The sequence below is a fragment of the Solea solea genome, chromosome 4 (assembly GCF_958295425.1).
Source record: "Solea solea chromosome 4, fSolSol10.1, whole genome shotgun sequence".
Classification (NCBI taxonomy): Eukaryota; Metazoa; Chordata; class Actinopteri; order Pleuronectiformes; family Soleidae; genus Solea; species Solea solea.
The window spans coordinates 5,017,453-5,140,324 of NC_081137.1; the positions used below are offsets into that span (position 1 = coordinate 5,017,453).

General features: G+C 42.5%; 9 protein-coding genes across 24 annotated transcripts; 4 read left to right on the forward strand and 5 right to left on the reverse strand.

The window, feature by feature from the left end:
* Positions 1 to 12,783: 12,783 nt before the first annotated feature.
* Positions 12,784 to 15,772, reverse strand: sod1 (superoxide dismutase 1, soluble). Its single transcript, XM_058626492.1, has 5 exons — positions 15,626 to 15,772; positions 14,325 to 14,421; positions 14,132 to 14,201; positions 13,888 to 14,005; positions 12,784 to 13,161 (listed from the first exon to the last, which is right to left on the reverse strand). The coding sequence occupies exons 1-5, from the start codon at positions 15,695 to 15,697 to the stop codon at positions 13,054 to 13,056; spliced, it is 465 nt and encodes a 154-aa protein (XP_058482475.1). The 5' UTR covers positions 15,698 to 15,772; the 3' UTR covers positions 12,784 to 13,053.
* Positions 15,773 to 16,412: 640 nt separating this feature from the next.
* scaf4a (SR-related CTD-associated factor 4a) lies at positions 16,413 to 27,501 on the reverse strand. The gene is made up of 19 exons (XM_058627692.1): positions 27,343 to 27,501; positions 25,845 to 25,928; positions 25,705 to 25,749; positions 25,452 to 25,613; positions 25,221 to 25,353; positions 24,399 to 24,535; positions 24,099 to 24,275; positions 23,846 to 23,931; positions 23,668 to 23,755; positions 22,888 to 23,064; positions 22,691 to 22,764; positions 22,395 to 22,597; positions 22,128 to 22,228; positions 21,816 to 21,929; positions 21,562 to 21,718; positions 21,349 to 21,470; positions 20,819 to 20,972; positions 20,260 to 20,415; positions 16,413 to 19,940 (listed from the first exon to the last, which is right to left on the reverse strand). Exons 1-19 carry the CDS (start codon positions 27,370 to 27,372, stop codon positions 18,628 to 18,630), a joined length of 3,513 nt encoding a protein of 1,170 aa, XP_058483675.1. The 5' UTR covers positions 27,373 to 27,501; the 3' UTR covers positions 16,413 to 18,627.
* A 2,880-nt stretch (positions 27,502 to 30,381) lies between these two features.
* On the forward strand, positions 30,382 to 40,525 carry hunk (hormonally up-regulated Neu-associated kinase). 2 transcript variants are annotated; one of them, XM_058627801.1, is made up of 9 exons: positions 30,382 to 31,059; positions 34,295 to 34,587; positions 35,297 to 35,352; positions 35,534 to 35,669; positions 35,963 to 36,090; positions 37,604 to 37,730; positions 37,822 to 37,990; positions 38,105 to 38,264; positions 38,761 to 40,525. In XM_058627801.1, exons 1-9 carry the CDS (start codon positions 30,826 to 30,828, stop codon positions 39,507 to 39,509), a joined length of 2,052 nt encoding a protein of 683 aa, XP_058483784.1. In that variant the 5' UTR covers positions 30,382 to 30,825; the 3' UTR covers positions 39,510 to 40,525. The 2 variants fall into 2 exon arrangements, with proteins under 2 accessions (XP_058483784.1, XP_058483786.1); XM_058627803.1 differs by lacking the exon at positions 30,382 to 31,059 and adding an exon at positions 33,501 to 33,718.
* Positions 40,526 to 45,829: 5,304 nt separating this feature from the next.
* On the reverse strand, positions 45,830 to 52,607 carry mis18a (MIS18 kinetochore protein A). The gene is made up of 5 exons (XM_058627551.1): positions 51,813 to 52,607; positions 51,062 to 51,125; positions 50,533 to 50,655; positions 49,919 to 50,021; positions 45,830 to 46,434 (listed from the first exon to the last, which is right to left on the reverse strand). The coding sequence occupies exons 1-5, from the start codon at positions 52,105 to 52,107 to the stop codon at positions 46,354 to 46,356; spliced, it is 666 nt and encodes a 221-aa protein (XP_058483534.1). The 5' UTR covers positions 52,108 to 52,607; the 3' UTR covers positions 45,830 to 46,353.
* Positions 52,603 to 55,021, forward strand: haus1 (HAUS augmin-like complex, subunit 1). The gene is made up of 9 exons (XM_058627550.1): positions 52,603 to 52,753; positions 52,846 to 53,020; positions 53,372 to 53,507; positions 53,605 to 53,739; positions 53,898 to 54,021; positions 54,322 to 54,387; positions 54,498 to 54,569; positions 54,736 to 54,783; positions 54,874 to 55,021. Exons 1-9 carry the CDS (start codon positions 52,733 to 52,735, stop codon positions 54,916 to 54,918), a joined length of 822 nt encoding a protein of 273 aa, XP_058483533.1. The 5' UTR covers positions 52,603 to 52,732; the 3' UTR covers positions 54,919 to 55,021.
* Positions 55,022 to 56,187: 1,166 nt separating this feature from the next.
* On the forward strand, positions 56,188 to 61,275 carry eva1c (eva-1 homolog C (C. elegans)). Of its 2 annotated transcripts, none has more exons than XM_058627545.1 (8): positions 56,188 to 56,771; positions 58,022 to 58,278; positions 58,542 to 58,665; positions 58,756 to 58,908; positions 59,403 to 59,546; positions 60,524 to 60,601; positions 60,682 to 60,774; positions 60,855 to 61,275. In XM_058627545.1, exons 1-8 carry the CDS (start codon positions 56,657 to 56,659, stop codon positions 61,226 to 61,228), a joined length of 1,338 nt encoding a protein of 445 aa, XP_058483528.1. In that variant the 5' UTR covers positions 56,188 to 56,656; the 3' UTR covers positions 61,229 to 61,275. The 2 variants fall into 2 exon arrangements, with proteins under 2 accessions (XP_058483528.1, XP_058483529.1); XM_058627546.1 differs by having other exon boundaries at positions 56,190 to 56,771; positions 58,022 to 58,221.
* Positions 60,924 to 67,289, reverse strand: cfap298 (cilia and flagella associated protein 298). Of its 2 annotated transcripts, XM_058627549.1 has the most exons (9): positions 67,182 to 67,289; positions 66,764 to 66,911; positions 65,902 to 66,069; positions 65,114 to 65,181; positions 64,855 to 65,013; positions 63,738 to 63,869; positions 63,562 to 63,657; positions 63,360 to 63,476; positions 60,924 to 60,942 (listed from the first exon to the last, which is right to left on the reverse strand). In XM_058627549.1, the coding sequence occupies exons 2-8, from the start codon at positions 66,900 to 66,902 to the stop codon at positions 63,366 to 63,368; spliced, it is 873 nt and encodes a 290-aa protein (XP_058483532.1). In that variant the 5' UTR covers positions 66,903 to 66,911; positions 67,182 to 67,289; the 3' UTR covers positions 60,924 to 60,942; positions 63,360 to 63,365. The 2 variants fall into 2 exon arrangements, with proteins under 2 accessions (XP_058483532.1, XP_058483531.1); XM_058627548.1 differs by lacking the exon at positions 60,924 to 60,942 and having other exon boundaries at positions 63,076 to 63,476.
* A 613-nt stretch (positions 67,290 to 67,902) lies between these two features.
* Positions 67,903 to 90,277, reverse strand: synj1 (synaptojanin 1). 13 transcript variants are annotated; one of them, XM_058627088.1, is made up of 34 exons: positions 90,068 to 90,087; positions 89,242 to 89,402; positions 88,893 to 88,979; positions 88,014 to 88,281; positions 87,674 to 87,899; positions 87,036 to 87,119; positions 86,763 to 86,840; positions 84,626 to 84,687; positions 83,209 to 83,305; positions 82,949 to 83,124; positions 82,792 to 82,873; positions 82,533 to 82,685; positions 81,434 to 81,599; positions 80,534 to 80,557; positions 79,918 to 80,109; positions 79,565 to 79,649; positions 79,238 to 79,378; positions 78,953 to 79,145; positions 78,117 to 78,275; positions 77,857 to 78,013; positions 77,650 to 77,767; positions 77,350 to 77,562; positions 77,189 to 77,267; positions 76,925 to 77,090; positions 76,650 to 76,832; positions 76,480 to 76,515; positions 76,117 to 76,245; positions 75,953 to 75,991; positions 74,655 to 74,696; positions 73,913 to 73,968; positions 73,171 to 73,360; positions 72,757 to 73,073; positions 72,476 to 72,499; positions 71,190 to 71,277 (listed from the first exon to the last, which is right to left on the reverse strand). In XM_058627088.1, exons 2-33 carry the CDS (start codon positions 89,363 to 89,365, stop codon positions 72,479 to 72,481), a joined length of 4,143 nt encoding a protein of 1,380 aa, XP_058483071.1. In that variant the 5' UTR covers positions 89,366 to 89,402; positions 90,068 to 90,087; the 3' UTR covers positions 71,190 to 71,277; positions 72,476 to 72,478. The 13 variants fall into 13 exon arrangements, with proteins under 13 accessions (XP_058483059.1, XP_058483060.1, XP_058483057.1 ...); XM_058627076.1 differs by lacking the exons at positions 72,476 to 72,499; positions 90,068 to 90,087 and adding an exon at positions 90,230 to 90,277 and having other exon boundaries at positions 67,903 to 71,277; XM_058627077.1 differs by lacking the exon at positions 72,476 to 72,499 and having other exon boundaries at positions 67,903 to 71,277; positions 81,434 to 81,590.
* A 597-nt stretch (positions 90,278 to 90,874) lies between these two features.
* Positions 90,875 to 98,095, forward strand: slc46a3 (solute carrier family 46 member 3). The gene is made up of 6 exons (XM_058626412.1): positions 90,875 to 90,993; positions 92,855 to 93,079; positions 94,068 to 94,950; positions 95,741 to 95,824; positions 96,006 to 96,162; positions 97,760 to 98,095. Exons 2-6 carry the CDS (start codon positions 92,879 to 92,881, stop codon positions 97,854 to 97,856), a joined length of 1,422 nt encoding a protein of 473 aa, XP_058482395.1. The 5' UTR covers positions 90,875 to 90,993; positions 92,855 to 92,878; the 3' UTR covers positions 97,857 to 98,095.
* Positions 98,096 to 122,872: the final 24,777 nt, after the last annotated feature.

The window sequence follows — 122,872 nt, forward strand, 5'->3', positions numbered from 1 at the left end:
ATCCTGTTCTTCCTCAGTCAATGAATGGACGGTATTATCGTCAGCTATACTTAGCAACTCACTGCAAACAAAGACGTACTTGTACATTCAGAAAAAATGTCAAATGATCTGAACGCGTGTTCGAAACTTGCAGATGTTGCCCTGACACATGCAGCAAAAACTTTAAATAATAATACACTGTACTTGAGAAACTAATAAAGTTCATTTTAAAAAGTCAATCAGTGACTATGACTATTTACAAAAGTACAATATGCATTCGTTTTATCAGTTCTTTCCACCCCAATGACGACCTAATTTACGGTACATCTATTATCACAATGCCAGCGACACCTGAGTTAGTTATTTTGCAGAAGTGATGAAATTTACAAGGTCTCTTGAATGCATCTTAAAGCTCCTCCTCTAAGCTGAACAAACTATTGATTAGGAGGGATGATTTCATCATCCTATGATGTATCGCTATATATACTGTAATTGTCCTGCAATATATCCATTATCACAGAATCATTGCATCGTGATATTATTGGTATCGTGGACCATGTATCATATCGCGAGGGATTCCCACCGCTGCTTCCTGCAGAAGCACTGAAATTTACCAGGGTTTTTGAATGCATCTTGCGTTGAAGTTGAACATATTTGAATATTCAACACAGAAAAAACATGAAATATTTTAATAGAATTTTTGCTACAAATGTCCATCCCTACTAATAATCACTCTTACCCTCAATAAGATTATTTTTTTAAAGCTTTGAGCTGAGATTTTGAAAAGAAAGAAATCTGCACTAGTTTATTTCTGGGGGATTCTGTAGCATCCACTGAGACTAAGCCTAAAATAGGCTAAAACAATGTGTATGTAATTCCACAGGCAAAAAAAACCCCTCAAACTATGTTGCAAGACTCAGTCATGTTTTTCTATCAATGGAGACAAAACCCCTTAAATAGTGATCTGTAGGACATGACAAATTATTGCACAGAAGTCTGTTGTATTCACACGGTAATCCCTTTCAAATGTGTGCAGTTCTGTTAAGATCATAATTATGTGTTGCTAAAGTAAAACAACACGCATCTTTAAAATAATAGAAGCTGGATAAACCTGAGCAAATGCAAAAATAACCTGCAAACCCCAGCCAGACTGGTTATCGTGACAACAGCTCATTTCAGTAAGAGAGCATGAGGATATGAGCGGATAAAGAGTTTGGCAAAAATGACATATAATTAGTCAGACGAGGCGGCGTAAGCTGTGCATGCTGAAAAACCTCCAGATCAGTGATGTAAATATGCTTTATCATACATAATCCCTATCAATGTAAACACGGAGCAGCGTTAATTAGGGTGCCGCATTCAAAGGTGATTATCCAGAATCAGAGCACAGTGGAAGGGGGGTGGGAACAGTTTATACAAGTCTGTGTATCGCTCTTTTCACTCTCATTCTATTTCACAAAAACATTAAACCATGACAGGTTTAATGTTAGAGGGAAATCTTATTAAATAGCAAAAAATTAAATGTATGCAATAAACCTTAATTAGCTAGTACAACTTGTAGTTATAATAATAATTCACATGTATACTGTTGATATCTGAGAATCATCATATACCTTCTTTATGTTTTGTTTTTCTTTATAGGTGCATGTAAGTACAGTATATACATACACAGTGTTATTTTGAAATGGATGCGATGGAGGAAGAATGAGAGACAGGCTGCACGCCCGCCACACAACCTCCTGACCTTGTCACAAACTGCACACCTCGTTTCATTACCCACACACCCCAGTAACCCGGAGCCGCTCTGGTGATACAATAGCGCACACACGCGTGCACTCACACACACACATCATCCTGTGCTTTTGTTATTAAAGCACACTCCAGACACTGGCTCGAACCCTTATCACACAGCATCAAAAAGGTTTCACTGCTCATCTGAGGCTCTTAGACATGAATGGATATGGATTCTGACATTACATCCTGCAGGAACTGCTCTGATAGCACGTGTTACATTGGCAGTTGTGTGTGTGTGTGAGTGAAGTAAAGGACAAAGGGACCTAATAAAAATGTCTTTGACAGCAACAAAATCTGTGGGCAGCAAAAGTCTGCATTCATTTTTAGATTACAGTTTTTTTTATGTTTGCATGGTGCTGGATTAAAAATAATTCATGTTCACAGTAAAGCCTTTGTTGTTACTCTAAAAAGGAATAAATTACTTAGCATAGCAACATGTCCACAAATAAATGTTGAACTCTGCTGAACTTGTTCATGAGTAAGAACAACAAAGGCTTTACTAAGAATGTCCATGTTTTTTGTGCAGGATGTTACCTACGAAGGTGACGTAACTCCTTGTTCTGATTTCCGATGCACGATTAATCCAGCACCATGAAAACACAAAAGACTGGATATAAAAATGGATGCGAAGCCCAGGCAGTAGGAGAGAAATAGCAGTTAGCCACCAGGGGGCGACTCAACTGGTTGGAATAGAAATCAATAGGAAAATAAGGCAACATCTCAGTAAATTTATCAAATCAGTAAACAATTTCCTGTGGTGTAAAGATCTCAGTCACAAGTTTTGATTCTTCTTCTTTAATTTTGTGAATTACATCCTCAATTAGAGGAAAATAGATAATAAAGGACAGAACATAAGGATTGGAATGTGATTGCAGTCTATGGGTAAATATGATAAATACTATACATCTTATTTCAAACTGTGCAGTGTCGCATTAAACTCTACATGACTCTCAAATGTGACTGAATATTATTCATAAGTGTTGATGCTTTCGTCGGTTTAGCCTTCAAAGTCCCAACACCTAAAAAAAGCACAAAGTCGACAGTTACGTGTACACATGAAAGTAAATGACGGCGACATCCTGGTATCAAATAATGTCACACGGAGCCGTAATATTCCAACGTTAACACAAACACTGCTGCGTCGACTGAGTTCCAGCCGCTTCAGCTAAAAGTTGACAGAGCCAGCAAAAAAAAAAAAAAAACGGGGGTGGGGGGGGGGTTGATGATAGAAGGAGGGAGGGAGGATAAAACGGTAGATGAGGTTAGGAGGTTGGGTGTGGGAAAAGGAGGGGAAGGAGGGATTAAAGCATCAGAAGGTATAGTGTTCCTCTGAAAGATGACGGGCTGATGGCTGCTCCCGGAGGACTCCACGGGAAGAGTAATCCCACCGAATGGGAGCGTTTAATAGTTACCACCCAGCGAGAGAGACGAGAAACACACAAACACGTGCATGGACCTGTGCGACATCGACAGTCTACTGAAGGTAAAGCTTTGTGAGAGGCTTTGTGACAATCTGAAAACTACAATAATACTCTGAATATGTTGTGTTTTTCATCATTAAAACACTAATTACAGCTCCACAATCCTCTATTAAATCATAAATCCTTCAGTCTAAAGAGGTGGAAGTCACTGAGAGGACACCTGACACTGCATGCTCCAACTGCAACACCTTTCTGCGCACATCAGCAACACTGCGCACCATTGTTCTTCTGCCATACGACGAAATAAACAAACAAAACAGGAGTGCTTTTGTTGTTCTGTGGCGAATGGGTGTGACCTCGCATGAACGCAGGCGCGCTTTGATAGGGTTTATGTTACGCTCGCTGCCAACCTCTAAATAATTAGAGGCACAAATGGCCAGAGAGAGGCAGACAACAGAAGGCGGAGAGAGACAGGGTTTAGTGGGGGTGAGAGGCGCTGCCAAGAAGCGACTGAAGGGTTTTAGTTCAGTGAAGCCCACACAGCCTCGGGGAAAACCAGATTTCACCTTTTTTGCGAGAACTGCAGACAAAAGAAATTGATAAATGTCCTACTTCACGTTGAAGACGCCAAAGTTTGATGAAAAGAAAAGCACTAAGGTGTTTTTTTTGCTCATACACTTATTGCATTCTCTCCCCCTCATTAATTCATTAGGCGGCAGCTTTGTTAATGACACGTTTAAGGGCTGATTCATTGCTTTCTTGTGTTCCGCAGACATTACTATTATTATTATTGATGTAAATTATAGGGTTTCTGCGTAAATGATCGGGATTTGTTTCCATTTGGCAAATTAGCTTTTCCCGCTGTAAATATGGCCTTTAAGCAGCCGGCCCGACATCGAATTAGTGGAATGGTGGATTGATTTTCAATTACTGGGATTGCATGAAGAACGCTGGTCATATGTCTCAATTGTGCGTTGTCATAAATCGAGTGGATCCACACACACACACACACACACACAGGTTTGCACAGCTATCGTTTTAAGGACTCTCATTGACTTCCATTCATTTGGACAGCCTTAACAAAGTACTATCTCTCACCTTAACCATAACCAGTTAATCCCTAACCTTAATCCTAACCTACAATTCAAATCTTAGCCCTAGTCTTAGTCAAATCCTCAGAGGTTCTGCCTCATAAGGACCAGGTTTGGGTCTCCATGAGGACTACAGGTCCTGATAAAGGCCATAAAATGTCCTAAAGAGGGAACAAATATAAGCACACACACACACACACATAAAAAAACTTGTTTGTATCGCTTAGTGAGGACACACCATTGACATAATGTATTCCCGAGCCCCTTACCTTACCCTTAACCATCACAACTAAGTACCTAATCTTAACCCTTATCCTAAACCTAACCTAAAACCAGGTCTTAACCCTGAAAAAGCCTTTTAAAGTTGTGAGGTGATCAGTCAAAATGTCTGCACAAAGAAAGGTTTTTACATTTTTTGGACCTCACAAATACATAAAGTACACACACACACACACACACACAACCTGGGTCATATGTGAAGAATGAATATGACCTTTAAGCCGCTGTTTCCGATAGCGGTGGCTAAATATTGTACTTGCCATAAATAAGTACATTCAGGTGGGTTTGCTGGATAAGTGACAGGCCGCCCCTCCTGATAATCTCTATCGTTTTTGTTTTTTTTCTTCTACCTGATTAATTAAGCATTAACATTTTAACCACAACTAAAGCATGAAATTAGCATCAGGGCCACAGTTAATGAGCAGCGATTGATCCTGGTGGAGAGCATCGATGTGAAATGGAAGACTAAAGGCTGAAATAAATGCTCACGCAAGCATCAGGAACAACTTTCTCCAATTTATGTTTCACCTTTAACCTAATGTGACTCTAATTTCTCTTTAATTATTATTTGACTACTGACAATGATCCTCCACTCACAGTGTATATCTAGTAAACACACAGGAAAACTGATCATGTCCAAAATTGACTTTTCTAACCAAATCTGAATGGCTGCAAACATCCACGATAAGACTAACTCATAAGGTGTATTGGACTGTATTGGAGCTGCACTAAATGTGGTTACCAGTAGCAACGGGAAAAACAGCAGGAAAATCAAGTGCTAGTGGCAAAATCATCACTCTGACTCCAAACCTTCTCTCCGTACATTTTCAGGTGCTGTACTTTCACTTCCTCTGGCGACACAACTTTAATTAAAACAGGTTCACGGGCCGTCCAGCACAAGGCTGAGGGCAATGTAAGTAATTAATGTGATGACTTTAACTACCGCCGTGCCATAGAATCAACTGTAAATAATGTCCACTAACATATTTAAGAGAGAACAAATAGGAAAGTGGAGGAATCTGGGTTATCTGTGGTAAATGCCGGACAAATCCATCAGCTGTCCTTATACAACACAGTCGAGGTGAAGTGTCCTTGCAACAGGGATTGCAACTGGATTCATCGTATTAGTCTTGAAGAAAAAAGCACAAATTGCACTTTTCCTGCCGCTTCTCTCGAGTTCTCAGGTTGTTTTTGTCATTATTCGGACAAAACAAAAATGATAAATTGAGAAAACAGCCCGCAGATGCCGCCCTAGACCTGTTACAGCTCCGAAGCGCTCACTGTATCGTTTCACTTTTCCAAAATCTTTCCACGAGTAGATGAATAATTGAGCAAAATGTGGGGTGAAGTGTATAATTCCGGGGCTGGGTAATTCAAAAGAATGCAAAATATGCGCATATAAGGACGGTAATTTCATCCTTCATCTCAAAGAGCATGAGGGTCAGAGCGCATGCAGGCTTTCTAACATTATCTGTATAATGGACAGAAAGAAGGAAAGAAAAAAGCAGAGGAAATGATATAAAAATTCAGAAAGAAAGGACAGTCTGGGAGGGAAGAAAAAAACAGTCTGGTCACAGACAATGTCGAGTTTCTATTTTCTCTGAGAAGTACAGAGTGTCAGTGACCTTCTCTCTCTCTTTAATTCCCCTCTTTCTCTCCGTCGTCTTCTGTCTCCCATCGCCTCTGAATCTCCCCTCTCTCCCTCCCTCCTTGACATGAGAGGCCTGTGTTGCCATCTTCACTCTCCTGGGAACCGCCGAACACTTCACACGTGAGCATCACATCTCACACACACGTTCAAGAGACTTAAATGGAAAAGTCACAAACGTGCACGCTCTCACGAAAACAGAATAATCCAACACAAACACACTTGCTGTAGAGCAGGGGTTTCAAACTTGTGGCCCACCAGTCGATGTCCTGCGGCCCTACACTAAAAACAAGATGAAAATTGGCCCAAACTGTATACAATAATATGATAATACGAGTCTCATTGGGTTATATTTAACAAATTATTTCATTCTACATTTAATTATAAGCTTGTTTAGTGTTTTAATTACATTTTAATTCATTTAAAGACTAATTTTGCATCATAAATGTGCTTTTTTTGTTATGAACTATATATTGAAACAAACAATTTCACTTTGAAATGGTGTGCAATACCGTCCTATAAATATTTTTAACTGCAACATCTTTCATTTCTAATTAGAAAACAGTTAATTTTCCCCGAACTGTGGGAGTTTTTTTTTTACTTGGCCAACCTCCCTCCTGACCAGACTAGAAGTTCACTAGCCCGCAGGTCATTTTGAGTTTGAGGCCTGTGCTGTAGAGGTTGATAGGTTAAGAATAATCAATGTTTGCCGAGCTGGTTTCCCCTTCTTTCTTTCTTTCTTTATTGTATCCGTTTACTACTTCCCTTTTCTGTAACTCCAACTTAAATATTTGCTTAGATAACACTCAAATTTAAATAACGGAATCTGCCTGCAGGCACAAACCTGAATGGACATACCCAGGGCTAAAACACAGACCATTTCCCCATCTGGTCATCCTGTTCAACATTTGTAATTTACAACATGAGGAATACAGGTGCATAATTTAGTCGTAGATTAGTTTGTACATGTGTATAGTTTGTTTAAAGGTTTCAGCTGACAATTGACTATGTGTAACTTAAAAGTTCTGCTATAAACAATCTCCTTTACTTCTGGGGAGTTTTTTTATTCAGGGGAAAAAAGGGAAACATTAAAATTTCCAAAATAGATGGAAAATGTTCACACTGTAGTAAGTGAGGACATTTTCACTTATATAATTACATCCACTGGATGGATTGGCTGAAAATTGTGTACAAATGCCTCCACGGTTCCCGAGGATGAGTCCGACCCTTGATGGATCATTTACAAGGTTATAATGCTGTGACGAATTCATGCTTTCAATACTTTCATGTATAAATAAACACCAGCTAATGACATGACTATCAGTGTCAGCTATGCTTTGTGTCTTGCCGTCATTATCAACTGTTTATTATTGTTATGTATTCATTCATGCGGTACTTTTAAATCCGTTTCAATCCTATAAAACACTAGTTACGGTCATGTCATCTGTTATGGGTGGAAGGAATTATATCAGTGGTATTAAATATAGAAAAATGCAAAGTTTAAAGGTATGCAAGTGTGTGAATTTTCTATTATTTTTTCATCTTGTGGGATACTTTGCTGTTGCTTTATCGTCTTTATCGTGGTCAACATAATGTAATTTAACCTGCCACTGACTATTCAGGAGCTCAGCAAGGAATCTTTGGAATCTCTGGAATCTCTGGAATGCAACATGAGGTCAGCATCTGGCAAAATGCTCAATCATCAAATATCCAATCAAGTCCCTCTCTCCGCCTCTTCCTCGTGCAGCAATCTACTTAACAATGTAGACAACACGACAGCCATTCATCCCCGAAAGAATAATTATCACCCTCTGGAGCAAAAGTGAGAGTTATGGTTGCGCAGGTTGAGCAGGTCACTAAGTTCAAAGGTCAGGCCCCAAGACTGCAGTTTGACCATGGATGAGACGGAGGTTGTAACGTGTTAAAAAGGCCTTGGAATCCCTCTGGAGTCATCTCCACACACCGTGCACTCAGTGTCCCCCCCCATACAGAATGAATGGGCAGATCTGCTGGACTGAAACACTAGGCATCTCCTTTCCTGCTCTCTTGCCCAGACTATGGCTATCATGAGATGAGGAAAGAATTATGCCAGCAGCAGAAAAGGTAAGAGTGAACAGCCCAGGCTCTACTCTCATGATCACATGACACAGAGCTCAGGGTTAAAGGTTAGGTCACAGGGGCCTTGTAATTAGTCTGTCTACCAACCAACCAACCAACCATGTGTCGTGGAACCAGCGCCATTTATGGCATCTCACCCCTGACCTGTGGTCCCTATAGTATCTAAAATATGCCCCGAGTGTCGGTGGTAGACGCCGAGTACCGGAAAGTGAACTTTCACCCCTCAGAAAAGTGCACAGTCGCGGAGGGATGGAGGGAGTGTCAATACATCAATAGGAGCATTCAGGCCAGAGTGCAGAAGAGGTTCCCCATTGTTTGTTTCAAAACACATTTATGTGTGTGTGCAGTTAACAGCCATACCCTAAATCACACCAACATAACACACGCTTCCCGGATGAGACCGACCACTCCGTTAGGAAGCCACAGATCCATATGACCTTTGGAATGAAATCTCACGTCAGATATACAAGCGTACTTCAAAATGAATCCTAAATACCAAATGAATCATGTCGGACTGAGGCTGAACCATTAGGAACAGATACACAGAGACACCTACTGTACCTGCTGGGTAACACAAATATCTAATCAACCAATCACATGGCAGCTCCCTGGTATCTGCAACTGGAAGGAGGCTCCAGACCCGACCTAGGACATGCTGGGGTGATAACATCTCCAGGCTGGCCCGGGAGCAACCGAGTGTCCAAGTAGGAGAGCTGCAGAGGAGAGTGCCTGAGCATCGCTCCTGAGACTGATGCCCCCCACAACCCGCACTCAGATTAGCAGTAGAAAACAAACAAACAAACATCTCCTTTAACATCAATGCATTTAGTCCACCGATGTTCAAGCTTTGCAGGTTGCTATGCAGGGAAAAGGTCAAATCATGAGCCTCCAGATACTAACATGGATGACTTCGGCATTAGTCTAAAAATGGTGATGATGTAAGTGGGATTTCAGTTCAGGGAAACAGGCAGAAGTCAGTGGGACAATAGTTTGATGCCATATTTGGCTGATTCTGTCAATGCCACCTTGTTTGACATGTACAGAAATGATTTGAGATGTTTTGGACAGAAATAAAAGGCTTTATTAGAGCTGCAACTAACGATTATTTTCATAATCGCTTATTTTCTCGATGAATCGTTTGGTCCATAAAATATCAGAAAACCTTAAAAAATGTTGATTGGTGTTTGTCAAACCTGGAAATGATGATGTTCTCAAATGTCTTGTTTTGTCCACAAACCAAAATGATTGAGTTTTAATGATTTCTTTGTTATCCAGAGCAAAGAAATGAAGAACATATTCACATTTAAGAAGCTTAAACAATCGGAAATCTTGTTTTAATCATGAAAAAAGCTTCAAACCGATTTATCAATTATCAAAATAGTTGTCGAATCATTTAGTAATCGTTTAATAATCGTTTTATCGATTACTCATTTCAGCTAGTAGCAAGTTACACCCCAAAATAGGAGATACCCTACTCATATATTGGTGAAATTTGAAGTATTACCCATACCGACAGGTGGCTGTCAGGTGGCTCAGTGGGCCATATGCATTTGCTGCTGGAGGGGGTGGGGGCAGGAGAGAGACACTTGCAGAAATGTGACCACACTGGTTCTTCAGCAGTGCTTCAGAGTGCAAAGCTGGAGGTGACTGCTGCTCATAAACAAATTACAAGTCTTCACAGAAGAGGGAAACACACATGGACACTCAGGCACACACATACACACATGCACCCACATGCCACTGAAGTGCATTCTCCCCCCCAACCACTTACATAACTTGGTTGAAAAGAAGAAGTTGTTCCACCTCTGAGTCATATTTTGGGTGAACACCACATCACACGCCCTCACCCACAGAACATCTGAGTGGAACATGCGAGAGTTGGATAACAGTGAACAGCGTTTGTGCCGTTCTTTTCCCACTATGATGCACACACACACGCCCGCGCTGCTATTAGGCAACAAACCAGAAGCACTGAACCCGGCAAGACTGGTTCACTAGCACGTCTGGGAGATACTGCGATGTCGTGTAAAGCCCTGAAGCGAAGGCGATTAAATGAATGAATACACCGTGAGAGTTACCTTTCACCTGGAAGTTTGTTGCGGGTGACACTCCAATTAATTTCATTGGCTCATTCAAGGGTTTGACAGAATTTGGTCGACTCAGACATTGTCGTTGGCATATTTTTGTGGTTACAAGGCAAGTGAGATGTGACAATAGAGAAGTATAAATCCAAAAAAAGTTGGTACATTGCGTATCTAAAATAATAGAATAATAAAAAAAAGTGATACTATGGTACAAGGCTAATATTACAATATACTGACATATGACCTTCATTGTGATGCTCTGTCGACAGCTGGTTAGCCAGTCCTCATTGTCTCCAGCATTTGATTCTCTTCTTTTATACTACATGCTTTCTTCTACCGAGTTCGACTTGTCTCACTTGCTGTCACGACTTCACTCCCTCACTGTCGGCAGCATTGCTTGTCTCCATTATTCATCACCTCCACTCCCAGGCTATTTATATAAGCTTTTACAGTCAGTCTGTCTTTCCGCTCCGTTGGCCGCCTTTGTCCGCACTAATACAGCTACATCTACTTGTATGCAGTTTTGGGCTAAACATCGTGAAAATTTTAGCATTCTCCTGACTCCAAAGAGCACAGATGATTGCTCGGTGGTAAAAGGCTGGACTTCTGTCTTGTCAAAACAAAACTGAATCTGGAGGAAAACACACAAACGTCCACCAAGACTGCTCAGTTTGCCCCCAGTGTCAATACGGATCAAGAACTTGACAAATCTACATCTATATGATGTACAGGGCTGGTCCAAGCCTTTATGGGGCCCTAATTTCAAATATGGCCAGTGTTTAATTATGCATAAATTATAGTTGTGTTATTTACACCAAACCAGTGTCCCTATTGTTTGTTTTTTTACCTTAGAGGGCAATAAAGTGGTCTTACCTTAAATTTAACAAGTAAACCAGTTTGACTTTGTGTGCAAATGTGCACTCAATGAGCCACCTTCAACCCCAAAATGAAACCAAATTACTAAAGCTCAACAGTATTTAGATATCTAAAGATATATAGATTTCTTTAATATGTAAAAATATCACAAGGTTTTACTAGCAAATACACATTCTTAAATTTCCTCCAACAATTCTGCCACCTGCCGCATATAAACGCGAGCAAGAAACATATCCAGTGTGTTAATATACATCATGTGTGAATTTACGCACACTTAGCACACTTGCCTGTGGATTGCTCCCTCGTGTATTTGCTCCATCTCAGTGCCGTCAAATCTCTCTCCGCCCCCCCCCAAAGAAGTGCAGAGAGTCACTTCACATGGACGCATCTGTCATTCCCATGCAAAGGAAAAAAGGCTTTTAGAGCATGCAATTTCTACAACCACGTACAGGCTGTCTGCTGGGAGGGATGCGTACGCTGTATGTGAGAGATGAAGAGCTGGCCACTGCGAGGCACAGCTGGTCCCTTTAATATCATGGAGGAAGAGCAAAGATCAAGATTCTAAATTACAACCGAATTTTCCATCAAAACTTATTTATATTTCAGTGGGTTGATTTTTCAGGCCCGTCTGAGGTATTCATACAATTCTACATTTTCGTGTACGTGTAGCTGCAATGAATTATTGAAAGTTCTATGATGGTCGATGTTTTTCAGCTTTGACATGTGGACATTTCCTGCCACTGGTAAATCCCAACAATCTAAAAATACTCAAATCCCCATGAGGTCATTTTTTGACAAGGACTAAATGTGATTCAATCCCCTCCCCATTGAATATCAAGCCAAGTTCCAGTCAATGATTGTTTATGAACACAGCGCCCTCTAGAGGATGACACTGGGTAATACAGACTTCCACAGTTGGAGCTGATGAGGGTTGCGAGGCCCCTAGACACACACACTGTGGGAGAATATATACTTGTGTATTTAGAGAGACTTAAAAGATGACCTCTTGAAGTTACTTGACTTTGTAATTTCTCTGTATTTTAAAAAGCTAGAACCTCTAACATTTCTCATATGAGGAGTGCTGTCCTTAGCATCACAAATTTACAGTGTTAGTGGTATGTTATAAAATTATAATTTAAATTAAACTTGTGCAACACAAAACAACTCTGTATTATCCTCATTCTTTGGATCTAATACTCATCTCTTAAAACTAAAAAAGTACTTGTTTTGTTGTCTGGTTTGGTTTAGTTGTGACCAGAACTAACTGGCCAAGATGAAGAGGTGCGATGCCTCCTAGAGGATGTGATGGGTTAATACTCACTCCAAAATGTAGTTGATCAGGAATCCCTTAAATTGCCGTCAGTCTCCTAGAAACCAACCAGTTTGATTATTCAGGACTTAAATAAAAACATTATTCTTTTCAATAAGTCTTTTCATGTGGGTTTGTCATAACAGTCAATATACACATCACAAATTTCCAGAAACACACCATATTCAAATGAAGTGACAATTTATTGATGAACTTTGTAAAGTGTACATATGTTTAATATTGCGCAGAACTAGCTCTTTGGGACCAAAACAGACATAAATCCATTTAGTCAATGGTCAGGACAAGAACAGGAAAGCATGACTCATGAACTCTCTAGGACAAGAAAAAGCCGCAGAATATTGAAAAAGACATGTTGTCACATGAAGAGTTGGTCTTATTAATAAGTGCTACAGGGGCAAACAATCTCCAGTGTACTGAGCTTTTGGCAGAATGTTTACTGGGTGATGCCAATGACTCCGCAGGCCAGACGTCCACCAGCATTACCTGTCTTTAGACTCTCCTCATTGCCTCCTTTTCCAAGGTCATCAGCTTTCTCATGGATCTAAAGAGCAGGAGAACAGGTTTCCAAATAAATTTGCAGAACTTCCTAAGTCCTTTTATGTAAGAATTATCAAACAACATGCAAAATTAAGTTATGACTTATTTATTCAAATTGTATTGGGATTTAAGAAGTGGTAGTAAAACATTATAGACTTTTAAACAAAGATGCCCAAGGCCATATAGATTGTTTTTTTATGGTGCTTTCAACAATTGTTGCTTCTCAAGTGCTTTTATTGTGTTATAATTGTTATCATTACTGATTGTATTGTATTATGAGGGCATTCATAGGCACAGCATGAGTCCAAGACAAATTTCCCTAAGGGACAATAAAGTATATTGAATTCAATTATATTACGCACAAACATTTGGGTGGGTCCCCATTTCAAAATTAGGGAAGAGGAACATTAACAAGGCCAGAACAATGGTCTCCTGCCAGCTTATTTAAAGTGGAAAACATTGCTATGACCCATTTCTGTTCAGGTATACTTTTTATGAACACTATGATGTCCCTGTGTCAGATGTGACAACATTTAAACAAGGGGAAAGAATTACTATACTTCAATACGTACATTTGTGATAGCTTACAATTTGAAGAATATGTCTGTCCCAGCTTTAATTTCTTCATGTGGCCCAACTGAGTTTGTGATTGAAAGGCCCTGGTTACTCTTTAAACAAGAGGTCACTCCCCTCAGCTATTTACTTCAAAATGAGACAGATAAGAACTTACCACCATGGTGCGACCAATAATGGAGTCAGGGCCAGAGAGCTTGATCATCTTGTCAGTAAGATCTATCTTGGCAACATTATCATCTCCGGCAGTCACATTGCCCAAGTCTCCAACATGCCTATTTACATAGATTTAAAAAAAATAAATAAAAAAAACAAGGAAACAAAATGCATGTCAAATAACTACAAATGATAGTACATGGACAGTTTTGTTCTTTTATTGATTCGACTCAACACCAACTCACCTATTTTCATCAGTAGGGCCTCCATGAGTCTTGTTCAAGGGATTGAAGTGAGGTCCTGCACTGATGCACCCTGGGAAATAGACATCAGTATAGATCTTTATCAATGTAGCAGGAAGTAGGCCCACTTTCCCACGTGTGGGAGTTATTTGCAAAGACGACAGATTCACATACAAAATCTTCACCAGATGCTCACCATTGGTGCCGTCTCCAAACGCATGGACGTGGAAACCGTGGAGACCAGGGGTGAGACCTTTGATTTCTCCACTCAGCTTCACAGGGGCTTTATCATTCTAGGAGATTAGGATTACAGCTCATCAGAAGAACGAACGAGACCACAGAAGAGGCTGAGAGCTGTCAAAGACAGGTGGCTGCAAGGACTTGGAGGTTTGAAGTAACCAAGCATTATCTGCATATTTACTCTCCCCACCACAAATCACATTCTTATTAGCACACAAAATCAAATACATTACATATTTTGAAATACAGATGGGACTATAATATATTTCCTCCCCAAGGTAGATTGTGTTTTATTAGACTGTCAGTTTTCTGGTTGAGAGCAGAATAACTCAAGACAAAGAAGGATTTTGTTGAAATTTTCTGGCCCAAGGAAGAAATTGTATGATTTGAGTGTATAAACCACCGTGGGAAACTGAGCTATCTCCATAGAGATGCACAGTCACTTCAATAAATGGTCGCTTTGTATGAACAATCCTACAAATATCTATCTCAAACTCTTTGGACAAATGCAAGGGTCATTTTTAACCCATGCTTTGTTAGAGCAAGTATTCAAAACATGGAAATCTAATCTACTACACAAGACTTGTTTGTACCCTTATCAGATGAACAGTAAGAAAACAACGACAGTCAGAGTGACACCCAATGACTCAGCACTTATTCCGTTTTGAAATGACACAACAGATTATACATTTAAGGTTAAGGTAAGTTTCGTCAAACCACAAAGAGTCGACGTTTTAGCTCTGGAAACTGACGCTAATGTTTCAGTTGCGCAACAGGCGTTTTTTTTTTCCCGCACTACACGTGCCGTTGATCATTAACAACATTAAGGACCTTAAACGTTCAAAGGTTATGACGGTCAACTCGAATTGTTTACACTGAATTAGCTTTGCAAATACGACACATTAATACAAGCAGCCGAATCCGAATGAAGTGTCATGCAGTCGCTGTGTGCGCACTTTACGGTAACGTTTAGGTGGCGCGTGTGCAAACGTCAAATTGCATAATTTAACCATAACACGGTTACGTCAACTAATGTGCAACTAACATCGACTCCAAGTACACTATAAAGTAAAATGCAGTTGAGTTGGTACTAGCTTAGCCTCTACTTCCACATCCAACTTATTCAATGAGCGTAGCTAGCTTAGCATCCGTGCGCTCAAGCTATGACTTAGCGAATGACTGTCAAATCAATATATTAAAATAAATACCGGGCTTGAGACTCCTTCACTCGATTAGAGGGGTTGTAGCACGCCTTACCTCCTGCTCAAAATACACAGTCCCGCTGGTTTCTCCAGCTCCTTTCAGCACACACACGGCTTTATGCACCATGTTCGCAGCGGTTTCAAGTGACAAGTTTCTGACGTTCTACTCACTACTACTGCTGCTGCTGCCGCCAGAGACAACCAAACATGTGGTTTTATAAGAGGCGGATGCATCACACAGCCAGCCAATCAGAGACGAACATGATCAAAATGACTGATTTTGATTGGTTTTCGACGGTGGTTAAATCAACACACCCCCTTAATATATTATATTATAATATAATATACAAAAATACACACTGTTTGACTTATTCAATATTGTTATTATTAAACACATTATTCTCAAGTTTGGGGACCACCATGTTAAAACATGCTCTTTGACCCAACTGCGCTCCAAGTAAAACCATTATTGTCAACGTTAAAATACAGTGGTGTAAATAGGCTGAGCAAAGCCAGCAATTAGAGTAGAGTAACTATTAGAATAGTATTTCCAATTTTCCTCCAAGTACCACTAGAGGAAGCTCACGTACGATCGGTGGTCGACACACCACAGTTTGAGAACCATGGTATAGTATATCACTAGTGCAAATGCTAATTTGATGCTTTGTCCCACTTTATGAAGGTGAACAACTGTGAAGAATTTGGTGGGATGGAAAGTTGGGTGTCCCGTCCAATAATATAATTCAAAATGTCAATACATAGTGTATAAGGTTGCATCAAGTCTTTAAGCTAAATAGGTTAAATGTGTAACCAGATCAGAGATGTAATCTGAACAAGCCAAATGTTTTTGGTAAAAAAATAGTTTATTAAAAACAATTTCCTATGGTTGAAATATTGAAGACTTTATGTCCATGTCTTTTGCATTTTTTTTTTTACAAGTCATAGAAACATCTGTCAACTTTCAAACCATGAGGAGTTAAAAACATTAAAGCAAAAGGGCCTCTGTTATTCCTTCTATGTCAACAGGTTTTTTTTTTTTTCCTTTACTCTCCAGTAAATGAATCACAGATTATTAACAACAATCACTGTTGACGCCCTAGGAGTGTCAGTGTTACAAGCATATTTACAGCAAAGTGTCCCGAGCAATACTCTTCAATTCATCACTTAAGCTTAGCCCTTGGTGTCTCTGCGTTAGAACGACTACAGAACAAGACTTGAGCTTGCAGACCATGGGCGTGAGATGTTAAAAAAGTAAAATAATATCAGACACAATATGTCTTCAGTGATATGGACACCAAGTGTGAAGGCTGTGTTTGTCAAAAACCAAAGAAAAATGAATTCTCATGTGGCCAAAAGTAATTTATATCAAAGTTTGACACATATACGAGACAAATCGATAAAGATTCCAAAACATAATTCATCTGAGCCAAGGTAATTCCCCCTTCCTTCAGTACGCACAGGGAAAGATCACATTACCACTTACTAACTTATATTTATACAAAATGACCGAGCTGGCACCTGGAGTTACGCTTGTTTTTGTTGAGTACAATAGATAAAGATAACTTGGGCTGGACGTACTTCAGTTGGATTGACAAAAAAAAAGGACTTTGCTTTATTTTGTTAACATAAAATACACACCTTTAGACAACTGCATTAAATTTAGACAGCAGAAATAATTACTTGGTTGTACACGTGACGTTTTTTCAACAGCACTTTCAAGATGTAAATGTTTAAAAAATGACCTAAACATTTCATTTCAAAATAAAAATTTGTAAGTTATTGAAGAGGGTATTAATGGGAAAACTGAGTTGAATTTTTGCATAACATCTCCACATTTAGTTCCCACTGACTTCTGAAACAAAGTCTGATTATCTAATGGCATCAAAATTGATTATTTCTTAAATATTCCAAGGGAGCTATGCCACAAGAAACCTGGGATTCTTTCATTCCTAATGTTGAAATCACTCATCTGAAATGCCTCTCGGACATTCAGTTTCCCTATGCCACTGCTCAATATATGTAACCAAACAATAGCATTAAAAGATTCTCACGACAGTTTTGTTATAAAATGACACAGTTTGTCAAAAATGTTAGGTATCGTTGAGTCATGTTCAAAATAATGAGAATGAAAGTGTTACATTTTTGAAAGGAAACTGAACATAATCCCTGTTAGATTCAGGTACCATGTGAGCTAGTGCCTTTATAAGTCTCAGTACTGATGGAATTGATACCTTAATCAAATTAAAACCATGTCTTCAAAGTGATTTTTAAAGACTCAAGGTGTTGGCCAGAAAATGTGCATATGTCACAAATAGGGATAGACTTTGGTAACATTCTGGGAAGTTTACCAAACACAAAGGAATATGTTGTTTAAATCATATGGCCAGCATCCAATTACCTAGTATCTTGAATAGGTTTTAAGGCCACCATAGTCCTTTCAAAGCTGTGCCCTTCAGGCAAGACAGGATGAAAATAAAATAAAAGAAAGGATGCTTCTTTTATAACAGAAATGCTCAAGATATTCAGTGTTTGACGTGACTCTTTTAGCAAATAAAAACATATGAATTTAAAAATGAATGGATTTGCTATGTTGAGGGGTGAAAGGATGAGGCCTTGAACGAAAGTGGTGCCATAAACATAATTTGTTTGCCATCTTTGAACCAATTTGAGTAAAAACATAAAACGGACGCCGACATTAAGCTCTGGTGGACAGAGCAACATTATCACATGTGAGGAGAAACATTAGTGGTCACAACCAATGCATTACTGCATCACTTTGCCCCCAAACTGACTCTCTCTCTCATTGTGTTCTTTTGGTTTGAGACAAGGATGCAAAATGAAACTTGACCGTAAAAACAGTAAATTCTATGTGTGGGAGATGTTTGCTTTCAAGAAATGTGTTTCTTCCCAGAAACTAACAAACCCCATGTGATAAACTGTGGCTAGTTATTATTCTTTCCAGGAGTTGAGACTGGTTACCATGGTGACAAACACCTGGGTCATCTTTCAGTGGTTCTCAGCAGCAATGTCTGGCGATTAGGAACAGTCTGAGCCAGTCTATGATGCTGCTTCCTGTTTTATGTCTGTAGTTTCACTCTGAACTGAAGGTAAAGGCTCAGTAGGCACCGGCTCTTTTGCAGCAGCAGTTGCCTCGGGGGGCGGAGCTAGGAGTTCTGAGTCTGGCTTTTGTTGAGAAGCTTCCTCACTGGGTTTTTGACTGGCTTCCACAGTAGGCGCAGGAGTCACACAGGGTTTCTCTGTGCTGTTAGAGGTCCGAAATTCCATGTTTTCCAGTTCGGCTAGTCGATCGTCCCTGTCCCACCGCGAGATCCTCTCTCGCCGCTCTGATCGCCTGGGCCTGTCTCCTTCTTTCCCCTCTGCTCCTCTCCCTCTCTCTCGCTCTCGACTCCCTCTGTCTCCCCTTCCTCGTTCTCCTCCTTCCCCCTTCCCATGATCCCTTTCCCCGTTATCACCCCTCCCTCGTTCCCTGTCCCTGTCAAGACTGCTTCGCTTCTCCCTCCAGTCTCGTCGGTCTCTGTCCCGATCACGGTCTCTGTCCCGATCCCGATCTCTCTCCCATCCTCCTCGGTGATTGCCTCCGTCTTCCTGCCAGCCTCCAAGCCTGTCCCTCCCCTCCATTCTATCACCACCCGCTCCCCTGCCACCATCACCACCCCCTCCCCTCCCTCCATCACCACCCCTCGCTCCATCTCCACCCGCTCCCCTCCCTCCATCACCACCCCTCGCTCCATCACCACCCCTCGCTCCATCACCAAATGCTCGCCTTCCACCTCCAAAACCCCGGTCTCTCTCTCTGTCCCTGTCCCGATCCCAGTCTCTCTCCCTGTCTGGCTCTCGGTCCCTGAATCCCGGTCTTTCTCCCCTAAAAGGTCTGCCATCCGTTTCTTCTGGTCCTTCCAAGCCATGAGGTCCTCCTGGTCTGATAAAAGGAGGAGGACCTTGAGGAAGAGGAACTTGAGGAAGAGAAACTTGAGGAAGAGAAACTTGAGGAACAGAAACTTGAGGAAGAGAAACCTGAGGAAGAGGCCCGTGCCCATGTGGGGGGAAAGAAGCACGTATGTTGAGGGGAGGCAGCATCCCAAAACCTCCTTTGGGTGCAAGGGGCTGAGGGTGGGGCCCCCTTGGTAACATCTGTGGGGGCATAGGGGGCATGTTGGGGTGAGGAGGTCGTGTCACATGGGGTGGAGGGAAACGCTGCATGTGTGGTAGTGGAGGAACAGGAGGACGCTGCAGTGGGATTATACCAGGCCGTGCACCAAGCAGGCCACCAGTGGGAGGTTGGATGCTTCCTGGGGGACCACCTGGAGGTATACCTGAAAGACCACCTGGTGGTGCACCTAGTTGATTACCTGATGGAGAAACAGAAACCAGATAGAGCCTTACTATAAACCCATGACATCACCAAGCAAACACTGTAAAATAGGGCTGTCCCTTTTTATCCTAAATTTGTGGATCTAAAGTTCAGTTCTAGTACAGCATAGAAGCTCATCAGACAGACACAGTGATGTTATGTTGTTCAATTGTGAAAATGGAGGACATAAGTTAAACTATTCTAAAAAATGTAAAGGGATATTGTGTCCAGTTATATCTGTTCCCTCTAATAGAAACATATTTACAAACTATTATAGAGATATTCACACTATCAGGTAAAAAGAAAGACAGACTGACCCATAGGGGCCATCTGATTGTTGAAGATGTTGGGACCCTCTGAGCCTTCATCGTTTTTCCTGATACCCAGACTTGCCGGGTCCAGAGGTTGGTCCTCAACTCCACCTTTGACAGCAGGCGGGGGACCTAAAGGCATCGCACCAGGGGGAAGGAAACCTGGGAGAAGAGTGGTATTATGAATTTGGGTCACGTTTTTCTCCAAAACTCTTGTGCACTGATTCAGTAATCCCAGGTTTCTGTGAAATCTGTCTTTCAAAAGGTGGAATTGTATGGTTTGTTGTGGTTTCACTGTAAAGCAAACTAACCACAGGACTCAATTACAATTTGACACAGATCAAAGGTTGCTGATAGATTTACAAGAATTCCGTATAAGAAGTATCATAAAACTGAAAATCATTTAGAAACCATGGTTACTCTGAAGCATGCCAGATTGTAAGTAACTATATGTAATGTGTCAAAAAAATGTTCTATCAAATAAACTGAACTGTGTGACAGAAAAAGCCTAAATAAAAAGCCTTAGAGATGAAAAGCCTTTGATGTCAGGTGAGGGTGGTGCTACCTGGAGGCATCTGCATGGGGTTGAAGCCAGGTCTGATGAAAGGCGGAGGGGGGACACCTGGGGGGAAGGAAGGAGGGAGCATGCCCATGGGTCCAGGAAAGACAGGAGGCTGGAGGGAACCCACACCAATCATTGGCGGCTGCATTGGTGGAACCTGAGAACATTTACAGGGTTTTACTACACTTGTCAAACATTTATTTCTTCATTGCATCATTTTTTACTCTCAATTGAACCAGGCCTTCCGGGATATTCATGGATGGAGGCGGAGTGTAAGCGGTATTGACCATTTGCGCGTCCCACTTTTTTGTCCCGACCCGATTAGAGAAAGACTGATCAATAACAATAATAATTGCAGAAAACTACAGTTGAATCAGTTAATTGTTGCAATCACAGCATAATGTATTCCTTGAGGACCCGATTAAATGTTCTCAAAGAGGTTACAGATCAGGTTTAACACTTGCTTGTCAAATTGTATTTGTCATATACCTCTACATTTAAAATACTGGAAACAGCGTGCAGCCATTGTTTACCTGTGCAAGAGGAGCAGCTGCAGTAGGCACAGGTAATATCTGTGTCTCCTCCTGTGGCTCTGAACGGCCATTGTGGTTCAGTTCCTCTGGAAGATCTAAAATCTTCCTCATCCCACTCCATTCTGAAAATGACAAACGTAGTTCAGATTTGTTGAAACATAAAGAGATTCATACTTGCATGTGTAGTATAAGTATGTGTCTATCAGCGTTTACCTGGTGATAATGTCTCTACATCCAGTGTTCCTCCTTCTTTTAGCTCCTCCAACTGATCATCCCTGACTTTAGACCAAGGTATGTAAGTGACACCCAGCTCCACGTCCCAGAACTGTTTAAACTCAGGCTTTATGCCCTTGTTCAAAGCCCAAGCAATCTGACAAGAAATGTATCAAAAAAGTGGTAATTAAAGCAACAATTACTTCTTTATACATCTTATCTTTGAAAAGTAGAAACGTGTGAAGCTCTCAGACCTTGATGGATTTTTGATTAACTTTGTAAGATCCTCTGCCAAGCTTCTGAAGGGCCCTGTAGGCATCTTGCCTATGTATCATAACTATATAGGCACATCCGCGTGGAGGGATCATCTTTAAACAAGAGAAAAGGCAAAGACTTTGTGATTTCCATTCATTTAATAACTTAGTAATCGTCTTATTACTGCCCTGTGGCACTTTCTTATCACTGTAATTGGGAAAAAAATGGTAAACCTAAACGTGTTAGCATTTTACTAATAAACATAGAGTCGGTGTCATATCTAAACATAACATTTAGACAAGTGAGCTTACATTGATGGATTCTATCTGCCCGAACTCCTCCAGTAAACATGCAACATCTTGCTGTTGTGTTCTCTTGTCGAGCTGGCCCACCCAGAGAGTCGTACTGCAAACTGAAATGGAGAAGTAAAAAAGATAACATGAGCAAAGATTTAATAGAAATTTAAAAAAAAAGAAAAAAAAAAGAAAGAAATGAAACCACTTAAGAAAATCGAACAGACCATTTTTGGTCCATGTAATTACTGAACTAAATATGACACTGAACAGATTATGACTCACTGCTTAGCGTCTCGCTCTTGGATGGTGGGAGGCCTTTCTGCCGTCGCTCTCGCTCCTTCTCTCTCTCCTTCTCTCTCTCCCTGCGGTCCTGCGAGCGAGAGCGTGGGGAACGGTGACGCCGCTCTCTGGAGCGCGAGCGGGAACGCCTGTGCCTCGACCGCCGTGTGCGGGAATTAGACCGTGACCTCCTCCGCTTTGGAGACCTGCAGAAAAAAAAAAGGAAATTTAACTTAATGGTTTGTTCATTACAAATTGACATGTTGTGCAGCTTTTAAATGAAAAAAGAACACACTTACCGAGAGCCGGAGCGCGACCTTTGACCGTGTCTGCCATCCCTCATAGATGAAAGGTCTGCATCCATCGACAAATCCTGGTATGGTATGAAGATAGTATGGTTAATATGCTATATACTGAAAACGACTAGGTGGTAGATACCATTTTTCCAAATATAATATTTATATAATATAAAATATTTTGTATCAGTTAGGTTCACCTGTTGTTGCTGGGCAGCATTGTGTGGAGGAAATACTCCTGGGAAACCTGGAGGCCCAGTGGAACCAGGGAGGGGCTGCCCAGGATGAACATGCCCCATAGGAGGCATGATACCTGGGAAGTTTTGTCCTGGTGGTAAACCATAGGCCTGGAGCTGGCCATTAGGAGGGAGTGGAACCTGAGGTACACAACCTTGGTAAATACTATGCAGAATCGGCTTTTACATAAATGTACCATTTAAAAAATAAATAGTTTTGCCTCTTACAATATAGTGCATATAACGTACAATATATAGCATTACACTATATATGTATATGAAATCATTATGATTTTTTGTTATTGTTGGTGTCATTATTGTCCCTCTGTTTCGTCTTAACAGAAATAATATTACAGTATTTGTGTGCTGTACTCTTCATCTGAAAACAAGCTCTGTGAGGCAATATTATCAGACCTGACCAGGGGAGCATTTGTGTGTATACAGGGGCAGCGCCAAACGCAAATCTCTTTGTGATTTGTCTTGCTCTGCTAGCGCAAATTTGTTGTCTTGACATGAAAAGAATCACTTCCTGTGTGCACCGTGGGAGTCTCGCATGGTGGCACGAGATCTAAACACCGCTATACTGAGAAACTCCGAGAGAGTTGAATGGAGCTGAACTTGTGAATGTAACAGACATTTGTCTATATTTTGAAGTTATGTTAAGGTAATTTTTTTTTTTTTTTTTGTTAAAGGATTATAAAAGACTATTAATTATTTCACAATTAAATATTTTGTTCTCCTTACCTGTTGCAAGTGATCTTGTGACATGTTCATCATCTGTGGTTTAAAGTGCTCCATGTGCTGTTGTGGGAAGCCTGGAGGCTGCTGAATACTGTGATTTAAAAAACATACCATTCAATTAATAAATCAAAGTCTGGCACTTCCTGGCATCACACACAGATATTATAAATCTAAGGCTTACAAGGAGGGCTGAGATGCAGTGTCATCCTTCTTTGTTTCCTCCCCAACTTCTGGCTCATCATCATAGTCAAAACGGTCAAGCAATTTCTAACAGGGAGAGAAAGGATATGAATGTCAAGAATACACAAATGATATTATCTGCATGGCAGAGCTTGTAAAGCCTCTGCAAAAAGTCTCAACAATGCCTGATCTCTGCAATATCAGATATGATTTAACCATGGATGGTATATTTAAAAACAAAAGCACACAATCACCGTGTCAAAGGCAGATTTCTGCTGCGTGGGCTGAGTGTGCAGGGGAGGCTGTGAAGTGCTGATGCCCAGGACAGGGTTGATGTTTTGAGCCTGTATGTGGCTCATATGAAGAGGAGGCTGAGTGGGGATGTCGGGCTTCACCGGCTGCTGCTGAAAGTTCTGCAGCATCTGTTGAAGCTATAAAATGCCATTGACAGAGAATGGTAAAAAACATCAACATGTAAGAAATCCACAATTAATAACAACAATACAAGCAACAAGACTACAGTCAAAGCTGATTCAACCCAAATACAAACTCACCTGCTGACCCTGTGACGACTGGAAGAGTTGTGCCACAGCAGCAAAGGCATCGGAGTTCTGCAGCTGAGCAGTGGGTGTTATGGTGGAGTTTGCCGTTACTGCAGTAACCGGCTCTTTGGCTGGAGGTGGAGAAGAACCTGATCGAGGAAGCAAAGCTTTGTCAGTGTCCTCAAAACCCATCAGTCAGAGATTACAGAAACATTTACCAAATTCAATTTCTAAAGTGGTATCTGTGAATTAAAATCTAACTAATTATTATATTATTAATTAATTATTATATCCATGATTTCACAGATTGTTTTTGTGATTGCTGTGACCAAAAATGGTCAATGGTTTATTCAAAAAGTTGCAATGAATTTTAGTATTTTAAGACATTATTTGTCATGAATTTTTAATTTAAATTTTTTTCTCAATATAATGTAAAACAAAAGGCTAACAACAGGCTTATTATGTTGACACAATATATAGCAACTTCATTATTACTACACTTTGTGTTGTCAGAGTCATATCTCGGTGTAAACAGTACTTTATGGTCCCAACTAGAGGTGGTTGAATATGTTTTTTTTCTAAGGCCAATGCCGACGCCAATGTTTGTGGAAATCAGTTCCGATTAATCAGTCCACCTCTAGTCCCAACTCATCATTTGAGAAAGCCTGATCATGAGACTACGGTGATGGGTCAAAGTTGTAGTGTTTAGGGAAAAGTGCAAAGCTGTGCAACAGTTGTGGTAATTGTTTGAATTTGTGTTAATTGTTGGGAACACAACATTGCAAATTTCTGGAGGGACTGCTACATCCTCATACACACAATTGCACTAATTACCTGGCTCATCTGTGCATGTGTACGGAGCTGCAGCACTGCCAGAACCAGCTGCCATGTCCAAGAGAGGCTGAATAATCTCGATCGTGAACACCCCATTCTTCTGCCACAGGTTCAACACTCGCACAATCTTACTCTACAAAGTAACATAGTGAGGCAAGGGAGCAAAATGAGAGGAAGACTCAATCACATTGTAGCATTTCAGAATACAATAGCAGGTCTCGCAGTCCTTACCCGGTCCTCTACAGGGCAAAGGCAGAGGTTCTCAAAGGTTCCTGTGATGTTTTTGGTAAATCTTGGGCCAAACACGTCCTTGTCTGCTCCAAACTGGTGTCTGGACTGCCTAACAATGGAGTCCACCACATACAGACCTGCTACCTTGTACTCAGGCTTGCACTAAGTAGGGCAAAGGGAGAACAAAGATTCAGTGTACAAAATTGTTGAGGAGAAACAAAGCAATTTCTCCTTTTAGACCAGTTTGTCTCACCTTCTTAATGAACTTTTCCACAATCTGGACCACATGTTTGTAGAGCTGAGGGAGAAAGGAGGTAAGAAGATTACCCAAAACACAGGGGGACATTATTTAAAAAAAAGAAAAACTCAAAACTAACTCAAACTCAATCTTACTTTCATAGCTTTGATGGCTGATTTGGTGATGGATATCATCTTCGCCCGAGAGATCGGGGGCTTGGATTCCATCAGGGAGAATAACTAGAGAGAAGAAAGTTGAGAATGTTTGCCACATGTTTCACCACCAAGTACACAGTGTATAGCTCATTTTGTAGAAAAACATGTCCTCTTCAACACAGTGCTTTATGCAGCTCTCAAGCATATAGATTTTTGACAATACGTCCTCAAACACACTGATGTCAGTGAGGCCATGTTTATTTAGCATGAAGAGTGTGAGGAAAAACTGAGTGGAGGGGGATTATTAAGCACAGTCAGTTTACAAAAAAGCCTTGTAGTGCTCACAGAACCAACATTTCATCAGTCATAGGGAATAATTTTGTTTAAGCGCAAGATGTTGACGGGTTAAATTTAGCCTTTTTAGTGCCTTTTTGCAGTAGGGGTATGAGACATTAGTTAATTAATGACTGCTTATAACACACATTTAAATGGAAATACACAGACAGATGGAAAACATACACACACACATTTTAGTGAGGACACTCATTGATAAATCGCATTCCCTAACCTCTTACCCTAAGCTTAACCACCACAACTAAATGCTTATCCATAACCTTTAACTTAATCGTAACCTAAACCCAATGTAATCCTAGCTCTGAAACCAAGACTTAATGCATGACTGTGATGAATAAACAGAATATCAGAAAATCGGGTGGCTGTTATGTTTAAGAACCAAAGAGGCCATCATCACAAACAGGAGACACTAAAAACACCAGCGGATGATTTCACCTTTTATTAACTGGCCTTTTTTTTTTAAAATCAATTCTCAGACTTTACACCAGGGGTCTTCAACTCAAATGACTATTATATCACGATATTCCGCTATGATGCTGCAATAATGATATGTGGTACACTATATCACAGACTTTCAAAATAAAAGTGTTTACGAAACGAACGTTCACATTTATGATGCAGGTACATTTAAAAAACAAACAAAAAAAACAGAGATATACTTCATTATAACTTTACATTCAGTGGCGGGCCACATGAAATCAAATGAAGGGCCACGAGTTTGAGCCCTCCGCTTTAAACTGACTTGCCAGACACACGCTGTTTATATTATTGAGGAAGTTAACTAGCTTATAGCGTTGATAGCCGCACAGTGTTAGCATCGTTGCCAATGTTGATAACCAACAAACACCCACTGGCTAACACTTGCACGAAAACAGTAGCCGTTACAGACTGGCTACGGTTGCGCTAACATTCTCCTTAACAGAAAATAGTGTTCATTGTCTTATTGACACAAGTGGCGTGCAGCACGAACGCTAACGCGGTTAGCAGAGCCACAGATAAGGAGGACATGTCCGGTTAGCTTGGGCGAGCAGGCCCCACAGGTCGCTCCTGCCTCCTGCACGACTAGCTCCACTGAAACACCACGACCAGAGAGCCGCCAGCCCCGGTTCAACCGAGGTCTCGGCGTGCCCCAAAGGAAGCTTACCTCCTGGTTAAAGGCGTTGACGGCCTCCATGGTCCCGGTCCCCCTAGCCTTTCCCCAGTACCCGATTCCCCGCTTAAAACAATGTTTATCCAAGGAGGGGTCGGTACAACATGTCCGCTCCCGGCAGCTAAAGGTAGTTAGCCTAGCATCGGTGGATCTCGGGTCGGCGGGTACGGCAAAGCATGATGGGACGCTACTCTGCAGTTACGAGTTTTGTCCAGTAGATGGCGCCGTGGGGTCGGGATTGAAAATAACGTCATGTAATTCATAAATATTCTACATGATTGACACAATAGCACAACAGGCAGCAGCAGAATGTAATAAGAGATTCAAAGGAATTAGAGTATAAGGAAAATATAGACAAAATAGGATAAATAAGAAGAAATACTACTTACAATATTACACAATGTAAAATATGAACAATATTAGGGCTGCAACCATTATTCATCGAATAAAAAAGTTTTCAGATTTTTCAGCTTCTTAAATGTTAATATTTTGTTCCATATAACAAAGAAATCATTAAAACGAAATAATCTTGGTTTGTGGACAAAAGAAGAAATTGTTCTTCAGAACACTGATCTGATATTTTTAGATTAATCGATTATGAAAGTGTAATAAGTTAGTTGCAGCCCTAAACAATTAAATACAAAACCTTGATTTGTTTTATTTGGTTGAGTCTTGCAAAAAGAGACAGTTAAACAAAAAAGAAGCAAGCATAAACCACAATTTATACTTTATTATAAGCATGAAAACAACACAATTCCCTAAAAGAAATACTTCAAAGGCAAGTTTGAAAAATGCAGTGTAAATATAACTCTCCATATCTGGGTTTGATAATGATCAGAGCTGAATCTGATGTTGGACAGGACCAAAATGACCTCATTCAAAGTGACTCATGCAGTGATACAAATTTCACTGGCACAACTTCAGCATCTGGGCCTCAGAGGTAGAATCCTGAGGGAATCATTATACACCACCTGTTGTCTCATAAACAGAAGCATGATGACACAAGACAAAGATAAAAACCAGGATAATAACAAAGAGTTCTGCTCCATGTCGGAATTAAGAGATCCCAGGTGTGGACACAATGTAGACCACATCTTGTGCACAGACTATTTCTTTAAACACCAGCCAAAAGTAACGCAGGAGACAAACGGGACATCCAAAAACACAGAAGACAGGGAGACATATGACTGACAATCTACATGGCTGTCCAGTAAAACACAATTTTGTGGAATTATACATAGTCTCAGCATCACATGCATGGCACATTGCCCTGTGTATCTTATCTCGATGCATGTTGAAGTGTCTCGTTTGGGAATATCTGATGCATTTCTCGTCCAAACACTAACAAAGTCGGACACTGGCCTATATTGTTTTCAATATGGCCTGATATTCTTTGGATCAGGACAGCACATTTATCTGTTCATTCATTTCAGATCATAATTTGTGAAAGAGGTACTTCCAAAATAAATATGCATGCCATTTTATATATATATATATACAGTGCATACATAAAATAACTCTAATTCATCAAAATATAGAACAAAGGAGAAAAACAGTGGCCGTGAGTTCAAGGTGACAAAGAATACATGTCTAGACATGTGGGACTGGCTGTTCTCCTACAACCTCAAACACTGTTGGCTGTTGAGTGTATGTTCATGCAGTGTAGTAGAAGCCCAATAGATGGTGGTATACTTACACTTTTTGGTTTCACGCCTGGCTGTTTGGTCAAGTGCCTAAAAAGCAATGCTTCTATGTGTATTGAATGTGAAGGTGTAGCTCCTCTTCCTCTCCCTCCTCCTCCCTCCAGGAATCCTCATTAAGAGTGAGCACCTGTGTGTAATTAAACGTGATGATAGTACACACTCAACTAACAACAACAACAATAAAAAAAAAGCTTTTATTTCCTTTAATTATTCAGTCAGGTGAAATATAGGATAAATGAATGTGTCTCAAGCTTGCTGCCCCTCCCTGCAGGTGACCTCCTTTGAGTGATGAACACCATGTTAATTAGGCCAGTGATCACCTCCAGCAGGAGCAGGAGGGAGGAGCGTTCCTTTGTGTGTGCTGTTGTAGCTGGTGTACAAGTTTAAAACCGCTGGCAGAACTCCAAGTTTGGCAACAACCCATGAACAGGCTTACACAAGGCAAACCAAATGTCAACAGTTAACCGTCTTGTGATCTTGCGAGGTGGCAAGTTATGGCAAGGTGAAACTATACAGAAAGGCATATGTTGTTATAAACATATCATAGGTGCAAAGTTGGCAGGTTTCTCCTGGGAAATGAAGGAGGAGAAAAAAACAAACAAATAAAAAATATAAATAAAAAATTCTGCCTCACCCTGGAAGTTGGGAACATTTTACAATTATTAATATTGTATTATATTTGAGTTTCTATACACAACCTGCATTTTGATGGGCTGTTTATATCCCAAAGCACTTTGTAACAGTGTTTTGAAAGAGCCATACCAATAAGGTTTATTATGATTATGTTTATTAATAAGATTGAGACTGGTTGCTTGTATTGTCTTGTTTATGCCCCATGGTGCATGCATGATGTGTCTATGAAGTCACCTGATTTCAAGATGAGTCCATATGAGATAAGACACTGGCATCATGTATGTGTCATAATCACCTGCCAATGGAAATGTTTACATGTTATGGAGAGAGAAAGCCTTTGTGCTGCCTGATGTAAACAACGCATGGTTTAAAGGCATTTGGATCCTTTTACGCACGAGTCGACCCCGAAGAAAATCCCATCCAGACGCACAGCAATGAAGGACAAATAAATAAATATATGTAGTGATGGCGTTGCGGTGTCTCAGCTCCGGCTGCTAATGTGTTCTTTGTTCTTGGTCGTGTACAGTGTGAGTGCGCCGTGCGTATCTGTGTGGGGCAGCAGCGGAGTCGGGAGGAGTTGTCGCCCTTGTTCTCACCGTGTGCTCCGCCCGCCCGCGCTGATTGGATTGAAAATCACCCCCCGACTACCACCACGATGTCAGGCAGCGGGGCTGTGTGTGTGTGTTTTTCCTTCACACTCACACAGTCAAAGAAACGCCCACTCTGATGACCGGGAAAGTCGCTTCAAACTGAAGAGAACACGCTGCCTGCGCACAGACTCATCAGGACGCGCTCATGTCTGGAGACGGATCATCCAACCTACCTCTGTTGTTGTTGTTGTTTTTTATGCACGAAGAGTTTGTGTCAGGTGTTACCTCGCCATGATTGGAGGTGTCATTTCAATCTAAGCTGATCCACTCCACAAGACTTCCCTGGAAACTGCTGAGTGCGCGCACCAGATTCTTTTGGATGAACAGGTGGCGCAAGCTCCGCTTCCCTTAATTTGTCATTAGGGACGAGACGCAGGTTAACGCACTTGACGTTAAGCGTTTAATACCTGCCTTGAAAGGTGGGAGAGAACAGAGCAGCCTGCCTTTTTTTTATCCTTTGTTAAAAGGAGTCACCGGGCAGAGGAGCTGCGATGCCAGTTGCGGACAGCGACATGGTCGTGGACAGCAGCCACGAGCAGGGCAAAACCCCGAGCTGTGGCGGGGATGAGAGCATCCTCCCGGCCTCACTGTGCAGTCCCGCGGCGGACATCCTCAAGAGCTTTTACCACACCAAGCGGGTCGGGAACTATCTGATCGGCAGGAAACTGGGAGAGGGATCGTTCGCCAAAGTTCGAGAAGGTCTCCATGCGATGACCGGGGAGAAGGTGAGCTGACTGACCGTGAAGGCAACACGGTTCTGTGGTGTGGGAATGTCATGTGTGTGTTGAAAGTCATGCGTAATGTGTTTGTATGTCTCGTGGCAGTATAATAATAGCATGGCATAATAATTAATAATGCAGTTATTGCAAATGGGAAACTAAAAAAAAAGTTGGGTTACATCAATCAAACTGGTTACATTTAAAAATAATTTGTGTGGCATTTGGAAGGAGCTCTTATTTCACTGCAGTGCCAGCTGTCACTTGGCGCACGTCTGTTTTGGGTTTTTTTTTTCTTCTGTTGCGTGTCACAGCTCATCATGATCATGATCATACATTTCTTTTTGTTGTTGTTTTTTCAACATGTCAGTCAAAGGTGTTATCGGTTAATCAGCTCTGAGCTGAGAAAGTGATCAGCCCTGGTTTGGTTAATGAGCTCAGGAGGCAGCAGCAGCTGCTGGAGAACGCAGCCTCATGCTCAGCAGGGCTTGTTTTACCACCTCGGCCTCACTGACAACACTGAATATTGTGTGTGTTTTTGGGGGGGGGAGAGACAAAGAGAGTTCATCTCAACCTTCCTGCATCCAGCACATGTTGCAGACTGACTAAGCGATGCTTTGTCTGCTGATGCTGGTGATCTCACTTCTGTGTGCATGGGCGCGCAAGCCCGCGATAGGTGCACCGAGGTGAAGTGGCCTGGCCTATGAGGGAGCAGAGCTGCTACTTACATATGAAATCATGTCGTTGATAAATGGGCTTTCTAGCCTCATTACCATTCCACCAGCACCACATTGGGGGCTTTGATATGGGCAACAACCACTGGCCACTGGTTGCCTTTGTCTCCTTTAGGCTGTTTTGAGGGAACAGCCAGCACATTTGCATATTGGATAAACAAGTGCTGCCCTTGTTCCTTTATGTTCCTACCTGTGACCCCATGTACTGCATATTTGTATGTATTAATACACATTATATATCACATGATGATATTCACATAATATTAAAATGACCCCCACCTCCATGGTGCGAGGACAGAAGAGAGCACTCCTGCTTTTCACCTCATCATCCCTCCTTCCTCCACTCTCTTTGTTGAGGATGATGCAAACGCTGGCAATCGCCGAAACCCTCCCCTCTCTTTACTCTCTCATTCAGAGGAAAACAGGGACACAGTCAGTGGCGATGGCCGGGTAGGGAGCGGAGGGGCAGCGAGTTTATTCAAGGAGGCACAAGGGTGGTCAGTCAGAGAGAGGAGGAGGAGGAGGGGGAGAAGATACTGAAGGAGTCCCAGATAAATGATCAGCATCACTAGAAAGTCAGCAGGGATGAGAAGGGCGTGTGTGTGTTTAAAAGGCATGGGGGGGGGGGGGGTTTGAAAGTGAGGAGAGGTGAGAGATGGTGCCGTTGTGGTCAGGGGGCGGGCGAGGACACATGCATGTGTTTTTGATGTCTGTAACCCACTTTCCCCCCTACACCACCCCCCTGTTTTCGGTCTGAGGGGCGGTTGAAAAACAACTGAATCCCCCAGAAGCCCCCAGGCTGGCTGGGTGCACCCCTCCCCCCCACCTCTCCCCTCCTGTCTCCTTATATACTGTAGATCAGCCTACTGTAAATACAGTGCCCCCACCCCCCCACATACATACACCACCTCCCCCTCTCTACTGCTTGGCGTAAACATGGGTCATCTATTATTCTATTATGATGGCTCTGTGAACACACACACACAGGTTGGCAGAGCTATTCTTCTGAGGACGCTCAGCCCTAACAAAGCCTTATCACTGACCTAAACCATAACCAGTTCACGTCTAACCCTAAGCTTGACTTAACTTGAATTCAAATCTTAGTCCTAAACTTAACCAGTTTCTCAGAGATGAGGTTCTGCCTCATCAGGACCAGGTTTTGGACTACTGGTCCTGACAAGGTCAGTGTTTATGCCAAAAAAAGGTCCTAAAGCGGCAACAGATACGAGTAATCATACACTCTAGGAACATAATCAGTATCACAATAAGACTGAGTGCAATATGCAAATGAAAGACACTTAAGGCAATTATTTGATGATGATACAATTTGTGACAAAACAGGATTCGGTTTATTTTGTTTGTTTAGAGACAAACGGCCGTGATTCAGATGTGTGATTCTGTGAAAATGAAAGGCAAGATGCGAAACGCCAGCAAATAAAGTAATGGCCATGTGCAATAGTAATGTCATTTAATTTAATCAGTGGAAAGTACCAAACGTGTCTCGCGGTGGTGGTCTAAAACCCAGGTCACGTAGCGCGCCGCCACTAAAACACAAACGCACGTTCGGGCCGGCTTTAATTAGAAGTCGTAAAAAGGGTTTTCAGAGGAGAATGAATTATCAAAGATGAAAGGACCAAAGCAAACTGACAGACGCACTGAAGGACAAAAGGAAGAAAGGACACACACTCGCATACACATAAACGCAACCACTTTAGGCCTCGCCGTGCCATTAAATGGATATGGTGATTAGTTTCACTGGTCATGCCTTTCCATGTCTCTCGACTCTCCTTGAGATGATTTGCTGTGTGTGGTGGCCATGTTCTTGAACTCCAGTCTAGACAGGGGACAAGGGGACGCGGGCGACGGATGAAATAAGAGTATAATATTGACTGGAACAAGCGACGGACAGAAGGCAAAGTGTTTTTGTCATTCAGGTAAAGGACACATCTGTCGCTTCAGACAAGGACAAAAAGACGTCCAGAACACAATAAAGACATAAAAACTTAAGAGATTTGTTCTCGAGGAACAAATCGAGTAACTGCCCCAGCTTTGGGTCCACATTTGTCACCTCCTCATGTGTGTTTAGCTGCGACTCAGCTCTGTGGCAAATGGGGGAATATTAACTCTCCATTTGGTGTTGGCGCCTCCAGAACAGAGAGGGTAACATTTGCTTTTCCACCCTAGTTTATAATGGTTCAGTAACCTCTGCAACACACACACACACACAAATATACACCTCCCCCAGCAGTGTCGATGCCCTGTAACGCCTCAGTTGCCCCACATTGGCAGCAGCTGCGAGGGAGAGGTCAGAGTCGTGTTATATTCCCTGCAATGGAGACTGGAGTCCCTCATCACCTGTTACACTACAACCCTTCAACCTACATTGCTCTAGTGCTGTATTCTCATGGGAATTCTCCACAATATCATATAACGCCACGTTGCAGAGTCAGACCATCTCGAAACTATCTCACCTCGCCTCTCTCCCCCCTCCTGTGTCCTCCGTCCTCCAGGTGGCAGTGAAGGTGATTGACAAGCGGAAGGCCAAGAAGGACTCGTACGTGACCAAGAACCTGCGCAGGGAGGGCCACATCCAGCAGATGATCCGCCACCCCAACATCACGCAGCTCCTCGACATCCTGGAGACGGAGAACAGCTACTACCTGGTGATGGAGCTGTGTCCCGGCGGCAACCTCATGAACCGCATCTACGACAAGAAGCGCCTGGACGAGAGGGAGACGCAGAAGTACATCCGGCAGCTGGTGCTGGCCGTTGAGCATCTGCACAGGGCGGGCGTGGTGCACAGGTGAATAAGGAAGTAATAGAAGAGTGGGAAAAAGAAGCATGTATTTCCAGTGTTATGAGCAGTAAACAGGGGGCGTGTCATCCGTACCTCACAGAGCTTTGTGTGGTTAATGCCGAGTTTAAGATCTCTGAGTCAGACATGATCCTCTTTCTCAAAAGTGTAGGCTAAGTCCTTATTGTGCACATTACTGTTAATCCACATAAACAAACCCGTCTGCCTGATAACTGCAAAAGACATGATGTGAGTCAGTGTTTCCTGAACTTTATTTATGGGAAGATAAACCAATTTACGTCCAGACTCTGGGAAGGACCGTGTTGAAGTTATCTTCAACCAAAAGTCAATCACGCCAGTTTAGTTCTTTCACCAATAAAGTTAAAAAGAAATACAGAATAAATTCCCAAGCTTTTTTTTTTCCCACTTAGAGCCTGGGAACTTAAATTTCCATCACACTGGGATGGACGAGGTAAATATCTGTGAAACAGGATTTTACTGTGATTTAAACGAACACAATAGATCCAGAAAATCAGCCAGTGTGACCCACATTAGGAGGGTTATGTGTGTCTGAGGGGAGGGGGGGGGTTCCCATAGACCTCTCCTGTGTCTGCTTTGTATGAAGACGGCTTAGATAAGACTAATCTATCTCATGTAAACACTGACATTGTGCAGGCACTGATTACAGTATCTGTTGTCTCTTTTTTTGGCCTTACAGAGACCTAAAGATCGAAAACCTCCTGCTGGACGAGCAGGACAACATAAAGCTCATAGGTGAGTCTTTAAGCGCACAAAAGGTCCCATGTGTTTGTTGTTTTAAAGAGTTAAATGCCACAGTAGAGTGTTACAATGCACCACATGTGGTGAAGGCCAAAGAGCAATTAAATATCCTGTTGAAAACCCTCACGGGCTCTCACCCGAGTGCTAATCTCGCCGCTTCTGTCGCCTCTCGCAGACTTCGGCCTCAGCAACTGCGCCGGCATCTTGGGCTACTCCGACCCGTTCAGCACCCAGTGTGGAAGTCCGGCGTACGCCGCCCCCGAGCTGCTCTCCAGGAAGAAGTACGGGCCCAAGGTGGACGTCTGGTCCATGTGAGTGTGACAGTTGCAGACACAGACACTGGCTAAAAGGCTTGCATTAAAGGTTATTTGGATGAAATAGTAATTCATATCATTAGAGTTGTTAATATTTTGATTCCACGTGGTAATGCTCTACCTTTTCATCGACAGCATTGTAAAAAACATAGGATTTAGATATTGACGGTGATCGTTCAGACCATTATTTACCAAAAACAATAGCATTAGCATCAGCTGTCAGCCAAATTGTCATTTTAAGCATCAGAATCTGACATGTTTTCCTTCACTGTGCTCCCCCCCCCCCCCAGCGGCGTGAACATGTACGCCATGTTGACGGGGACTCTGCCGTTCACCGTGGAACCCTTCAGCCTCCGAGCCCTGCACCAGAAAATGGTGGACAAGGAGATGAACCCGCTGCCGCCCTCGCTCTGCACAGGTGTGTGCACATACCGACCTGTTAATCGCGTCGACACTGCACTGGCGCACGCACACACACACACCGACTCAGCTGCTCTCTCAGGTCCTCGTAATTACACAGAACAGATACGAGTGTAAATGAATGTGCCAAGTGACTATTGTTGCCTTTGGCTCAAGTGAGAGAGCGAAAGAATGCTGACATTTCTAAATGTAATAAAAAGTCCTCGTGTCTGCCAAGAGACAAAAAAAAAGAAAAAAACAGATTGAAATTCAAAGATAAGCTGCTGCTAGAAAACCTCTGCTACTGTGGTTGCATTCAAACTTTCCAAGAATCACTCCTAACAAAAACCCTGCTGCCTTATTAGCATTTTGTCTCCTCCAGTCACTTTATAAACAACGGTCTGTGGTTACGGAACTTTAAAGCCGATTTTCCAAAGGGAACATTTAGTTAATCCGCGTACGTGCACATGCACAATAAATTGATTCACCTGATAAACATTTCTCAAGAACTGCAACAGGACATGTGACGTAAACAATCCCCGTTTCTCAAGAACAAAAACAGACTTCCAGTGAACCTTTAACTGTCACGGGCTAAACCATTATTAGGAAATGTGTGACACAGGTGTGATCCACTTCTCTGGAAGCCGTGACGCCCACGTTTGCACCTCTCAACACGCAAGCAAGGAAAAGATTAACCCGATTAAAGAGGTGCCTATTAGTCAAGCTTAATGACGGATATGTCATCTCATCGCGGTTATGCAATAATGGAGTGAAAGCGGATAAGTGGGATGAGTCCACTGTGTGTTTTGTCACACGCGCTCGCAGATTAACCACAAACTGGCAGAGACGTGAGGAAATACTGGGGTGATTCATCAGTTTAATTAACTTGGACTTCCGTCGTAGTGACGCTCTCCAACAACCCTGCATTTTGGTCACAGGCAGTGAGGAATTGTTGCTAAAAAAAAAAGAGGCTCAGCCTCCGCAATAACATGGAGCTGGATCAGTTCAGCAGCGTCAGACATTCATCAAACCGACCGTGCACTGCAAACTTTGTTTAGATGTGATTAGAGCTGCAGCTCTTGGTTTTCTCCATGAATCGAGTATTTGTTGACGATGTTCTCAAATGTCTTCCACAAGTCAGAATAATTAAGTTTTTTTTTTTTGTCATATGAAGCAAAGAAACCCGGAAATATTCACATTTAACAAGCTAAAAAAAAGAACAGTCAAACTGATTATGAAAATAGTAATTGATTAAATTATTTGCGGCCCCAACTGTGAATGTGATTGAACCCAGAGTTTGAAAAACAGATCTGTTTTTGAATGACATCTCTGTCATTTTAAGTGTTTTTAAGAGGGAGATGTAAAACCATATATCAAGTTTGGTGCAAAAGAAAAATAAAGCTGAGATTTCATTTTGAGGCCATATAACACAGCTTTAGCTCATATCATTTTTCAATCCTGGAGAACTTTGCACGAAATGTCATTAGTTGGTGTCAGCATATGAATATTTATTCTCTCTCTCTGTGTCTCAGCCGCCATCTGTCTTCTGAAGAAGCTACTTGAGCCAGATCCAAACAAGCGTCCCAATATCCATCAAGTAATGGCCGACTCCTGGCTACAGCTCGCCAACAAGAACACGGGGGCGCCGTACCTCAACAGGTAAGACTGGAATATGTGTTTTAGTTTGAAATTTAAACCCTTTTTTTTGTTTTGCATCGCAACCCTTAACCGTTCATCGTTGTGCGTTCAGGATCCACATTGAGGAAATAAACCACACAGTGTTGCTGCACATGACGGAGAAAATGGGCTACAAGCACAGCGAGGTTCTGAGCGCCGTCCTCACCAACCGCGCATGTCACACACTGGCCGTGTACTTCCTCCTCAACAAGAAGATGAAGAGGCTCTCTAAAGAGTACAGGGTAAGTGGGAGGACATTCCTCGGGTGATTGGGGTTGGATTTACAAGGTGATAAAAAAAAAAAATCTGGTTTCACAAAAACAGGTTTGGTAAAAAAAATTTGTCCGTGTCTTTAGGAGATGCAGTTCCAGGAGAAGAAGAAAGGAGAGAAGAAGAAAAACGAATACTACCAGACCCAGTGGAGGAAGCACGTCGACAAGCTCACCATACCCCCAAAACAGACGCCCGTCTACCTGGCTGTGAGCAAGCCCAGCGAGAAGAAGAAACACAGGACAGGTGAGAAATCCTATGATCTCGTTTAAAAAGAAATGATTTATCAGAAAAAAGGTTGTTTTTAAAAAAAAAAAAAATGCTTTATTCTATTTACTTGTATTCATACAGGGTAGGTTGACTGAGCATGCATGTTCTTATTCGTCAACAACCTATGTAGTTCCCCAGTCTTCCATCAATCCTTCCACCCCTCCTTCCCTGCATCCATCCATCCATCTGTGAGGGTACTTCTTGGACATGTCCGTCATAAGACAAACCACTTTTTTTTTTTTCAATTTTTATCTCGACTGAGAAAGTGTTGTCTAAATGTAAGTACACGACTGTGAATGAACATAAGTTGAAATGAGCAAAACGGCAGCAATAAGTGGTCAAAGTCAGTCACAAGGTAGCGAGACTCCATCCCTTATCCTCATCCTGCCACTGATGACACATATGATTCTTCAACAAACATCAACACGCGGTATTTTCCGTAATGTAATGACGCTTCTCATTTCCTCCTCAGGTCTGCTGCGTGGCATTATTGGTGGCCATCGTAACTCCCCTCTGGCGCCGCCTGGCACCGTCGCTTCCTCGTCCATGGAATATCTCGAGATCCACCCTCCCTTGCCCAACACCCCTCAGCAACGGAGGCGACTGGCCACCCTCCCGCCTGCCAACACCAGTCCAGAACACAACATTCCAGCCCCACCGGCTCCATCACCTATCGGTATGCATTCCTTCGGCTCGCTCTCCAAAGCCGAGCAAATCGAAGACACCCCGGCTTCCCCCTGGTACAAGCTCACCAACGGCACTTTGTCCCCACCCCGCCACGTATCTGCCTTCCAACCGGACTCCTCTTACTTGAAAAAAGCCACGATCCCCAGCCCCCCAGTCCTCATCGTCAACCCACAGCCCAAGAAGAGCATCTCCACAGACTGGTGTGGCTCTTCCGACACCAGTGGCAGTCCCCCCAGCATCGTAGGAAGCCCCCCCGGAAGCTCAGCATTCAGTCCTCCAAAATCCGCCTTCAGTCCCCTAAACCCCACGTCGGCTTTCAGTCCGCCTAGCAACAACAGCAGCAGCGATCCCGAAAGTCCGACGCACCGCAGCAAGTTCCCTTCGATGGGAATCGGTCAGATCCTCAAGAAGAAGGTCCAGCTGCAGCCCTTCTCCTTCCGGCCCGAACAGGTCGTCGAGGAAGTGGTGTCACCACCTCCTTACCCCATGCAGACTCTTCTCTGTGCCTCAGGTGCACTCAAGACCCTCTGCTGAGGGGTCAAAGACGAGAAGGAAATGAAATGAAAAGACAAGGCCCCTCTCAACACTTTTGTTTCTGTTGGGGAGGTCTTCCAGAGTGGCCTTCTGAACTGTGAACTGTCCCTTTATTACTACTACGCCACTTTTTTTTTTTAAGGGAATAAATCCTTCAAATGAGGAAAAAAAAAAAAGGGGTTTAAGTGAGAGTGTTTCCTCTCTTATTACTTATGTAACATAAAAGGTGGTGACACTGAGGAGATGAGATTTGAAAGGGATCCCAGAGCGATGACTCAACCTGGCGCCGTCCCAGATTACGGAGAGGACAGCGGACGTCCAGTGATGTACAGTACACACTTGAATACACGCCAAAACCCCTGTATTATAGACTAGAGAGTCCAGAGATACTCGCTCATGTGACATTGCTCTCACTGGTTTCTAACTGAGCCGCAGACTGATTCGCACCAGCTACTGGATCCCAACGCTAACCCTGACCCCTGAAGACGTGTGTAAATGTTTCGTCTCTGTGGAAAAAGCCGCAACGAAAACCCCACGGACTTCCACTGCTGGACTGGACGACAAAAAAAAACCCAACAAACTCACTGCACTATTCTTGAAAAACCAAAAGCTTAACGAGTAACAACGGTGTTTACCATCTTTTACCTCACTGCATTGTTCATACATTATTGTACAACAGCACCTGATTGTGTGGATTTTGCCACGATGCTGCGGCGTCTGAGCGTCCGTGCCATTGTAGGATAGAAGTAGTAGCAGTTGGCGGGAGTAGAGAGTCAAGCTCACGCTTTTTTTATAGCGCTCTAATAAAACCGCCACTTAATAAATCACGGCTTGGCATTTTGTTTTATAGACAAGTCTTTGCAAAACCTTTTTTTAAACCCACAGGGAAAGTACAAGTGTGAAAGTCTTAATTGTGATTTTCTCACAGCTGGATTTGTCTATTTATACTCGGTTTGGAAGAAAAGGGAGAGGAGGCGGGAAATAAAGGAGGTATTAAAAGAAAAAAAAGAAAAAAATAGAGCAACAAAAGCCTTATGAAACTGATCAACCACGCAAAAGGTTGAGGGGTATGAAGGTGGGAAGAGCACCAGGATCTACTTGGAAAATAACTCACTTCCTTTATGTCTTAACGCGGTAGTTTGTGCAATAGTCTTAAAAGTGTTCACTGCAATGACGAGTATTCTGCCAAGAGCTCTCTCTCCGAGAGTGACGTGAAAAGGTGTGCTTGTATATAACAGTACGACGGATTCTAGGGGGAAAAGAAAAAGGAAAAAAATAGAAAAAATAAATAAGAGAGAAAAGCTCTTCACTGGCATTTTCCACACCTTACTGTATAAAACTATTTGACAACAACGGAAGCTTCCACAGGCACAAAAGGCGTCTCACTGTTACAACACTGAAGAATTTCTTCGAAACGAAAAGTTGCATGCAAATGTTTCACGAGTCAAACCGTATTGTCGACATATGAAATTGTGTCTTTGTACCTTTTTTTTCCCTGGTTGATACTGAGATTGATACAGACTCTGGTGGGGGGGGGGAATCTTTTATAAGATTTTTGTAATGGACGGTTTTGTTTTTGGCTGTTGAAGAGATTTCTATGCTGTATAAAGTATTTTAAATATTTATACTAAACCTCTTACGTCTCTGTCTGGTGCTTGTTCCCCCGTCTGGCTTCATCTTCAGATCAATATAACGGGTTTAAAGTGAGGAACTTAAATATAAACATCAGTTGCATTCACACAATTTAGGACTGCAATGATGACTCGATTCGAATGAGTGATTTTTTAATAAACAATCTCTATATTTTTCAAAAGCTTTGCTCCATATAACAAACAACAAATCATTAAAACTGAATCATTTCGATTTATGGACTAGATAAAAGACATTTGATATCATTTTGAGGTTTGGGAGATACCAATTATATTTTTTTGACATTTTAGGAGCCAAATAATTTGAAAAGTAACACAAAGAAGCGTCCACGGAAAGTTTCAGACGGGGGTCAACGCTTCTTGTCCCCGCCCGCCCCTGCGCTGCTGGTGTATACACACAAATGCTCCCTCAGTCAGCATTGCTTCAGAGAGCCTGTAAAACAATACGCAGCATAAAAATAACAATACATCGTCTAAAAGATATGCACTGCGGCTTTAAATGATCATCATTAATCATATAATGTCACATATGCCAACTTTATTGTAAATGAACGTGAGGCGTTCACTGTCCCCGAGGTGTATGGTACGCTCCTAATAAACTCTCGGCTCGTGTGAATTGGCTCATCAGCTGTGAAAGCGTCCTGCGTTTGCTCAGTTTCACACGCCGCTCGCGTTTTCCCACGAGACACCTGTGGTGGGTGAAAAAGGAAAGAAAAACACACTCGCAACAGCTGAAGGATTTGTGGGAATGACACACACACACAGAGTCGTACAATGACCCCTCCTCATACATACTGTAGACACTAATCTCTTCAGCTGTGTGCGCCCCCCCCCCCCCCACCCATCATAAACCTCTCTGATGAGACAAAGGAGGGGTCACCGGTGCTCTGACACAAACATACACAAACAGGGTCGTCCCATTAAAATCACCATAGCTAAGCTGATGTAGCCCGAGGGGCAAGAGTGGCTCTGAAATGCAGGGGTCAGAAAAACAGGTCACAGTCATGAATAGGGCTGGGTCAAAATGTGGATTTGGGGACATATCGTTGTCCTTCCTCTTGCTATACGATAATCAATACGCCGGGGCGAATGTCGATGTCTTGGTTAACAAAGTAAGGCGCTCTAAAGTGAGTTACGTGGCCGAAGAAGAGGGAGAGGGAGATTTATGCGTCTATGTAAAAAATCAATTCAAAATATTAGGTGTAACAGGTATGTCTGTAAATTAGTCGCTACATTAGGTACAAGACTAGTAGCACCTAGGGGTGAAGCTGCATGGAAGAGGACTCGCTTAGTAAAAGGGTTAATGACAAAGTTATCACAACTCACGCTATTCTAAAGACGTCAATCATTTTGAATACTGTATTCAATTTCCGTCCATAGATTTATGCCCTAAAACCTACGCACTGGTCCTTTAACTTCTCTATATTACAAGGCAAACATGAAAACTTGCATAAAACATGGACTTTTTTTTATGTAAGGGCCAAACTGACCACTTACTGTCATTTGTTTTTGACAATCTGTTCGGGCTTAGATCCTGATGACATTAATCCCGCCTCTCATCACAATTACGAGCGCACACACACAAACACACACACCGGGGAGCAACTGGCAGCGAGACGATGAGCTTTTGTGTCTGGCAACAAAACAGGGGCCTTTGTGTCTGACGACACAACAGATGTTAGACCTGCTGTACAGTGGTGGACAGGAAAGGTGTACCCACACACACACACACACACACAGAGGTTTGTGCAGCTATTCTTCTGAGGACACTGCATTGAATGAAGTCCATTTATTTGGACAGCCTCATCCAGTTAATGCCTCACACTAACCTTGACCCACACACAAATCAAACAACTCGACCTCGTCCCGATGAGGACTACTGGTCCTGACAAGGTCAGTGTTTATGACAGAAAACATCACACACACACACAGAGAAAGCAGCTCCGTCTTCACGAGCAGCTCTCACACACACACACACAGAGAGGAGAGTGAGAGGCAGACTGAGGTGCACACAAAGACACTGGGGGGAAATAAACAAGCAGATGTTTCTGCTGAGGTTGGAGGCGTTGATCACGCAGTGGGGATTTGGGATGAGGAGTCGGAGGAGTCACTGACTGGCCGGCAACGCCGTCCAATCACACGCACACCAACGAAGGAAATTAATGAAACAAGAAGGCTGTGGCTTATCAAAGAGACATCATAGAGGGGTGGCGTCAGCAAGTTTACCAAGGTTACTTGACTCCACGATCGTCTGACAGCTGCCGATTCTTGAGATTCTTTTGAGAAACTGAACCCCCGAACCTACTCTGTGCACGCATCAACGACCAAAAACCAACGACCAAGATAACTGTGATTCACAATATTATAGCAATAATAGTAAAAATATGCTGTAATACAGTAATTTTTTTAGATTCTTAAAGTGTAAAGGTGGTGTCTACTGTGGTTCAATTATATATATATATATATATATATACATTATACACATATACACATATATATATTATCGTCAGTAAAAACGATATTTAAAGTAAATATTAAATAAATGAAACAGGTATTTAAATTCAACAACTAATGTTTGGATGAAAAAATAAAGTTTGAGTGACTTTGCAACATTTATCAAGTTTCTGTTGTAGTTGTAAAAATGGAGATTAATAAATAATAATCAGCGAGTGCAATTATTAAGAAGTTAAGGTGTACCGAGAATTGTTTATTATTAAAGTTAAAATATTGTTACCCGCTCATATTCAATGAAATCGGAATTTACTAGTGTATCTATAGTCACTCAAAAAACACTGATAAAAAAACACAAATTGTAACAGACTTTTTATTTAAGTAAAAGTGGAAAATTAATTATAAACGAGCTATGAGCATATGGTGGGGTGTGGCTCTTTTGTCACAAAATAACCACTTTATAATGACGGGAAAGATGAAGTTTGAAATAAAATAGTAAACACTGGTTTTAATTATGATTACATTTTGTTTCTTCTTTTTTTTTAACCCATCGTTCTTTTGATTGATAAAAACCCCAGACCCATTCACCTCAGATTTTTAAGGACCGCCAGGGAGAATATTAATTTACCTTATTGCTCTTTTGCAGAAAACACTGAGTTAATTTCCTCACATAAGCCTAAAATAATTCTTCCCACAATCCTTTCCCTTCCATGAAAACAAACATTTTGTAAGTTGGCACACAGGTGGCACTCCTTGAGATATTTTCTGCTCTCTAAAACAAGATCAGAAATTAAATCAAAGAGCGGAGCTGAGCCAATGGGAGCTCAGTGTCTGTGGCAACAGCAGCACAAGTCTGATCAGCCATTGGTCCCGTGTTTCACACAGCGGCCGCTCTAATTGGCTGCCGGTGCGCCGAGGCTTCATTGCCTCCATGGCAACATTGCTTCCTTATTGCTTAGGGAAGGTGAAAAGGAAGGGAAAGAGGGGAGGCGACTTTCACTCAGACGCTACCTCTGCATTATTCATCCTTTGTCCCTGCAGAATGTGTGTGGATGAACTGGCGGATGCATGTGTGTGCGTGTGTCGGTTTGGGTTTGAGTGGCAATGATTGGCTGAGACTTAAGAGGTGAACGAGGTGAATCCGGTGCAATAATTGCACCGAGCGGTGCAACGCATCCAGCAACACAGTGTCTATATATATATATATATATACATATACATATATATATAAGAAGGGCTACACGGGTTCAGAGGGCATTCACCTAGCTGGCTTAAAGCTCTACTGGAGCTGAATGGAAGAACAAAAAATAAGAAGCTGGGACCTGTTCAACCTGTTCCTCCAAAATGAGCGTGTTACAAGGGAGGAGGAGCAGCACACATCTGGACAACCACACACACAACCAGTGCAGGATGAGGACTGGATAGAGGCAACAACACCAGCAGAAACAACAAAAACCATGTGGCCTGTTTGTTGTTGTTGTTTTGACTGTCCTCCTACATTTGAGGGAGGGCAGAATCATATGGAAGGGGGAGGGAGAAGGAAGGGTGAGGGAGGAAAAACACCACGCAGGGATTAAGGAGTGAATGGGGGTGGGTGGGTGGTTACTCCTCCCCCCCCCCCCATGTATGTGCCTAAGCAACGTCTGTTGACAGGCGTGCAGACTAGCGAGCTGGCTGGCTGTACCTCCGGCAGTGCACGGGATGACGAGATGGCAACAGGCACTCAGCGTAGCACGTGCTCACAGTTGCCTTAGCAACCTGCCCTTGGATACAGCGTGTTGGTTGGCCGTTTCTGGCTGTTGTTGTTCTGCGAGGCTGATGAAACCTCGTGGATGAGGGAGGGAGGGAGGGAGGGAAGGAGGGAGAGCTGTACAGCGTGGCGCTTGTTTCCCCGCCTGGGTAGAAAGTGTTGCTGGGCACATTAGAGGTCAGTTGGTAAACAAACACGCGCGCATTTTACCACATAATTGACCCTGCCCTCTGAACTCAAACGACCTTAAACGTTTCAGTTTAATTCTTAACCTGATTGACTTTCTCGGAGAAAGAGAGACATTTAATGAGATTATCCTGATGGTTTGAACTTGTCTTTTTTAATTAAAACTCAAAAAATTGTTCCATTTTAGGGGAAAATTTGCTTTTTTTTTTTTTTTTATTACACAAAAATACAAAAACATCAATGAACAAACCAAAAAAATGATCAGTATAATCCAGTTCTGGCAATGGGTATTAATACAATTTTTATTGAATTCGATTTTTGTTCAGGTGTGACCATGGCAAACATCCGGTCTCCCTCCAAGAACCCATATGTGAGGAGCGAACAAAGAACGAGGACAAAGAAACACATTTGTGGCCTTGAGTGTCCCGATCGATACCGTTATAGTGCTGAGTGTGCAGCCCGCCTGATGAGATCCTGCCCAAATAAACATTCTGCTCTCGCTGTGGTAGACTCGCTCTGCACTGAGGCATGAAGAAACGACGGTGCCACGAGCCGCTGGGGCCCGAGCTGACAGCGTGATTGATTACAAGTGCAGGCAGTCTTTGTTTCGCCATCGGTAATCAGAACAAAGCGCCGTGTGTGTGTGGGTACAAGGTGAGGCGAAGACGAAATGTGTTACTGAGGGGCGCGTCCTTGAATTAAAACTTAAGAGGGAGCTTTAATGTAAATGCGGGGGGGGGGGGGCAATGAGAAAATAAACAAATACACCTGTAAGAGAACCACCCATACAGGCTGACCTCCATCACCGTCACACCACGTCACATTCCTCCTGAGTGGCAACTTCGATTTCCTCCAGCCTCTGCGCCATGGACAGGACCAGCATTTTCATCTGGGAAAGGATGGGGAGGGGGGAGAAAAGGGGGGAGAGTTTCAGTGTTGCAGGTGAATGGGAGAAGGGTGGAGTAAATGCAGAAAAGTGAGCATGAGGGAGGACGGAAAAGGGGGTGGATCTGGTAGATTCTGTAAAGAGGGAAGGGAGAGAGGCAGAAATGGAGGAGGAAATTGGACAGGTGGGACGCAGCGAGGAGGAAAGAAGGGAGGGAGGAGTCGGGATTTAATTTGAAAAAGGAGGAAAATCGAGGGAGCCATTGAGGAAGCGGTGGAGAGGAGGTGGATGAGGATGAAAGACGCGTGTGGGGAGGTCAGGTCACTGAGGGCACGGATGATAAAGCCAAAACAAATGTCTGCGAGTCAGACACACAGAATACACTTATACAGCTTTACATCTCGGTGTCCCCCGACGACACAGAGCCAACTGATGCCCCTTTAAAACGGCATTTTAGACACAGAGAGACATTTAGAGAGAGATCAATTGAAAGCTCCGGCTTTCAGCCTTGGTGTTACATGTTTTAAAGTATTTTATTTCTGATCTTGTAATACAACATCTGTGCTGAGGCATTTACTGCCGAGCCTGTAACGATTGCAGACAATTTCTCTTTACACCGCTCTGCCTGAGTTTAGTGAAGTATGTGTGTGTCATATTAAGGATTTATGGACACGATCAGATTTGACTTCATTATTTGGCCAGTGTGAGCCCAAGTAGTGTATCGGCTCATCATTAATTACAGATTCAGATAACTAAGACTGATTTTTATCCATTTGTGCTTTTTCCCCCACTTTTGTATTGCTATATTTTAATTAAAACAAGCACTTTGAGTTGTTACAGTCTCTTAAATATGAATGTTTTCTCATCTCCTTGCTCCAGAAAACGAAGAAATCATTAAAACTGAATAACCAAAACAAGTAATTCATTTCAAGGTTTGGTTCATTCATGTTTGTGTATTTTTATTTGCTTTGTATGCCGTGACTTGAGGGTGGGGATTTGTCTGCGAAAGCATTTTGAGTTACATTAATTTAAAGGAAAAGAGCAACATAACTAATATATGATAAAAGTCAGTGTTTTCTTCAAGATCAAGGGAACATTATTGAACTAAATAAGTCAGCGCTGCAATTCTGGCTATTCTCATCCAATCGTATTATAATTGTCAATTCTTTTCCGGAGTAATTGACTATTTCCCTTGTGTAGTGAATAGCTCCAGTAGCCTCAGGTGATGTCTGCATGTTTTGTCCAAAGTTATTCGATTGACAGTCTTTTCAACTGTGGAAACAGAAAATGTTCCACAACAGAGAAACTGAATAGAATCATTTCTCCATTTGTTCTCCTGAACAATGGCAGCACTGACTGTAACTCTCGTCTTTCCTGAGAAAAGTCCTTCATCATTGTTGCTGCAGACAGCCAAATTATTATCTTAAATAACATCTGTCGACTTGTTAGGTATTTCTTTGAGGTTTCCTATCAATACTTTCCATCAGTTTTGGAAAGTGCAGAGTTGTTTTTCCAGCGAACACAGACGGGTTTCTTCCCAAACTGTCACGAGTGATTGCTCAACTATTAACAACACATCTCAAAGACAGGTTACCAGATATTTCTAAATGTAGTATTGTGCAGATTTTAGCCTGTATACTTTATTCAGACAAACATATTGCAGCACTGCAAGGCTAATATCATTAGTTGACTCATTTAGAGCTGCAACTTATTAGTCTATCAGTTACTTTCTCCATTAATTGAGTTGTTAGGTTTATAAAATGTCAGAAAATGATGAGAAAAAGTTGATTTTTACCCAAAACCTAAAATTAAGAGCTCAATCGTTTTCATAATTGATTAATCAATGAGTTGTTTGGTCCAGAAAATGTTGATCGGTGTTTCCCAAACCTTTAAACGTCAACGAAATGTTATATGGAGCAAAGAAACCTACAAATATTAACATTTAAGAAGCTGGAAAACCAGATACTTACACGTAAAACAACTTAATCACTTGTGAAATGATTTAATATCATAATTGTCTTAATTATGAGCTCTTAAGAAATCTGTTTAATCCGTGTGCAGCCATATTTGCATTCTATTCACACTGACGTTAAACCTAGGTGGATTTACCACATATTAAAATTACCCATATTAACCTACATGAGACAACCCAGTGCATTTCAATGTATTATGTAGCCATTTTTTTTTTTTTTTTTTGCTAGGTAACACATTGGTGTAGCAACAGTATCACATGACATCGCGTTGTTTTGGTGGGTCACAAAACTAGAACAGACGACATGAGATAATTATACACGTGGTGACTAAGTGAAGAAGTCATTGACGGAATAATGCATGGCTCAGTGTTTACAGTGCTTTTAAACCCATGCGAGGAGACACAGAGTCTTTACACTCAGCTGCTCGTGTACAATTAGTCTGTTGTTTCACCTCGTTATACAAGCGTGTTGAACCTGTTTAAAAATGTACTGTTGTGAAGATAACCTGGCATGGAATGACAAATCATATGTCACCTGCAGGAATTTCAGGAAGCACAGTAAAAAAAAAAAACAAAGCCACACTGTACGTTATAGACGCTGCGACAGTGACAAAAACATTCCGGATCAAAACATGTTTTTCCTCTGAACAAAGATTCCTCAACATGCTCCCCATCTCCTCTATTGTCCCCCTTGCACACAGAGCTGCTGTGCTATCGCCCCCTAGTGGCCAAACTGAGAATAGGTGGATATTTATTTTTTTTTTTTTTTTTAAACAAAGGAATGATTTGGATCAACTGTGGGAATCCATTGAGAAAATGTGAAGTCCATCACCATTTTCATAAGAAAATACACTCATTTGACACTTGTAATAACTGTAAAGATAAAACAAGGGAAGGAGTAAGACAAAAAGTGTAATACAAGTGAAATTCAACAACAAGAACAGCTCTGGATATTGCAATTAATTTGTACAGACAATTTACTAATGGTATTGGTATATTGATAAGGGTTTCAGCAGGGGCTGACATGACGGGGTGAGGTCATGTCTGATACAAGAGGCTGCACATCACAGCAGTGAGGGCTTCCCAGAATGAAGCTGATGTCATCGTGAGTCCAACCTGTGCTTTGGTAATCAATGAGTCGAGTTACATTTACCGTCAGCGACTCAAAACAACACAGAGGAGGTTTTTTTTACTACTTCCCCCTGCTATAACAAACTGACGTAATGTTTTAAGGATTTAACTTCCCCTGAACTGGAAAAAAACAGTCATGGTTATTCACTAAAATGAGATTTACAGCAAATAAATATCTTATTTATTTTGTTTTTAATTGCCTTGTTGTTATTGTGCGTGTGTTTTTTTTTTTTATTATTATTATTATAATGTGTCTGGAAGGTGTCCATAAATGTATTATTATGAGATTATAATTTAGATGTGATGTTCAGGAGGTGGAGGATTTTATCTCACAGAGGAGCCGAACAAAGAGAAGCAGCATCAGCAGCAGCATCAGTGATTTACCTCCGTTAGCTGTTGTTCAACAATGCCTCTGTGCTCCAGTGTGACCGGCTGCTCTTCGGGGCCCTCTGCTGCCAACATTTGGTTTGCCGAGCCAAGAACATAGCTGGAAAATAATATACAGTTTTATAATAAGGCAGTAAATGCAAGCACAGGAACCATAAATGTGCAATTAACACCTTTACACAGTTTTGATTCACAATTATGTCAATCATATGGGCTTCAATTTCATTTGCTCTTGCGCCTCAAAAACAATTACCACTGTGTTTCATGATAAATTAATTTGCAGTTTGTTTCCGATGCATTTTCTAACCAAACCTGAAAAAATAAAATAAAATAAAATTTTAATTCACCTTATTTTACTCAGAGTTTAATTTACGAAGTACAACAAATATTGTATACAGAAGCAGATTGCTGATGCTGAATATCCTTACATGGTACCTGACCATGAAACCTCAGTGTTTGTTATGGTTACCTCGCTTATCAGTAAGGTCAAAAAGAGAGTGAACTTTTGTTTATTGTAAATTACAATCGAGTGCGACTTTTAAAACCAAATAAAACGAGAATAAAACCTCCCCCTAAAATAAGGAAACGTCCGCCTCTAACAGTGAACGTACCTGTCAATGCTGGCAACATTGAAATAGAAAGCAAATCTCTTGTGGTCCAGTTGCCTCGGCGTGGACGTGTAAACCATGCCGATGACAGATTGGCAGGATGTACACTCGAGATCCATGATCAGACTGTCGAGGGGCGAAAAAGAGACAGTTAAGCCCAAACCTGACAAAAATGCATTGCAACGCATGACATTTGAGTATTTTGTTTCCTAGGAAATGTCAGCAAAAATGCAACAATTATTGAATTGAGCTGAAAATAGATAAAGGGGCATCAGAGACCATGTCAAAATAACATTATAACATTAACTGTAAAATCACAAGAGGTTGCTCTTGACATTAAAGTTTTTGTTGTAAAATTGCAGAATATTTTAACCTGCTTCAAGTTGAAATTGTGGAACTCTGGTAGATAAGACAAGAACCCTGGCCTTCTGAGACAAAAATCCCATTCTTAGTTTCTCCATAGTCGTTGGTTTTTCCAGGCTTTCAAAGTCAAGTGTTTTTTCCTGTGGTAACCTGTATGAGCGTTTCTTACCACGAGTCTTTCCTTGTTCCATGCAGTCGACTCTCCTGCCCGACCATGACATTGTCAGTGACCCCTAAGATCAAAACATCACAAAACACATCAAGTACCGCAGCTCAGCATCACATCAAGAGACAAACTCTATGTCAGACCATAAAATAAACATCACAGACTGCAGAACGCTGCAGTGGCCACTGCTATGGGTCAGGAGGATAGTTTAATAAATGTCGTCATACACACAAACTCGCCAAAATAGTGTAGTATATATGCCAGGCCTGTGTGTGGCGCTGAAATGCTGCCAAAGAAACACAGCAAAAATCAGAGAGGATGTTATGGAGCATGTGCATAAAGTTTGTGCACCAACTCCAAACACAAGAAGACGAATGACATATCTCAAAGTTGCCCATTTATTGCATACATGAAAATGCAAAGGGAAGCGTTTAAAAACATTTTGGGACACAACCTTTTCCTTAAATGTAGGTCTTCCAAAGCGCTGATTCCATGTGGATAAAAAGCCAATACAATAACTTATTCTTGTGGATATGGATCTTCGTAGTGAATTATATCAATTTTATTTTTTCAGTCACCCAAATTCAAGCATAGCCGGGGTAAACATCATGAGGGGCCCCCTCCCAGGGCCCCTGTTTATCCGGCTATGCTTGTAAATTTCATATCGTTTTGAAACGTATGTTTTCTTTTTTTCGTTTTTTTTAATATTTGGACAAAGTTATAAACCAGTGTAAATAAAACAACAATGACTCACGCTTCAGTCGGATCTGGTTTTGTCCATCATCACTTCCGTCCCAGGACAGTGAATCCCCCACAGGTAACTTGCATTTCCCGCAGATGAAGACCACAGGTCCGTCGTCCACGTCCTCCTCTGCGTGGCCGAACAGTCTCTCTTCCACAACACTGGAGTCAATTGAGCCGTTTCCCGTTTTCTGTGGGTGCTTTTTGAAGAATCCACAGAAAGTGGAATCTGTGCTGGACGTCTCAAAAGTGACGTCCAATTTTTTCTGTCGGTGTTTCGTTTTTGACATAGTTTCTCTGTCCGCCATCTTCACCGAGTTCTTCCCAAACAAACCGTTTCAAACTTTGGCGGGTGGTTGGCACACGGGATGTTTACTGCTATGTACTTCCGTCTTCGTCTAAACCCACCTCGGCGTTTCCCCCTTTTTGCCATAATGTCCATATGTATAGTTAATTAAATATTGTTTGTGTGTTGCAGATAGTTAATGTATTAGATTCATAAAACTAAATTGAGTATGTACACAGCTATTATGTTGGTTTATGAGATTAAAAAAAGTTTGTAACGGTACATGAACTATCTTGACCAGCTTTTAAACTTTTTTTAACTTGAACCGGAAATACTTTTACTTTGAAGCCAAATTAATTGTTAATTATTCCGTTTATTCGTCGCCTGTTTTGTGTGTGTTTGAATATCTCTGATCAAAACAGTTGATAATTTGATAGAAAGTTATTTTATGTACATACAACTATAAATCATCGTTATTAGCTGGAATATTTGTATTTCATCGCCTGTTGACCCGGAAGTTAATTATTCGAGTTTAGCGGCGCGAAGCCCAAGAGCAACGATTGTTTTGATTTGTCACCGGAGCAAAAGTGTCGCTGTCACTTTCTTTAAGCTCCCTATTCTTTGATTTTGTGACACTTTGATTCGTCATGTGTGAAAAGATAACTAAGGTAACGTTGCAGAGTCTCGCGAACATAAGTTTATCTTCAGTGGTTGTTGTTTTCCTACTGTTTATCTTACAGTTTTTCATTCCCCTCCTCAGGTGAACAGCTGGCTCAGCTCGGTGTTTGGGGATCAGCAGGTGCCGCAGTTCGAGGTCAACACCCGGACGGTGGACATTCTGTATCAGCTGGCTCAGTCCAGTCAAGCCCGCTGCAGTGAAACCTCTCTGCTCATCGAGGACATTAGACAGAAGGTGTCCGAGTATCAGGCTGATGGTGAGTGGGTCACTGACATACATTAGATGGCGATCAAAATGTTTGATTGTTTTAGTTTCTTGTGCCAAAACGTTTATACAGTTCAAAGTGGTTTACAAATGTATGTTCCTAGTGGGAAAAGGTTGTTAAATGTTAAATAGCATGAATTGGCGACAAACTATGAAACATATTCTTAGGATATCATAGATATTTCCTTGTTTCTTGCGTTCCTGATGGTACTAGCCATGTTTTCACTGAGAGTCTGAGTCCCAGGCTGTTTTACAGAAATTATAATACAGTGTTGTTCTCTAATTTACACCACAATGTATTGACAGCACTTTCACAGAACCTAACTGTGTTTCCTGCATCCAGGTGCACATCTCCAGGATGTTCTTCTCCAAGGTGTTGGCCTGTCCTCTGCCAGCTTGTCAAAACCTGCTGCCGATTACCTCTCAGCTTTAGTGGACAACGCCATGGTGCTTGGAGTGAGAGACACATCGCTGGGCAGGTAAGGTGTTGCGGTGGCATCGTTGACGCTTATTTTTCTGCCAATACTGTCAGTTGTCATAAGACGCTTTGAAGAGAGATTTTTGCTCCTTGTGTAGCTTCATGCCAGCAGTGAACAACCTCACCAATGAGCTTCTGGAAGCAGAGAAGTCAAACAGGAGACTTGAGAGGGAACTGAAGGCTCTCAGAAAGAGACTCGGAACCACTCTGGTGCTGCGGAGCAGTTTACAAGAGTAAGGACATGGTTGATGACGTACAATGCATCACCACTGCTTTGTCACATTGTCATAGTAAACACAACAACCTGGGCCATCTGTATGACGCAGAAAGACCATTTGCTGCTGCTACATGCGTCACTTCCTCTGTAACTGGTTTTGTTGTTTGTCATCAGGGATATCAACAAGACTGCCAAGGCTCAGGCAGTGGAGAGTGCTAAAGCAGAGGAGAGGCTACTCAACATGGATTTTGTCAATGCAAAAGCCAAAGAGCTGAGCAATAGATGGGAGCGAGCAGAGGTAATAATAATATATACTTTAAATATGTAACACAAGGTTGAAAATTTGAAATGGGGGGTCATAAACTGACCTCTGAAATAGCAAATAACCTGACCTACTTGTTACCCATTCTGTATTTTGACCTGAATATAATTTAAGCATCATGTTACTGCCTCTGGTTTAGAAAAACAGAGATGATGCTGATACTTAACGCCCTTCAGGTTATTGTCACAATTCAGGGCCAGGTTTTGAAAGAAGTGAATCTCAGTAACCATGGCAGAGCTTTCACGAACATTTCATTCTCTTTTCTCAATCCCACAGGCTCAACTTGTATCTAGGAAAATGGACAAGTCTCTCACCCACCAGGCTATTGTGCAGCTCGCTGAGGTATTCAAGCTTCTACACATGTCCCGCAACAGTTGTCGCTATGGAAATGAAGACGTAACACTGTCTGCTTTCAGGGATTAAAATGTGTCGTCTTATTTTTCTCTCTGCAGGAAGTCAACACACTGAAACAAGAAATAATCCCCTTGAAAAAGAAACTGGAGCCGTACATGGACCTCAGCCCAGTATGTTTGTTTTCAGATTAAAAAAAAAAGTTTATTTTAATGTGCATATATTTAACTTTACGATATAAAATTAGCCTATTAAGACGTTTTTTTATGTTTGAAAACAACATTGTGTTGCTGTGTTTGGTTTTTACTAAATCCTTCTCTCCTCTCCAAACCGCAACAGAGTCCGTCTCTTGCTATAGTGAAAGTAGAAGAAGCAAAAAGAGAACTGGTGAGTGTCTACATTGTTTATTTGCTGATAACAAAAGATGCGGTTACTTTGCTTTATATTTTAATGCTTTTTATCTTTCCTGAATTACAGGCTGCAGTCGATTCCCAGCTTGAAATAAATGTGGATTTCAAGTGACGTTCGTTTGTTGTGAGGAATCTTGCCTGTGTTTTGTGCTGTACTTTTTCTATGTTTGGAAAAATAATAAAGTTGTTGGTTTTACCGCCATTCATCTACAGTACAGGTGGTGCCTAACAAAGTCATTTATTTTAATACATGGGAATAATTGTAATTGAATAACTGTTTTATGTAAACCTACAAAAATAACCTTATTTCTCACACCATTACTCTGCAAGTCCCCCCCCCCCCCCAACCTTCTTGTTTGACCTATACGGCTGAATTTGTCTCAAAAACAAAGATCAGGAAACGTTTGGAGTCTGACAACAAAATTCCACCGGCTTTAGAGGGATAACAGCAGATGAAAGGGGTTTTGGAGCCACTCCCTGCATGGCATGCATAAAGCTTAAGTACAGCAAATGGAAACAAACTTGAGGGAGGACACGTTTGGATGCAAAATATCACCTCTCAGCTCCCCCCCCTCATGGAGCACAGAGAGCGTTGAGACCCCGGCTTCTCTCGTCAGTTTGATTGTCGTAGGTCTGTGCTGCCGTTTGACACTGGGATTGACCGGTTACCATGGAGTGGGTCATGGATGTGGGCCCAGGAAGCAATTCACCCAGTAGGCCCCCTGCTTCATTCAATAACGCCATGGCACTAACGACATCAATGGTTTATAAAAAAAAAAAAGACACAGAATCTTAATAATGTGCACTTGACACTTGGTTTTGTTTCATACTTTACAGAGAAACACTGACATGGGGGCTACATGTAAGATAAAAACATTAAAAATATTTGTATTAAAGTATTTGTCCACACGTATTAAAACTTTGCCCTTTTCTATTCCAACATGAAACAAAACAAGGACTATAAAGACACGGTTTGGTGTGGAAGAACTTCACTGGCCCACACAGAGCCTTGACCATAGAAACACTTCAAAATCTTGAGGAAATTCTTCAAGGAAGTGGGTTATAGCTGCAAAAGGGGGCACTGACTCCATATGAATATGTATATTTTAAGTTTGGGTACATATTTGGTAAAGTAAAGTCACAAGAAAATGACAGGTCTTAAAATTATAAATGTTTTTTTTCCCCCTCTGGGGTTATGGAAGCAGAAAAGGAGGAGGAAGAATCCAAAAGGTAAACATGTGCCTCATGGTGAACAGGGGAGGAGGAGGAGGAGGAGGTGAGCAGGGGGGGGGGGGGGGGGGGAATAAAAGGAGCTGCCAGTGCGTCATTCCTCAGAGCGCGTCTCTCTCCCTCTCTCTCCCCCATTTTAAAATAGTTTTATCTGCCACGCCCACGCTATAACTCCCACTCAGCTGTCACAGTGAAGACGCGTTCAGGTTCCACTCTCATCCATTCACAAACCCGCGGAGCGTGAGCGTGACACCGCACCACGCGTCGCACTGCGCGGCTCGTCTGTCAGTTTTTGGAGCAACTTGTTGCGCAGCTGCTATTTTCTAACCTCCTCCTCCTGCTGCTCCTGCTTCGGCTGGTTCTCTTCTCTTCTCTGGTCCATTATTACCGCAGGAACAGGCGCTGCTTTGTGCTGCTGCGTCTCCGAGTGCTCAGACTTTTCTGTGGAAACACTTTTCCACGTTTCACCGTGGTAAAAAAAAGTGTGTTTGTGTGTGGGTGTGGGGGGGAGGATGAGAGCAGACATCGTGGATCAGTGGACGAGTTTCCCCTCGGTTGCCTCCATCGCATAGGGAAGAGTGGAGGGAGTCTCTTGACGAATATGATTTTGGAGGCAGGAGATGAGAGTCATGAGCTGGACGCGTCCTGGTCACGCACTGGACTGGAGCCACAGCCTCTTCTACCTGACTCTGCTCCTGTGGACCAGACGCATGAGTGGACTGGCTGACTTCTCAAGTAAGATGATGATGATGATGATGGTGATGGAGGGAGGAGGAGGTGGATAAATCAGGATTAGAATGAAAAGATCATCCTCCTGTCAGAAAGTTCTAGTATGGGTGGCATCATAATAGTCACAGTGGGGTGCGGGTTTAAAAAAGTCAAAGTATAATGGGTTTTATTCGATTACCATGTAGATAGAGCCGGATATGTAATGTGGATATAGCCCACAATACACATCTTTCAACAAGACACAACAGTGTGTTGCACTTGAGCCGGACACCAATTTTTTGGCACCCTCTGCTGTCACCATATGATCCACAGCCAACTCTGTCTGTCTGTCTCACAAGATTCACTTTTTTTTTCCCCCAAAAAACAAACTCTATCATTGTAAACATCTCAAGATAAAAGGGCCTCGAGTCATAAGTAACTCAATCACATCTGCACCCAAACCAACAAAGGTGGGTCAAGCTGGGTTGGATGCCAGTTGGCAGAATTGGCCACAAGGAAAGAGTTTTTCAGAGCAACATGAGACAAACTCTACCTAAAAACAGAAAGAGAAAGAGATCCAAGGAGGCTGAGAGTCTGACCTGAAACCACAGATGAAACCGAGGAAAGAATTACATAAACTACAGAATATATTTCAAACTTGTTCCAAAGATAAAAATATTTTTAAATTATGTTTTTAGTCTACTTTCGCCTTATCTTGAACTATATGTTATATAGAATCCATGTCAACACAGACACTTTTATTTTGAAATTCATAGTTTTTCACGTCCTGGCAATGTGCATTTGTTTTCAACGGAGCCATGTCCATGCCATTCTGCATCTGTTTTACACGTTTCTGTGTTTTCACGTGTGGCCCCTCGCCAGGTCGTTTCCTCTTCCTCACTTCCTCCTCCGACGGTTTTCTTTGCTTCTTCTTCGCCAGTTCTGCCTCGATCTTATAGGCGGTAGCTGGCTAGGATGTGTGTCGTCCTGGGAAGCAATTTGTGTTTCTTGCGAGACCTCCTGACTCTGAGGACTCCGGGCCGGAGGCCATGCATCATGCAAGGCTGGTTTTCAGCTAATAGACAGTCGGGGGAGTGGAGACAGCCCCCAATCTCCATCACAATGACTCCGAAGCTGTTAAATTAGGGAAAAAATCTGATATTGTTCTGTTTTAAAACCCCTTTTTCACAGGCATGACCATTGAACGTCCCTTTAATGCACCTGTACACCACGTTTCCATGTGTTTTACAGTCTAACCGATGCTCTTTGTGCCACAGACTATCTGTCCAGGATCATCACCAGTCACTCGGCTCACGCGTGCGACGGTCAGCCTCTGCGGCTCCACTGCCCGCGTCACTCCACCATCTCCATCCAGTCGGCCTTCTACGGCAGCGGCGAGGCGTCGCTGTGCAGGGCAGACCCGCACTCAGGCCCTCCACTCAGAAACCACAGCTGTTCCGCTTTCACTGCCCTGCAGGTGTGTGACGAGGCTTCACGGACACTTTCCACTCTCACTGAGTCAGGTTGTGAAACGGTGGGTGTTCACCAGTTCCGGCTGATTTATCGGAGCGGCTTTCTCCCCAAATGTGTTCAACATTTGTCCTGACATGGAGATTCAAGCACTGGCCCATTTCCTTCTATTTTGTCATTTAGGTAGTTTCTGGGTGGGTAAGTTCCCACCAAGAATGTTCAATTATTTAGTCCTTTTTCCACAGCAGCCATTTTGACAGGTCAGAGTGTAGTTAAAGGTTACGCACTACAGCTTTAAAGGGAGACCGTCTCTTGTGTTGTTTGCAGAAACTGCTCTCCGAGTGTCAGAGCAACAGAGAATGCCAACTTCCTGTCAGTCACCTGCTGTTTGGGAGAGACCCATGTCCCGGCACCGTCAAATACCTCCATGTGGACTACAAGTGTAAACCCAGTGAGTTTAACTCTCTTATCTCTTCCTCGTCGAGTCGGTTTAACCCTCTTCACCCTCTTCCTCCTCGTCACCGTTTGTCCCCTCTCGCAGCTGAACACAGAAGACACGTGGCATGTGAGGGGGACACCATGGTCCTGCGCTGTAAACCTCCCAGGGTGCTGAACATCTATGCAGCTGTCTATGGCAGAGGTCTGAGCCACAGTTACACCTGCCCCTCACACCTGACCAGACCACCCCCTTTTGGTGAGTCGACAGGATATTTAGGTTTTCTCGCGGGGCGGAAACTCACTGCAACATCCAAAATAAGGCCACAAATACAGCAGCTAAATTTAACTCCTCATTTACCTTTTATTCCTTTATATTTCCTCTTTCCCACATTATTTTACTTTGAAATGAAGCACCTATGTTGAAGCTGCCACACACTGATGTCCAAGTACTAGAGCTGCACAATGTGGTGGTTATTTGGACTGATTTTCTGCAATTTAACTGTTATTGTCACAGAAAATAAATATTGATATCATGATGATTTGGATTTTTTGTAAATAATAATAACATTTTTTTTCTCATTTCCAGTGTTTTCTCACAGCAATGCAGAATTTCATTCATTTTATCTTCATCATTTTTAGATGATGATGATGACTACACTGTACCTTTTTAATACTATAACATTTTCATGATTCAGCTGATTTTCAGGACACACGTTTCCTAAGTTTTCCCCTCTGTCTTGCGTCCCACAGAGTGTCTCAACCACGAGGCTGTTCACTCGGTGTCCCAGTCCTGCTACGGCAAACCGCGGTGTGCCGTTGCCGTCAGCAACCAGACCTTCAGGGACCCGTGCTTTCCAGGAACTAGGAAGTACCTCAGTGTGATCTATTCCTGTGGTAGGACTCTCTGTGCTTCCCCACGTACCGAGTATAATTACAGACCTCGTGATAAATTTGAAGGTGGTTTTAAAAATAGAAAATGCACCTCATTTGTTTTTGTTTTGACAGCTCCAACAGTTAACTTTTTTTGTTTGTTTCTTATCTGATCTCAGTTATCAGCTACTCTAATCACATCAAAACCAACAACAAAGAAGTAGGCAATAAAAGACTGTGAGCTCAGAGTTGCAGCTTTAAGGCTGACATCCTGGTAAACTTCCTGCAATTGGCACAAATGCCAGTGAGGTCATCCAATCATAAATGTGGCTTAAGGTTGGTGGTGAAAGCTGGTTCATGTTCCATGTCTCAATCCACCATGACACAAGGAAGGTTCTCAACAGAGTGTGTTGGTGTCAGAAAATCAGGAAAAATGTCAATTACGGTTTCCCAAAACTCGAAAGCTCTGGTGTGAAGTCTTCCCAAATTCCCTAAATTTTACTCTGTACCTTTTATGAATTGAAGAAAATAGTCGGTGATTTCAAATTGAGTAATTGAAACGTTTATTCAATTGTGGGCCCCGTTGTTCAGGGGTTTTGCTGCCTACCTGGGAGGTGGTGCACAGTCAGGGCTGCAATGAATAGGATGAATCGATTATTAATTGATTACTAAATTAATCCTTTACTCATTTTATAATTTATTAATTGGTTTGAATGTTTTTGTAATAATTAAAACAAGTTCTCTGATTTTTCTCAGCTTCATCTTTGCTTCATATCACAAAAAAAAAGACTGAATAGTTTTGTAGACGTTTGAGAATTTGAATCATTATTTTAAGGTTTGAAAAAAATCCTGGTCAGCGTTTTTCAACATTTTCTGAGCCAAGCAATTACTCAATATTAAGGGAAAATAATCGTCAGTTGCAGCCCATACAGAGTGTGGATTCACCGGTCTCTGAGTCTACATCAACATGAAATAAAACTACGGTTGTGCCTTGTTTCCAGTACCACACTCTTTACTGAAGGAGGCAGACCCCAACGTATTCAGCTCCACCTCCTCTCCGACAGTCAAAACAGGAAACGGTAACCGCGTCATGTGATCTGTTGCAATTCTACCTCTGTACAGGTTCTTCTCCGAGTCATAAATCAAATTTCTCCTCTAGATCTGGACGAGATTTTCTCCAAAGGTCAGAGAAGACCGGGCAGCTCAGGCGCGATGATGAGTGACTCTCTCCTGGCCTACGCTTATATTAAAGGTAAACATCACTGACATGCAGGCTCTGATGTTGTGCACACATGTGAATAAGCATTGTTTTCTTACATTTCCTCCCATCAGAACGTCCAGAAATGGCTGCTCTGCTCTTCACCTCCAGCGTTTGTGTCGGCCTTCTCGTCACACTGCTGGCCGTCTCGGTCCGAGTGACCTGCAGGGGGCGCCAGGTTAAAGATCAAAGACTCGTGTCCAAGACTCTCCAGGAGGATGATGACGATGAAACAGAAGACGATGATGATGACGACGACGACGAAAACGTCGAAGAAGGAACAGGAAGTTCTTTAATCTCCGCCGCGGAGAGGAAAGCGGCGATGTACAGCTGGGAGGAAGTGACGTACGTGAGCGAGGCAGCCGAACGCGCAGAGAGGATCGAGCGCAGAGACATGATCATTCAGGAGATCTGGATGAACGCGTATTTGAACGGCAGCTCGTGCTAAACGAACATTCAGGAATTGTTTTTTATTGACTGGAAAAAGTTTTTTTTGTTTTTTTTTTTTACACTGTAGAGCATTTTATAATGTAAAGTTTCAGTAAAACTGCCGTACCAGCCGTTAAATGTATTATTCTTAAATTATCAACAGGGCTTTATAATGTTAAAAAAGTCAATTCTGTCCATTTTTATTTATCTAATTTACCACCAAATGAAGCTGAGAAGAGGTTTACTGTAGCAAGAAGATTAAATCACTGTATTATAATATGAAATTGTTTACATGCAAAGCATATTTTGGTGTATACTGTATTATAAGATAATTATGAGATGACGTTACTGCCCACCTTTTGTCGATTTGGGGCAGATTAGGTGGAGAAGTCAGAGGAAACCAGAGCTGTGCTCAAAATTCAAGTCTTTCAAACACTTTTCTATGTCACATATGGGATTTTTCGTGATGTTACTTTATGACATAACGTGAACTGGCAGCTGCCACGGCTTTATATGTTGAAAAGCTGACACACGCTGGTCTTTACAGACGTCACTTAGTTGTTGTCGCATTCATTCTGAATTTATACTGTGCTCATTCATCACCACTGTGTCTCAAATCAGCGTTATCTGTGTAGCAACAGACGGGACCATGTAACTCACTGGCTGTAAACACTGGAAAATACATCGCTGCATCCTTTTAAATGGTCTGCATTTACTGTTTATCGCAGTTTGACCACTCGAAGCACATTATTTTGTCATACACACCCATTCATATTCATTTAGCCTATTAAATGCAGTGCTTTCCTTCTGCCACACATCAAATCTACATGTATGAGGCTTCTAACTGACCCTGTCTTAGGTCTAACTAAAAAAAAACAAAGATTTGAATCTGAATGCCTCCATTCAGAGCTGCCCAAACTTTGATGGTGGGCTGAGGGACCAAAAGTAAACACCTATTGTATTGTATTACTGTGCAAGTAAGTACCGTGAACCCAGGTTTCCTTAATTAAATATTATTTTTTTTAGCGTTAACATGGTTATATAACAGCTTTGTCTTGTATCTCTCTATCAGAAAATGTTTTTTTTAAATTTTTTTAAGTATCTATCTATCTACCTATCCATCTATCTTTCTTTCTACCTCAGAGGAAAAGAACAGCATTAACAGATACTATTTCAGTGCATACACATGTGATTATTATTATTTTTACCTAGAAAAAATACATATACTGTACAAATGAATTAATTCACTCATCTTCTATCACTTTATCCTCCACATGAGGGTCGTGGGGAGTGCTGGTGCCAATTCCAGCTGACCTGATGTCAAGGATTATCGTTCAAACCATTGTTAAGTGTTATGTTTTTCATTTGGGAAAAAAAGAAGAAAGGTTGAGCATGCCAGATAAAAATAGACACATCTGTGTTTTCCCTACAGTATAACTGACTGTATCATTGGTTATTAAACTTGGCAGCTGTTCATACCAGAGCCCAAAGATATGTGTTCCAGCTTCACCTGCCACAACTGATCACTGCCCGAACAGTGTTTACAGAGACATCTGAGGTGGAGTATCCTTCAAATACAGAGATTAAAATTCAGTTTTTTTGTTTTTTTTAATACTCAAGGCTCCGGTGATTGAAACACTCTCACTTTACTACTTCCTCGCCCCTGCTGGGACGAGAACTGGAACAACCACAGACTGTGTGGCAACTTCCTGCCTCACAGCAGCTCACACTTTCAGAGATTTCTGCGAGTGTGTGTCACTGACATGAGACAAAGAGAGGAAAGGTGTAGCATCCTTATTCCAGCACTACAAGGGACGGCCTTTGCTACGGCGGACTCACTACATCTGAGACTTTTACTACAGTAAATTTATCTTGCAGTTTTATTTTGTTGAAAGTTTCCATTCTTATGACAGACAGAGTGATGGAAAATGAAGATAAAATAACCAAATAACGTCATTAGCTGTCATACTTGTGTCCAGATGATTTCTTCACATTTAGTTTTGGTTAAAATATATATACAGTGTATCTGGATCATACGGAAATGTCTGATGTGTACAACGTCCTCTGGATGTCCTCAAATAACATCAGTACTAAGCAGATGTCAGTATTGTGTGAAGGCAGCAGCCTGCAGACAGGTATCAGAGTGGTACCTGTCTTTATCTTGGTCCCCATTTGATGTTGTTGAGGCCTTGAAACTGTTTTTTGAGAGCCTGCCTGTCTGACCACTCTGAGTCCATGTGGGTGTCGTCATCTGCCTCATTCAGTTTCTAAATTCACAGGAGACGGTTAGACAGCTAAAGTCAGTACAAACAGCAACATTTAGGTTTTTTGTTTTTAGAATGCTCTCCTCACCTTGAGCTCCTCCTGCCTTCTGTAGTAATACATCATCATCTGCTTCTGCTGGTCATCTGTGACCAGAGGCTCTCTCGCTGGTGCCCCCTGTCCCTTCTACATGGAACAGCAACACATGCATGAAACAACAAATACACGACCGGCCAAGCACAGAGACGCTCACGTACGCTCTTTACCTTTTGGATTTTGACCACAAGCTTGGTCTTTTCGTTTTTGCCGACGTAGTCCTGCAGCTTCTTCCCCCTCTGCATCTCTTTGCCAGCCCACCACAGCTGACACTCGTCCTCCGTCATCACCTGCAAAGACGCCTGCGGAGAAGACACACACAAGAGAAAAATGAGGGAGACGGTAGCAACGCTTCATGCATTTCACAAACCCTGCAACAATTTCAACCTTTGTCTGAAAATTCACATTGAGTAAACATTAGCCAATAGTTGCTAGGAGACCATCCCATTGAAAGCTTTCTTTTTAACTGGGAAATTAAAAAGGGAGGAGTTGGAGTTTGAGCTAAATTCAGAGGTGAGGTCAGATGCCTTTGTATGAGTGAAGAAAATATTTACATACAATAGAGAGTACAGCGCACTATTGACTTTCTACATAAAATAAACCCCCAGTTTCCCCCCTTTGTATGTAAAAAAGAAGAGGGAACTTAGTATTACTGTATCTGGCAATGTCCAGTCCATTAATCTTGTTTTAGTTTGTTGTGTTCATGTAAAATTCCATAACATGTTATTAGGAAAGGGTTCCAGGAACTTCCAGCATGTCACGTGCCAGGTAGGGCACATAGAGTTTCTCCCTCGCCGAGGTTTCCTTGCAGACGGTGTTGATGACTGTGTTCCACCTGAGCTGGTGGTTTCCGGTCATTGAGGCAGCCACTCATCCTCCAGGAGACGACTTTATAAAGAAGGCCTGAAGAGGTGCTTGCTCTCTTTTGTTTGACTTCCTGCGGCATTCAGCCTCAGGTATGTGGTGGGAGGAAGGATGTAGGCCAGATCGGGGTACGCTCTTCATCCACACCACATAACCGAACATGTTAGAGACACTTGGTAAATGGTGAGTTCCACCCATGTGTATGTGTGTTTGAGTAGGGTTTGTGTTTTGTTTTCTTTGGCACCTCACCTGAGTCCTGTCCTCCCCCACAGAAGCATTCTTATCGTCAATGGCTTTTCTTTGGTAGCTCACAAATAAAACCTTCCTTTATGAAACCATGACTCATAAAAGCTTTTGATTGTGATACTCTCTTGGAAAAAAAAAAAAAAAAACAACCTGAAGGGTTGTAACACAGCTGCTTACCTGCATTCCTGAGAGATCTTCCCGCTCCTCAAACTCCATCCTGATGGGGTCATGAGGAGGCAGCCCCATGGGATACACGATCGTAACGGCACCCCTGAGCTGATCCAGGGCTTGTTTCACCATCTCCATCGTGACGCAAACATTAGCTTTGACTTGATTCTGGAGAATAAAAAAGGGGAAAATTGTCCGATTGAAAAACAAAATCTGACCCACAGTGAAAACAAATGACTTTGATTTAGTGATTAAATTTCACACTCACATTTGAGATCAATGCCTTTGCCTCCTCCACTGTCCTCATCAAAATCTCTTTCATTTTATCATTTGGAGCTGTAGGAGAAAGATGCATGTGAGTCCAAACAAAATCATTTATGCCTTTGTAAAAATAACTGTTTTAACATTATTTGACACAAAATGACACAATAACCTCAAAATAATATAAAATCCAATACCCAAGTCTGACACTGGGTAAGTTATAGATTAAAATAAAATTATGATGAAACAGAATTATGAGTCTGTTTCTGCAGTGCTGCAGGAATTCACTGGTGAAATTTGTTTTGTATGTTTTGTTCATTATCAGACTTTAAAAGTCAAAACATCTCATAATTTCATTTTTAGTTCAAATGATCAGCCACACAAATTCTGAATCATCACAATTGCAACTGTTAAAATAATCTTATTGGGCAGCTTTCTTTACACCTTCACAAAACCTTTTAGAGTAGCTTATCATACAGTATATAATTCATGGCAGATATGACATGCTCATCAAATTAAAACTTTAAAAAGTTGCAGAATTTTGATGGTTTCAACTCCCCAAATTACAATCTCGATTTACTATGATTTTCTTTGTTTTGGATTATTCCCAGTGATATGGACCAGTGAGCCAGAATAAAAATAATTTTGACCTTATATTAAACAAATAAACCTTTCTACAGTCTTTTAGAGGCATTAGATACATCTGTAGCAAAAAGGCATTAAATTGAAATAACTATTCCTTTCTGTCATAATCAATGTACCAGAACAATTTTTTTCTTTAGACACAAGTCTCACCATGTCCATTTCTCCTGCCAATTTCATCCTTCCTTAATACAGGCCCCCCGCTGGGAACGCACTTTTCCTCCCATTCATCTCTCAGTTTCAGCTCGAAAATCTGCTCCTCCGTCAGGCCCTGTATGTTGGGTGGCAGACTGATGCCATGGTCAGCAAGCTCTGGGACCTCTGAAGAAACGACACAAGAACAAGCAAACGTAGGTTAGCCTGTCCTAATCAGCGATGAATCTGACGTTCCTTTTTAATCAATAAGGTGTTTGGTCCAGAAAGTATCAGAAAACGGTTAAACTGATAACTGGTATTTCCCAAACATCAAAATAATGATGTCCTTAAATTAAAAAAAGAGCCCATTATGAAACAAACAACTATCAGAAAGGATATTGTTCTTCTCCATTTGTATAATTATAAGCTTCCTCTTAAAAACTCTGGTTATAAACACTGGTTTTGTCTCTTAGGAAAGTAATGACCTCAAAAGGATAAAATAAAAGGCTTATTTTAAGACTAAAAAACCCCAAACAGTTTCTGTTTTAAAATGACTTTAAACATGCAAACATACACAGTACAGTAGAGGTTCCATTACATTGGATGTTGACACTCAGGGGTTTGTGAGGTTGCTTTGACATTTCCAGTTAGAAATTCAACTTGAGGTATTCTCCTACTAGGAACTCGGAAATTATAACAAACAAAGATGTTTTCTTCAGTCTGTGGAATATGGCAGGACAGAATGTACTCTAATATGGAAATTTTGACACACATTTTTGCTTCCTTTAAAGTCCAAAACAAAGCACGTGAGTGTCATGTAAAACTTACTGCAGCTTCTCAAGCTCTACAGAGTGAACACAAGTTGTCATGTCATTATCACCTGAACATATTCTGTCCACTTTCAGTCTCCCGTTGTAAATGGCTGTAATCTCCTGGATGACCGTGTCCAGCTGCGCGTGCACGCTGGTGCTGAACAGAAACTGACTCTCGTCGCCGCGTTTCACGTGCAGCTGCACCATCTTATAAACCTGCTCAAAATAAGACAGTTAGAAGTAGTTACTCGAGTTATTGAACTGAATTAACTCACAACCATTCGACGGTTTCTCTGAGTAACAACAGAGCCCGGGGTCCCGAGACAAACTTTGTAACCATAGCAACAACACTTCTAGAAAACACCACAAGCTAGCTTTTAGCTTTACCGGCTGACATGAAGTGTTTACCAACCTCTAAGCGAGTCGGTCTGATAAATTGACACTTTTCTCTTCTTATTTCTATGTATAGTAAATATGAACACGTACCTTTGCAATGAAAACACGACGCCACTGTTTAAACTGGACTCACACTCTGCTTACAACCGGTGACATGCTAGCCACGCAACCATTCTTCGTTTGTGATCTATTTACGACAGTGTACATCAAAGCCATGCAGCATTACCGCCCTCTAAAGGTAAATTGTGGTAACACAGCGTTGTGTATTATTTATTACACTTTACTTATTCATATATTTATACATATATATGTGTATATATATATACATCTATATATGTTTATACATAAAATCTACTTTTTTATTTATATATTATATGCAACTCTTATCATATGCTTTATTTTATATCAAAACTTTTACACTAGTTTCAATTAACCGTGATATATTTGTGAGCTGCAGTTTGTGGTGCTGTTACACTACACTCAGAAAATAAAAGGTCAAGTCTTTCAGTTATTTTGTTCACCTCATTTGTCTCTGTAATTGCAGTCACTTCCTATTACAGCACTGCCAACTCCAACCTTCAAACAGTTCTCTGGAACACAATTTAATCAAAGAAATTAGCATATTAAGAAGTTTCAGGTTGAATACTGATAGAAAATGAAGTAAATGAGATATATACAGATGGAAACGATTTAGTCTTATAGATTAACTGCATTTTAAATCTGCTGTACACACACACAAATGTCTCCAAAACAAAGTTTTAAGTAAATGTATGTGGTTTTATGCACTAGACAAAAGAAAAGACACCTACACTCAGGTCAACGTACATTTATTTTTTGCATACATACAACATAAACTGCTTCATACATAAATGTGCAATCAGCTGTGCACATAAAATATGGAACGCTGGATATTTAACATGAACCGCAGCTTCATGTTTTCTCTTGAATACGTACAGAATATGTTCAACAACACAGACTCTTATTTACTATGGGGGTTATAGCCATTAAAAAGGCGACACACTGACCTCACAAAAGGAGCGATTTGTTTCCTATAAAATTTGAACCTGGAACATGACAACAATGACACAAAGCACTGGCTAGTCACCTACTGTTAATGCAGATATAGTGTCTATTATATTCATATGGTTAAACAGAGTGCAGAAGCATCATTGAGCTGGTATTTTCTTGGTTCATACCTTTATAATGCTCCATAAACCATGAAAATGCTTTTTTAAGATATTTCAGCCGGTTACATGACTTCCTGGAGATTTCAGAGAAACCACATTTGATTCATCTGCGACAGCCGACAGTTGTTATATTAAGGGGGGGGGGGATTACGCTCTCGCTGATCCTTTACATCATCGCACATATTGCTTATCATTGGCTGCTGACCTATAAAACTCACCGGCAGTCAAAGAGTAAAGTCGTACAGCGTCAAAGAAATACTGACAACACCACACGCACGCACACCTTCAGTGAGGCTCAGTAACAGTTACCCTCAACAGCAATGGGTCAAATATCACAGGTGAACCTGCGGAAGCTGCAACACTCAAATCCCCACTCCTGTGTGGAATGTGGGTCACGGAAGAACACAACAAATGGCCAGGTGGTGATATGTTTTGGTGCGAGCTTACGGTGTCGCCGAGTCAATATTTGAGTCAATATTTGCAGTGCAAGTGACGAGTAAGCTTCCATCTGTGTCGGGCGATATGAAGGAGGGGGAAAAAGCCCCTTGTACTGTATTGTTAACATTACATTTCACATACAGTGATGCCCAAAACACAATTACAGCCATGAGTGAGTTAATACAGTGGCTGTTAGACTCAGAGAGCCTGTAAGGAAATACACAGTGTGTTCTTACATGAGAAGACTTCCTGGGGGGGAGAACGCTCTGGTATTCCACTGTTAACTCCGTACACACACACACACACACACACACACAGCCAAACACAAACACTGTCAAACACATAAACAGGACAATATGTACCTCAAACACAACACATTACTTCTCACCACAGTATCAACAATAGATTATTTAGAGTAAATGTTCCTGGAAATTAAAAGCATGACTTAAGCCGTAAACAAAGTCAGAAAAAAAAAAGTGCCCTCTTATTATTATTATTATTATTATGATGCACGGCATGTGTTCGAGGCCATGCCCACAGACTCAAATTACATCATACTTCCAGGAACAGAAGTCCACGCGCACACAAGCACACACACACATCCTCTGTATCTACAAGAGTATGAGTTTGGATAAATCAAAATGGAGGTGAAGGAAAAGAAGTCCCGTCTGCACATTTTCTTTTTGTCACTCGGCCACTGACAACAATACAACCAAGAGAGCACAAACAGCATCAGTGCGTATCAGTTACAGTGTGCAAAACCAATGATACGGCCATCACAAACACACACACGCACGCACTGTAAACGAGTAGTTTCCAAATTGAAAACATAAATTTATACATAACTGCTATGTATAAGGTTGATATAGAGCGAGAAAATATATCCGGCGAAGCTTTAAGACCTTTAGACAGAATGATGAAGAGAGAGAGAGAGCAAAAAGTCTGACTATCGAGTGGATGAGATGATATTACAGAGCATCAGTCCCGCGGCAGTGACCAGTTTGACTATGACACCGACTCATGCTGCTGCAGTTGTGCAACATAAAGTACATTCATGACGAAAGCAAAGCGTTAAACATGTGCACCTTTCAGTCTTTACGGAAAACGTACGATTTCCTCTTTGCGAAACCTGCAGTGCATAGCCTTCAGAGAACACGACTCTGAGAATCTGACACGAGGGATACCGACCGCAGATCTTTAGTAAATGAAGAGAAGGTTGCGTTCATTTAAAAGTGAAACCTCGCACGACGAATGCGGGCGCCAGTGAGGCGTGTCTCAATATTGCACCGGTGCTCGCACAAAAACGATTTGTGCGCAAAGATATACCTCTGTATAACTGTATACTGTGGACACGTGTGCTGCTACAAATAAAAATGAATGCTAATAACAGGGAACAAGCAAATATCTCTGTGGTAAACTTAGAACACAATGTTACTGCACCAGATATAACTCACTTCCTGTGATTAAGAAGGGGGGGGAATGGTCTGTACTTCTTAAATATTGTCTCTATTATACACACAAACATATACACATTTGTCATAGATCTATACATATCTCCATGTGCCCTTTACACACTGAGGGTGAACCTATCTTTCTGTCGTCTCCCTGGGGAAGAAGCAGCTGTCACTGGGCGCCTCTGGGAGTTTTGGGTTACCAGTTGCAGTTCTCGCTGGGACGGGAGGAGGAGGGGTCGGGAATACCGACGTGGGTGCGGACAACCAGTCGGGCTCCGAGTCGAGCGCGGAGAGAGGAGGCTGAGTCTGAGTTTGGGGCACCAGGGAAGCGGAAGGGAAGATGGGGGTTTGACGTGACGTTTTGGTCGTGGATGGAAAATCGTCATCGAAAGTGACCCACTGCTGCGTGAGTTTGCCTCCTCCTGGAATAGAGGAGGGCGGTGCCAGAGGCAAGGAAGGAGCAGGAGATGGGTCACGGGTGAAGGGGGGCAGAGAAGCAGGTGTGGGATTGCGAGTGGATGATGGTGTGAAAAGTGACATGGTCCTCTGGAGCTGGGAGGCTGGTGCAGCTGCAGCTGAAGCAGGGGTGGGGATGAGCGGCTGAAGAGACATGTGAAGGTTCGGCATTAGGCCGGGACGCTGGGTGCTGAAGTCTGGGGTCAGCGAGCGGTGCTGCTGATGTTGCGGCGCCAGAGGTCCCGCGAAGGGATTGGTGCTGCTGGGTCGCGCGGGAAGCGGGTCAGTCGGGAAGGGGGTGGGGGAAGCGCGGAGCATCTCCTGTGAGCGACTGCGAGACGGTACTGGAGGAGGCGGGAGCAACGTGGAGGCAAGCGGTGACGGGGTGGAGAGTGAGGAGGACGACGATGAGGAATTGAGCGCCTGCTGGTCTGACAGGGCGGATGGCTGGAGGGAGAAGGATAAAGGGAGAGTGCTGGAAGTAAATAAAGGTGGAGGAACGGAGGGGGGAGCACGCAGAGAAGAACCTCTGGTCAGGGACTGGGTGGTGCGCCAGGAGGACGAGGAAGAGGAGAAGAAATCCGATGCAAGTGTGACGAAGGGGTCAGGCTTCCATTGTGCTTCGCTTTGGATTCCATTCAGTCCATTGGTCTGAGGTGAAGAAAACAGAAAAACACCATTCAGCGGTCATAACAACTGCAGTGTAAAAACCAAAGCTAGTTACTGGAATGTTTTACTAACTATAGTCCTGATTAGTTATTTTAAAAAGCATTTTTTTTTTTTTACCTTAAAGCATAAAGATTCCCCATGGAGCTTGAACAATTCAGTGCTTGTTACTTAAAACTAGAGTACGTCCATAAAAATCTATAGAAATGTGAATTATCCTTTAAAAGCTACAAATTGTAACTGCTACCCATCAGTTTATAGCCTCAGATGAGCTTTTTATATGTACTTTAAGCAAGTGCTTCGCTTTGCAAAGGCCGCCGTGCCCAAACGGATAAACTGGCCCCGAGAATGTGTTTTGAAGCGAAACCGTTTTAGGCAGACAAAGAAAAATGACACAAAGGGTAAATGGACATGCAGGTATAGCGAGAAACTAATTATAGCGACTTTCAGACATGCACTGAAGCTTAGACATTCTGTGCAGAGTATCCAAGTGCCACCCTCTTCCTCGCTCCTGCTGAGAATAAAGAATGTCCGTCAAACCAAATTCTCCACACAGGTCGACAAACGGCTTATGTGGAAAGCTGTTTGACGTACTGTTACATATTGGTGCTTCATGGCGTGCGTCCACTACACATTTGCATTATTTCCCTCTGCAGTGCATCACCCTCAAAGACCTGCTCTTCAAAACACTGACCCACCAAAACTCCACAGGGTGCCTTTAATCTAATTCCTATAAAACGAATACAGGCATGTGATCTGCCGGCTCCTTTATGTACAGTATCACAATCCACATACAAGCACTAACTCTAACACAGATGAGTGAAGTTATACAAATAATAATAATAATAATAATTAAAAAAAAAAGAAACATTTTCTCAATTGTGAGGTCGTTGCATATGTGCCCTGATGCAGAGTGAGCAGATATGAAAGGACGAGTGAAGGGAAACGGCAAACATCACATTTTCATTCGCTTCTTTTTTTCCCCATTCAACTTATTTATGGTTTGAAATGTCGACCGAACAAAAACAACTGTGGGTGATGTAAAGGAACGAGAATCAAACACAAAATGAGAGAAAGAAGACGTGGAGGAGGTTGCTGGGTGTAATGCATAATTATGTCCTAACGGAGGACGGCAGTGCTACGGACGGATGATGAGACAAAGAGGTGGTTTAATATAAAGTACCTGTCACCCTGAGGGCTTCTCCGGCTTGTGAGAGAGAGACAAATGTATCAGAAAGACAAAAGCAGGGAAAATGACAGACAACTACAGTAAGCTCATCTGATGATGAAGCAGAAAAGAAGCTCTTAGAGAAGCTCCACGTACGATTATTATCAGAATTCAGCATGAAATATGCAGTCATCTGTCATGCAGGACTTGTCTACAAGCATAAGAACAAGGTAAATGTCTGTCCTTTGTCACTTTGCTTAAAATTATTATTATTTAAAAACTAAGTTGGCACTAACCTGTGCAGCTGGGGCCGTCTCTGCCTTGGCGGCATCGGGTGGCAGAGCGTGAGAGGAGCGGGAACGTGGTGGGGGTTTAGGAGAAGATAGACCCTGCGGAGTTCCAGCAACGGTGGCAGCAGGAGCAGCAGCAGCAGCAGGAGGAGAGGGAGCTGCAGCAGGAGGAGGCCCTGCTTTAGGAGCCGCAGCTTGCTGTGGCAGGAGAGGAGCTGGGAGTGTGGGCTGCATCGGTGGTGGGAGTTGGGACGAAGCCGGTGGGGGCATTTGTGATGGAACCTGGGGTCTCACTGCAAGAGGTGGTCCTAAGGGCGGAGGACCTGAGGGGGGGGGGGGGATGGAACCAGAGCAGGATTGAAGGTTTTATTTACTATATCGCATTATTAATATTACAGTGTCGATGATCGAGTTTGCTACCCAAAGGCAGGTCAGTTGGTTTCACCGGGGCACCAGGCACAGGTCGCGGGGCTCCAGGGTGAGTGTCTGGGATGGGCCGAGGGGCCCCTGGGTGCGTTTCTGGTATAGGTCTGGGTGCTCCGGGGTGAGAGGGAGGCGTCTGGCGAGACTGCGGCGGCATACTGATCACCCCTGCTCGAGGAGGGATATTCTAGAAGGCAAAAAAGAGAATATAATATGAAATAATAAGAAATCTTCAAAAGTATAGTCACATTCCATTTCTATTATATTCACATTACTCTGTTTTTGTAGAAAATGAATAAAGTTGCAGCTGCAGACACACCTGCCACTCACGCTTCCCTAGCCTTTTAGAGGCTCTCCGTTTTAATTAGAAAACTGCATTTCAGTCTTGATTCCTGACTGGTTTCCATCAACCAGTGGAGAATCAAAAGCTGATTTAACTTTCACTGATGTAATCAATGAGGACGACAGATAAGCAACAGCCACATCGGTCAGTGTAAATGAGGGAACATGACTCAGCAAAACACAGCTGAAGTCACAGGGCAGGTTTACTGTCAGAGATTTATTGGTTTAAACAGAGGAGCCTGCCCTCTGGTGGTGAAGTACAGTTGTCCTCGGAACTCTCACCTCTGTGTTCAAGTGTCTGCAGGACCAAATTATAAAGACAGAAAAAGAAAAGTATACGGTATCGCTACGCAGCGTTGCCGTCGTCTGAATACATCCTCAGATTTTGTAATCTCACCGGTCTGGGAGCACCTCCGGGAGGTCCAGGAGCTCCTGCAGCTGCCGAGCCTCGACCTGCGAAATGTTAAAACAGACACACCGATAACAAAATGAGTCTAATATGAATCATGCAACAGCAGGAGTGACTGATACTGCACCAAAATCACAAATGAATCCACTGCAGACCCATCCTTTGGTCTAAAACAGACCAAAATCTCTGTGCCTGACTTTATTATTAATCACAACGATGACTCAGTCATTCCTGACTTGCAGGAGGCCTTGTGGGGAGGCAGGGTTTGTTCTTTGCACCACCTGCTTACGACACAGCTCTTACACACAAACACACACCTCTTCTTTGACTATTCTCTCACTGAGCTCCTCTCAAGAGCCTGTGAGCGTGTTCCCACGCCACTTGTGTGTCTCCTTCTGTGTGATACGTCACCTTAGAGCTTCTGTTAACCACACACACACACACGCACACACACAAACCCTGGCTGTGACAAAAGGATTTAGCTCGACCACACACAGACAACAAACTGTGCAAATAGGCTCGGTGAAGACAGGCCAAAGTCACAGAGTGAGTAAAAACACGTTACACGAGATCATCCTAGACAGAGAAGGATAATCCTTCCCTGTAATACAAGTAAACACCAAACAAAGACCAGATTTAAAAGAACAAATACAATTCTAGATAACTGACTGATTGAGTAACAATCCCTTAACTGGAGTCTTACTGCGTCATGGGGGTTTGGGGGACTCACCTGCAGCAGCGTCTGGCCGAGAGAGAGCAGGGCTTTTTGGTCCTTTGCAGCACAAAGGAAACCAAACCACATAACTGTTATAAACAAATTAAAATACCCATCACAGAAGGCAGATGTTCCCCATGACGACACGTAACAAGAAGCACTAAGATTAGCATGTGGTGGTAATAATGCAGCAGAGCAATGAAGCCTGAGATGATGCACTTTTGAATATTTATTTCCCTCGAGATCGATTTAAATGAAGACCACTCAAACCCAGTTTGAGTTTCTTTAACTCGTGCTATGTTACTTCTTTATCCCCAATTCTTATGTTCATATCAAGTAGATATGAACAAAATAATAATAAAAAAAAACATCTCAATAGGGAAAAAGCAGACTTTTATTTTCTGCCTCACTCCCAGGATAAAAAAGCTAAACACAATTTTGCAACAGCCTACCAAGCACATGTCTGTCACACATACACAAACACACACATGACTAAGGTGGCCCACGTTGGTGCACAATGGGTCATCGGTGAACCATCAATAATAAAACAGCGTCAATAACACTGATCTCGTCGGTGTAAGACTACAGGGATCAGGTGACATTTCAAAGACACAACCACCAGTTACCTTCACTGCCTCTCCTACCGAGCTGTGGGCTGCGACATTCACCACAGTCTTGAAGTCAAAGATGGGGAGACAGTATTTTCAAAATAAAGTAGTGCAAGGTACATAACAAAAAAAAAAAAAAATCTAAAGTAAATAAATAAATAAATAAAAGATGTTAATTCACATACCAGCCACATTTAACAAATTCTAATTATCTAGGAGAGCGAACAACACGTTTACAGCAGCACGCTCTCACACCACAGACGGGGCACAGTTGTAAATATCACTGCAGACGAGAGCCACCATAGTTTTATCCAACTCGCACCAGGCAAAAATCACACATCGCGGAGGCTTGACTTCACAAACTGGATTTGCAGACTCAATCTTTCAACGACAGATCATCGACAACACGAACTCCTAATTTAATACTCACTAAAATCACGCGTGACTCTATCCTACAAACCACAATATAAAAGCGTGTAGGGACTCGTTTACAGCTATATATGTATTCATTTTGAAGTTAATTAATACTTATTATTTTACACATGTTATCTTAACTAAAAGACATTTTAATGAGAGCTTGTTGAATCAGCACTAAAGCCATGTGATTCTAAGTGAACGGGCATCTGATGGGAAACAGCAGCCACTACTTTGGATGCTTCAGCAATGTAAGCACATAGACAAACAGCTCCACTACAAGCACTTTACCTCCAGGGTCCTTTCTAACTGGAAGAGGACTCATGCCTCCTTCAGGAAGGATAACGTGGGATAGAGGTGAAAAATGTTAACAATGTGGAGAAACGAAATATGCCCTATATGTGAAAACGAAGGATGTTATTTAGTTGCTGTGATGGTCGCGTGGGATAATTTACCTGAGGGCGGTGGCGGACGTTGAGGGGGCGCAGGTCTGGCTGGCGGGGCATTGGGACGAGGGGGAGGCAGGCGTCTGGGCTCCAGTGGTAGAGATGTAGGGGCGCCAGGCTGGAAGTCAACAGGAGGCCCTGGAATTAAAAATAAAAACAAAGAAAATGTGTAAGAAGATGAAAAGTGAACGTTGAGTAACTAGTCATTTATTTACACTCAGATTTCCTTGAACAAGCAGCCATTTGCTGACCAAGGAAAAGGCCACTGCACACATTTTAACACTTCAGTATGAAACAAGCGTCAGACGGACAGAACAGACACAACACAAGCCTCCTAACACGAAACTCAGTCTAAACCACACGTTACATTACCTGGAATTTCTTTCCTCAGCGCTGATGGACTTAAATCTGCTTCCACGCATTACATACAGAGCAAAAATTACAGTTTACGTTCAAGCAGGCTGCAACCTGAGCATAGAATTAGTCTGGACTTTCAGCCAGGTGATTCCACTTATGTGTCACGCCGCTTTCACCGTGTTCACCTTGTGACGGTCGGAGAGGTTGTGGTGCGCGACTGGGTCTGCTGGGAGCTGCTGGTTCTCCATGGGTCGGGGAGGGACAGGGGCTACTGCGGGGGGAGGGGAGAGGAGAGGATCCAGGGCCAAAGCCTGCTCCAGGCTGTAGGTGCTGGGGAAGAATCTCCTCCACTTCCTCGTCCACGTCGCCTGGTGCGGAATAGAAAAGTTCGGGAATAAACTGGCATTCAACAGCTATCGTGTTTCAAAGTAAAGGGGATCGGGATTACGTCAGTGCTCACCCTCCATGTCGTAATCATCATCGCCCATGTCTGTGTCCTCAGCAAGCAGAGTGGAGCTGGCTGAGGTGGGGATGCTCCCACAGATTCTTTCCACGCTCATCTCCTCCTCCAGACTCTTGATCCAGCCTGGACTCTTCAGACGGACGTCGATCATCTTACCGAGGACCTAGAGATGATGGTGTTTGAGATACAGTCACGCGATGAGTTTAAAGTTTAGGGACAGAAACATATTTCATATGCTACGATTAAGGAGCGATGACTTACAGTGGACGCGCTGAGAGACAGTGCAGCAAGAGCAGAGTAACCTTCAAGGAAGGTCACCCACATTTTCTCCTCAACAAACCTGCACAAATGAGGACAGATTAAATATGGTCTAAGCATCTGATGGTGACATAAGTCCGTCTGTGTTGGTACAGCAGGATTACCTGATGAGAATCACCTCCCCAAATTGTGAAAACTTGTCCAGCAGCTCGTCTATGAGTGCGTCGTCAAAGTAGTCCTCGGGGCCGGAGGTGCAGAGCGAGACCAGGATGGTTCCGTCTGGGGGCCCCTGGAGGGCGATGACATCTTTGTAGACCTGGTGCCGAGCCTCGGGGTCGACCTCCAGAATGTCCACGTCGATGACTGCCACCACAGGCCTGAAGTCAAAATTAGGACTTGGTTTTAGTTGTCAAGGACTGCAGAGAACTTTACTTTCACAGGTGAACAATATCGTTTTTAGTTACCTGTGGTCTGAGGTCTTAAGCTCGGCCCTGCCATAGTATTTCAGAGTGCCTGGGCTCCAAGGATGTTCTGCATCATCCTCAGATGTAGAAGCTGCACCGACTACATTCATCTCCTCAGCTGCAGAACAAACATGAAGGCAAATAGATATCATTAGTTTTTATTTTTGGTCAGCTAAATAATTTGGGTTTAGCGGCTTTGTGTCACACCTGTTTTGTCAAAGTTCCACTTTCGCCTCTTCCAGAGGATGCGGTCAGTCCAGGCGGGTGTGCGGCACTTCTCGCTGGTGTCGTAATCTTCAGAGAAAAGGTCATACTTGTAGGTGGGAGCAAAATCCAACTTTCCCTCGATAAAACCCCGGAAGACCTGCGGAAGAAAAGAAGAGAGAAGTTTCTCATCAACCATAGAAAGTGAAACCTCTTCGGTGTCAACTACGGCTATAAATGTACAAATATTCCGTGGGTCGTACCGATCCAGCGCTCTTCTGATCAAACAACTGGTCTCCGGCCGTCAAGGCGTCCCAGTTCTGCTGTTTGATGAGTTCCTTGACTTCCTCGTTGGGCAGGTTGATACGATAGTTGAAGTCTCCACACCAGAACACGTAATCGTGCGAGTAGAGCAGGCGACCCTGTGGGAGAAGACAGACTCGGTTATGCATGAATGAAAATGTTAAGTACAGACCAAGAATAAATAAACAAAACTACAGATGAAGAATAGTGTTGGAGGTATTGTTGAATCGTTTGTGAGCCTTGTTGTCCTTGATTTCACACTCTTGTCATGTCTCACTGATGGCAGAAGTGTGAACAGACTGTGTTGTGGGTGTGTGTGTGTTGTGCGTGCTCTCCTGATGACTCCAAGTGTCCAAAAAGGGGTGTGTTATTACTCGCTGTGCTTACTCAATTTAAACACAGTACACAGCTAATCTGATCAGATCTGATGCCCTCAAGTCACCGGCCAAATTTGAAACCGTTTGACAGATATCACTGACCTGACTTCACCCTGTCTGCACGCCTGCTCATCCAAATAGCACCAGAAAGCCTCATCCATAAATGCCAAATCCCAAATATCCCCATTCATCACTCCTGCAAGCCAGTACTTGACAGCCTCTTTCACTGTGCTTTGCTGCGTGCAATTATTAGCTGAGGTGGTCAATCACGCAGTTCAGACGTGCCCAAACAGCTCATCATCTCTGCCCACAGTTCTGTCCAAAGCTATCCTCTATTATTAGATGTGGAAAAGTAGAATAATTCTATGTTTTTACCTCCTTCAGGCCATACATGAGGCAGGCTTGACGGACGAGCTTACCATGGGGAAGCTGAGTCTGCGCGAAATCTCATTATAGTCGTCGTTGCGCTCCTTGACCTGCGATTGGCCGGCAGCGAAGTGGGAGCAGACGAAGCAGATGCTGGTGGTGTGGAAGAGGAGGCGGATGGCCACGCCTCCTTTGTTGCCCGTGGCCCCGCCCATTCCGGTTTTGACAGTGTCGACGGCGACGTCCCTGGAACGCGCGGCACATGACGCGGTTAGCGCACCTAACCGATTAAAGTTGACTACATGTGTGCGCGACGAGAGAAAGTGCCGGGTTCATACCTGATGAAGGGCGCATGCTGCGGGCGGATGAACACAAACAAACATACTCCCACCAGCTGCTCCGACGCAAGCAGCACATACTTGTGGTCCCGCGAGATGTTTTTTTGGAGCTCAGCTGCCCACAGTTTCTGGTTAGTAGTGCTGCAAAAGGAAATAAATGAGGTCACATTATAGCAATAATCAGATTTCTATTTCAGGCCTTTAGGTTTGGTTAAGTGACAGAAAAAAGTTGGTAAGGATTATTAGTCCATGGGTGGAGTATCTTTACTAATATAGCATTAACTTGTGTGGGGTATTTTTTTTTAGGTTAGGATGTTGCACACATACCTGGCACTGACAATGTTGCCAGCGTTCAGTTCAACCATTTCCTCGAAGCCAATGGCAAAGATGTCTATAGGATTGGCTTTGCTGTCTGTAAGGAAATACACACACAAGAGTGACGGGTGAAATATAACGAAGCTGTATTAAGATAAGAACTTTACTCATTACGGCGTCGATAATGAACAAGACATTAGACAAAAGTATGAACAAAACATTTTCCTTTTTGAAAAAACAAGTTTTTTTTATAATTCAGTCAAGTTTTCAGATTTCAGACAAAACAAGACATAACGACTCCTCGATTAATCGTTCGTTTCAGCCCTAGATGACATTCACCATCACGTCAAGCAACGCCAACATACCCTGGAACTCAACGTAGTCCGCCTTCTTTGGAGCGTCCAGCAGCCAGTCGTTGAGCGTCTGGTTGCGGAAAGCGATGCTGCGAAACTGTTTGCCTCCATTGACATTCCAGGTGCCGACGCACACTCGGATCTGCTTGGGCCTGGTGTATTTTTGGTAGTTCTGACACATTCCCAGCAGCACTCTCGGGGAGGCTGGAGGTGGTGAGGAGAGTTTGATTTAGTGTGCGAAAGACTTTTTGAGTGTTTGTGTGTCTGCGGGAAGGGTGGCACACTTACGGGGGAAATGAGGAAAAGGAAAATGCTCATCAAAATCAACAAAAAGTAAAAGATACAACATCCAAATACAACAAAGGAAATCCACAACAATGTTCTAAAAAAAATGGGGCATGGAAGGCATTTCATCTGCATTTTACTGAAATGTAGACGAAATTCCAATAATTGACATTGGTAATTGGTATTCCACCGTTGCAGGAGCCAAATAAGACGCAACAGAGCGTAAAAACCACTCACCAACAGGGAGGACAAATTAATGAACCACAAAAGGGGAGCAAACACAGATGATAAAACCAGTATGTGAGGACGAGATCCGTCCACTGGAGGCCAGTCTGTCCGTTACCTGATTGTAAGACGGGCTCAGTTACTATGATTGTGCGCGTGAGCAGGTGGGAGAGAAGGAAGAGAAGGGCGGGGTTAAACCACTGCTTTGACAGATAATGCGAGCAGAGCATTTGTCAGCATTAATCTCACCGGGACAGAGCGCTGACACAGAGAGATTACACTTCCTACTACCGCACAGACAAACCCGACTATTGTGCAGAGGCGCGTCTGGCTGACAGAGTTACAGATACAGGCCAGAACTGGTCAGGGTGATTCAAACTATTTCACCCCTGAGGGAGCAAAGGCGGAATTTAGTTTGAAAGGTACTAATACAAAATATAAAAGTTATGGAGCATCTGTTGCAATTTTAATAAATTACGTTCCGCCAAGTTGTGATCTTTAATAATAATTTAAAAGGACCATTGTGTAACATTTAGAGGGGTTCATTAGCAGAAATTTGAAGAAGTATATGATTGCTTTGGAATAATAAAAATGCTTTTGGCAGCTTTTTATTAAATTTTACAATATACAGTATATGAAGTACATCCTTTCTGGCACATGAAGGCCACCGTAGTTCCATTACTTTAATGATAAAAGGAGGAGTAAACAAAGGAGACTTCCAGTCGGTTAAAATTAGGGCTGAACAAATTTTGAATAAATATCTTATTGTGATTATTTTGACAGGAATTGCGATTGCGATATGATTTTCATTCGAAAAACATATTTAAAATGATTACCGTGTGATATCTTTGCAGGTCTGTGAATAAGATGTGTATAGATCCGGACAATAATTAATCTAAAATTATATTTTGACACACATTTTGGCTTTAACACATATTGTGCATTGTGTGATTTGAAAATTGCAGCACGCCGTATTGCGATTTCAATAACATTTCAATTAAAGTTACCATAAAGTTACCATAAAGACTTGAGGTGGTGAGCAAGGCCCGCGCTTTGTCCGCCAAATCGCTGTTGAGCGTGGAGCCCAGCCTCAGGATGTCTATGGCCTCTTGCTTTGAACTGTCAAAGAAGTTGTTCTGGATGGTCCGGGTCACAGAACGAGCTCCGTCTTTCAGCTTCCCGGCCTAATGAAACAGGACACATGCACATAAATGACACAAAAAAAAGTATACAAATATATACAATTAAGAATCTAAGGGAAAGGGAAACACCTCAGAGAGATTCATGCCATGTAAACCTGCTGTGAATGATTTAAATAAAGAATTTTTCATGATTGATGTGCAACATTTTAATTTGGTCACTGCCAATATGTGAGAAATTTGATGGACTCCTCCTCGTTCAATCAATCAACACAGCAGATGTCAACAATTTGAAATGATACCACAGCGAGAAAATGATCAGTCAGGAACAAAAAGAGACCGTATCCGTGATGAGGAAACCTCAAGGAGGATAAAATCATGTTGTGTCCGTAGACACATAATAACAGAGGTCCCCATCTACTGTATTCCATCCTCCATGATAATCATTAAACCCGCAGACACTGTCATCAATGATTCACCAAAACAACATCGACGGGCTTGTGAACTTACCGCACGGGAACAGAGGTCCAGAGGACAGCAGGAAGAGACAGCACACGAGAGTTAAGATACAAAGAGCACTCAGTTCTACTCACAGAGGTCACTGTCACTGCATGCTCATTAATCATACTTTATCACTAAGTTCTACATATTTAAACCTCAATTGTTAGGCTGCCATGCTTATTTTGTATAAGATAAAAGTGGCCCCAGTTAGAAGGCAATGAGTTGTTGGGGTCAACTGAGTGCAGGTCTCAGCACATCATCCCATGAGAATTCAATATGATAATATCACATAATTCCTCTAAACTTGTAGCATGTTGTTAACTTTACGCTTTCTTGTTTCTAATCAGTTTACTTAAACTGATTAGCCGCCACAACTCCATTACAATCCGAATCCTACTTCAATCGTACGACAACACGCCCACATGGTTCCGATTATAGCGCGCAGCTGTGTGTATTCAGTGTTTCCATATTGTGTACCTTGGCCTTGCCATCCAGGGCACCGGTGCCGGCGTAGATCTTGCTGACGGAGTCTCCATTAGCCGACCACATGGTCCGAAAAACCTCCTGGAACCGAGCCACCAGCTGCGGCTTCTCGGTCAGGCTCATTTCCTCCAGCTGCTTTGGCAACATCTGGAGTCGTGGGGAGCAGAGAGGGTTCCAGTAAAAGCATCCTCACGTGAGATAATGGACTTTGACCAAAAGAAATGCAACGTTGCCATAGCAACATCAATCTTACCTCAAGGGCAAAGAAGGCTTGTACACTGTTGGTTCTGTCCAGACAGTCCAGGCAGTTGGTCCTGATGGTCCCACCCTGAGTCCTTCAAAGGCGTGTGAACAGATTGAGACAAAAATAACAAAACATGACATCATAAACATTTGTATTTCATTCTTACCTTACGATGCCCGTCTCACCGGTGTAGTAGAAGATCCCACACTCTTCTAGGAACTTGTTAAGCAGGGGTTTGAGGACACTGTGGAGCTTGTCCGCTTTGCCTCCCTTCACATTGTAATGGTAGTCAAAGTTCACCATTTTCACTGCAGACGAGTGCTCCGATGCCTTTAGATGACTCTGGGGAAAAAAATAAATAAAGGAGATTATTTAAACTGACTTATTTAAACACATAGCTTGAATTCAACATACGGTTCCTCTCACCTGAAATGCTTTGCTGAGCATGTGCTCCCCTTCCTTACTCCCAAGCAGGTTGATGATCACCTGGTTGCCATACAACTGCCGCAGAGCAGTGAAGTGTCTGGAAAATACACATCACAGACATTTACCTTTCCTAATTTGACACTTTTAAGTGAAGTCATCGCGTGTGGTATCGGTATAAAGCGAATATGCAAGCGTGTGTTTTTGTTTCGTGAAGCTGCAAGTGCGGGGTGGAACAAAAAGGTAGGGCAGTGCAAAGCCAAAAAAACAAACAAACGACAGCTGTAAAAATGATAATGGGTATATATAGAAAGGCACAACAACGGAGATATGAACCCAAGGCTGTCTGTGTTTATATAAGTGCTTTCCATTTAAAGACACAAGGGCTGGGCGGTAAATGGATTTTCTCCATCACTACACATTTGTTTTTTCGGAGAATTTGTTGTGTTAATGAAAACCGGTTTTGTATTTAACTTACACGGCTGATGCTTGCCGTTGGCACCTGTAAGTATGTAAGATAAGATCCCTGAAAGTTGGGACATTGTTTTGAATGATTTCTTTGTCATTTGCAGAAAAAAAAAAGGGATTATTTTAGATTATTTTAAAGCCGTATTGCCCAGCCCTATAAGAAATGTTAACTGAGCGATCTGAAAAAAGCTCTTGCTGCGGAAAGCATGTTAAAAATACAACACTTTATCTGGAAATCAAACAACCGCTCGCTCTCGCTGTCTTTAAAGCTTTACAGAACAGCATTGGCGAGACAAATAAAGAGTAGCAACAGAAAAGCAGGGAATTATCAAGCTGTGGCTAAGTGATGAGAGCAATTATCTTTTCTCTAGAGGGCCTGGGTCTGGATCTTATGGCCTGGGTCTGGGCCACAACTGCTGTCCATTTGGTTTAATCGCCTTTAAAGCTGCACGACCAAACATTTGGTGACTTCTTTGCCTCCAATTCATCGTCACAAACAGACACAAAGTGCTATCTAATGCTGTGTTCCTTTCCAGTGAAAACAGGCTCTGGCACAAAGACGTTGTGTGTGTATCGCGTGTCACGGCATTATAAAATAATTTGACTTCCAAAAGAGGAGGGACTTTCACAAAGCAGCCGTCTCCGGTAATTGTAAAATACAGGTTGCTGAGGTCGAAAGCTAATCAAGAACTACTAATGTGTCCTTTCTGTTCGGGGCAGTAAACCTGTCTGTGGGGACGGACTTCAATTAACTTCCTCTCCTTCAAGAGCCTGGAGAGATTCTCACTGCTGTATTTGCACAACAGCAGCGGCAGTGAGTGTGGAATTATAGTGTCCACTGAGCATCAGAGGAGTGGTGCTCTTTTGGAGGCCAGATTAAGCAGCTGGAAACTGTTACACACACACACACACACACACACTTTTGTGTACACATACAGAACATTTTAATTACCTTTCGAACGCCGGTGCGTTCGCCTCGAATCCCCTCGACAGTTTGACGCGATGAGAGCCAACCTGCAGGACAGAGACGAAACAAACAAAAATGGAGAAGACACAAGTCACGACGTCCTCTTTTGGCAAATATGATAAAATGGAAAACCCACACACACACACACACATACAGACACATTTTGCAGATGGCCAGAAAACCTGGTGATGAAAATGGATTTGGGATAGAAGAACCGCAACACAGGAGCAGCATTGGGCGGGGGGGGGGGGGGGGGGGGGTCGATTTAAAAGACACTGAGCGGCATCTTATCTCGTCATCTGTCATTTCACTCCCGACACCTTTACAGAACGTGTTCGTGCCTCTTTCTCACTCATACCCTCTAACGTTGGAATCATACTGACGCTGACTGAGGCATGAGAAACACCAGAGAGCATGACGACACAGGTTTAGGACACACGATTACTGGCTATTACCGTGAGACCAGCTCATTCCAAACTGCAGGTCCTGACTTGTTCTCACCTCATTGTAAAAGGAGCCTATTTTCTTCTTATGTTACTGATCATTATAATTTTTAGGTCTCTGTGTTGTATTAGGCTTCGTTTTCACACAGGTCACATTCAAATATAACGAAGGAAAAGTTACAGGGAGCATCTGCATCAAAATATCTTCGTCTTTTTTGTGGTTTAGGTGAAATGTGCAATAAATAAACGAGTAAATATAACCCTATAAACCCTTGCTACTGTCTTTGATACTACCATAATCTCTGATCATGTCACCAGATTTAAAAAAACAAAACAACTTCCTGCCACCTTCTGTTTCACTTCCTGAATGCATTCAGCCATTCATCAGTACCACTGCCTTGTTTTTCCTCGGGACATTGTTGAGTGCACGCTCATCCTGTCCATGTGGTGATTTTCTCCTTTCCGTTCAACTCTGGTCTCTGTTTCTGACTTTGTTTTGCACTGTGGGTGCTAATCGTATCCTTATCAGCATGGATCTCAAGCATTTTGGCTTCATGCTGCTGCCATTTTGTCACTCCTCACCATCTCTGCCGTCATGCAGGTCTGCGCTATGCATATTTAATAACTTCCTGACATGACATCGGAAAGGACTTGGGTTACAGCTGCAAGCTTTAGACCAAAACCACCGATTGCTGCACAGGTTACAAGTGCTTAATCTGTCATATCGTCATTTTTTTTATGTCTGGTACGCATATGCAAGGTTTGTCCTTGACAAAAGACACTAATGGCCATCTTTTAATCACAATGTTAGAAGTTGGAATGGAATCGATTACAGTAGATGCTTGAATGCAGATTGAAGTTCAAAATTAGAAAGACGTAAACAACTCTAACAACTAACTGACTAAGAGGGAGCAAACCAACAACTTCACTGTTTTACATCTTCTTTTTTTTATCTAATTTACAACTATGTGTCACGTAATCTAATTCTCAATTAGTCTTCTGTATCAAACCGAAACTATCTGGCTCAAGGAATGAATTGGAGAGTATGGGTAAGAGAAAGTAAGCTTACAAGCCACAACAAGGAGCTAAAACGGTGATTTTTAAGCAGGAGGACTACAGGTCAGTCTGAAAACAACCCCAAGCTTACTTCCCCGTGTTTTAACAAAACCCAAACACCATGCAGTCTGAAAAGGGGACTAATCTTGGTCTTTGGTTTATTTGTGAATGCCACAGCCGTCCTTATTATGAGTTTAACACTTATCCAGCAGCCTGGGGAACATTTATAGTTTATAGAGTGGAAGCACGGTGGCCGGGGATGTTTTCAGACCAGGCTCTCACCTGACCAAAGAAGTCTGGGAGCTGAGGAAAACAGAAAAATGCCCTTTACCAACCTCTCACCAAATATCTATCATGAACCTCCCCCCACATCTGATCTAATCCACCGGTCTGTGCAATGTCAGGACAGGGAGCATCAGTCATTTTGATGATAGTGTACATTCAGTGGTTGATCCTCCTTTAGAGCTCTAAATTTATATTTCTGTGTACAGGATGTGGGCAAAATAAATCCCAATTAGGATTGCTTTAGTTTTCACCCCTGTTCTTTGGCATTGCACAGAACTATTCCCAACCGCAGCCTTGAAGCGCCAGCACCAGCAAAGAGCCAAAAAAGGGGGTTATACCAGGTGGGGGTTTTCATCCAGTCCATTAAGGCTCCGATTCTCATTCAGTTGCAACAAAACACCCTTAATGGACTTTTTCTGAGCACAGCATGGACAAAATGTGTTAAATATGGGATAAAGGAATATGACACAATAACAAGGAGACTTTACAACACCACCCTTTACATTGTGTAAAAAAACGGTTTCATGATTTTCTTTTCGTGTAGCTTCGTCTTTGATGGTGAGATCAAAGATGTTGATGTGGTACAGATTTTTTTTCTTTTCTTTAAATACCTGGATTCCCGGCTGTTCCCAGAAAAGAGGAATTGACCCACGGATCTGTATGAAGGATGAGACTTTGTCGTCCAGGAAAATAACCTGTGTCGAGACGAGAGGAACACATCGTCAGGTTTGTTTGTAAAGTGACAAAACACAGAGGCAGTAGTGACATATTTGCGTAATGGGGACACAGAAACAGAAGCAAAAAAAAAAAAAAAGGGCGCTTATGATAAATGCCTCTCCAAATAATCAGAAATGATTATGAAAACCAGACTACCACAAAAAACAGCTGCAAAATTGTGCTGCACTTGTGAACCCTCTGATGTTGATTTCCAATCCAGACCGTCTCTCTGGTAATTACGCTAATGGTATATAATTGTACTGAAGTAGTTCTAGTTACTTTGCACAACCTGCAGCTTCCTGTTTGTTGCCACAGGACAAATTGCCATCTGAGTCACTGAGTCATTTTCCTCTCAAAGAGCAGAAATACAAGCTTGCATTTTCAATTAATCCGTCTCTCTACGCAACACACTGACTCAGCTGATATACCGTTTTCACCATTTCACCAAACAACTGCCTCCAAGTCATCTTTCATCATGACTCACTTCACAAGCAGAAAGAAGCCCATTCAAGCTCTATACAATGTGATTCACCTGTTCAGTCTCCACAAAGTTGGCCACCTGTCCATCATCATTTGTCCCTCGGACATTGAATCGAGTGCCGGCTCGCTCGGAGCTGAGGCGGGAGAAAATGCAGGCCTTGGCCTGTCTGTGGCCGGCGTAGATGGTCCTGATCTCCACACCACCGCACATCAGCCTCAACAGCCAGTCGTCGCAGTTCACTCCGTAATGTTTCAAATGCAGGTGCAGAGATTGGTTCCTTTTTAATCATTGAGACAGATTTGAAAGTAAAAAGACACAAAAAAAAAAACACATTCTGTGTGAACGGTTCATTTTCACACCTCACATGCAGAAACCAATTCATGGTTCTTACCAAAAGAAGCGGTTATCTGTCGTATCTTCTAGGATCCTGCGGTGTGCGTTAAGACTCAAATCCATGCTGACTCCAGTGGAAGACCAGGCAAAGTAGAAGTGTCCAGAGTTCAGGACCTTTCGCACCTCAGCGATCCTGTCCTCATCTCCTGGATCGTTCTTCAGTGATATAAAATCCGTCTGTGTGACCCTGAATACCTCCGACTCCTGGACCTTCCCCACAGAACTACATCCTGTCACGACCACCAGACTGTGGAGCATGGAGTCACCTGCAGATTTAAAGTGGGTTACACAGATAGGGTTTAAGATAAGACTTTATTAGTCCCACAATGGGGAGTGTTTTTATATACATAACTGCATTACAGAATCAGAAAAAAATGCAGCAGTGGAAGGAAATTGGGCTTGTAACCAGAAGGCCACCAGTTCAAATTCCAAGACAGGTCAAGGGCTGGGGTGCCCCTTATTAAGGTACCCAAACCCCATTGCTCCCCGGGTACAGATAAGTGCAGCCACTGCTCGTGCACTCAGTGTGTTCACTACTGGTGTGTGAAAAGGACAGGTTAAATGCAGGTCAAATTCAAAATCACTAAATTGTTGTGTGTGCAAATAAAACTAATTCTAATTATCCGAAAACACAGGTCCGTCATATCTCCGCCATTGATAAGACTGAGCTATAATCTTTGACACAGCTTTTTCCTTGTAGTGATAACAAGGACCGCCAAGGTCACGCAGAGGGCAGCAGAAAGCAGCTTACAAATAAGCAGTGACAGTGTCACAAACCAGAGGGCTTTCCCCCGTGAAACTTTATGAGAACCATGCACCGCTCAGGACAATTCTCCAACAACGAGCAACAAATAAAGAAGACGCTTCTGTAGCTTACCCAGGTTTAGGCGGAGGACTCCGAGGATTCCATAGGCGTCTACAATCTTGGTGTATGTATTTTTAATGGCTTCTTTCTCTGCGGCCGCTACAACACAAACAAAAAGCAATAAGCACCAATCAGTCATGACACAGAAGCAGGTTTTTTAATATTGTGGCAGAACAATGCATGTCTTTGCAGGTGGAGGGTAGTTCTTATTCAATTAGAGCATTCAATTATTATTCAAGGCTTGGCAAAAACAATATAACTGCTAACTGATGATGTATCTCTCTCCGCTCAACTTATAGCTGCTTTGTTTGAGTCAAGAGTTATAGGTTCATAACCATGCAACCAAGCAAGATGCCCTTACACAGAACAGCAACAGCGCCCGATTCAAACATGAGACATTCTTCCTTGGTCCTAGTTTCCACTATGACACTGTAGGGGGGTGGGTCCAGCTTGTGGTAAATGCGATATCCCTTGCTGAAGGCCATTGTTGACTCAAGATGGAAAAAAAGCCTACGTTCAGACCTGGAGACCAAAAAAAACAACGAAAGACATCAGATGAGATCATGAGAAAACCAAATCAGCCAATGCATGTGTGTGGTGTGCAAATTGGTGACAACTATGCAAATTGGGGGAAACAAAGAGGAATTGTAAACGAGCATCATTCTGGTTGCAGTTCATTCGACACTTGTGCATGCACTTCGGATTCACAATGAATCACCTATGTAATGTGGAAATATGTTGTGTTATTGGGCAACAAATTGCATGATGCGACTTGACGAGAGTTTTAAAATTGTGAAATCTAATTCCCAGAATACTATCCATACGGTCGTTACTATCACAAAAAAACCCATCACATTTTAAAGTGAGCTGCTGTGGCATTTGTGATTGTGTATCATAACGTTAGTCAGGCCGGGGGGCTGAAATATCATCCATCCTGATACAGACAGTCACGACTTAACGTTAACAACCGCAGCAGACGCAGCTACTGCTAGCGGTTCTACCCACCAGCTAACTTGAAGGCAGGGTTTGGTGTGATAAGAAGCCGACAACGAAAGGGATAAAGAGCCAAAGAGAAAGTAGCTTTCTGTTTGTTTAACGCTAGCTGGTAACGTTAGCCAAGTATCCTAGATTGATTACAGGGATTGCTATCATTCGCTAGCTTAAGATCTTTTCATGGTTGCACCTACCTGCGCGACCGGAATGACAAACTCTGCTTTTCCTAATAAATGCAATTGACCGATTCGTACATGTATAATATATTAAATTGTATGTGTTTTTTTAACAGCGCTACCTCACGGTCTTATGTTTCGTTTGATTACAGAGAGTAATGATGATGGATAAATCCTTACCGTCTCCCCCGCCGGTTTGTGACTCTACTGCTGTCACAACAAAATCCCTCCCAGTGTGTTGGCGAAATGGTACATTCCGACGCAAAGCACGCCTACTTGACGTTACCGTAATACACGCAGTCCTTGAATATCACAGCAATTGCTTTGCTACTACCGTAATATTCAGTACGAGCGTGTCTACATCCGGTTTTCAAAATAAATTATTTTTAACACCAAATTTATAATTATATTGGACTGCTGCACCAAAGAATTACACTAATATACAAAACACATCTAAGTGTATGAGCACTTAGCACTTTACCTACATGCAAAATAAATCGCGTTGTTTTTCTCCCGAACGGAACAAATAAAATATATACTATTATTATGAAATCCGGAAGTGTATTTGTTGGCATTTACAGTAGCTTTATTGTTACGTAAACGTACAAATGTGTAGAATTGTCTCACCGATTCAGTACCAATACAGTATATTGCTGGTAATAATAACCGAGAATTAATTATGTGACTTATGTTGCATATCTGTGCAAGGTTTTATTTACTTCCGTCTACATTTCCTCTCATGATTGACAATTCCTTTAATCCAATAAAAACATTTCCCGGAAAGCTGTGCCCAATCAGAAATCAAGAGGGGCGGAGCTTCTGCCCTTCACAACAGCGTTGCCCACTTTGTTGCTTTTAGAAGAGCCGTGACAGAAGTCGTAATTTCGTTACTTTACAGGTGTGAATTGGTGGATGAAGACATGATGCGGACAACGTTGTGAAAGGTAGGCATTCTCCACCTGTTCTTGTTGACATGACTTAGGAAAATGAGGTCAACGCCAGTGTTAAATGTAAACAGTGACCGAACAAGCTCGTCCTGCAACAAAGAGTGTCACGGGAGCAAACAGCCCAGTGGTTACTGGCTTCATTTTACATTTAATATTTCAAAATGTAGGATAATGTTGGCTCGATAATGTGCAACACCGCCTCATCGAAGATCCCCAAACAGCATAAACAAGCAGACATAATATGCTCTTCCATGCAGAGGCTATCGCTTGACTTACATTGTACCTCAATGGTTTGAATGCTGAAGTTGACAATGACAGAAATAAACAGCTGTCCAGAATCATTGAAGACATTTCAACTTTAATTTCAAATGAAAGTTCTCCTGAAATGATTGTCTTAAAACTTCAAGTCACAGAGCACAGTAAAGAACAAGAAAACTCCCATAACACTGAACTGTATTTGTCATGCAGCCTTAGGGCAGAAGCTTCCCTTGTCATACATGTGACAGACATTTAGATAAGAGATTATAAGTCCCTTTTTTAGCCCCACAGCGGGGAAAGGAACTGTCACAGCAACAGGGACAGTAACGGTAATGAATAATAAACATGCATTTTCATATCTCTAAATGTACATTATTGAAATATATCGATTACTATGATTATAATATATATAATATTAGAGCTGCAACTAACGATTATCTTCGTAATCGATTAATCTGTCGATTATTTTCTCGATTAAGCGCTTGGTCCATAAAATAAAAGAAAACCTTAACAAATGTTGAGCAGTGTTCGTCAAACCTGGAAATGATGATGTTCTCAAATGTCTTGTTTTGTCCACAAACCAAAATGATTGACTTTTAATGATTTCTTTGTTATCCAGAGCAAAGAAATGAAGAAAATATTCACATTTAAGAAGCTTAAACAATCGGAAATCTTGTTTTAATCATGAAAAAAGCTTCAAACCGATTAATCGATTACCAAAGTAGTGGTCGATTCATTTAGTAATCGATTAATTGTTTCAGCTCTACTATAATATAATATTATAATATGATATACATTACGTAACCAAAATATATACAGTATGAGCTTATTATTCACAGTGATTGCACTTGAGATACTGCACTTGTGAAATTACAGTGTTATAAATATACAAATATTATAAAATAACTATGTAGTAAGACTGATATAAAAGTGCTCTGGCCCTGCTAATGAAGAATGTATCATGAATAACACAATCGCTGGTCTAGTCCACTATGAGAATTGATACATTTTATTATATTTAATTTTATTACTTGTGAAACTGTGCAGTGGCTGATGGGACAAAGATATTTTTCGATGACTTTGTTGGGACTGTAAACCTCGTCCAGCAGGAAGAAGTTTAAAATTCACTTCTCGTTCATACAGGAATGCTGTTTTCAGCTGCCAAACAACCGACTCGACCACTTGAGAATTAGTTTCAGGAGTCAAGTTTCCTAACAAGGAAACGCAAGATAAAAAGATAACAATAGGTGAAAAGTGGCAACAGGTAAAAAAAAAAATTAAAATAGAACAACTGGGTAAAATAAACTATGACAGACTATGAAAACTAGTAGTTCGCCTTGTAAAATAAGCTTTTAAAAGCTCTGAAATACTTGTTTTTGTAGGCATTCTAAAATAGACATTGGGGGTAAGTAGACTAAACTGTACAAGACAGTATCTTGCAGCTACAGGATCTTGCAAAATTGGTCATATCTTGCTTATCTTATTTACATTCAGGCTTATGGTTAAAAGATCCCTGTCATATCTGCTCAGACATGTGCAGTCACATGTCTCTTTACCCTATCATCTGTGCTTGTGTTGACCTCTTCTGCTCTTTTTCCAGGGACCATTTTGTCAAGGCTCAAAAATGAGGGGCCTTTTTCTCGTGGAGCCTCTCGTGGCCCTGTACGCCTTCTCCAGCTTTCTCATTTACCCGCTGGTGCAGCAGTTTGTGTACCGGAGGCTCTGGGAAGAGCTGACCAACACCCCCTACCCCATCTCTCAAAACAACTCCAGGTGTGCGGGAAGCAGCAGCAACAGCAGCGGCAACCACTCAAGCTTTCACGAGGTCAGTGCCGACATCACAGCGATTCAAGTCTTCACATTATATAAACTTTTCCTTTCACAAATGATGACATTTAGACTAACCATCAAACACGCTTCCTGTTTTTTCTCTCCAAGCTCGGCAAAATACCTGGCATAGAGTAAGCTGAAGCGTGCTCGGCGGTTTATTTTCTGGTGATGACAAACAACCAAAAGTTATTGTAACATCAGAGAGGAAGCAACTACTAGTGCCATGAACACACACTCACACACGGATACACACGAGCACACACCGGTATAATAGCATTTCAGAATCAGTTCCTCTTTATTAACTTCTTGTTAAACTGTAACTGCTGATAACTATTATACATCATCCAACCATCGTGGTTGATCTTGAGCTTGTTTGTTTTGATCTATGTACTGTTGTAAATAGAAAACTCCAGTTCTAAACGGAAACACTATGTCATCACTTATCGGTTTCTACTCATTATCACTTATTTTTTACTCGTTATACAGCGATTTATTGAATGTTTACACTGCATTTTCAATAGACAATGAAAAAGACCACCTATCTTTCACTAAAATAACTTATTGACACCAACAGTTCATAGCTTTAAGATCCATTCAGTGAAAATGTAGTTTTAAGCGTCTCTATGGACCTGAAACCACATACAGTTGTTAAATGGGGGAAACTTTTTCGTAAATATGTGGAAAAACATGTGTTGTGACTCAAAGTGTGTTTGTGCAGTGCATATAAAAATAACTATAATCTATATACAGTACATATGTTGGTCTATTATTATGGCATTTATTAATACTGCAGAGGAAGCGTGAAACCAAACAGAGAAGTAAGAGCAAACACAATTAAATCAAAATAGTTTCTGCACCTGTGGCGCTCAAAGTTTTGGTTCTTATATTTGACCTCCTGTTTTCATAATCCACACACCATAGTGCTTTCTTTCATGACAATATTTTGCCAGTATCTTAAAGTGTTGTCTTTTCTGTGTTTCCAGGAGGTCCAGCGACAGGCGTCGCTCTTCACCCTCTATTCAGACCTCTTCTCCCTCATCCCCTCACTCATCGTCACTTTTATGCTCGTTGCCTATAGCGACCGCGGTGGACGTAAGATCACCATCATCCTGCCACTGTTTGGCACGTTGATCTACACCTTGTCCTTCCTGGCCGTGTCCTACTTTCAGCTCAACGTTTACTTGCTCATCGGCTCGTCGCTCCTCAGTTCTCTGTTTGGCGGCCTGGGCACGTTCCTCGGCGGCTGTTTCGCCTACATCGCGGACTTGTGCGAGGATGGCCCTCAGAAGACACTGCGCATGGCAAGGTTGGACATGATGATCGGCCTGTTGACTGGAGTGTCTTTGATATCAACTGGCTACTTCCTGAGAGCCGCAGGCTTTAACTGGCCCTTCCTGACCTCGGCTTTATTTCAGTGTTTGAACCTCCTCTATGCAATTTTCATCCTGGAAGAGACTGTGAAGTCAGTACCAGCTGACGTCCTCACTCTGGGACAGCCTCCTCAGAGTTCTGCCCTGAAGCAGATGATCTTTGGAGTCTCGGAGATGTTTAAACATGCCAGCAGGAGGTGTAAAACTGTTTTGATCCTCCTCATGCTCATCTTCACCAGCTTCACCTTCGCTTATGTGGGTGGGATCTCCCCGATGACACTATATGAGCTCAACGAGCCACTGTGCTGGACTGAGATCTTGATTGGGTACGGCTCAGCTCTGTCCACCTCTGTGTTCCTGGTCAGTTTTGTGGGAGTGTTTGTGTTCACGTACTGCGGTGTGCCGCAGCTGCTCATTGTCCTGATGGGGATCCTATCCGTCGTGGCAGGCATGACCCTCGTGGCATTTGCCAGGACCACGTTAATGATGTTTATAGGTGAGACCAAACAGCCCTTTATTGTAAAAGTGATGTACAACGTTTGGAATCTCCTTTTCAGTGGAAAGAAAACAGGAACACATCAATCATGGCCACTTTATTAGGTACACCTAAAAAAAAGTGGCAGGACTGGCACACGGTGTGGTTGTATGCTGCTGTGGCTCATCCTTTTCATGGTTTGCCATGTTGTGTGTAGTAGCAACTAGTTATTATTTGAGTTTCCATAGCCTTTCTATCAATTTAAACTAGCTTTAACTATTACTGACCGTTCTCTCTAAACACTAGAGATCGCTGTGAGTTCAAATCCCAGCAGATCAGTAGTTTCTGAAGTACTCAGACCAGCCCATCCGACACAAACAAGCACTTTAATCACTCTTAACCCCCATTCTGATGCTTGGTTTGAACATCAGCAGCTCATCCTGATCAGTCAGGTTCTGCCATGTGATTGGCTGAAGAGATATTTGCATGAACACTCAGTTTGATGACCGTGAAAGAAGTTAGTTTTTGTCAGCTATTGTAAATTGCATGGTGGAAATAGATTTTATATATAATCTATTGCCAATCACACTTAACATATTTACAATTCAGAACCTTTTCTGGTGTATTACATGTAACTTAATGTGCTTTACTTGAAATGAATGGGTGTAGAATGATAGGGCATTGCAGTAAGTATTTATAAAGTTTATAAGTAGTTATAAAGTGCAAGTTGGAGAGAAATGCATAACAGAAGATATATAAAACAAAACAAAGTGTCACATCATATGTGATGTAACTTGTTTGTTTACCACAGTGAAGGTGCCGATGCTTCTGTCCATCATGCCGTTCCCTGTCCTGCGCTCGATGATGTCAAAGATCATCCCAAAGTCTGAGCAGGGTGAGTGGGTTTTGTGCTTTGCATGAGCCACTGTGCCGTGTCATGTCTGTGTTGTTTGTAGAGTCCAAAGTTCCTTTCAAAACACTTGTAGTTTCAGTGTTTTTTCCCCCCCCTCTTTTTTTTGGAGCATGACAAATGTGCAATTCAAAAGCTTTTCTGTGTATGTTTTGTTTCTCCTCAGGAGCCCTGTTTGCCTGTCTTTCCTGTCTGGAGACTTTCATTAACAGTGCATCAGCTTCAGTCTTCAGCAGCGTCTATGCTGCGACAGTGGCCTGGTTCCCGGGCTTCTGCTTCCTGTTATCTGCGGGACTTTGTATCATTCCTTTAATTACCCTCGGGTAAGTTTCGTCATGTCGTTAATGCCCATAATGCAACACAAAAGCACAACAAATGAATCAGTTAATGAATTAATGAACAGCGTAGGACCTTCATTATCCCTTATATAACTAATAATGTCTAACAGTTCTCACTAAAATACAATCTTAAAATTGACTTTTTTTATGTGTGTTTTATTTAATTAATTCAAATAACCTGCTGCCTGTTTTCTCACTGAACCGCTACACTAAGTAATTTCCTACTGTAGCCTCCAAACACATCCTTAACATCTGCGTTGTTGTTGTTTTTGTCAATTTTCAAGTTCACTTTGTTTATCACATTCTGATAAAAGAGTTGCCGTATTGATCGACACTGGCTCCCAAATCGATGACTTGCTAAGTGTGAACTCTTCCCCTAGAGCTGTTTGTGATTTGCGGTGTCATGTGGTACTGTTCCAAATCGATTTGTTCAGTTTATGAACAGTTAAGGCGGTGCGGTTATGCTTCAGATGCGCGGCTTCACTCTGCGAGTTGAGTTTCACCTCAAACACGTCTTCTTTTCTTTTTTTTTTGTGCCGAGTCAGTGTTTACCAGTTTTACTTGACTGAAAAAGAGAAATGCTTGTTTGACTTGCTGGCCTCTCAGTTCCACATTTCTGCACATGACACGCACACCAGGTCTTAAAGTGCTTGTAAAGTAAATGGCAGCGTTTCGGCTCTTAACACATTACTTACAGTATGTTTGTAAATAGTGGCGGAGTTTAGGTGAAAAAATGACATATGTGGAGTAAAGAATTCTGCGCACTGACACTGATGAACAGTGTTATACCTCGTTTTTTTTTTTTTAAATCATAGCATCTTTCCACATTACTCAAATTTGATCACAGACGTGTAACTGAAAAGAAAAATTCAGAAGTGAACATGTACATTTTTACCTTTCCTTTGCAAGAATCAGGAGTTTTTAAGTTTTTAAGTAACACATTTTCTTGTCAGAAAAGATATTTAACACAGACTTTACACTTTGCATTTTGTCTTTTACAACATCAACACTGACGGTAAAAAACAGAAAAGCTGCTGACTCGGTGTCATGACTGTGCCACTTCTTTGCTTACATAATGTCTTGTTATGGAATGACAAAGGAAATGGTTCAGCGGACTCAGGCCAACGTGAGCTTCGCATAAACGGAACAAAAAAAAAAAAATACAGATGAAAACAGAACAAACAATACATAAACCAATGCTACCAGGCAGCCAAACTACAAACAGTCAAAGAAAACATGTTTGCATGTTGCATGTTTATGGAGCAAATTATTTAATAGTATTTAATAATATAGATATGTTGCTTTTCTACAACTGGATGAACTTGATCGTGAAGTCAATTGAAGTGTGTAGTAACCCCAGCAGTTTTGAATAGAGTCTGTTTCCTGTTAATGACTTTGCCTGGTCCTGGTTGTGTTCAGGTACATTTCGAGAGTTATGTAAACTCAGTGGCCACATAATGAGGTACACCTTATATAGCGGTGCGGTCTCTCTCTGCTGCCGTAACCCGTCCGCCTCGAGATCCTCAAGGCCGCTACCATTTCCAAGAAAGCATGTCATCCCCTGTTTGTTTCCATGTTTCAGGGTGGTGGGAGTGATAGGAGTGGATGTTGCCAAAGAGGTCACGAAGCCTGAAAGCGATCCCGACGACGAGAACGAAAACAGTCCTCTCCTCAGCTGAGCCACAGGAGCAAACCACCACAACCTCCCCGAGCACTTTGTTTATTTTTTTTTTCCTTCAGTTGTTTAGTCAGAGAGACGTTTTTCCAGAAGTACCTCAGCGGCTGTTGTTTTCAGGTCTTTACTTTATTGGTGCAGGTCAAGGATTCATCTGACAGACGTCGAAGAGTTGTAGCCAAACATTAAAAGGGATTTTATGGGGTGTTCATCAAACAGGTTCTCTCTGGACCTTCTCGGACACTATCTATGCTTCTGAATTATATTTCACTCTTTTTTTGTGTGACATGTTAATTCAGGTCTTTAGGATGAGAAATCTCACACAGTCAACTATGCACACATTTTGTCTCTTTTTATACACGCACGATGCATACATATAGATGGGAATAAAAATCGACCTGCAAATAAACACGGACGGAGGACATGGTTTTCAGAATGAACTAGTTCCAAATGAAAAGGTCTGGGTGTGTTGCTCTGTGATTTCATTCCAAATCTTGTGTCGTTGAACTATAACTCAAAGCAAAGTGGAAATGAAATGACAAATGTTTTCTTTTGCAACACGATGGGAAACCTCACTCATAGTCAGTTAAAATGTTGAATATTACATTTTAACACAAGCTTTATACCTGAAAATCCAACAAGGGATACTCTCAAGAGTGCAATAACAGTTTAAAGTGGTGTCATGTGCTGTTAATTACAATTAAAAGAGTGCAGAGTGTAAAACTGGAACATATTTATATAAAGGTTTCATTATGGGGGGAAAGGACGTGACCATTTTCTTTTGAAGTAGGTGTAAATTATTTTGTATTTTAGGTCACAGTACTTGTGGGTTTGAACATGTCTGAAAAAGAGAAGAATAAATCGATCCAAATCTAAGAAGTGTCCAGGTGATCTTTCTCTTATCAACCACTAGATGGCGATGTTGGTCCAGAGAATCCGAATCATTGAGACGCTGTCCCTGAATCAACAGCCAACACCCTTAAGGATGATGCATATCCTGGTGTTTTCTCTTAGATTAATTGTTACGAGTGTCCCCATATCACTGTGAACCTTAATCATGTTTATTTAATGTCTGGAAACCGCTGAATAAACATCTCTAAACATAATGTTTGTCGTCCCCTATCAAAGATAAGTGTCCCTTCTGTCCATCTTCAGCATGACACATCGGCGTTGGTAAAAGTCCATCTGTCTCCTGTGTTTTTGACCCTGTCTCTTTTAATATTATGTTCTTAAAGGCTTTGGTTGTAACTCATCACTGCCTCGCCGGTGATGATTTATTAGATTTTTCCTGGACTGAGTTTTCCAAAGTTTCCACCTCCTGCCTTTGTCCTCCTCAAAGACGGGGCTGGATGTGTGCGCTCACAGGCATTGTTTCACAAAAAAACACAAAAGCAAAAAAACCAAAACAAAACAAACTGGAGAGTGGAGACTACACATCCAGGAAATTTGGAGCTGTGAGGGGCAGACACAGGCAGATGGACACATGCAGACACGTGGTCAGATTTTGAGTGGAATCACGATCACAAGAGGTTAAAATTAAAATACACTGAACGTCCAGGTTTATTTTAAGCAGGAGAATCCACTTCTGAAGCGTTTCATGGGCGTGTCCTGGTGTTTCCAACCTCTCACGTTACTCACTTGCCGTGTGTTAAATGTATTCATTCATTCATCTTCTACCACTGTTTCCTCCACATGAGGGTCATGTGGTGCCAATCCCAGCTGACAAAAGGGCGAAAGGCAGGGCACAGTCCATCACAGGGACTCTCACTCTCAATTTATGGTCAATTTAGAGTGTCCCATCCATCCATCCGTCCATCTTCTACCACTTTATCTTCCACATGAGGGTCGCGGGGGGTGCTGTGCTCAGCTGAGGGACAAACAACCATCCAATAACTCACCTACGACAAAATTTAGAGTGTAGAATTGACCTAATCCCCAAATCGGCATGTTTTTGGACTGTGGGAGGAAACCGTAGAACCTGGTGAAGACCCACGCACACATGGGGAGTCCATGCAAACTCAAGTAGTACAGAACAAATATCTTTAATTAACTGATTCTAGTGACTCTAGTTACACTGGAAACAACTGCTTTACAAGTCACTCGTCACTCGTTTGTGTGCGTCGCGTGCAAAACAAAGTCAAGGCCAGTTTCATGCAGCCGTGCAGCGTTGACTCCGCCCATGTTGAGTTATTTTGTAGTGGAAAACCAACCCAAACCGCGACCATAAGTGGAAAAAGGGGCTTCCGAGTGTCCCATCGATGTTAAATGTAATGTCTCCCCAGACACGAAACATGTGACGTTTGTTTATATTTTGAAGTTACATACTACAGCTTTAAAAAAAGGACATCGTTGGTGTTGTGTTTTCAGACTCTCTGGGTAACACTGTGTGTCTTATGGATGATGAATGGAGATGCCATCAGATTACTGCTCAGCTACTGGACCAGTGGAAACAGGGAGACACCGACGTAAAAAAACGACAACAATTCCCATGAAATGAGATTAAAAACCCACATGGTGCATCACAAGGTATAGTTATCAGCTCAGCTATAAATTGAGTTGTTAATTTCTGGGCTGTTTTGTGAGCGCGTCGATGCTTATCTGTCAAACGTTTGAATGACTTAATGTGAATGTAAAAGGCCGCCATTCACTACCAGCCCCAAACACAACTTGGATATGCTTGGTTAGATAAGATTTGAAAACATGTGGCTGACCTCTTGCACCCCTAATAAAAATAAAACCTTGCTGCTTTAAAGCATCGCTGAAGAAGGAGGAACATGCCAGTTAAAAGTGTCTCTGATCCCTTCCCCTCGCATGTCTTTTAAAAAACTTCATACAAGGCACGTCAGTTTGAATTGGCCTCGCTCACGGAAAACCCATATGACGTCTGATCCTAATGTGCAGTTATTTGATTTCCCTTCAAATCCATGACTGCAGCTCGATTGTAAAGTCAAACTGACACACAGCGTCGGAGGTTATACTTCAAGGATCGTCCGAGGCAGCACTTTGGCGACGAGCGTGAGGTTTTTCGGGTTGAATCAGGGATGGAGGTGTGGTGAGCACTGACGGTTTTCCCAGGGGGTTCGAGGGAGGGGGGGGGAGACAGTCAGGGTAGTGGCTCTTGTGCGTCTGGCATACATTGGGTCATGAAGGATAAAAGGGGGTGGTGGAGCATGGAGGCTCTGGAAGGGTCTTTGGGCGTCTGACGAGCTGAATCAGCAGAGCGATCGTCTGCACCAACACCACATCTCAGCACCAGTGCAGCCAGATCTCAGCCTCCTGGAGGAGATAATTCACGACGATATAAAAACCCATTTGAGGTGGTTTGCAGCCTCCCCCTAGTCTGGAGTTATGTGAGCATGTGAGGGAGCTCTGAAGACATCAGGATCCACAAATTCATTCTCAGTTGCAACAGCACAGGGAATTAACTCAATTATGAGAAATAAAAAAGAGGCTTGATTTTGATTTGCAAGCAAATCCTTATCCCAGTCTTTATTTGCACGGGAGACACTGAGTTGATTCCCCCTGAAAGTATTTCTCTTTCTCCACTTAAACTGACAAATACGGATTCATTTATTCATTGCACTCAATACACTCTGCAGCCACTTTATTAGGCACAGAGAACACCTAATGTCGTGTGGCCTTCAAGGCTGATTCGAAGGTTTGTGCATTCAGAGATGGTCCTCTGCATACCTTGGTTGTACCGAGTGCTTATTTAGGTCGGGGGTTGCAAATGACTATGATTTTAAACCATTCTCCTCTGACCTAGGTCGTGGATTTTCTGAAATACTCTGGCACCGCTTAAATCAAATTTCTTCCTCGTTCTGACACTCGGTTTGCACTTCAGCAGGCCAGCTGCTGCCATGTGATTATAGATAGTTGTTACGCGGGTGTACCTAATACAGTGGCTTTGGGTTTCTGGTACTTCCACTGAACTTTCACCATGTATTTGTGTGTGTGTGTGTACATCTATCATGGGTAAAGGACAGTTGGAAAACCTCCTCTTCTCATTTTTCCTCCTCCAGAGCTCTCACTGCTCTGTTGGCAGACGCGCTCTGTGCGCTGGGGTGACGTTTTTTTCTTCTCTGACGCTCTCATCATCGTTGACTGCAGACAGTTATCTGTGTGTTTAGGTTTGTGGATGCTTGGCTGTATGTTTGAACCCCGTCCCTTAATGACTGCCAATTCCCTAATGGGTATATATAATCACTGTCTGTTTTGCATTTCCAACTCTCCTCATCCCTCCTTTACATGTTACTCCCTGTTTGTTTTCATGACGAACATCGACACTTACAGCATCTATACCTGTTTTTCTTCTATATGAATCGCCTGGCTTCATACATTTAGCCTCTCCTTGAACAGATGTCTTTTACCAGTCCTAACTGCCAATAATGTCTTTTCCCCCGTCAGCCATACTCCCTCTCTCCCTCCCTCTTCCACTTTCCCCCCTTTATTTTCTCTCCACCACTTCACTTGAAGGGATTGACTGGCCCTTTTATGATCTACTTCAAATATAGATCTGCAACCACCATTATTGGCACACGCCTCAACCACAGACCCTTCTCCTTCGCTCCTTCCCCCTTTTGCTTTCTCCATCCGTCTTAACAACCGTGCCCCAGTCTCCAGAAGTGGTTTCGCAGTGTATTCTCCACCTCCCCCCCCACCCTGCACATCCACTGTGTGTATGTGTGTGTCTCCTGCACGCCTGTGTCCTTGTAAACTTTGTAACGTTTCATTCATTGATTCATTCGTCTCGTACCGCTTTATCCCGCACACGAGGGTTGTGAGGAGCGTACACCCTGCACAGTAGTGTCAAATATCAAAAGTATACTGATTAAATGCAAATTAAATGAATGCAAAACATGTAAAAGTAGTACTTTTTGCATTTTGTAAAAATAGACGAAACAAGACATTGCCCACCTCCTCCCCCCCCCCCCCCCCCCCCCCCCCCCCCATCTCACAGTGGTCTGTTCCACTGAGGATCACAAACCCGACATTGACCATAAGGAGAGACTGCAGGTCAAACCGTGTTTTTAAATGTTCATTCTGGGAAATAAACAGTACAGCATTATTTGAAATGAACTTAAATACTTAAATATTAATTTTGCACTGTTTGCCTTCCAGGTAAGATTGATTGAAGATTGAATGACTTTATTCCTTCCCCCAGGGGGGAAACACATATTATTTATTTAAATAAAATAAAATAAAATAAAATGAAATGAAATGAAATGAAATGAAATGAAATGAAATGAAATGAAATGAAATGAAATGAAATAAAATAAAATAAAATAAAATAAAATATAAGGCTGTGGGCTGAGGGTTGTAGTTTGGCGGTGCCACTCGACCTTGAAGATCCCAGTTCAGAATGTGAAAGTGTTGTCATCCGCGCTGAGGCGTGTTCTCGTCTTTACTCGGCTGCTGAGCCAGGGGGTCTTAAAGATTGGCAACCCCGATCCCTCCCCCATCTCCTTCATCTCTGGAGCAGTGGAATAGGAAAAAGGCCGCCGTGACAATCAATACATGGCTCACTGTTCCGCTCCAGTGCGTCAGATTAATCAGCTGGACTAGAGGAGCAGAGAAGCAGAGAGGAATGGAAAGAATACCTCACTGTGTACGCCGTATTCACCGCGGAGGGCTTAAAATGACACAGTTATTGTATATTTTCCTTGTCATGTTTTCTTTGCAGTTGTCACACTTCCAGGTTCTTCTTCTTCTTCTTTGGTCCCCAGTGTCTTTTCCCCCTGGTTTTGATTTTCCCTATGAAGGGTTTTATTGTCTCTTGGGGTCCGTTCAAGGCAACATGTGTCTTAAGTGGCTTCACACTAATTGCATTTTAGCGTTAGTGTACGCGCTCTTAAAGGCACACAGGCTTCAGTCTAACATTACAGGAACCACAGATCCAGTAGCAGATCTCCTGCTTGGTCACACGAGCAAACCACACCTCTGTTCCTTGTAATGAGCTCATTTCTTTTAAGCAGTCTGCACTTCACTGGGTCTATTAATAGACATTTTTTTGTATTAGCCTGGTTTCAGCATCAGGTTTCTGATTATGGCCCTGGAGTGGAAAAAGAAAAGTTAAAATTCACTACAACATATATCAAACTATTTGATTAAATCCAGTTTTCCAGTCGTCCACTTGAAGGTTTCTCTGTATTTCTATCATGTTCTATATCTTTTCCCCAACAATCCCGGACTGGAAACCCCCCCTTTCGTCGACCCCCTTTAAATGTTATTGTTTTGCTTTCATTTCCATCAACCCACCAGTCCCACCGGACTCATCTGGAGCATGTTTTAATTAATTGGAGATGGACCGTGTTTGGTCTATCAGACCTTTGTCGTGAACCCAAACATGAGATGGGGAAGTCTCCATCGCTTTAGATACAGTAGTAAACGAGATGTTTTTTTGGAATGTACAGTATAGTCCCGGGGGGGGGGGGGCTTCCTCCTTCTTCTTTCCTGTGTTTCTCTTCAAGAAAAAGAGAGTCCTCAAGGGGAGAAACTTAGACCTGGAGTGAGGCTACTGCCTGGAGTACATGAGGCCGTGTGTAGCAGAAACAGGGAAACCAGGAGGGGACGGTCTCGGGGACACAGACCTTCTCCCCTGAAGTCTCCTCTACCATCTGTTCCACGTCTGCCGTTGATTCACGTCAAAAAATCGTCAAAAAAAAATCACACGTGCCCATATACATGACAGCGTGCGCAGACAAGCAAACATGTGCACATGACGGCTTTATGTTCTCTTACATCACAGTTCAAGCCCCCCATTTTGGAATTTTGGAATGTTTTCAGCCTGGAAATTCGGTCCGTCTGTCATCACGAGGATTACAGAAAGGGAAGGAGTTTGGTCTGGTGAAAAAGCAAAGTTGCTGTGTTTGACGGCCTGGAAATGTATCTGCCAATTCATCTCAAACAAAAGCCAAGACTGTGAATTGTCTACTTATTTTACGCGCTGTAATAATGTATCATCATAAGCGCGCCTCCGTTACAGACTGTTGTCACAGCTGTGTGCTCATTTCCTCAAATTCGGAGAGATCATCAGGAAGATTTGGCGCTCGGGAATGATGTTGATAATAATCTAATACGTTTGCACTGTAACGAGAGCCAAACTTTCCAGACCAAAAAAAAGCAGATTCAGTACAAACCAAGTGACAAGTGCAAGTTAAATCACCTATAAAAAGAAATCTGCCCTTTAATCCAGATCTCCACCAAAGTTTAATGGTATCTTCCTCGGCCTATAGTTTAACCCATGAGAAGAGAACATGCCGTATGAAAAGTTGTAGCAGCAAAACAAACAACAACAAAAAACTTTTGTCTGTATTTTTCTTCTGGGGTTTAAACTCGATGTTCAGCTGCTGCGGAAAAATGTCGGCTATTCCCCTCTCTGAGATGTCCACATAGACGCCGGTCCATCCAAGACGTCTTTGTGGTCCCTCTTGATGTACAGTATATATAGTTCGTCCGGACGATGCCAAGCTAAAGAGACGACAGGCTTTGACAGGAAACCGCTGGACGAATACCAATCCATGTCAGTCTACCAGGCTGCACTTTCAAGTGTACGATCGGAGACCACTGACACACAAAAACACAGCGACATTCCAACATAACCATCGGTGGAATGTCCGGCTACCCCAACCAACTGCTATTTCTAGTCATTTTGGAAAAAAAAAACCCAAAATAAATATAGTTTTCTATGAAAATAAAGTTTGTAAAAACTGCTTTTATGATCTCCGTGGCCTGCAGCGTTCTGTACGGACAGGAACATGAATACACACACTTTCCTCAGTGTCTTTCAGTGTGGGATTATTTAATATTGTAGTAACACATTATATCATAGTATAATATATATATATGTCAATACAATGAGCACGCTTCTATTTCTCATGGAGTCTGTTTTCCTCAGTGTGCACAGTCTGTTAAATCAATCCCCGCCTGCCAGGGGCCGGATTTGATTCACGCCGCCGCCGCCGCCGCCGCGTGTGCAAGAACAAACCGTGTGAGAAAGTCGTTAAAATCCCCGCTGGCAGTGCCGAGTTTGAACTTTGACCCGCGAACACCTGTGGGTCCCCCGTCTCGTCTTAAATTAAAGTCGCTTTATCAGAGCGGCTTTGGACGCAATTACGGTGTGATTTAAGACGTGGACCTCCAAAAATACCCCACCCCCCCATCTCCATCCCCATCCCTTCGTCTTGCAAGCTCACCAGTCTGCTGCTGGTGTGTGTGAGTGTGTGTGTGCACGTTGCATGTAACACATGAACTCCCCCCCTTCCCCCCCCCTCCAAGTCTGCCTCACTCATTCCCACAGCCTTTAATGTCATATTGGAAGACGTCATATTTCTTCTCTGTCCGCACAGAGTTTAGGGTGCTTTTGACTTTTCCCCCGCACCTGGAATTGTACAAACTCTGCCAAGAGATTTCCTGTGTTTCAGCTGTTACATGCTAACTGCCACACCGGGGGGGGGGGGGGGGGCGTACCAGATGCTTTGAACACCGTAAACCACTGATATGTAAATGCACATCAGCGGGCCACGATCATGGGCTGAATGTTAAACAATCCTAATACATGCACGAGATATGCCCCCCTCCTTTTATTTTTTTGCACTAAATATCTATCTTTTGGGGTTTCCTCCAATTACACGGAAATATTTGTTGCCTGAAATGTTGGCTGCGCGTCGGTTTTAGCCTTAACATGTGTTGCCATTTTAAAAAAAAAAAGTGAACTTATTTGACCCAAATGATCTGGCTGTGGATTCTATTATCTCACTCGGACCAGATGCAGTTTTTGTGATGAAGCGTGAGCGGTGCTGACTGTGATGTTTAGCAGTCGTCCACAGACAGTGGCCAGCCTTCGTTTTGACCTTATTGATTATGCCTTATCAGCATGGTCTTACAACTCTTTAGTGCTGCTTTGTGGTGGAAAAAAAAGAGGAGATGCTCCCAGTCTATGTCCCCGAAACATGCGGCACATTCATAATAGGGGAAACATTTGATATACACATTGAGTGGTAATCGCTTCATCTCCTTATCGTGCCAAACTATCTAAGGGGAAGGGAAGGTCAGTTTAGCGGGGATCGAAAGAGGGATTTATGCCATTGATATTTTCCATCCCATCTGCTGCACAACGATTACACTTTCCGAAAATCAGCACTTCCAATCTTTTAAAGAAAAAAAAAAAACAAAACATAAAAATCTTTTTTAAGAGCCAAGTAGCGTCTGGTCTCTGCGTCAGATCTACAAATGGACCATAACGCAACTGCTCTCTGAAATTTATGGGCAAATATGTCATCAATTAGCCCCGCTGAAATATTTCCTTCCACTTAGTGACTGTACCTGGGTGACCTTTCTCACTGAGCGCTTAAAGCTGCAGTGCGTAACCTTTTTGGTTGTTGTTATTATTATTATTCTGACTCTGAGCAGAAATGATGCAACAGTGTTTTCTTCCTTCCCCCGAAAACTGGCTCTGTCAAGCAATACTATCAGAAACTTCCATGCCTTTGCTCCCCGTGTTCGGACCAAAATGGGAAAAAAGAGTTTTCCGTTTTCCCTGCCCCCCTCGGCTTGGAATAACCTCTAAACTGAACTAAAATGATCCATTTTAATTTATTTCACTGGGAGCTTGCCGTAACTCCTGCACTTTATTTACTTGCACTTTTATATTTCAATGTTTTCAACTGTTATCTCCCTGTTTTATGAACGATGACGTCCGCTGCTGCCTTTCTTGGCCAGGTCAGGGGTCTTGAGCTCAATGTGTCTTTTATCTGGTTAAATAAAGGTTAAAAAAACCCAGATTCAGGGAGCATTTGTGTGTGTACAACAGTAACGCAGGGACAGGCGGGAACAAGATAGTCTTAATCAGCATTGTGTGAACTCAGATGACGACGTTTGAAGGAAACACACATTTGTTTATGCTCCATGGGCCAAAACCCCGTGTCACAACCCAGATTCGACTTTGCTGGTGGTCATTTGCTGTATGTCCACCACCCCACCCCTTTAATGCTATCCTGTGCTGTCCAACAAAGTCTTAAAAGCAGCTTATGAACTTCAATGAAAGCGAATTTCAACTTAACAATATGGCAATTGGGGATTTTCACAAACATCTTCATGGGAAGGCATCACATGGAAATTCTTGTTTCTAAGCTATTATAACATGACATCATGAGAATATTATCTCCTTAATACAACACTGTTTGCATTAGAAATAAGATGTTATTAACAAAATATGACCTCCCTATTCAACGTTATATTATATTTTTTTCATTTATCTCTGTTTATTATTAAGTTTCAGTGTTTACGCAAAGCTATGCTCGCTATATTTCCTGTGTTTAGTATCATATAAACAACTGAACACACTAATATCAGAGTGATATTAATATTAATTAAGTGAACAATTTTACATACTCAGTTTAAATCATACATCATATCTCTGTGTCTAATGTACTGGTTTATGTTGTGCGCACGTCATGGATCACTGACTTTGCAGCCTGGGCTTGTTTATAAAGGAGGTTTGTGAATGGACATGACCTTTGAAATAAGTTTAGCTGGCGGCTAAAGTTTTAAACAGAAGCCCCGGCTTTGATGAGGTCTGCTACTGCCCTCGGTATTTTAAGCAAAAAAAAAAAACCAAGAACCTGTGCCAAAGCGGCCAACCAGCTCCACACACACAACACAAACACAGATTTTGCAAATTACAGCCTGCACATAAAGCTCTTATTTAAAAAAAAAAAAAAAAAGGAGAACACTTTCTCTGATGCTGCTCGATGGAAAGCAGACCAGCTTGTCTTCATGCACACGTATAGATATACGTGCGATGCATATGTGCAGTGGACTGAGGTCTAACCAGGTCAACAATGTCGGCACAGGATGTCCCTGTTGATGTCACCCTGGAGGATGAGAGCGGGATTTAAGGTGTTGAGACACATCTGGAGCCGCTAAGTGACACTTTGATGCTGAAAGAGAAACATTACGGCTCACAGATGTCTCTCGCTCTCTCTCACCGGTGAGTTTCCGATATTAAATTACAGTTTAAGGAACTAGATGACATACAAATGAGCAAAAAAGTTATGTATTATTAAACATCAGCGTTCCCTGATAAAGGCATTGCCTTTATAGCTGGCCTAAATCCTAGCAAAGCTGACGTAATAAGTCCTTGATCCCCTAACAAAGAAACCTTCGCTCTGTGGCTCTGGAAGGATCCCTGCTCACTCCGACAGTTCACTCTTCAGTCAGGTTGGAACCTGAGAGATAGAAAATGAAAACCTGGTGCGTTTCTCTCTCAATTTTGTTGTAAATACCCATGAATATGTACATATGTTTCTGGAAATTGCCGCTAATGCAAAGAGTTCACCTGCGGTGAGGCTCGTATCTGCGGCGGATTGTTGTTGTGCAGAGGATGAGCCTGTCCAGACTCCGCAAATTAAGGAAATGATGAAGTAGGTGAAGGAAAGAATTAAACAGTCTCAGCGGATCAATAAACCTAAATGGATCAATAAACCAAAGTGTTATTAGATTGTTCGGAACTGGAACGACGCCTTTATTCCATTGCATAGTCAGATTTATGAATAACTGAGGACCAAACGCCTATGGAAGATATTTTCTAGGAGCTGCAGCTCCAGAACTGTGACTTTTTCGTTTGTAAGTCAGACAAAAATCATTTGGAAAAGCTTCAGCCGGACGAGGGAACATATTTTTTTGGCATTATTGATTGATAATTCCATAATAAACCTTTCAGTATTGATAAATCAAGCGATCTGAGAACTAGACTTTCGCACTCCCTCTGGGCTTTGTTTCTAGTTCTGAGGAAAGTCTGGCCCCCGGAATGGGGGACTTTGACCAATCACAGGACAGTTTAGAGAGAAGGGGCGTGGCTTCGCATCCACAGAGAGTTCCAATCTTAACGTATGCGCACTCGCATTCTTTGACCGCCGACTTGCACATGTGTGGCCACTTCCTCATAAAACAAACGTTTCCATGGTTACCGTCTTTGTTGTTCTTTCGAGAAACGCCGGATTTGTACACTGTAACGTCATGATACGAGCAACAACTGCCTACACTGCAAAGCAACTTCAAAAAAAAAAAGGAAAGTAGTCTGGAGAGAGAGTTTTCTGTCGCATTTGAAACATAAACCCCAGTTTGTGTTTATTTGACGCTTCAATCTCATAAAAAGGTGACAATCATATAGCACCTTTAAACAATTCTACTGAAAAAAAACGCCTGCGTAAAAAGTCAAACGTAAGCAAAGCGGAGCGATTACACAAAATAATTTGCAGCGTCCGTCCCACACGGTCATTTTCTCTAAACGTTTGACCACATTTTCCACAAACTGCTTCCTCTCGCAAAAAGCGGCTTGATTGTTTTTTTGCGGTCGACATTTTCTGTGCCTTACGGAGAAGGATAAACACGTTTGGGGTCAGTGTCCCGTTTCCAATCCTCCCGTCGGCCAGTGGAAGAAACTCTAAACTAAAACAGGTGAAACAGTAAATAAAAGTGAACGTGAATCACGGCGATTTTAACGACTGTAAACAGTGAACGACAGGGTTTTTGACTCTTCAGAGCACCTTCTTTTTTCAACACAGCGTCGGAGACTGAGGAGGAAAGAGAGAGAAAACAAGGGAAATGGCCAGAAACAGAGGGCAAGTGAGGACACACGAGTTAGGTAACATAAAAAAAAAAAAGAAAAGTGGGTGGGTGGGTTTCGGGTGCAGCGGCCAGACAGCTGAGGAGGACAAGAATCCGAGGATGATACTGTCACTAAAATGAAAACCACCTGAAAAAAAAAGAGCGATGGAATCTTCCCCCGTGGCCTGGGACTGATCACAGTGTCCTCGGGACATTTTCTCCACAGAATTAGCCCCGAATTAGACTGTGTCACACTAACACATAGCTATACAGCAGAAATGAATTAGAGCATCCAGACCAAACTGCCATATATTAACGCTCACACGCACACGTGCGCTCACAGAAAACACAAACTTCACCCCCCCCCCCCCCACTCCTCGATAGTGTCCCTTAGGCTTCTCTGGTTATTCGCTCGCCTCCTATCAAGTACAATCTGAAATCCCCCAGATCCCCCCGCTGCACCACAGTTAAAAGAGAAAATCGCCCTCGGAGAACCACCACATCAGAGGACAGACAGACCTTTAGCATTAGCCGCAACTGAACAATGCTGGCATGTGCAGCGGTGTGACAGATGGACAGAATGAAAGCAAGAACAAGGAGGAGAGCCATCTGAAGCCACGTGAGGGGGGAGGGGGGGGGGGGGGGAGCGTAAACATCGCAGCACCCTGCCATCGCTGCTGGACCACAGTCAACACACTGGGCTGAATAAAAGAAAGTTCCACTTTTAGTATTTCAAGTCCCTTGATATATAATACACAGTGAAATGTTATTGGAATATTCTGATTCACCCCATTGACTTCCACCCAACCCTCACTGTTTCACTTTAAACAAACATGGTGCACTTGTGGGAGCGCTTCATAATTAATATATGACTACTTTGACATTTCTTACTATATTTTTTTTTTTTATGTCAAATTGATGAAATGAATTTGACCTGAACTCTTCTTTGATGTAGTTTAAAATGCACAGTGTGTCATTTCTGCCAGTCTCCCAATCAAAACAATAAGAAAAGACCTACGGTAGCTTGTGTGGGACCATGGGAATTGATATCTTGACTTTTTTGAACGTGACAAATACACTCAATAAAATGAAAAACAAAGATATAACACAGTGGCTAACTAGCAGGATAAAATATTTACATCTTTACTTTTCGTCGTGTTAGTAACCCTTTAACACCGAACCCTCAAAATGTCCGTCCGGACCTTTTTGTGCCCATTTTTCCAGAATAACTTTCAATATCTGGCAGTTATTTACAATTTACTGTATGTTAAAATGGCGTATTAACAACTTGAAATAAAGAAAAAAAAAAGTTTGATAAACAAAACACTAACCAGATTGTGCGTGCTAAATTTGAAATTTTACAGTGTAATAATGTCCATGTTTGAGTTTTTGTCTCAGTGTGTGACAAGAGATGGTGTTTTTCCATCTCTTGTCTCCCTGGTGAATTTTAGAAAGCAATTTATAATTAACATTTGAATACTTTTAGAATTGTTGCTCATGTATTTCATAATGCAGATTTCAGATATTTTAAAGCTGCAGTATGTAACTTTTGGTGATTATTGTTGTTGTCGATGTAGATTATGTTATTTTTCTGCTTCAGCTTAGTCTTCATGGGAAAAAAATAAAATAAAATGACTCATATGCTGCATGCTTCATCTGAAAAACAACCTCTGTCAAGCAATACTATCAGACTGAGGGAGTGTTTGTGTGTATACAGCAAGAACACAGGGACGAGTGGAGACAAGAGGTGTTTCTCTCGTCAAACTGCTACAAGACTGAGGATGGACATTATGTTAAGTAAACAATGGAGGGTTGAACAAAACAATACAGGAGTTCGAAAGATGAAGAAGATGATTTAAAAGCTGCACGTTACAGCTTTAAGGGAAACAAAATGTTCTATGTATGCAACTATATAATGAAAAAGGACAACACATGTTTAACTTAATCATATGAACAACAACTCTTGTCTTCAGCGTGGAGTTTCTTTAATGGTTGCACACCTGGTGCACACATCAAAGTTTCAGTGTGCACCCGTAGCAGTAGATCAAATGCGGCACAAATGAGAAGGCCTGTTAGGCTTCTTCTAACACCTTCAGGGCCACATGGCACCCATATTTCCCTTCACGTACACACACACACACAGAACAAGTGTTTAAAGTTCCTCGCAATCAAAGTGCTCCATTTTTCAAAACTATTTCCCGTCTTTGTTGTCCGACCCACCCCGGCTCTCTGTGATGTTCAGAGGAAACTAAGCCTCCACGGGGCTTTCAGAGACCTAGGTTTGGACAGAACTGGGTTTGTGGCTGACGTTCACTTCCCAGGGCGTGGGGGTTCAAATGTTAGCTGGGAGGAATCCAGTAAACCCCCGATCTGACTTGCCCACAAGAAACAACCAATATTTAACATAAGCAGTGTTTACATTTTCAGCAGCACACATACACGGTACGGGAAGAAGCTAAAGCAGGAGCAAAGAAGGAGGCAATGTTCTCAGGTGAGGAGTATTTATTGAATGCCCCGGTTGACGATTGGCCCTCCTCAAAAACCCGGGAACCAATCGTTGTCCGTGTTCCCTGAGCAGGTGCCTTCAATCTGACTCTGATTAACCTGCAACACAAATACAAGGCAAAGGAAAGCGTGAAATGATAATTAAAGAAGTCACACTCAGTTTGATGCATTCCAAGCGCTTTTACGGCTTGACACACTTTACACCGTGAGTCACATTCACATGATCCCGCACATGTTCACACAGTCATCAGGGGCAATCTGAGTTCAGCGTCATGCCCAAGGACTGCGATTAAACCAGAAACCATCCTCTGATGCATTGAGTAACTCCATGGTTATTTTCAAAATAAAAGTACAAGTGTAACAGTGACAGTGTCAGTTTTAAGCCAAATAGTAGTGTATTTTTAACTTTAAATTTACATTTATTGGTGCAGTTGCTGCTTCATATCCTTCCTGACTATACACAACTCAAAAGATGTTTAGTTTTTCTGTTGTGGGCTACTGTAAAATCATAGTGGTCCAAAATGGTGGCCTCTGGCTCTTTATATAAATATAATTTTGGGGTCATAAAAAACAACACACTTTACAAACTGGACCTTTAAGATGACCGGTCCACTCTTTATTGCCGATGTGGTCGTAGTTGTAACTTGCTATGAAATGTGTTTACGAAGCTAATAACCGTATAATCGCAGCCGCTGTGAAGCTCGTAACAACAATCGCCCGGTTGTCTACAAATCAACAGCTCGTTGTCACAGTGATTAACGACAGACTTGGATTTCGACAACTAACGCGAATCTGAGGGAGCCGTGGAAAAAGAAGAAAGGAAGAATCTGGGTGAGGTTTCAACTTTCAAGTGTCAGCAGTCGCACACACAATTAATAAAATAGAACTGTGAATTTGTATTTGATTTAATAATAAAAAACAGACACACACATCTTTTTCTCTTTTTTTTTCTCGTGTTACATTTATTTTCTGGAAACAAAGGACGCTGGAGAATTTAACTCAATGTGGTGACTCAACAACCAGTTGCTGCTCAGTTGTTATTCCTCCAGTCATGAAAACTCACTGTCATTGATAGAACCAGAGCAGATTCTTCCTCTTTGGCATGGGTTACACAACACCTCAGGGTTAACCAGCTCCGTGCATCTTTTACGTCCCATGAACAAACTCTAACAGCACACCTAATATATCCATCGTGTCGTAAAAACCCCCATCGCGACGTAAGTGAACATTCCTCGCGAAAGCAGAAAAAGATGTTGTTGCTGAAGATGTGACGTGTGAGCCGGATGAGCAGCTGAGAGAAGACGTGGCGAAGTCAAGTGACGAATGCCTGTCGGGGCCTCCAGTTCAAAACAACTCTGCCACTCTGTGTTTTGTTTGTCTGCATCAGCATGCGCTCACAGTTTATTTTTCCGATTTCTTTGAAAGCGGCCCAAGTGCAATCCGAATCTTTCCATCCTGTGCACGCACATGTGGCTGATGTGCACCGTTCTGTCAGCAGTCTGACGGCTAATGGGAGTCCCATTTAATAAGCGCTCTAAAGCAGCGTCTTCATCTTCTAATTTACTGATTACTAACGCATGGGTTTTCAAATCTGGCTTTTGTCACTGAGTTTCAAATCAATGCGAAACATTTGGGATTCGTTTTCTGCTTTGCACGTTGTTACGTTCATTAGGACATTTAATAGATCATTCAGAGTGCGTTTTTAGTTTAATTGGAGCTGCATGGTGAGGGAAACAGCAGCAGCTGTGATTGATTGTGCGGGCAGGTCGTCTGGCAGTGGACTTCGGCCGTGTCTCAATACCTTGGAGTACATACTCATCAAGTATGATCGATGCAATTGGAACAGCAGTGTACGTCCTTGTTCTACTGTTTGAATGGTGGGTGGTGCAGAGCGCTTAAGCCTAATTACCCATAAATGTAAATACTTTTATCTTAAAAAAATCTTAACTTCACTCATTCATTTATTTTCATTAAAATATACAGTACCATGTGGAAAACAGATATATTACAGAAGTGTAGAGCAATTTTAATATGAGTCTAAATTTCAAAGTTAAAATCAATAAAACATTAATAATATACAAACGCACAAGCCTGTTAACGAGCCATTCATTTGAATCAGTTGTGTCAGGGCAGAGAAAGTGGGGGACCCCGGACCAGGATTGAGAAACCCTGGTATAACGGAGACCAAATAGTGATCTTGATTAAAATAGGTTTCGTCCAGGTTTATTTTTAGCTGTAGAATCCACTTCTGAGACAGTTTGTTGGCGCTTTCATGGTGTCTTCAGACGATGTGCACAACAATTCTACTGGACCGAAACACAGACATGAGTCATGTTGGGGCTAAAAGGCTCAATCAGCATTGTTCCTATTTAAAAGTTACAAACTACAGCTTTAATTGACCGACTTAGTTACATTTACTCGCCTTTTTTTTTTAGTAAGGTTAACTTAACACATTTTACAGTGTAGATATCCAGAAGTCTTACTCTGAAATAAGTAATATCTGATTTAAGTTTTATTTTACTTCAGTCTTATTTAAGGACTGGGACATTCTGACGTTCCAATTCATTAAAGAAGCTCATTACTGGCTTTGCGCTGACTTTCACGACAGTTACAACCACAAGATCTGCGAGAGTTCAACTTTGGGAAGACTTGCAGGCCTCCGACACATATGTGTGTGATTGAGCTTCAACATTTATTGCTGTGTCAGCTTGTCATTAGACCCAGCTGATTAATAGTCAATGAGGAGGGAGTCAACAGTTAAACGTCCCCAAATGGAGGCGATGAAATGCGAGGAACGAAATGCAATAAAAAAAAAAAAAGCTCTCGGTTCTCGCTCTCGCTTTGTAATGATCTCCCCCTTTTAAATAAACACACGCACAAACACACACGTCTCCAGCTGCCGCTGCCCTCAGACTGTCATGTCTCATCTCAATCGGACCCTGTTTATTATTCCTTACAAGCGACTTCCACCCCTCGCCATGGCAACGCTCACTATGCCTGGCAATTTGCTGTCTAATCCATAGTCACATTGCACCAAAATAGTCCCGTGTGCGGTGATTACAGAGCTCTGAAATCAGTGGTCACTGTGATGTGGACGGCCGGTGGGTATCCTAAGCACTGCAGCAGATTTTCTGGTTGCGGTTGCACACACACACACACAGACACACACACACCACCTTGCTTTTCCATCTAGGGCTATCTGCATGTGCAGAGAATGATGGGAAACACAGTGACCGCTCTGTCCTCATGTAAGCCATGCTCGCAGCTGCCTCTGTGGCACGGCCCGTGATGGCGAGCATGTGTACGCTGTGTTTGAGTGCGAGCGCACAATTAAGTAATAATGCATTGGAAACTTTCGGGGGGGGGGAAGAAAACAGCGGTTGCCTGGCAGAAACACAAACACACACACACAACCCCCGATTTTTCCACAATCCCCCGCTCCCCTCACCTGACATGCATATTTCCCCGCCGTGAACAAAACTGCCTGCACACTGTGATGTTTCAAAGGACAGCATGAAGTTGTTGCCCCTGAGGTAAAAAGCAAAGATTAGTTCAAGAATGTAGGGGGGGAGACAAAATAGGAAAAAAGGACGAGTGCAAGCCAAGGCCATGTGGATTGTGTAACGATTGTCATTATGCTCAAGAATCCAGATTTGCAGATTTCTCTCATTTTGAGAAACAGAGACCAGGCAAAAAAATGAAGTCAACATGATGTCAGTGTCTTGTTCTCAAAGGTGCCTGGCAGCACACGCTCTGCCTGACAGTTGCCATTACTGCAGAGCAATGAAGACAGCCTCATTAAGTTTAATGCAAGGCACTGGGAAAAGGGTGGGTGAAAGTCACAAAATGTGGTTCTGCACCAGATGATTGCATTTAGTAAAATTAACACTTTCACAATTGCATTTTTTTTTCTTTTAAATCGAAAAATTCAACCTCAGAGCTCCGTCGCACACTGCGAACGTTGCACTGTTGTTACACACTCGTGCACTGAAGGGGAAATAGCCAGATAATGAACACACAGAGGCGGAACTAAACCCATTCTTCTTGTTTCAGAACACAAATGTGATAAAAGGGTTTGCCCTGACAAGACGTCGGAATGATCTTCTCGAGCGGTATTTTACTCTCGCTGAGCCGTGTAACCACATGTATTATGTTCCACACTCGTATGGAGGCAGGCCGTTCTGGGACGAAAATGAAAAATTAGCTGCCACTCTTGGCCTCCTTGTACATTCATAGGGATCTCATACATTTGCTGTTATTCAAATAAAAATACGACATGCCGACGTCTACGTCTGACGTTGAAAAGAAATATCTAAAACTAATTCCTGCGGAGCAAGTTGGAAAGCACACTATTTTATGTTGTGGCCGGCCTATTCATAAACTTTTACATGTAAGAAAAGTGAAAATAAAAGCGAAATATGGCTGTAAATTGGAGAATACCTCCCCCGTTGTCGGTAATCACTGGTAGCTCATATACAGTGGTCTTTGTAAAGCCAAAGGCTTCCATCCAAGAAACACCTCACCCTCCCGTTGGCTCCGAGCAGCCTACCTGGCCCTGGAATCGTGCAGAAGTGGTGTTTATGATTTCCTCACCAGTCAGAATGCTTTACGGAGAGCGTTTAACAAATGTCATGCAAGCATCCAGGGTTTTCTCCCGGTCTGTTTCGAATCAAAGCCGCTGGGACGATACAGTTGTCGGTGGAAAAAATGCTCGCAAATCTGGCCCCGAGAGCCGCGGAGCCCATTTCATCTCCGTGAATTCAAGGGTAATTGAATAAACGTGTCATTACAGAGGGTGTTTTGATGGCGGACAAGCTGCCGTAAATATTTGGGTCTTGCTGATTACCAAGCTGCCGGGGGACAAGGAAAACGGAGGGACTGACGCCGGTCACACCTGTGCGGCTTATCGATTATTGAACATTTAGGACACGTGGACGAGAGCGGCCAGGTTTGACGTGACAGAAAGGCAACGGTATCTTGCAATGTTCACTCAAGACACGCAGAAGTTACTCTCCTCCGAACGAACAACACTTCGAAACCTTAAACAGATGGGCCCCAGCTGCAGAAGACCACGTCCTGTGTCCTTATAAAGGATAAAGCCTGTGAGTGTGTGTGTGTGTGTGTGTGTGTTGAAATTGAACGGGTTAGAACTTTGTATATGCAAGGAAAAAAAAAACTCTCACACCACATCATCAGTGGCTCCTGTCCGGCTCCAGCTCTTATCACCGAGTCTAGACTTAACCTTAATATGTTTATCCAAGTCGAGCTCAATATGTTTACAAAAATACACTTGTGTGTGTGTGTGTGTGTGTGTGTGCCTTTCACGAACCACTTAGTTATAGGAGACTGTGGATAATGTCATGATTGCACGGTGCGTCACATGTTGAGAGGAGATGCTCCTCCACGGTACAGAGATAAATGAGGATTCTCCGTGTCGTGGTTGGGATTGATTGAGCGCTCCAGGACACTCCGCCAAAGTGAGTAGCATTATTTAGACTTTTGGAATAATCATCGCTGTGTTGATAGTTGAAGCAGTTGAGAGTGCACGCGTTGGCCTCTCTGGAGCAGCAGTCCGGTCCAAAACAGATAAAACATTCTCTGGACTCAGGTTTAATGAAGATTTACTCACACACATAACCTGAGCTGTTTTTTTTTTTTTTAATGCTGTGGCCTCAACTTCACTTCACTGTTTCTCCCTGTTCTTTTCCAAGACTGTGTACTTTTGTCAATTCGCCAAAGTAACCCAAACATCCTTATGAACCAATATTTAACTCTTTTTTCGTTGGATACTTTCCATCCCGCGGTTCTAATTTCACAATATAAACACATTACGACCGCCGCTGCACACGGCACTGGTGCAGAGACCAAAAAATTGCTCTATCTTGATTGTTGTCTTTCCGCAGCCAGCAATTTATTGGGAACGAAATCCTAAACTCTTCCACAAAGCAAACAATCAAAAACAGTCGAAGAGGAGGGAGACGTCTCAACATAAATCACACTCAAGGAAGAATGAGGAAAAAAGCTCCGTCCAGCTCCTGCCCTGGCTCCAGCCACAGACAGCTGTGAGAGTTACAAAGCGAGGTTTTTCTTGACCATTTTCCAGACTGAAAGTGGCCTTAAGTTCCTGTCCCCGATTGCAAACGAGATAAGCAGTGTAAGTTTTCAGAAAAACTGTATCGCGCAACCTCGTGAATATAATGTATCGGCTCCTCCAGCCTTAATGTAAACGTATCGCAGAAGTTTCACTGCAAAAACAACAAGGAATGGGCTCAGAGCATAGTTCCGGGCTCTGTTTGTTAAAACCAGATTCTAGCGTTTGAGAAATAAATAAAGAGAAAAGAGTCTTAAAGAGTGTGTTGGGTCTTAAAGGCTGCACTGTGACCCACTGTGACGGGTGACAGGTAGTAACAGGCAGGTCACAGTGTGACGACTGGGAACAATAAGGCATCCGCCGCAGGATGTGCTTCTGTTCCGCCTGAGTCAAAAGTCGAAAGCCCTCTTATCTCCGCGGCAACAACACTTCGGTGCAACAACAAACAGGAAGCAGCCGATCCAGACGGACAGCGCGAAGGGGACGACTTATCTCCCCCAACGTGCACTTGACCTTCTCGTCTTCCTCTTCCTCCGAAGCCGCGGACACGTTTTAAAGGCCGAGCCAAGGTCAAGACAGAACAGAGATAAGGGACGGATACTTTTATTGTGAGACAAACAGACACCGAAGAAGAAGAAGAAGAAGAAGAGAAAAACCATTTCACCGTGTGTTTGACCTCGCTTTAAGCTTTTCATTAAGTTTTTGGATGGACAAAAAAAAAAAAAACATGCTTCAATCTGATCCTATTAAAGGCAGAACATGTAAAGGAATGTGTGCGTATCATGTTTGTTCCAGTGGGATGCGTTTGGTTTCAGGAAATTCACCTACGGTATGAATGGAAAAATCAGATAAGAGCGAAAAATGTGCATCGTAACAAAACAAAGCAACACACTCCTCCCTCCCCTTTCACTCTCTCGCACACACACACACAGACACAGACAGACACGCACGCGCTGTAATTCATGCTGCAGTTCGCTCTAAATATGGGAACGTGGCAGTCTGTGTGGCACATTAGTGGCACGGCGTCATAGCGGCACAACATCACATCTGGCCTCACAACAGCCACTAAATCTGCGTGCTCGGCGTTCGGAGGTGAGACTCGGCTCTTTCCCACGATGCTTTGCAAGGGCAGGGAAGGAAGCAGCGGGGGTGGAATGCTGAATGGCACACACACACACACACACATAAACACTCAGGACACATTTAGGAAACCCTCATGTGCCCGTAGTGCAGGAGCTGGCCTGTGTATCGGCGTATACAGGAAGTTCTCTGCCTTGGCTACTTCCTGTTTGCTGGACAATTGTATTAGAAGCACATTGTGAGGTAGAAGAAGCCTTTCAGCAGCTATTCAGTAAGTGTAATGAACTGGGACGAGAGCACTGGATGCTGCGCCCACGCGGCACAAAAGCTGTTTTTCATTTACAAAACAGCACCAAATTTGTGCCAAAGTGTAATTTCTTTTTTTTTTTTATAATTCTTATCAATCCATGAAGCTCGTGTTTCATGGTCACCAAGGTTTTATGGCATGCGAGTGAGCCAGCAGCTAAATAGTTCTCTCTCAGCGTAAACAATCTCGTTAAACTGAGGCCATCTTGATTTAAAGCGTCTCTCACATTTGTTTTTTTTTAACAATAAAACATTCTGATAAAGGGAGGAAGGAGGAAGCGTGGGTGTCATGGAGATAAATGAGTCACGTGACCGGATTAGGGGGCGGCGATGCAGGTATTGATTGCGGTTATATTGCAGGTGTTGATGTAATGGATGAGTTACACGCAGGAAGAGATCGGGACGGCGATGAGAAGACAGGGGGGGGGGGAAAGGGAGCGGAAAAGAGATTTGTAAAAGGTGTCATCATAAAAAAAAGCGATGGGATGTACAGTGATAGCAGCCAAAAACACATTTCATCTCGTGCATTATGAACACGGTGATATCTAAACCACCTGCCACTGCTTATATGTAATGAAAATCCCAATCCCTGTGGATGAATTAGGATTTGTCTCCTGGGGTTGAGAGAGCAGTGGGAGAGCCGCACTTAAGCGGGATGTGATGATGATTGGTTTTCAACAAGAAACAGGAACAACGCACACATACGGCACAATGTATGAGGGATACGAGAGAAATGAGGTCACGCGGCGAATAAGTGGCTATTACTGTTGCCTCACAGTGAGAAGGTTTTGTTTCCTTCTCTTTGTAAATATGTTGTCGGGAGAGGATCCCTCTCTGTGGCTCTTCCTGAGGTTTCTCCTGGCTCAGTGTGAGGGTCTAAGGACATAGGGTGTCACTTGCTGTACACACTTCGGGGGCAATTCTATGAATTGAATTGAATTGATGCATGTTCCGCCCGTATGGGGATGAGGTAAATTGGACACTCTAAATTTGTCTCCATGTGTCCCTATGATGGACCACGCCTCTCGCCCTGTGTCAGTTGGGTTTGGCTCCAGCGACCCGCGACCCTCACGCGAAGGATGAAGCAGTAGACAAGCGCATGAATGAATGAGCGGTGTCGGATATTCACAACAGCATGTGAGGACCCTCACCGCCGTCACACAAAACCTGGAAACTCGTCAGAGGAACTCTTTAATCTCCGTTTCTGATATCAGTCCGCATTCGAAGACGCCCAGAGAGTAAGGGGGCGTGGCAGTTGCGGCGAAAAAAACCTCTTCCTGTTTTCACTCTTTACCTCGAGATGATCCTCCGAAATGGACCAAAGTTATCTCCCTCACGCACGAACATATGAGATACATCTGTCAGCGATGCTCTGCAGGGATGCTGCGGGAGACCTTTCTCAGGAGAGGTTTGCCAAGTGGAAGACGGCCAGCTTCAGATGCATAAGTTCTTTATTATATATCAGATATATATCAGCCAGGGATAGACGTTGCTTCATAGGTGACACAATTCAAGATAAGGGTGAAATAAGATGAGGTTCAGAACTGTACATTCACTGTAAATGAATGGCAATGAAGAAAAATTTCCCTTTAATTGTAACTGCACTTTAAATATTTGACTTGCCATATTTTACTGTGTATTTTACTGTATGCCGTATAGTATTTTACTGTTGTTTAGCAGTAGTTTCCGATATGAAAACTTTATTTAACTGAAAAACTCACTACTCACAGTATATACAGTTCATGCCTGTAAAATCCTGAAAATGATTGAAAAATGACGTCACAACTGTAATCATTTAACGTCAGATGCAATTTCCGCTTGGGATGTGGAAGATTTTGTGAGATTTGGTTTTTTTCTGTTTCCCTGATCTCCTCACAACAATGGCCTCTTCCTGGTCTGTCATCCCTCACTCTATATATCCCCGGAGACCCTAAAAATAGTCTGCAGGCTGGACGTGTCCATGCGGACGAGTATGAAATCTGTGAGGAAACTGCACACAACCAACGGGAAGTGTGTGCCAACAGCAAAGGGAGGTAAAAGCTTTGTTTTTGTCTCTGTTGGAACTCCTCCGGTGAATTCAAATCCAATACTTTCTACTCCTATATACTTAAGCATTGGTCCCTTTTTTTAGTGACATCTGCAGAAATGCACAACTGCGTCGCTTTGAAAGAACAGCCAAAGTCATCGGGCCAATGTATGGTTGCACGGAAGGGAGACTGGCCCTATAAGTAACCTATAATAGTCTCCCTAAGAATACCCTGCAGGCACGGATGAAGACAAACACAACTCCATTGGTTTCCAGGGGCAAAGGGGCAAAAAAAGACAAAGAGACGAGCCAGTGAAAGTGTCCACCATGTGATAAGTGGCTGTGAACTAATGTGTGACTGCTGGTGTTCTACTTTATTTTTCATATTAGACAATAAAACCGT

Coding starts and splice junctions, on each gene's coding strand:
- sod1 (XM_058626492.1), bottom strand. CDS start 15,697: ATGGTGCATAAAGCCGTGTGTGTGCTGAAAGGAGCTGGAGAAACCAGC. Junction 14,422..15,625: donor CTGTGTATTTTGAGCAGGAG/GTAAGGCGTGCT, acceptor CTAATCTCCTAG/AATGATAAAGCCCCTGTGAA. Junction 14,202..14,324: donor GTTTGGAGACGGCACCAATG/GTGAGCATCTGG, acceptor TCTATTTCCCAG/GGTGCATCAGTGCAGGACCT.
- scaf4a (XM_058627692.1), bottom strand. CDS start 27,372: ATGGAGGCCGTCAACGCCTTTAACCAGGAG. Junction 25,750..25,844: donor CAGCCATCAAAGCTATGAAA/GTAAGATTGAGT, acceptor TTTCTCCCTCAG/CTCTACAAACATGTGGTCCA. Junction 25,614..25,704: donor TGGAAAAGTTCATTAAGAAG/GTGAGACAAACT, acceptor TGCCCTACTTAG/TGCAAGCCTGAGTACAAGGT.
- hunk (XM_058627801.1), top strand. CDS start 30,826: ATGCCAGTTGCGGACAGCGACATGGTCGTGGACAGCAGCCACGAGCAG. Junction 35,670..35,962: donor AAGGTGGACGTCTGGTCCAT/GTGAGTGTGACA, acceptor CCCCCCCCCCAG/CGGCGTGAACATGTACGCCA. Junction 36,091..37,603: donor GCCGCCCTCGCTCTGCACAG/GTGTGTGCACAT, acceptor TCTGTGTCTCAG/CCGCCATCTGTCTTCTGAAG.
- mis18a (XM_058627551.1), bottom strand. CDS start 52,107: ATGGCGGACAGAGAAACTATGTCAAAAACGAAACACCGACAGAAAAAA. Junction 51,126..51,812: donor AAACCAGATCCGACTGAAGC/GTGAGTCATTGT, acceptor TTTTGATCTTAG/GGGTCACTGACAATGTCATG. Junction 50,022..50,532: donor AATGTTGCCAGCATTGACAG/GTACGTTCACTG, acceptor ATTATTTTCCAG/CTATGTTCTTGGCTCGGCAA.
- haus1 (XM_058627550.1), top strand. CDS start 52,733: ATGTGTGAAAAGATAACTAAG. Junction 53,021..53,371: donor GTCCGAGTATCAGGCTGATG/GTGAGTGGGTCA, acceptor TCCTGCATCCAG/GTGCACATCTCCAGGATGTT. Junction 53,740..53,897: donor CTGCGGAGCAGTTTACAAGA/GTAAGGACATGG, acceptor GTTTGTCATCAG/GGATATCAACAAGACTGCCA.
- eva1c (XM_058627545.1), top strand. CDS start 56,657: ATGAGAGTCATGAGCTGGACGCGTCCTGGTCACGCACTGGACTGGAGC. Junction 58,666..58,755: donor GGACTACAAGTGTAAACCCA/GTGAGTTTAACT, acceptor CCCCTCTCGCAG/CTGAACACAGAAGACACGTG. Junction 60,602..60,681: donor GACAGTCAAAACAGGAAACG/GTAACCGCGTCA, acceptor TTTCTCCTCTAG/ATCTGGACGAGATTTTCTCC.
- cfap298 (XM_058627549.1), bottom strand. CDS start 66,902: ATGGTGCAGCTGCACGTGAAACGCGGCGACGAGAGTCAGTTTCTGTTC. Junction 66,070..66,763: donor AGTGGACAGAATATGTTCAG/GTGATAATGACA, acceptor TCGTTTCTTCAG/AGGTCCCAGAGCTTGCTGAC. Junction 65,014..65,113: donor CAAAGGCATTGATCTCAAAT/GTGAGTGTGAAA, acceptor TTTATTCTCCAG/AATCAAGTCAAAGCTAATGT.
- synj1 (XM_058627076.1), bottom strand. CDS start 89,365: ATGGCCTTCAGCAAGGGATATCGCATTTACCACAAGCTGGACCCACCC. Junction 87,900..88,013: donor ACAGATAACCGCTTCTTTTG/GTAAGAACCATG, acceptor ATGATTAAAAAG/GAACCAATCTCTGCACCTGC. Junction 76,833..76,924: donor TGATGATTACGACATGGAGG/GTGAGCACTGAC, acceptor ATTCCGCACCAG/GCGACGTGGACGAGGAAGTG.
- slc46a3 (XM_058626412.1), top strand. CDS start 92,879: ATGAGGGGCCTTTTTCTCGTGGAGCCTCTCGTGGCCCTGTACGCCTTC. Junction 93,080..94,067: donor ACCACTCAAGCTTTCACGAG/GTCAGTGCCGAC, acceptor CTGTGTTTCCAG/GAGGTCCAGCGACAGGCGTC. Junction 96,163..97,759: donor ATTCCTTTAATTACCCTCGG/GTAAGTTTCGTC, acceptor TCCATGTTTCAG/GGTGGTGGGAGTGATAGGAG.